This window comes from Chelmon rostratus, chromosome 12 (genome assembly GCF_017976325.1).
Source record: "Chelmon rostratus isolate fCheRos1 chromosome 12, fCheRos1.pri, whole genome shotgun sequence".
In the NCBI taxonomy this organism is placed as follows: Eukaryota; Metazoa; Chordata; class Actinopteri; order Chaetodontiformes; family Chaetodontidae; genus Chelmon; species Chelmon rostratus.
In genome coordinates, this window is record NC_055669.1 from 19,790,969 (window position 1) to 19,904,916 (window position 113,948).

General features: G+C 41.0%; 9 protein-coding genes across 14 annotated transcripts; 6 read left to right on the forward strand and 3 right to left on the reverse strand.

Moving 5' to 3' along the window:
* Window positions 1-8,775: 8,775 nt before the first annotated feature.
* cdcp2 (CUB domain containing protein 2) lies at window positions 8,776-12,992 on the forward strand. The gene is made up of 6 exons (XM_041949013.1): window positions 8,776-8,842; window positions 9,087-9,434; window positions 9,843-10,184; window positions 11,777-12,130; window positions 12,375-12,553; window positions 12,687-12,992. The coding sequence occupies exons 1-6, from the start codon at window positions 8,776-8,778 to the stop codon at window positions 12,990-12,992; spliced, it is 1,596 nt and encodes a 531-aa protein (XP_041804947.1).
* A 35-nt stretch (window positions 12,993-13,027) lies between these two features.
* On the reverse strand, window positions 13,028-15,324 carry tceanc2 (transcription elongation factor A (SII) N-terminal and central domain containing 2). Its single transcript, XM_041949740.1, has 4 exons — window positions 14,894-15,324; window positions 14,658-14,799; window positions 14,119-14,312; window positions 13,028-13,602 (listed from the first exon to the last, which is right to left on the reverse strand). Exons 1-4 carry the CDS (start codon window positions 14,990-14,992, stop codon window positions 13,414-13,416), a joined length of 624 nt encoding a protein of 207 aa, XP_041805674.1. The 5' UTR covers window positions 14,993-15,324; the 3' UTR covers window positions 13,028-13,413.
* A 625-nt stretch (window positions 15,325-15,949) lies between these two features.
* On the forward strand, window positions 15,950-19,480 carry tmem59 (transmembrane protein 59). 2 transcript variants are annotated; one of them, XM_041949268.1, is made up of 8 exons: window positions 15,950-16,164; window positions 16,392-16,497; window positions 17,052-17,152; window positions 17,245-17,397; window positions 17,506-17,581; window positions 18,049-18,172; window positions 18,299-18,416; window positions 18,741-19,480. In XM_041949268.1, exons 1-8 carry the CDS (start codon window positions 16,009-16,011, stop codon window positions 18,891-18,893), a joined length of 987 nt encoding a protein of 328 aa, XP_041805202.1. In that variant the 5' UTR covers window positions 15,950-16,008; the 3' UTR covers window positions 18,894-19,480. The 2 variants fall into 2 exon arrangements, with proteins under 2 accessions (XP_041805202.1, XP_041805203.1); XM_041949269.1 differs by having other exon boundaries at window positions 17,052-17,146.
* A 2,004-nt stretch (window positions 19,481-21,484) lies between these two features.
* Window positions 21,485-23,747, reverse strand: lrrc42 (leucine rich repeat containing 42). Its single transcript, XM_041949669.1, has 7 exons — window positions 23,071-23,747; window positions 22,861-22,992; window positions 22,665-22,786; window positions 22,448-22,533; window positions 22,254-22,367; window positions 22,060-22,144; window positions 21,485-21,953 (listed from the first exon to the last, which is right to left on the reverse strand). Exons 1-7 carry the CDS (start codon window positions 23,457-23,459, stop codon window positions 21,658-21,660), a joined length of 1,224 nt encoding a protein of 407 aa, XP_041805603.1. The 5' UTR covers window positions 23,460-23,747; the 3' UTR covers window positions 21,485-21,657.
* Window positions 23,748-23,963: 216 nt separating this feature from the next.
* yipf1 (Yip1 domain family, member 1) lies at window positions 23,964-28,385 on the forward strand. 2 transcript variants are annotated; one of them, XM_041949433.1, is made up of 10 exons: window positions 23,964-24,056; window positions 24,323-24,450; window positions 24,687-24,844; window positions 24,971-25,051; window positions 25,172-25,259; window positions 25,413-25,529; window positions 25,644-25,810; window positions 26,359-26,541; window positions 27,240-27,346; window positions 27,646-28,385. In XM_041949433.1, the coding sequence occupies exons 2-9, from the start codon at window positions 24,417-24,419 to the stop codon at window positions 27,324-27,326; spliced, it is 915 nt and encodes a 304-aa protein (XP_041805367.1). In that variant the 5' UTR covers window positions 23,964-24,056; window positions 24,323-24,416; the 3' UTR covers window positions 27,327-27,346; window positions 27,646-28,385. The 2 variants fall into 2 exon arrangements, with proteins under 2 accessions (XP_041805367.1, XP_041805369.1); XM_041949435.1 differs by having other exon boundaries at window positions 27,667-28,385.
* Window positions 28,386-29,846: 1,461 nt separating this feature from the next.
* On the forward strand, window positions 29,847-30,605 carry zgc:113691 (uncharacterized protein LOC503529 homolog). Its single transcript, XM_041949014.1, has one exon. It carries the CDS (start codon window positions 29,847-29,849, stop codon window positions 30,603-30,605), a length of 759 nt encoding a protein of 252 aa, XP_041804948.1.
* A 439-nt stretch (window positions 30,606-31,044) lies between these two features.
* ndc1 (NDC1 transmembrane nucleoporin) lies at window positions 31,045-39,308 on the forward strand. Of its 2 annotated transcripts, XM_041949322.1 has the most exons (18): window positions 31,045-31,176; window positions 32,092-32,212; window positions 32,296-32,397; window positions 33,071-33,245; window positions 33,322-33,454; window positions 33,737-33,845; window positions 34,060-34,111; window positions 34,233-34,365; window positions 34,838-34,930; window positions 35,041-35,122; window positions 35,266-35,427; window positions 35,512-35,772; window positions 35,954-36,072; window positions 36,596-36,646; window positions 37,225-37,288; window positions 37,384-37,484; window positions 38,276-38,436; window positions 38,521-39,308. In XM_041949322.1, the coding sequence occupies exons 1-18, from the start codon at window positions 31,138-31,140 to the stop codon at window positions 38,582-38,584; spliced, it is 2,022 nt and encodes a 673-aa protein (XP_041805256.1). In that variant the 5' UTR covers window positions 31,045-31,137; the 3' UTR covers window positions 38,585-39,308. The 2 variants fall into 2 exon arrangements, with proteins under 2 accessions (XP_041805256.1, XP_041805258.1); XM_041949324.1 differs by lacking the exon at window positions 36,596-36,646.
* Window positions 39,309-39,746: 438 nt separating this feature from the next.
* Window positions 39,747-47,853, reverse strand: dcaf8 (DDB1 and CUL4 associated factor 8). Its single transcript, XM_041948678.1, has 13 exons — window positions 47,618-47,853; window positions 47,044-47,117; window positions 46,840-46,935; window positions 45,913-46,550; window positions 45,623-45,763; window positions 45,439-45,533; window positions 44,976-45,086; window positions 44,732-44,862; window positions 44,088-44,195; window positions 43,710-43,840; window positions 43,264-43,383; window positions 42,909-43,025; window positions 39,747-41,921 (listed from the first exon to the last, which is right to left on the reverse strand). Exons 2-13 carry the CDS (start codon window positions 47,078-47,080, stop codon window positions 41,814-41,816), a joined length of 1,833 nt encoding a protein of 610 aa, XP_041804612.1. The 5' UTR covers window positions 47,081-47,117; window positions 47,618-47,853; the 3' UTR covers window positions 39,747-41,813.
* A 2,264-nt stretch (window positions 47,854-50,117) lies between these two features.
* LOC121614687 (guanine nucleotide exchange factor VAV3-like) lies at window positions 50,118-102,541 on the forward strand. 3 transcript variants are annotated; one of them, XM_041948684.1, is made up of 27 exons: window positions 50,119-50,500; window positions 54,194-54,310; window positions 59,339-59,397; window positions 60,099-60,164; window positions 60,888-61,005; window positions 62,517-62,609; window positions 62,946-63,014; window positions 63,104-63,207; window positions 64,292-64,391; window positions 65,351-65,446; window positions 67,975-68,043; window positions 69,147-69,233; window positions 70,828-70,913; window positions 71,304-71,436; window positions 74,839-74,948; window positions 76,908-77,009; window positions 77,557-77,648; window positions 78,404-78,426; window positions 79,679-79,703; window positions 81,888-82,018; window positions 85,253-85,318; window positions 85,566-85,600; window positions 85,751-85,867; window positions 90,663-90,750; window positions 91,273-91,402; window positions 99,405-99,553; window positions 100,232-102,541. In XM_041948684.1, exons 1-27 carry the CDS (start codon window positions 50,297-50,299, stop codon window positions 100,271-100,273), a joined length of 2,511 nt encoding a protein of 836 aa, XP_041804618.1. In that variant the 5' UTR covers window positions 50,119-50,296; the 3' UTR covers window positions 100,274-102,541. The 3 variants fall into 3 exon arrangements, with proteins under 3 accessions (XP_041804620.1, XP_041804618.1, XP_041804619.1); XM_041948685.1 differs by having other exon boundaries at window positions 62,520-62,609; XM_041948686.1 differs by lacking the exons at window positions 90,663-90,750; window positions 91,273-91,402; window positions 99,405-99,553; window positions 100,232-102,541 and adding an exon at window positions 86,877-87,108 and having other exon boundaries at window positions 50,118-50,500.
* Window positions 102,542-113,948: the final 11,407 nt, after the last annotated feature.

Here is a 113,948-nt window from a genome sequence, read left to right on the forward strand (position 1 = left end):
CCATCAGTCTGCGTGCAAGTAATGATAATGTCTTATGAGAGGCACTGACGATCCACCCACAACACTGAGATTCACGGATATGGACAACATAGGAGTAATAAAATTTGAGAAAGAATAAGCAATATCTTCTTACTGTTTTATTACACTGAAAACATTACTGGCAATCTTTGGAAGGGAGACTATTTAATTAGACCTCTATTAATCACAGTAATTGGTCATTCTGCATCCCAGGAGTGTAACTGGCCAATAGCTGTTAACCTTCTGTCTCTATCGTTGTTGTTTTCCCCCTAACTATTAATATACTGGTGGGCATCATTTCCAAGTGACTCCTGGGAAGAATTTTCATTGGTTCTCAATAAGGGGTTGATTATCTCTAACTGTTTATTCATGCAAGGTGGATTATTCCTCAGGAGTACTTTGAACTGGTATCTCATACAAACACACACGTTTTGTTTAGCTGTGAATGCAGGGAAGTTTCTCATGGATTACACTTTGCTTGCTGAACAGAACCAAATCTGATATTAAAGAGAAATGTCACAGAATAATTAGGTTGCACTGTGTTTTTACCACCTTGTTTTGTCAGATTACTGAAACATTATGTAAACTGTTCAAATGGAACACCACCACTGTGGCCTTTGTCAAGTACTATGCCTGGTGAAATTGGTTTTCATACTGCGCTGTAATGCAAGACTTCACATTATTTGCAACTAAATATAGTGGGACTGTGAATGCTTCGTGGGTATTCTGCATGTGCCCAGTCTGTACATACAGTTGGTCCCACCCACAGATTGGGAAATGACCAGTGCACTAGGCCATCTGTCAGGAAGCAAAGAGCAGAATCAGACCCAAAAGGCCACCAAGGCCAAAAGGGTCAGCAGCAGGGAGGAAAAACTGTGGTCAGAGATGGGTCCTAATGGTATTCATAAGAACACAATTCAATGAAAGACTGTGTTGTTGGCCATGTTTTTTTTTTTTTTTTGTGCTTTTAGGTTGAGCTCCGTTGAGGCAAGAGTCTCATCACTTCTGTTCACATGGCAATGAGGTATTAAATCTTAGAACTTGAGTTACAGGCTTTCCGTACACTGCATACTGTGGATACAGACATTTAGAACATATTGTTAAACAGAAAACACACCTTAGTCATGGGACTACTGAGTGGTGCCCTAAAGGTATGAGTGTATTTTGGATATGTTCAACATGTCCTCCAAACTAAAGGACAGAATATGTTGTCTATAATTGCTCACCAGATATAAGGGTTTTCTGATCTGATGACCCTACTGGCACCGACAACTGTTAAGCTGGACAAATGTTGCTGTGTAAATCCAACTCCTACTGTACAAATAAATGGTCTGCGATGTACAGTCAAAGGTCATGATTTATATGCTCACACTGAACGGTCAGATTGTTAAGTTCACACTGTACATGTAAAATAGAGAATAAAACAGCCCATCTGGCTCTCTGGACTGTTCTGGCTATTGGCAAAGTCCTGAGGCAGGTAAAAGTTTGTTTGCCAGCAGATGCCTGTGACACGCACACAAACTGAAATGTGGAATGTCCACACGAAATGTCCAAAATGTATTAGAGGAAAGAAATAAAAACTTGAATTATAAAAAACCTAAATGTATTAGAGAAACAGTTTTTGGGTTATGGTTGGGGAACAATCGTGGCCATGGTTGAAAGAAATCAAGGTTGGCAGGAAACGACAACAAACTGCAATGTTTTGTTGACCCATCCAACCACCACAAGCTTCTCCCACTAGGGATTTTGGGGCTTCATAAAAACGTCACATCATTTCCTCCTTTGCTTCTGAAAGGTGATATTCATAATTCGTACTGTTGTGAGAGGACTTGTACATAAACATGTTGTTTTGAGCATTTACCGAAACAACCAACACTGTCATTTTTCTTGGGAGGACACTCTCAATTTAGTTAAACTAAGACTTGAACCTCAAAAGAGTAAAAAATGCTACACAATGACATAATATTCTCAATATTTTCAAGTCACTGCCCTCATATTTTTCATCAAGTAGCTGAGCTGCTTGTGTCACTGATTCTTGTCCCCATCCACCTCATAACTCCATTCTTTTAATTACTTGTGAATATTCATGCAAGATCATAGCAAGAGCAGTTTTCTGATATAGCTGATGCATTATGAGTCAGATGTTTAGTACCCAGTGAGTAAAGGGTACTAAAACAGCTTAATCAAGTGCTCTTGCTAAGGGCCATAATTGTACTCTGTTTATGTGCCAGGGTGTTCTTCTCTTCCCCCCTTTGAGTTCCTGTTATCTGGAGTATTTACACTGCAGCATCGCTACGTGAGTGATTAATTAAAATGCTGTCGCTTTTTGCCCAAAACAACACAGCCATCATGACGGCTCAGTTAGAACTGATTTACAGAGCTCTGCTTTAGATGTTATACTTTTACACGATTTCTTAATGAAAAAAGCTGTGATATACTGTATCATTATTATATGAAAACACTTCACTTTTCACTGATGAAAGTACATCTCAAACTGTGCCTTTCGACTCAAAGGCCTATAAAAGAACCATCCAATTGGAGGCTGGACTTGCCATCCACAGCTGCTCACAATCCACTCTGTGCTGTCCTACAGCCATATAACAGTCTTTGATGTTGGGGATGATTGTCACCAAAAGACTCATTTTGAGGAAATGGAAATCACACTCTACCCCTTCGTTCCAGCGATGGATGGCTGACATGATTTCTGTCATACAGCTGAAAAGACTCTTGAAAACACTTCCTATTAAAAAATTCTCAGTAATCTGAGACCCATTTCTTGCCTACCTAGACGAGACCAAGCGAGGATGAGATACTCACCCAGCCAATTTCTTGTGCCTCCTGTTTAAGATCAAATGCATAACACTCCTGAGCACTCTGTACATATGACAGCCTTTTACTATGATTTTATTTCACTTTTGGATCTATTTTTATCTCATTTAATTTATTTTTCTTGCAAGTGAGGACTGCAATTGTTACTTTGTCTCATTGTCTTAAGAAAAGCCTTGACATAAAATATTGAAAGAACTATGCCTTTATTTGCACAACTAGCAAACCTGAACTAATACTGAATGCACTGAACAGTTACATCAGCAAATACTAGAAACTTGTCTCGTGTCTGTATGTTAAAAAGGCTTGTCAATCAATTTGAGACGTATATCAGGTTCTAACGTTGGCCGCTGTTGTGTTAACAGCAGTTTGTGCCGATAAGATAGCTAATGTTTCGATAGATTACAGACAGCCTAGTTGCAGAGTTGAACGTGTCACTCCCCATGAACCTACACCACACTCAAAAAAGCAGAGACTGTGGGAGTCACAATAATGAACTTCACCAAAAAATGCATTAGATATTGTGCCCAAAGTACATCTATTGGAAAGTGTGTGGAATGTCTTGTACCCACTGCACAAACCTGTTACTCTGAGTTTAATTACACTACTTCTCCAATCACTATAAAGCATGTGAAGAAAATATTTCTGACTACCTACCCTCCCCAAAGACATGTGTAGATTCCCATGAAGCCAATATTACTGCTGTGTGCAAGAGTCATGTTTAAAGCAATCATACAATTTTATCCTCTACTAGAGACTTGGTTTGAAGTAAGCAAATAGGAAACGAGGCAAAAGAACGGCCTCAACCTTTAGAAGACTATCGTTCCATTTCATGCGCAACATCATGTCAGTGCTGTGTGAAAAACACAGGCTCATTATTTCCGTCAACAAGACCACTGTTTGTCTGTACGCCCAACACAGCAGAACTATTACCCTGAGCATATTATAATCACGCAAATTCATAGCTGAACCTCCCTGGAAGGTTATGTGCCAATAATGTACAGTGTGACCAACAGCACATGAAGTTTATGATTGGAAATGAGGGTAGCAGAACCATAAACCAAAGAACAGGCACACAGCAGTTTACATGCAATTATGATGGGAGGAATAGTCAAGCAATAACCCATCGTCTGTGTTACAAAGGCTATGTTGAACTTCCCATGAAGCCACCATTACTGGGAAATAATTACGTGAAGAGGCTGCATGCAAGGCAGCAATCATGTTTACATCCCTACAGCAACACAAGCTTAGCCTCTATTAGAGACCCAGGTGCACAATGAGGCAACAGGAGTTCCCCCCTAAGGATGGCAACAACTTCTGCAACCTGTCCAAGTTATTCTTCACCACCTGAGTAGGAGGCTACTCATACAACAACATGAAACCTCATACACCTAACTAACAGAAACCAAAAACAAGATGAAACACAAAGGACATATGAATAACACATTTCATGACACTGCAAACAAGCAGGATAGCAAGGATAGCAAAAAAAAAAACCAAACAAACAAATAAGACAGCTAACATTAGTAGCGGGAAATAAAGGAGGTTTGGGTCAAGGTGTACATATTAGCAAAAGCATCTAGCGCTTACCTTAGCTTTGCATTTGTTTGGAAAGCTCGACGTCGAGGTCCCACAGCCAAGACAGGAAACCCCACTTGAAGCACCCCACTTGTAGGCGACACAATTATTTCTTCACATAGGCGCCCTGAAGTGAAATTAACGGACCTTTAGCAACTAACTAGCATAATTAGCTTACTTACGAAATGCTAGCTACAGGATGAGCAGTAAGCTCAACGTAAACAACGTAGCAAACGAGTAGCTAGTGTTCTGACCGTTTGAACCTGCAATTACTGATTTTTTTAAACTAATATTTGTTTATTCATTAATCTATTAACTTATTTTTTTCAGGTTGTAAACACAACATTAACGTATGACCACCTTTTAAGTTGATACGATGAACTTTTTAGGTAACGGTTGTCTCTTTACACATCCGCATTCGTCTGGATTCGTGTTCGGGTCTACCTGTAGTCCAGTATTCACTCACCTTTACGCCCTATTTTGGCGTCTACCCTCTACTCCTCGGTGAAAAACCTGACTTCTCTGTTTCTAAATATTCAATGTTGACCAACTTGTTGCTAACTGTGTGTGCCGTTTGGTGCTGATAGTTAGCGCACTGTGGGCTTTTAGAGCGTTTCTTCTGAGAAGAGCTGGAAGCAGCTGCAACAGAAAACGGCGCTATTGAGGGTGAACCAAAACGGTGAAGTTTCGGCCGGGACAGCTCAACAATTAACTATCTCTAAAACTAAAACAGAAGAGGAAAGTTATAGTATTATTGTCAACATACTCACCATCATCACTCATCTTGACTTATGATCTTCTTCCTCACTGTCCAGACCACCCTCAGTTGTAAATCAAATCACGCGTTTTAGATGTACTGTGCATTAATTTTAATCTTATTTTGTCCATTTGTTGTATGCATTATGTTCATTCAAATTCATTCTTCAAAAGTATGTTTTTTTTCCAGATTTGCAGTATTGTAATGATTTAAATCAAACACAAATCTTTGAGAGAATTTAGCTTTGCTGCAGATTTGACAGCCAATTAGTGTTACCAGTGTATGTTTTATAAGCAAGATTATTTCAGACAGTGCAGAGTTTTTAGAAACAAACAGCTAAATCTTGTATTTTAGCCTCAGAGCAGTGTCTTATAGGTGTCCCATTACATGCATTTTATACTGTGTCTGTGATGCTTTTTGTTTGTCGTCACTCTATATGCAATTAAATTTGTATGAATAACAAAAGCAACCAGGAACATAACAAATGTCCTCTCATCTAATGCTGCAGAGTGAAGGTATTAGAAGCAGCAGTTGCCAAGGGAAGTCAATTATTTCTCCTTTATGTTCCTTAACCTGAATACCGGTTTTCATTGCCCTCATAGAGGGAGGCTTAGCTCATTATGGTCCATAATCCAATCTGTGAGCTCGCGGAATCGGAGGTGCAATGACATATCAATATTGTCCTTGGTACAGAGAGAAGGTGGAAATGAAACCAAGTGCTAACAAAACCGCTGCGAGGGAGAAAAAAACAGCATTTCTGCCTGTAAGTGAGCACCAGCTGGGAATACAAGGTACAAGGTTGTAGCAATGTTTCCTCTGTACCCATTCAGTTTGGCTGGTCCTCGCCTGCATAAAGTTGCTACCACCGCTATTTAAATGTGTCTATTGAATATTCTAAATGTCATTAAGTAAAGCACTGTTATTTGAAAAATTAGCTTTTAGTGCAGCCTGCACTCAAAAGACCAGAAACAGGAGTCAAAATCCAACCAGCTGCAATACAAAAAAACAGGAAGAAACACTGTCTTGCAGTGCACAGCTAAACAACATGCAGCATAAGTTGATTGAGGGTTATCCTTAGGCTCTTTCTGCAGAAATACACCATGCATTAAGAACATTAAAAGACAAATCATGCTAACTAAGACACCGTATAACACTAGCTACACTTGGAAATGGCATGGAGATATCCCACCTAGCTGCAAGCTGTGACGGAAACATTAACTTTTTATTGTGCTATGACATATATGCTTATATTCACTTCATTTCTCCCTGACTGTCAGGAGCTTTACAGAGCATTCATCAGGGTGAGCAGCTACCAACAGTCCCTGTATACCCGTAACAGAACATAACAATATCTGTCTTGATGTGAAAAAAGATGTTTTGTAAACAGATTACATTTTATTAAATATTTTATCAAGGTTTGCATCATTGGCCTTCTTGCTGTCTGGATCAAAAGATGCCATATGCAATAGCTGTCAAGTGGCCCCACCCATTACAGCACAGCTAAATGCCATCCGCTTATGATTTAAGGTGTTTATAACAGATGCTTGTTCCTTGCTGAATGTAACCAATGAGATGCTCAATTTATGTATTTTTGGACCAAAATTATTTAATTAAGCTCCAAGAGCTATGGTCAAAAGGCTGCCATTTGTTATACTGAAATTCCCCTTTTTTCTGCCGGAATTTTCCAATGCATTCAACCTTATTTGTTTTTTGAGTATTTACTCACTAATAGGTGATTTAATTGCTCTAAACAAACGATATCTTTCTGAAACACATTTCAGCACTGCCCAGTACCCACATCCTTGAACAATGACAAGCTTTCAGAGAGGACGGAATTAACATTCAAAGGCAAGGCGGTTCATTTTAGTTCCAGGAACCGCTGTGTGAAAAACACTTGACTGATTTTAATCACATTCTTATTTATTTCAGCTTGGTGCTGGGCATGACTTTTTAAAAGCTCATGGTGATTTTCACTCTGTTTTCATAGTGCAACAGCACCATCTAGCAGGTCTCTTTAAGGTACTAGCTTTGCTCACTGAAGCCATTATATATGCACTAAAAGCCTTGCCTTCACAGCACTGCTGGAATAGCAAACATTTATTTGCAGAATAGGTTTTTACTAAGAGCACTTTATCACCCTGTCTGTTATACACTCCACTAAGTCAGGATTATTGTTGTCTACATGTGTCTGCAATGTTCAGCTGTAAGGCTGCCAAACCAGGAGGAATGAGTCATGGGATATGATTGGCATTCAGCAAATACAGCAAAATCTCTGTCTAAGAGTCATTGCAGCATTCTTCTCATAAACACAACCAACAGTGTAAACAAAATTTGCATTAAAATAGTGTGCATCTTTGAGAGAGATGACCTTGCTTACGAGTCATAATGCAGTGATTTCTATTGTGACTTCTGCTGTGTATATATATATATGTATGTGTGTATATATATACACATATATGAGCACAATTCTGTAAGACCTTATACTGAAACTCTTTTGCTGAAGCACATTTATTGGACAGCTGCAATGAAGTGCTTTACAGAAAAGGGTTTTGTGTGCAACACGAGTGAAAATGATGATGACGATGATGATGAAAGCTAAAAATTTGATATGTACAGCATTACAGTTCCTCTGGGTTTTAAGCCTTTGATCGTGTAGGATTTTTCATTTTCACCCAGTCAAATAAAAGGTGGAGGGTTGAGCCTCAGTGGAAACAGAAAAATCACAAACACTTTTTCGTGAGTCAAATTTAAATACAGGATGACAACTTCTAATGGAATATTAGAGTGGTGTTTTTACTTTTACTCAAAGGGACAGTGGGATATACATTATTTGAGAGTGACATATTGAGGCAACTAAGATTTGTTTCGGTCAAGCTACAAAATCAAGAATGAACTTTTATGCTCAATAACATACTGTACTGTACTGAGTAAGTGTCAGTGACTGTGCTACAATTTCAATAGTAGCTATTACAATAGCAACAAAGCATTTGTTGCTACAATCCAAATAAGTGAGATACTCCACACACATCTGACACACCCATGCATTTCTTCATTGACATAAATTCCCATTCATAGTTGAGATATTGTTGTCTTTGTGTCGTACTTAGATTGCTTTTAATGCAAGAAAAGCAACGTCTATGCAGTGCCTCTTACTCCATGACATCAATAGTTCTGGGATGTTCTCTCCCATATTGCACTAAAGGAGCCATTTATATCGGTGACAAACGTGATCATCCTCCTCTCTTTCTTCCTGTCTCTTCTATCAACTCCCCCTGCAGCTGGTGTTTAGTGTGCGTGCCTGCGTGTGTGTGTGAGAGAGAGAGCATTAAAAATGTATAGCATCTCTCCAAACAGTGTCCTGACAAGCCACTCATGCTCATTGGATATCAGTCATTAAAATTTAGCGAAGAGGGCAAAGCGTGGCCCAGGTAGGTGTCAGGTTCCTCATTCAGGCTGTGGATGAATTTTTCAAAGTCCTATTACCTCCACAGGCACCGCCGTTGATGTCTCAAGGCTGTACGCTCTGACACTGCCGTTGTCTGTCTCTGCTGGTATTGTAGCTGAGGCGTGACAAAAGCCGAATCAACAATAACAACATGAGTCTCAGGGTGGCTATGCTGTTTCATTTACTACTGCTTGTTGACAAGGCTGATTCTAAAAAAGGTGAGTCGCTATTTGTTATCTTGATGGAGCAAAGCTTAAATTTGATGGCGGCGCTTTATCTTTGCCGGTACTGTATATACAGAGAAAGTTGGACCTCAATTGTTCAATGTCAGCTTGTAATACACTTTTCAGAGGTTGTTCCAGGTTGCTTGGAAATCGTCAAATAAGTAAGCAAGGAAAGAGCAACAACCTTTACTCTGTATCTCTTCTCTTTGAGCTGATATTAAACTTCTGCAATCATAAGGTGTCAAATGTGGAGGAATCCTCTCCGCTCCATCTGGCAATATCTCCAGTCCAAACTTCCCAGGCCTGTATCCCTACAACATTGACTGTGCCTGGCTAATTGTGGTGGCGGAGGGTTCCTCCGTCCTCCTCACCTTTCACCACTTTGAGCTGGAGTACCATGCCAGCTGTGCTTACGACTACATTAAGATCTACAACGGCATATCTGAGGATGAGGGGAACCTCCTTGGGGTATTTTGTGGTGACATCTCCCCGCCACAGTTCACCTCTTCTTGGAATGTCATGTCCATCATCTTCCATTCAGACCGCCATGTTGCCCACAGGGGCTTCAGTGTTGGCTACAGAAAAGGTAACTTGTTATATTTGATGCGATGTGACAGGGATCAGTTGGCCAACTGCTCAAAACAAAGTTGTTTTTTTTCTGACAATGCCATAACTCATGGCTTTTAGCTAAAACAAGTTCTTAATATCTCATCAAAACAATATATAGAAACAGAGTCCACAGTCATGCTAGTGGCTCTGTGAGGAAAATGCTCACATCAGCTTGCTATCATGCTCACAATGATAATGCTAGCATGTTTATGTTTAGTTGCTATAACATTTGGTTGTTGTTTTCCAGATTGCCCAATAAAACAAGCTAAATTTACTACTTCACAACCCTCTCCAGAGGTTGTTGCATCCATTAAATGTCATCTGTGATGCTACTCCTTTTCAAAAAGAAAAATGTCAGGCGCATTTGCCCTCTATTCTTCTCCAGACATGTGTGGTGGAGTCCTAACTGGCCTATCAGGTGTAATCTCCAGTCCAGGCTACCCTCAGGAGTACAGCAACAATGCTGACTGCTCCTGGGCCATCCATGTGTCCAACACCAGCGTGGTCACCTTGGTCTTCTTGGACTTCCAGCTGGAAAACAATGAGGGATGTAACTTTGACTTTGTCGCCCTGTTTGACGGCCCGACAGTCACCCACCGCCACCTGGGGAAATACTGCGGGGCAGATAAACCCCCACACAAAGTCACCACCTCCAACCAGCTTCTGGTAGTCTTCAAGTCTGACTTCAACATTGGTGGACGTGGGTTCAAGGCCTACTATTACTCAGGTAGGAAAGTTTGGTGGGATTACCTGCTTTTCAGGTGTAACTGCAAGTTTTAGAAATGAATAAAGGACTTTGTTCATTCCTCATCAATGTCAAATGCAATTGCTTTTGGGGTTATAAAGTGACCTTTATTTGCAGAAAGCCTATTCATTTCTCTATTCAGATCTGAAAAGCTATAATGAAATCCAAGTCGCAGTCCAGAGTGAAGACCTGCAGATCTACTGAGGGCTATAAAATCGCTCTGGGTTGGATTTAAACAATAGGAAACAATGGTATCCAGGGTTAGGCTGACGTTAGTGGTGAGAAGAAAAGAAGCATGTTACATCATGCTGAAAATTTGAGTCGAGGCACATGAAAGGCCTCGATAAGAACATGGCACAAAAGATCCTGTCAACTGATGGAATGAAAACTGAACACCTCTGCTCCAACATAAAACACCACCTCTGTGTCAAACAGAGCTCGTCACCCCTCTTACGCCTACCACAAACGAGGAAAAAAAGCCCACAAAGAGAAAGTCCTTGAGTGGTCTAGCCCAGACTTGAATCCAATCGAAGCACTGCAGAATAACTTCACAGTCTGACTCCTTTTGACCTCAACATGCACAAACTGAATGGCAAGAAGATGAAATCCTAAAATACAGTTGCAGAAGGTGATGCCACTCTTATGCTTGTATTTGACGCTACAGTAAGCACTAAGCAGATGGTTATCTTAGCTTAGCATAAAGACTTGAAACAAGGGGAAACAGCTAGCCTGGCTCTGTCCACAGGTAATGAAACCCACCAACAGCACCTCTGGAGATCACTAACTACCTAGGTTGTATCTTTTCTGTTTAATTTGACATTTCTTGGCCTTGCGCAGTGACCAGGCTAGCTGCCCCCCACCCCACATTTACAATCTCTATGCTAAGCTACGCTAACTGGCTGCTGATAAGAGGGATAAGAAAAGACATTTTATTGTCATACAGTGCAGTACAGCACAGTCCCTGATGCAAAACGAAAAGAATAAATGATGCAAGATTCAGTGGGGGTGAAGCTAACATTCAGACTACACATAAGGTGCAAACTACATAAACAAGATATAAAACCAGGTACAGAAATGTAGTGTAATATGCAGGACAACAATTAAATAATTTTCGAATTTTCTATTTTAAAAATGGAAAAATCTAAACACTATATTGTAGGTATAAACACTGTAAGTATTGTCGGTAAGTGTAACGTGCAGGGGGGCAGTAGCAGCAGTGAGAACACTCTCAGGGTCCCTGAGGATATGAGTCTTGGGATTGGGATTTGGTCTGAGTAGCCAAGCTGGGGGTGGAGTGCAGCCTTGCATGAATTTATAAGCCAGGTCCAGTGTGCTCATCCAACACTGCAGGCTGTAGCTTCATGCTTATCATACACAAACGGCAGCAGTATCGATCTCCTCATCTAACTCTTAGCAAGAAAGTGAATATGTATTTTTCTCCAATTGTGGAACTGGGAACTGTGGAATCAAATCGTGGATGCAGCATTGTACAACGCCAACACCGAACTGAATACAATGTCCTAACTAATATAAATAAAGCTGACTAACTTTTGTGATCAACTGTACTCAAACAGGTGAATGCCAGCAGGTCCTGTCAGCTGTAAATGGCAACTTTAGCAGCCCCCATTTTCCAAACATCTACCCAAATAACATCAACTGCCACTGGAGCATCACTCTAGCAGCTGGATACCGCATCAAACTCTTCTTCCCCATCATGGACTTGGAAGACCGCAACAGTTTGTCAGGCGAGTGTGACTACGACTCTGTCGCAGTTTACGACGGGGACAGTCAGACGGACACGCTGCTGGGACGCTGGTGTGGCAGGGAGCAAACTTCCTCCCTCATCTCAAAGGGCAACAAGATGCTGGTGGTACTCAGCACAGACAGAAACGAAGCTCACAGAGGGTTCACTGCTTCTTATCTTGGAGGTGAAAGTTCATTTAATTCATTCTGAGTGAAAATTTTCAGTTATAATTTCTACAAGTGTTAATTATACTTATTCTGTGGGAGCTGTAGATTTAAGTCATGAACTCGCTACCGCCTACAATGCTCACAGTTTAAATCCCAGCTAAATATTTCAGACTCTACATGCCTGAAAACAACTCTTTCCTATGTCATCATTATATATTCTGCTTTTCAACAAGTGTTAACTGTGTCTTTTCTCTCCCCAAGTGGTACCTGTAAATGTGAGCTGCACAAGATCAGAATTCACCATTTTGATACCCCAGCAGTCTTTACCTCAACTGGACCGTGAGAGCATCTACCTGGGAAACCCAACCTGTGCAGCCCAGTTGACGGCCACCTCATACAAGATACTTGCTCAGTTTGTTAACTGTGGCACTGCTGGCCAGGTGACCAGCCGCACGCAGACTCACATCACTTACTGGCGCACCATGTTAGGCAATGATGTGCCACACTTCTGCTGTTAAAGACATGTATTTGTGACTTGCTTTTATAAATACTGTAACTCCTGCTCCCTTACAGAAACATCGGAACATCACCGTGCTGGTAAACAAACTCTACATTGATTTCTCTGATGGGAAGCAGCAGAATGTGCAGGAATACAAGGTGCAGTGTGATGCCCTGCGGAAGATTGCATCAGTCTCCATCATTTCAGCAGAGGAGCGTCGTCTCGAGGAGCAGGCCCAGCAAACTGACAATGACAGTGGCGGCATCGCAGGGGATCCAGAACATGAGCCTCATGACCTTAGCGACATTGTCTTCATTAGCATCTGTGTTCTGGCTGTTATTCTCATGGTCATAGCTATTGTTTGGCTGGTGCTGCTTTAGTATATACAATATATATGGTCTTATCCAACAAAGAAAAGACTCTGATGCTGAAGTTGTCATATTTTCAATCATATTTTGTATAAAAATGTTCATCCACAGTATAAAAACAGAGCCACTATCAACAAAAAAAAACTTCATGATTCCAGTACGAAGAAACAGCATAATCATCACCACCAACTTTAAATTCCACATTCTGACTGTGATGTACATGCATTTATAAAACAGTGTTTTAGGCTGCTGATGTGCCACAATGTGTAAAAGTATTTTATATCTCCTTTACAGAAAATCAATAAAGTAATTTAAAAAAAAAAAAAGTTAAAATATAAAATGTGCGTGCATTCAAAAAATCTTGACAAATTTCAAGTAATACACCCAGAAGTCTTCAATATCAAGGTGAAGGTTCAACCTAGTTGATTACCGGTTATTTCTTGTACTTAGAAACCAGCTGGTTGACTGACATTGTGCTGTCCTTCACTTGAGTTTTGATCTCAGGGTTGTGTTTGAAGGCGAACACCAGTGCTCTAACAGTCCGCCTGTATGAGCTGCTGACTAACCGGGAGCTCTGGTGAAACACCTCCCTCTCAATGTTGTCAATGAGACCAGAATCCTCCTGTAGGTCACATGAGAAAGTAAAAAGAACAAACATATGCAAACTGATGTCAATGAACTTGCAGCCAACATATTGTATTTTTCTGAAATAAGTAACACATTAAGAAAAGCCAGTTTTTTCTAAATATTGTTAGATGTGGATTGTATATCAGTTCAAATAAACATTAAAAAAGTGCTGCATGTGTCATATATGCTGAACTTTAAGTGGAATGAATTGATTTGGTAAATACCTTCAAACATTTACAACAGACTGCATGCTTTCTAATAAGAAAGGAAAAACTAAACTGCAAGAGGTTACAATTCATGTGAGTTTGATTTGCCGTATAAAACCAAAAATGAAAACGTGACAGTTGACCACATTCTGCAGCTTCTCCACCAATTAACCTTCCCACAATATCGCAACCAAGGTTAATGTTACTGTGAAGTAAAATGGAAATTAGTGGTGGAATAAACAGAACGAGTCAAACACAAAGGCTTTTGCTGTTACACTGGACTTCACAGAGACGCTCTTTCTCACCTTGACCTCCAAGGCTTCAGACATTAGTCTTTTCGCGTTGCTCCTGAGTCCTTCAGACTGTTTGTCCGCGCGCACTTCAATAGATGGCTTATTGGAATTCTCCTCGATGAATGTCCTCCAGTCGGTGTAAACCTTTGCTGCCATTGAACTCACCTCAGGGTCCAGATGCTTTCTCATTTTGTTGACAGTGTGACCTTAGAGGAGAGAGGATTTCATAGTGTGTTGAGCTAATTAGCGGAATGCAAAGCTCATAAAGGGCCTTGTGTGTATGAGGTAAGCACAGTTTGCTCATTTGAGATATAATAGACAACTCTTGGACCCATGCAGCATTAAACCTATGAACTGTACATTTTTAGTAATTTATGCTGACTTGGTTGTTCTACAGTCTGTGCTACATCCTGAGCAGAAAGATAGTGACAATACATGTTTATGCTTTAAACATCAAGAGAATATTGTGTCAGTGGTCCATACAGGGAGGCATCAGCATGGCAATGAGAAAATTGTAAACAACATCTTAACTTGACGTTTTTCTCGGCTACCTATTTTTGTGGACTTCAGCACCTCCCTGGATGGGATCTTCTTGCTCAGGTCTGTCAGGGCACTCAGCAGGTTGTCCTTGCTCTGCTGTGGAAGCTCCAAGATGGACTTGTAGCGCTTTATATCCTCAATCACAACCACTCTCTGTAAGAAACACAAGGGCATTGAGTGACTAAGGAAACCTGTCATAACACTGACTTGTTGACCTAATCGTCCACATTTAGACCTGAGAGCTCACCCGTAAAGATTCAATTGTAACTTGTTTGTAAACCTTCTGGTTGCTCTTCGATGTTTTAGGTGTTTCCCCTTTGGGAAGCCGCACTACAAACTTGTCCATCTTCAAATACACAGTTGCAAGCTACCTCGTAGACTGGTTATTTTATTTTTATTTTTTTTTTGACAAACTAGTGATGAAACCACTAGGTTCAGGTCAGAAAGAGGGTCCAGAGAGAACAATGCTAATTGTTATTAGCAGTTAGCTATGCTACCTGGTTACCTAGCTATATAACTCCGATGTCCGTTTGAAATCCATTACACTAAGCACATTGTTGGCTTTGTTCAAGTCATTTCTCTGTACTACACTAACGAACAGTTACCCTGATTACTTTAAATGACACAAATCTGTTTCGGAAAGCTGACTATAGCTGAGTGGCTATGATAAATTGTAGCCACTCATGTTGTGTTTATGTACTGTCGGAAATAACATGCGCCATAGACCCAACCTAACATGGTGGAAAAGTAGAAAATTGAAAGCCTTGAAAGAACATACAGTTAAAGAACTAGTCAGTCTTCTGAATGATACAGCAAAATGAATAAATAATAAGAATTTACAAAATGCTGAACAAGACGAATATTGTCCACTCAGATGGATAAGATAATATTCTGCTTCATTTGATTATGTAGTCAAACAGTATACACATAAGATACTTGTCCAGTTATACACAGAACCAGAATTACAAGCACAGCAAATACCAAACCATAAATACCGTGTAACAGAAATGCAAATGTATGCAAAACATTTAAGTGTTGCACAGGATACCAAATGGGCCCTAAAAGTCAACTTAACTTATTTCCTTTGGGCTCTGGCCCATTTAAAGTCATGATAACAAGAAAGGTTTAGTTCCAACAAAAAAAGTCATTGTCACATTATTGTTTAATTATCTAGACAATTTGAACACACAGTTCGTGTATGATGACACAGCCTTTCAGAAGCACCCAGAATTTACGAGGAACACTTAAACATAGCAAAACATTCAAGAACAGTCTCGCGTGGGGCGGACTCCCCGCGAGATCATAACCCGATTTAGGAGGAAGAAGAAGAGCGTGTTGTTTGTTTAGGTTTTCGCAGGTGAAATGGGGATGCAATCCTCCTTTGTCTGTATTTTTGGACTGTTCGTCCTGCTTTCGAGCACATCAGCATCTTCAGATGTGTTCGATAGCGTTTTGGGAAACACAGCATCCTGTCACAAGTCATGTGAAATGACATACAGTTTGCACACGTATCCACGGGTGAGTTCTCCTCTCGATGGGGAAAGTATTAACGATTGCTAGCGTTAGCTGTCGTCTGTTAAGTTAGCGAAGCAAAACAAGGCCTGTAACGTTATCGTGTTGCTTCACGTCGCTTTCTGTTCAGTTACGTGTTGTTTGCGAATGACTTGAAAGTTGAAAGTGCGTCATTTTTCACGGATGTCGTTGTTTGTCGAGGCATTCAACTGGTCCTCCGGTTTGTTTTCTAGGAGGAGGAACTGTATGCCTGTCAGAGAGGTTGCCGTCTGTTCTCCATTTGTCAGTTTGTTCGTGACAGCGACGATCTGAATCAGACCAAAAGCGAATGTGAATCAAGTAAGTCACGCACTGAGCCTTTCTCCCGTTTACACCTCTTCTGTGCGGTATCCAGGCCTGTATGATACCGTTTGTTATCCCTGTGATCCAGAGCTGCAATGATTAATGGATTAGCTGTCAACTATTAAATCCATCACCAGCTATTTAGATAATCAATTAGTCTGATTGGCTAATTTAGTGAGGAAGAAAAAGTGAAAATGCTCTGATTTCATCTTCCTTAATGTGAGTATTTTCTGGTTTATGCAGTCGACTGTGACAGTAAACTGAATATCTTAAACTGAATATCTTTGATAAACACATCTTCTGACATTTTATAGACCAAACAACTAGCCTAATTAATAAAAGAATAATTGCAAGATTTATCAACAATGAAGATAATAATTAGTTGCAGCCTTAGAGTAATCACCTTCAATGAAGCTGAAGTAATGCTTGTTCATGGATCTGTTTCCACTCCCAATTCTGTGAGAACTGGACTTCCTCTTAACACCCCTTTGTCCAGTGTCTGTAATCCTATTTTACCATATGCTACCTCTCACCACTTCAAACTTCTGCAGCCTGTCGCGAAGCCTACACCCAGTCTGATGAGCAGTATGCCTGCAACCTGGGCTGTCAGAATCAGCTTCCATTTGCAGAGCAGCGGCATGAGCAGGTACAAGTATGTAACAATCCCTCTCTGGTCTGTATGAATATAGATATATCTCAGGAAAGAACAGTGTTTTCAGTATTGCTTGTTTTTCTTTTTTCCAGTTGGAGGCCATGATGCCTAGGATACACCTGCTGTACCCCCTGACTCTGGTCAGAGGGCTTTGGGAGGATGTCATGAGTCAGGCCCACAGCTTCATCACTTCCACATGGACATTCTACCTCCAGGCTGATGATGGCAAAATTGTCATCTTTCAGGTGTGATGATTTGACATTCTGCATGCAAATAACGCAGTTCATCCGGTTACTGTGCCAATGTAAAGGAGAACACTGTTAAAAACCCCACTTCTGCCTTCTGTTTCGCAGACTGAACCACAAGTCCAGTTTTTCTCCCAGTTTGAAGTGGAAAAAGATGTTAAAGAAGAGGAGCCACAGAAGAGCTGTAAGCCTCCACTCAGTTTTCTTAAAATCCACTTAAGTTGGTGATATTATTTTTTTCATTCTTCACCTGATTTGGTGTATTCATTTGTTCCATAGACCTGTATTGTTGTCCCAAATAATACATTAATGAGCCATAAATACTCACTTGCACACTAATGAATTAAACCTCAGCTGAAAATAGGCCACAAGAAATTTTTAAAATGAAAGTGTGTATTTGTGACCAGTTTTACTGGTTTACATCCTCATAGGGAGCAAACAGCCTTGGGGCTAAGGGCAGGGTTATACAAGAAAAGAAGTAGTTCAGACATCAGAAGTGTATCTAGTCGTAGAGCAAGTGGCCTCGCTCTAAGAAGTCAAAAGCTGGTCGTCATAGAGACATATCATTTAAATATGGGGACAGTGGTGCACATTTTCAGTCAGTCTCTCCTGGACGACATTCATCGTGTAACTTTTATTTCTAATTTCCAGTCCCTGGGTTGAGCAGCCCACTTTACAAAGAATACCATCGCGCTTTAATCCAGGAGAGGGACAGGGATATGACCGGGGACCGCAGCTACGATGATGAGTACAACCTCTTCAGCTGCCTTTCAAGGTTGGTTAGCATGCACTTATCCATGTTGTCAAGGAAATCTGTTTAGCTTGCTTCGTGGAGCATGTCATTAACAGCACCATGGATCAAATTCCCACACAAGCTTTATATTTGTACTTTTTTCCTCAGGAACCCCTGGTTACCAGGGTGGATCCTAACCACAACTCTGATCCTGTCTGTGCTGGTCCTGATCTGGATCTGTTGTGCCACTGTGGCAACTGCTGTGGACCAGTATGTACCTGCTGAGGTCAGTTCTATGATGTCCTTTTTTAGACATTTCTGACACTTTAGTTGACATACAAACTCATTCGAGGTGTGTAAGTGTTTGCTACGTGTAATTTTAGAGTGATATAGTTTAGTTTTTGTACTTTTTATGGTTTTTTTGCTTGTTTTTATGGGTAATTGCTTAGAATGTACATGACCCAAGGAATCCCCTTTTCACTGAGAGTAAGATGAGAAGATGATGGTAGTAATATTTAAAGTTGTGATTATCATCACCTTTGAGTTCTATTTATGACAAAAATGTGAAAAGCCAAAACAATATTTCAGTAGTTCACCCTTTTTCCCCCAGAAATTGAGCATCTATGGTGACAAGGAGTACATGAAGGAACACAAACTGACCCCTTACCCAGCATCCTCCCTGCTGATCATCACCTCCAAAGGGTCAGAGGAAGAGGCCGGGCCACTCCCTTCAAAAGTCAACCTGGGCCAGTCTGACATTTAGAAGCCAAAGCAGTAGCAGAGAAGGGATTATCCTCCTTTATACATCTTTAGTTGATTTTTATCCCCTGGCACAAGACCTGTGCCTCTTGTGGTCTAAACAGGAGTAACTGCTACTTGCAGAACACTTTGTATTCCTGATATAATGTCTCGTCTCCCTTTTGACGCTTTTAAATTGAGGTGAGGAAAAGGTTTATTTTCTGTATATTTGTATGAATGAGGCATTATAGTGTAGTGATCAAAGTAAAGTAGGCTTTGGGTTTTTTCTTAAGCTTTTGATGTGTGCATTAGCTGTCTGTTGGTTTGCTTATTTTATTGAGTGATGTTTAAATGAAATACTTGCGACTTGAAGTCATGCAGGTTTCACCCAAAACCCTGAACTTTTTGAAAACTAGATTGTGCTAACATTGCAGACTCTCACTGTCTGTTCTTACGTTTCTACTGCAGTGATTTCCAGATGTTGAGTTTTCCAATAAAAATCTATGATTATAATTAATAGTGCTGGTACGTACAATAGGTCTTTCCTGCTTCACTGTTGTCTGTTCTCGTAATGATGGGTCAAAATTAAATACAATGGAGTGAAGTTCTTTACATGGGTGTGACTTTTTTTTTTAATTATTGCATAATTCTAAACCCAAGAAAAGATAAGGAGTAGAGAAACAAGTGGCATAATCTTCAAGGGGACACGTTCCGAAAGAAATCCTTACCTTCAGTCTTACAAATGCAATCACTTGCATGTTTTAAAAACAACTGTACACTGTTATGTTTAAGTCAAACTCGTATGGTACTGTATTCCGTGTTCAGGTGTCAGTACTGTGAAGGTTTTTGCAGCTCCAGCATCATGTTGCAGTGGGTGTAGTGCTTCTGTTTGCTGGAAATGTAAAGCTCTGCTGACCATTTAAAAATATACACTGTGTTTTCCCCTCCACTCAGCAGTCAGTTGTTCAGGCAAGACTGCAGAGAAAAAGCACCGGTTTCCTGTGTGATGACAGAGTGGCTGTTTTATCACTCTAATCTCTGTAATGGGGTGGTGAGCTCAGGACTCAGTAATGCATTATTGCACCATCAACACAGCTTGTTTACCACTTGTGTTGGAACTGAAGGGCCGAATCTTGAATCTAAAATTCCTCAGCCACCTTATGGTATATTATATTAGCATATTGTGCTCCTTTTTTCACTTTTCAGCCATGTTAACCCAGCTGGCTTCTTATTGTTTGGGTGTAAATATCCTCACAACAGGCTTTTCCTCAGCCTGCTGAAGGGCACCAAATGAGCTGCAAGGCCCCCTATTAACCCCTTTTTGTCTCAGTTTTTGTGCTCTGTGTACCACTTTCCTGTGTTGGAATACAACCTAGGCTCCAGGTTTGCTCTGGCAATTTGCTTTAAAGGGGAACTGTGGTCATTTTACACATCAAAGTCTGTTTACAGCTCTTAGGGAGTACCATTGTGTTTGAGAAAAAGTTGCATAAAGCCTTTTTGTGGCTTCAGACAGAGCTGTGCAAAGACTGATAAACTGCATCAAGTGATGTCTCTTGCATTTTTGGGGCTTTAGACTACAAATCTGAAAATGAAAACTTTTTTTGGAAGGTTTTGCATGAGAAACAAGTGATCTTACCAGACGTCTGTAGCCTGCTTGTCATCTCTGCTCGAGGCTACTGGGCTGAGGCTACATAAGCTACTACAAGCACAACACACCCAAAATCTCAGACCTCAGAGGCAGTCAGCTTGCATTGTGGGTAATGTAGGCAACAGGTTTTGATAAGGAAGAATGTGCGGAAGAGAAGGTAGCTCTAGTTCTGCTGCATCAATTTTCAGACTTTTCTGTGACCTGTCCATCGTGTGTGACGATGTTATAGGAGCGCAGTGCTAAATCGGTGCAGTGAGTCCATCAATGGAGCTGCTACAGTTCATCTTCCTCCTGCATAGATCCCTCTGTCACCTGCATAAAGGCTTGGAGCACATTGAGAATCGTATTTTTTTATTTCCCCAGTGCCTCCAATACCAGCAATACCAGCTGTCAGCACACCACACACAGCAAAACTGAAAAAATTACTTCTGCAGTATGAGTGCATACAAAACCAAGCAATTTAATATTCCCTATTTGCAGTAATGTGTAACTCAACCATCGCCTTGTTTTATTTATTTTGTTGTTTAGTCATGTATCATATCTTTTTTTCCTTACTGATGCTTCTTAATATTACACTCTCCCCTTTGCTGCTCTAACACTGCATCTTTCTCTGCTGTGGGATTAATAAAAGATTACATTATTTCACCCGCTAAATGTCAGCAATATAGAAACATGCCACAGAGGAACAGAAAAGCGTGCACAGGGACCCTCAAAACAGGGCCTTGAGATTAGGTAATGTCCTTATCATGTCCGCTGACATTGTGCATCAGTGCTGCCTATTCCCAAACAGATTGTCAATTAAACTGGCAAAAGACCAGTTCACACACTGTATGCATGGAGCTTTGGGGCCTCAGGGCAGTTGTTCACATTGCCCAGTTAGTATTGACATAATTGGTCTCGCAACAGTGCCACATTTGTTCTGATGAGCACAATTCAAAAAGCAAAATGACAATCAAGGAAGCGGACACAAGCAAAACTTATTCATTTATTTATAAAAATACAAACAATGCTATCTATATCCAACAAAGAGTTTACAGTTCGCAAGTGTGAGTCATCTTGGTAAATATTGTTCTTTATTTGAGCGTGAATGTTTACTGATAACCAACACGCTCATGCTCTGTGGCATGCACGGACGCATACCTCAGTAGCTGTTCAACAACTCGACGTCCTCAGCAGTAAAGGCAGAGGAGGACAAACGCTTTGCTGGAGGGCTCTGATGTGAGCTGTCGCACCTTTCTGACTGACGTTGCCTTTTTTTGAAATTGTGCCATGAAGGCTTCGCTTGATGATTTGTTGTGGAAGCAGTCTGTTTCTCCGGTACGTGACCAGTTGCTGCAGGTCTGCAGAAATGCAGTCTCTCTCTCTTGGCCTCTTCCTCATTCTCACATACCAGTGGTGATGCATTCAGTACGTCTCTGACAAACTTCTGCCTGCCAACTAGAGAATAAAAACACTTTCAAGACTGTTTGAGATCATGTGTGACTGTGTCTGACTTCCAAAAAGTAGCCTATTACAATGTGAATGAAATGTAAAATAAACTCACAAAAGCGAAGCGCTGATGTCCTGGATTCATCAATTTTCTTCTGTTTTGACATTTGTGAGCCATTTGTTTCCCACTGGTTTACAACCTGACAATGAAGATCTTTATGAGATGTCAAATAGCACTACATCTGCAACATTTAGCCTGCAATTAAAGAAACAGATGTATACTTTTTATCTGAGTCTGAAAATGTTTACCTGCTCTGCCCAACCTTCTGTTTTACATCTCGTGTGATCAAAGGTCTCCAGTGGTTTCTCAGAATAAGTGAGCCCCAGCAGGTCCTGCATGATTGTCTTCAGTCTTGTACCAAGCTGGAGGTGTAATTTACATTCAGATGTCAGCATCAGAACAAGCTACAGCCAAGTGTCACACACAAAAATTACTGTCGTACCTTCAAACCGGTCCCAGATGCATCAAGTTTTTCAAGTTTGGGGAGGCATGTGAGGTATCTGAGAGCCCTCTCTGAGATAGGGTTATCTGTATGAGAAACACAAGAAGTTATCGACATCTTAATGATCGATGTCAATTTTAAAATTCTTTAAATTTGGAGGTGATGGTATTTGCACTGTTAATAGAATCTGGAAGCAGATAATATTTTGGCTACTAACAGGAAACATCAAGGAACTGAAGACAGTCCAGTCCCTTCCTCATGATGCGGACAGGTGCAGTCAGTCTTTGTAGGCCGGCATCTGACAGACAGTTACCACCAATGAAAAGCTGAATCAGGCTGCTGAAGAAGCAAGACCAAAGTGTTAGTGACATCTTTTCTTAAATTCTCCACATGACGAGAAATCAAGGTATTACCTTGCCAATGAGCTGGATGTTAGATGCAGGAATATCTCGTGATCATCACCCAGTCTGCAGCCAAACAGATCCAGAGACTTCAAACTATGAAATGTTTTTATTTCATCCATCCTCTCATGCAAGAGTGGAAATCTGCAGACATGAAAGGGACAAGAGATGTTAGAGTAAAGAAAAGTGGGAGGCTGGAGTTGTGCTGCCACTATAACTTACCTATTTCTCAGACAGAGGGATCCAAGCACCATCTCCCCATAGGCATCACTGAATAACCGCAGGGCTTTTGGAGAAATGTCTGCGTTCAAAAATGCACGATTCTCCTCTGCTGCTGCAAAAAGCCTGTCACCTATTTGCTCGGGGAAGCCCACCAGAGAGTCTACATGGTGAATGTTGTCAGCTACGAATAGCAGCGTGATGTCAAAGAGAGATTTTGTGGTGTATCTCAGACTTCCCTCTGCATTGTAGGTGAATATGAAGTGCTCTTTTCTCAGCACTAAAGGGTTTGTCCTTCTGCATGATGACACTGGCTTTGGCTGGGCTAAGACTATGCCGCTAACACGCCGAAGGTTGCCTCTTTCACGGACATAAATGGTGCTATTCTCCATACTCGGGTCACTCTTTTGTTTTACCTGTGAGGACAGAACTCCTAACCCGGGGGTTTAGTCAGCTAGCCGGCTAATGACGTGAAGCATTGCAATAACTCAGTTAGCTAATCTATGGTCGTTGATTTGAGCTAAAACCAAGACTAAAAGATTCCAAAGTCTTTCATATGACTCTTTTATCATCTGTTATCGTTTCTCATCTTATTCCGGCAAGTTATCTACTATTTGCGCATAATTAACAAGTATTTATCTTACAGTTCCTGGTTGTAGCTGACAGCACAAGTTATCGCAGCTATACTCTTTGCTTGCTAACTACAAAATAAAAGTCAATTAACTAATAAAAACTCCTTTCAAGAGCCCAACAGTAAAATAATTAGCAAGGGTTTCATCCTAAAAAAACGTCTGAAAACATGATATGTATTCCACCATGACACGGTCAATAATAATGTTGAATTAAGAAAATAAATTCGAACCCTTACTTTGAAACTGTTTAGTAACCGGAAGAAGTATTGTTTACATGGGCGGTATTTCCGGTTCCACGCGACGTAAACATAGCTGAGAGAAGAGAAATGATTTTTATCAGTTTTGGAAGATAATTTGGTAAGCAGTTTAAAAGAAAAGACTGAGTTTTTAAATACACAGGAGACTCTTGCTACTTTTTTGCGAGTCTAATGTTACGTTAGGCATTTTTATATAAGTTGTCGATGAGCTGTCAAGTGAGGACTTGATAGCTATCTTAAGCTAACTTACAACGTTTCTTTTTGCAGTAAATTATAGCTCATAGTTTACAACGTTTTAAACTAACATATGGAGAATGAATAATTAGGTTTGGAAGCTAAAAGAAGCTACGTTTCTTTCCTTCACAGCTTTCTAAGATCAAGGTGTTGCCTTAGTGCAACATTAAACTTGCCGACAACTTCCTGAGAGACTAACGTCGTCACTGAGAGTGAATCCGTGTAAATGGCGTCGACAAATGATCCATTTCAGTTTCAAGGTGAATGTCCTCTTCTATGATGTGTTTAATTAGGAGATGAAGTTGCTTAATTGATGCTTCTGTGTACTGTTCTCTATCTCAGTCTCTATGGCATCACTAATCTGTAAACAAACGTCTCTCAGACCTCTTCCTCTGCTGCATTATGATGCACTGCTAGCAACATGCATAACTCCACTCTTAAATTTTACTTAATTTTTTATTTTAACACTTTCCCTTACTCTTTTCCACGAAAATAGAATTTGAAGAAGCTGGCAATCTGTTAGAAGCAAACAGAGATGCAGTCACCATTAGCATTGAAGATGAAGATACCAAACGTGAGAATCAGAGGAAAGCTGCTGGTTTCATTCCTGATGATGATGACAAGGACCCACTTGCCGATGATGACAAGACAGAGGTCTGAACAAGACTAATACTGACTAAGAATGTGTCCTTTTTTTATGAACTATTAAATGTTGTTACATTAAATAATAATGTAATTAATTTTGTTTTTCTCCCTTGTTTTGTATTCTTGACGTTGTAGCTTCTCTCCGGGCAAAAGAAAAGTGTCCCTTTCTGGACGTTTGAGTACTACCAAAGATTTTTTGACATCGAGACCCATCATGTAATAAATTTACAACTTATTTGAATGACTTAACCACTGCAGCAGTTTATCTTGTAATGTGGAAGGCTTCAGAACAAAATCTATCAATAGCTTTATATATGTTATTAACATTTCTTTCAGGTGAAGGAAAGGATCCTTGGATCAATGGTGCCGTGGCCTGGAAAGAACTTCATTAATGTCTATCTTCGAAGAAATCCTGATCTTTACGGTTTGCACAGTTTAACATTCATGATTATAGGTAATCTGACAGTTTTTGGTTTGGTAAGCAAGAGAAAACTGTGTTCCTGCTCTGTACTATAGCTGAAAGTTGGTAATATTTTAAATTGTAAAAACTTCTAATGTTTGATATTTGTCCTTTCAGGACCATTCTGGATTTGTACCACTCTCGTGTTTGCCATTGCCATCAGTGGAAACCTGTCCAACTTTCTGGTGCACTTAGGCAAACCACACTATAAGTATACCCCAGAGTTTCGAAAAGGTCAGTGCTGTTATTCTTCGGTACTCATGGCTCACTTGTTCTGGATGAATGTGAGAGAAAACTGGACATTTTTCTTAAAAACTCTGTTATTTCTGAATTTGCTGTATTTTCCAGTGACCATAGCTGCAACAGCGATCTTCAGCTATGCCTGGCTGGTGCCTCTTGCCCTCTGGGGTTTCCTGCTGTGGAGAAACAACAAGATCATGAACTTAGTGTCATACTCCTTCATGGAGATCGTCTGTGTGTATGGCTATTCCCTTTCAATTTACATTCCAGCAGTGGTAAGACTTGAAATTTTTCTATATTTTATAATATTCATTGTTGTTACACTGGTGTTAAATATATACAACGTGTATGCAGCCTATATATATATATAGTAGTTTGGTGCTAGTAGGTTTTAGCAAACTACTAGCTGTGGATCAATACACATTTGGTGTGCTAATTAATATTTATGGAGGCAGAATAATGTATGTGGAATCGTCTCCAAGTAAACTTTAGTGCCCATGTTCATGATAATGGAGGAAGATGTTCCCGAGTGCAACAGTGTGTAAGTGATGTATAAGAAATATTGGTCTACTGCTTCGAATTCTTAGTAAGATGAATTCATTGTTGGATTTTCTGTCTTTTCATAAGATTTGTTGACAGAAAAGAAAAATCTAGAATATCACCAGCCTTTTTCACACCATTTTGATAACAGTCATCTGTACGAGATATAATATTATTTCCCCCTCTATCATGAATACATTTAGGGCATTGATTGTGTCTTGTAATAGTTCTCCTAAAACGAGGCATCTGTTATATACTAACACACTGTTGTTTTCTACATAAGGTCCTGTGGATTCTCCCGTATGAATGGCTGAGGTGGTGCTCCATCGTGGTGGCCCTGTGCCTCTCTGGCTCAGTTCTGGCGTTGACCTTCTGGCCTGCAGTCCGCGATGATCACCCCAAAGTTATCATAACAGTCATGTCAGCCGTTGTTTTGCTCAACGTTCTGCTCGCCGTTGGTTGTAAGGTAATTGTGCTGGCTGTAGTAAAGACGCTGCTTTTACACTAACTTTACAGTTTGGATTAATTACAAATTTAAGAGATATGGAAAATAAATCTGCTTGGCGACATAAGATACAGCATTCATTGTCCTGCTTTGGCAAACTACATCTTCACTAATCCAGTTGATTCAAGCCGCCTGTCCATCTCAGTGTAGATAACAACAATGATTGACTGACTCCCATTTGTCCCCAATGATCTCAGAAGCAAGGCCAAGCCGTAACTTGTCTATGTCAGCCACAGACAGGACATGGACATTTCTGCGTGTCTCTCCCAGTGTCTTCTGGGAAATGACTGTACCAGATAGTGTCAAGTTTCCTCCCCCTGGGTAGACTCCTCATTGGAAACTTTGACCGCATTTGCTAACTGGTGTGAGAACGGGCTGTTAGTTTACTTCTTAATGTGAATACGGTCAGGTCCACAGAGGTGTCGTATGTCTGGTCACATTCATGTAATTAGTCTACAAACTAAGCCCGCGTCTGAAGGCTGACCAAGATGAATGGGTTGCAGGAATACTGTATTCTCTCCTGTAATGCTGAACATTTGTTCCACACTTACTCCCAGACACACTGGCTTTGGTTCATGATTGATTAGTAGTTTCTCTTCATACTGTACTTGCCTCTTTGGTTGTTTTACACTATTTTCTTTATTTGTTTGGTTTTTCAGGCCTATTTCTTTAGCAAACCAGAACCAGCACTACCAGTTGAAAATTTAGCTACAACAAAGGGGATCAAGGTGCCGTCTTCGACATGAAAGCCTGTCATTGTCTGAAGGTAAACACACACAGAGGCATTTGATGCCATGATCCCATTGTACAAATCCACTAAAAGCCTGATACATGTTAGACGTATACCCCACTTTGTACTTTCTCGTGGCTGTTGTTAGATTTCCATTCATTCAATAGTGATGACCTCCCACTTCAGTAGCAGCTCTACTGTGACGTCCTATTTTAGTGGCTTTGACTCAAGCGTGTGTGTTTTTTGACCTACTAGAGCTGAACATCTGACACCGGACTTCCTTTACATGATTTCTCCTTCCCAAAGCAAGTGTTATTCTTTTTTTTAAATTGCAGGTTCTCCTGTTTCCTTATTAGAGAGAATCGGGTTGCTGTGGTGATGAAGTCACGGGTCGTCTGGATTTCACCTGCACTCGGACGTTCTGGCTCAAGACCTTAGAACTCAGTGTGTATGTTTGTTTCAACTGAGTGACCTCTGAAAACGAACACTGGTACCAAGTACTTTATTTCTAATGGCATGGGTTCTAAACTTAAAGATAAATGGGGTCTGATGTTACTCAGCACATAAGATGTCTTTTAGTATGGTAGTTTTCTGCTTTATAGTTCCTCTGTTAAAATGTTTAGATAACCAGTTTATGCAGTAATGTTGGTGGCATCAAAGTGTTTTGTATATGCATTTTTTCTATTCCGTTAATGGCAACTGGCTGTGATACTTCATGTGAAGGATTTCCTGTAAACCAGGTGTGGGTAAGATATTAAAGGGTTGGACGTATTATGTACAAATAGAGTTATTGTATTTTCCACCAACTGATATAACCATTAAGTGCCCTCAACTAATGCCAAAGACCCAGTCTAAATGTCCAAGGGATTTGTAGCCTGTATAACTATTTTTTTAATCAATTTGTTTTTATTGTGACAAACTACATTTGATATAATGTATAAAATGTAATATGTCCATTCCCAATGAATTTTTCATAGGAAAAAAATAATAATAAAAATGATCAATGTATAGTCAACCTGGAACCTATTTTCAAGCGCAAATTAAACTCTATGAGCAGATTTTTCTCATACTGTCTTTTTGCACATTAAAGAAATATTTCGACATTCTAGGAGATGCACTTATTTGCTTTCTTGCTATGATTTATATCAGTAAATTGATGCCACTCTTAGGGGCCGCTAGCCTGGCTCTGCTCAAAGGCAACAGAATCAACCTACCAGTGCCTTTTAAACTCACTAATTAAAACGCTGCATCTTGTTAGTTCAATGTTTTTGCCATATAAGCAGCCAAGATCATACAGATTGAACAAATGCATGCAGATGCATTGTGTTAATTAGTGAACTTTAGAGGTGCTGGTAGGAAGATTTTATTACCTTTTCACAGAGCCAGGCTAGCTGTTTCCAGTGCAATTCCTGATAAAGTACCTACCCTACTGTCAGATGTAGCATTGTACCTGCAGTAGTACTGATCTTCTATTCTAAGTCTCAGGAGGAAAGCAAGTAAGGCTCCTTCTCAAAATGTCAAACAATTCCTTTCAATAACATCAAAGTTTGTGAAATCTAAGACATGGAAAAGCTCGTCTAAACAACTAAAATTCAAATCAATTTTAAAACTAAAATATTCACTCACTAAATCTGGTCACTGCAGAATAATAAGCTTCTGGATTCAGTGTTTGTCATCTGTAAAAACTGTGTCCTTGTAAACACGTGCAGTGACTACATTATAGAAATGCTTATAATGTCAGTGAACCATTTTGGTACACCTTTGTCTTTCAGTGACTGTAAAGTTTTTAGGTAGGACAACCTCAAATCACCTCAGACTCCACACGTGCCCGCAACGTGACTCTTTTCAACCGGCTCCCGATAGCATTAAAGGCTGCCAGTACATTTCAACAGTTGGACATTTTAAATATTTAAGGGATTGTAACTAATAGGTTTAACTTCAACATTTGAAAGAGAGCGTCTAACTTTGAAAGTGAGCATTTGGCTGCTGCTGCTGTTTTTCCAACTCATCCATCTAAACTGTCGTGTGGTCGAGCAAACTGATAGAATCTACCGTGTCACGGTTTGGATGCACAGATCACCTGCAGTGGAAAATGTTGCTCGTGTATGTAAAGCCTTTTTCTCCAGGCACACAGCGTGTGGTCAGCACCTCACTCACAGATGGCCTCTGTTAAGTCACTGTTTAATATTTCCATTGATTAACACGGGCAAAGTTTTTAGATTAATTAACAAAATAGGAAAAAAAAATTGTGTCACTTGAAACGGTGTCAAAGGGATGGTGGCGCCCTAATTAATGGTCATTCTAGCCCCAGCTTTGAGTTACACAGGAGCTGCCTGTCAAACAGATAACCCTGTTAGAAGAATGTCACCTGCCTCAGTCCAAGGCATGCTCGTGACTGCTCGTGCTTGTGAAGAGGATTTACCAACACAACGCTCATGGACTATTTAAATAGCTTGTAAGTAATAACTTTTTAAAAAGAAAATGCCTTTTTTAATGTTAATTTTATTGTAAAGTGATTTGGAAACCATACCATAGGATGGCCACCTCAAATGGGAAAGGTGAAAAAGTGTCCAAATTTGAGACATTGAAACTCCTGGAGAAATGCAGAAAGGAAAGAGACGATGCCATGCACAGGGAAAGTGTTCTCAGAGAGAAACTCAGACAGTACGAGTCAAGGATGCGTTCAACCGAGGCTCTGAAACAGAAGCTGAAGAGCTTGACTATGGACAACAAGGAGCTGAGAAAACAAGTGAAGGCTCTTCGTTCTGAGATTGGACTTGAGTGCAGCCCGAAGTTCAGCGGAAAGACCACGAAGGACATAATCAATGACTTGCATGAAAAGGAGCGCGAGTGCAGTTCCCTGGTGGAGAAGGCTGGGAAACTGAGTCTGACCATTGATGATCTGACATCAGAGCTGGCAAATACAGTCACGTCCAAAACACTTCTGGAGGATCAAGTGCAGTCATTGCAGCAAAATCTGAAGGATATGACAAACAATCAGCGACGTCTGCTGAAGTTGTGGGAAGACAAGAAGACCCAGAGGGAACAGCTCGCCCTCCCTGCAATTGCCCAGAAACCTGGACAGAAACCAGTTGTCCATAAAGCAGTTCAAACTGAGATGTCCATCAGTTTATCCCAAAAGCTCCCAGTCAATGCCTTTGAGACGAAGCCATTCTCTCGGGATCATGAGAAAAAGACTGTTTTGGATAAACACAGTTTTCCAGCTTATGGAAATGGCTATCATCATGAAAAGAAAGGTTTCTTGCATGATGAAACCAAAGGAATTCAGAACTGACTTGACTCACTGACTGACAGCCACTAACACTGCACTGAGACAGCAAAATAGATATATTGTAAATGGACTGATGTTTAATATATCTGTGAAAAAACAAATGAGTAAAAGAACATGCAATTTAACAATGAAAAGCCAATGTATGGCTTGTCTTGGTGCCTTATGTCAATACGATGACAGTGCAGTTCTTTTAGTGTTTGTATCATTCAAATGTAGCCTAACTTTATACATCTGTTGAAGTCAATTTTTATCCGAACCAACTTTCAAAAGCTATTGTTTGTCATCTTATTGCGATTAACCTCTGGCTAGACTGTCCGAATTTATACATATTTTTATGTTGATCGAGCTCATTAAACAAAATTTGTGTGGCTGTGATCCTGGCAGCAGGCAGGAATATGGGCAGCTTTTCGGGGTCCTTCAGAGGTCCTTTGAATGCATGTGGCGCGATATGGGAAACTAAGTGGAAAAATAATTTGACAACAGGCGAGCCGAAGAGATTATTCTTGCCGTGTGGATCTCCATCTACCCAAACAACATGTTTTCTGCAGAGCAAAGTTGTTGGTTTGTCCGCAAGGTGAGTCTTTAAACTTAATTTTTCTTTCATTAAAGAGAAAATGTATCGCTTGTGCTCGGATGCTAACTTCAAGTAAGTTAGCCCGTCTGTTTATGCTAGCTTGAGTGAGCTTAACGTTAGCTAAGATTTGTTTCAACTTTTATTAAGAGGCACTTACAGAACAAGAAAGCACAATTAATAAAAATATAGGGATATATAAAAATGAAAAATATGCGGAGCAAGTGAAAAATAAATGAGAGCAAGACGGAGAGTAAAGTAGCTAGCTATGTTTTTAAATTACCAGCGATAACGTTATATACAAAAGATCATTAAAATAAATCATATCGACAGTTCAGTAGTTCACTTGCATACGTAAATGTCATCTAACGTGCACACAGCACAATGATCAAATTCATAAGATGCAGCAAGGAAATAAGCACTAATTTCTGAAAAATACTGTGTCAAAATGTTTAAGTGCAGTGAAGGACAACTAGCTCTGTATGTCACAAATTTAAAGAATAGATGCGCCGTAACGTTTGTTTCTGCTGTAGAGGAACAGAAAATACAAAGATCAGAGGCAGCAAACAACCGTTATTTACACTCTGAATTAATCTGCCGATTATTTAATTCATAAGAAAGATAACCTGTAGCCTGTGTTTAGCCTATAATATGTTAGAAAACATTAAAAAATACTGACTATTTAAATTTCAAACGTAATTCTGAATGTAAAAAGCAGTCACATATTACATGAAGTATTTTAGCTCAAAATATTTTTTCTTTTCATTGATACATTTAAATCATAGCAAGTAGTGGGGAAATTACTAACTTTGACAGCTAAGATGAAACCTTTTTTTCATAGTCTTATAGCTGCTTCTGTCAGGGCAGTTACTCTGTGTATTAGTTATGTATGTGATAATGACTGACTGCTCTGTTCAGGTGATTTGGTGGAGAGCTGTGGCCAGTATTGCTTGGGCTGTGCTGTTGTTGCCACCCATCACAGCAGTTTTTGTAATCCTCAGCAGGTTCAGCCTTCTCCACCCCATCCAGACGATATCAGGTCAGTCACCACGTTAGTTAGGAGATTCGACGCATTGTCTGAGGTTGTGCGATGCTTACTGTTAACTGCTTTTTTACATGCAGAATGCCTGTCCCACTTAACAAGTGCAAGTGCTATCTTCTCTTTAATCCTGCTGTGTGGAGTGATCCTCATGGTTGGGTTCCTGAACCTGGAGTATTATACAGGTGAGTGGCAGGATGCTGGCTGGTCCTCCATGTACTGGTTTAGTGGGATTTCTGTTTAGCAGAACAAAGACATTGCATCAGCTCATCAATTCAGGGTTAATGTACACAAGACACGTCAAAGTCAGATCTCAAGTGAATTAATCAGAAGTGACACCTAAAGGAAATTAAGTGCCTGCATATGGTACAATTTACATAGAACTAAATCATTTGATCTATTGTTCCATTTTAATCTGCTTATTCATTTACAGACCAATCAACACATTGTTTAAAATAATTACAGATTTTTTTTTAGAAATTTAGAAATAACCCAATTAATGTTTAAAAATACCTCACTTTTTCATCCATCAATAAAAGTAAAAAGTGTGCAGTTATAATGATATGAAACAGAAAACAAGGATTCTTTATATTTCTAAGTACAATGACCTAAATTGATGTAACTGTAGTTCTTTTGGCACTACCTTACACAAAGTATAATCTTACCCACATCAATCAGTATGACATGTACATTGCTGAAGTTGCACTCCCTGTCACTGCTGAGCCTAATCAATATACCTGTGCAGTACTATGCAGTGTTGGGAGCAGGGTGTAGTTAGGAAAATGTGAGAAATTTACTGCAGCAGCTGGCACATGTTAGTCTTTGGTTGTAACTCTTGATTGTTTTGTTTCTCTTCAGTAATTCCAACTATTGCATGCTCAAAAATTGCCCTGTTGGGACAGCTGCTGCACCCTCGTCAGTTTGTCAACTCCCTGGTCCACTGTATCATGGGAGTAATCGTGGCTTGGTGTTGTGCCATCACCATTGGGGGCAGATATGAGACACTCGGCTACCCCTGCCCACAGAGTGATGGGTAAGCCGCTATCACTATTGTGTTGGGCTTTACATGCTTCATCCATTGTCTAATTAGCTTAGTTTGTTTTCAACAGTGATAGTTCCCCTCAGATGTGTCTGAATGAGTATCACCTTATCCATCTGCTGGCTGGAGGCTTTGTTGGATTCTCTCACAGTCTGCTGGGTGTGATCCACAACATGAACTATGTCTCTTTCCACACTGTTCAGGTATGTGATGATGCAAAGACTGAATATTTTTAAGATATATTTTCTCATGGATGGCTTAGTCTTGAATGTAAAGAATGCATTTTGTAGTCATCCATTTAAATTTACAGCTTTGTTTAAATCTGGTTTACACTTCTGCCAACCAGCATGCAAGTTTCTCAAGCCCCAATATCTCCAACTATACAGGTTGACCCTAATGGTAGAAACACAAAATAACTGCCACTGTCCTTTTAAATAGCATTTTATGAGTAGCGCTGATGTCCACTCATTGTTATTCTTCCACAGCAATACAAATACCTTCGATTTAAGGGATCTCTACCTTTAGTGGTGAAGTGCAGCGCCACTCAAGCACTTTACTCTGTCCGGAACTACATCGTTGTGTTTTTCTTTTTGGGTAAGTGATCTCCTTTTATAAATGAAACTTCAGTAACACAGAGTTCCTGTACCTGCTTGAGGCGTTTTCTTTTTCAAATAGTCACTTTTTATAGACATGCTTTTAGTTATTGTTCAGTTATTTTATTGGAGTTCTCTTTTTATTTTGCTCTTGTAATTTTCCACACAAAGTTATCAGAAGCGATGGACAAAATATTTCACTTTTATGTTAACAGGATACATTCCAAAAGCTTGGATTTGTAAAACACTTAATCTTGACTTGAACAGGTCAGTATGGATTCTGTATTTATATATGATTAAACAAACATTCTCATTTTGCCACACCGTGCTGCTTCCTGGCCTGATTTAAAGCGCTGCATTAATATTTGTGTTTGATCTCCACCTCCAGCTCTGTCCACCCTCTTGACAGCATAGCTGGACTGCTGGACCTCTCCCTACTCTACCACCTGTGGATCAGTGCCAGCTTCCTCCTCTTCACATGGCACATCACACTGCTGCTCTTTAGGATCTTTGTCACTGAGGTATGAGTGTAAGGAAAAGACAAAAAATGTATACAGTCTCCAATGCTGTTTTGCTTAGCTTCTTCTATATTCTGCTGTTCTTCATGATCAGCATTTTTTAAACCTAACTTCAGTACATCCACAGGCTTAGTATTACCTCTTAACCAAAGATCAGAGTGCCAGCTGACCATGGTGACCACCATAAAATTGCATGGACTAGGCCCAGTTCTGATTATAAAATGTGTGTGATGTTTTGTGGCTGTAATTTACTTACAAGTCGAGTGTGGTGTTGTAAAGACTACCTCTGTTTTAATTATTTAGAGACACTAGGGGGCAATGTTGTCATTGCTTTGAATGTTCAAGAACATCGGCCATATCCGGATTATATTATTCATGGTGAACATCCCAGAATTAATCTCAGGTGATCAGTTAAATTTACTCTTGAGGGTCTTGACTTGAGGGTAATATGTAATGTATGTGCTGTTACCTGCAGGTGTACAGTTTTCCTGTGCAGTCATCTTTTACTGAGGATTCCCACCAGTGTCTTCCCAGAGTTCTGACTGATAAGCAGCCAATGATATTGAAGGTGGATAAAACACATAATTAGATCCTTTCAAGTTCAAGTTTCCTGACATTTTTGTGTGCTTACTGATGATCAAATTTAGGTGTTGTAACTTGTTATTTCCCTAATTTTAGTTCCTAGCTCTGCAGGACTTGGCTCTGTTGTCTCAACACTCCCCATCACGGCGCTGTGAGGTCTTCAGTCTGAGTCAGCCAGGTCTGTTATGTTGAAAAGACGTCTTTGCTTTTAACTGTTTTTGATTTTTCTTGTGTCAAATACATTTTTAAATATTCCAATCATGTTTCAAAGCAGATGGCAAAACAAAATGTGTTTATTTTTTCATTCTTGTCTTTTCCCAGGCGGCCATCCTCATAACTGGAATGCCATCTCTAAGGAGTGTCTGTCTCTGCTGGCTGATCTGACTCAGAGACTCGTAGCCTATCATGACACTGTAGCAACCAACGGCAGGGCCAAATCACTGTCTACTGGGAGTGACAAGAAGACTTCATCTGAGACATCAGGTATGTTACTATCAAACATAAATAACCTCAATTGTTTCTGACCAGTCCCCTTTATCCTATTTGTCCCACTTTTTTGTCTTAAAGTACCCTCGAGTACAGAAGATTTGATGAGCCCGAGGCCCACTTTACTGATGAAAACTCCAGTCTCGGTCTTTGCACGCTCAGTTGTTGGCAGCCCACAGAGCCCTCTGACAGCAGCGTTCACTCCTGACCTGGACAGCCCGTTTGCTTCTCCCGCCCTGCGGCGTCTCACTGCTCCTGTGGAACAATGCTCGCCGTGGTTCGGCACAGTGCAGAGCCCACACGTCATGAGAAGAGTCCCAAAACTCTGGTCCACCTCCACAGGTGAGAGGAGGACGCTATAGGTCCAATTTTAGACAAATAGAGTTGCCAAGCATTAATAGCAGCTACTGCTTGTATAGTCTTAGTGCCTCAAGAGCATTTATAATAAAAATTGTTAAATACTGTATGTAATAGTGAACATGGCACCCCTGTTAAATGATTTGTTTGATCTGTTCCCGTGCAGATACACAGATCAATGGCAGTCCTCAATCATCCAGTTCCCTCACCTCAGTTCCCACTCCCAAGCAGGAATCATCCAAACCAAGTCTCCTGGCTCAGTTCCTGCAGAACAGAAAAGAACAGGTACTTCAGTCTTGTTGTTACAGAGTTGACAAAAGGCTTTTCATACTTAACATTTATTAACCTCAAGCTAACAGTAGTAATAATGCAGCGGCTCGGTCTGTCCTGTCTGGTTTTTGTGATTTTCCAAAATCAACAACCTGATAATCAACTCTGCTTCATGCAGTGATTGGCCAGGATGTGCACAGGTGTGAAAGAGGACATTGCTCCGTTTGCTCTGCACATTCTTTTTTTTTCACCTTCCTCACAGCTCAGTCGCACCAATCACTTCTGTGCCGGCGAGATGAGACAGGAGGAGAGCCAACAAAATTAGCGTCAAATATGTAATAATAGCTTAGAACACTGTCTTTTCTGTTGCCTGGATACTGATCTCATAACCTCTGCTTTATAAAATACATCATTGTTCTGATTTGAAGTTGTTGTATTGGTCTAAGCCAGTTGTTAAGTGTGAAAAGCCAATATTTCTTCATTTGTGTTGCATATTTCTCGAACGCAAAGCAACTTTACACTTAATTGTCCCATTCAGGTTAAAAATTTCTTGGCAAAGCGGGTGCTGATAATGTATTTGTTCAACAAGGTAAGGATGTGTGGCATGTGCATGCTGTCTTCTGTAGGATTCTGAACACTGAAGTTCTCTCGTCTAACACAGTAGATTTTCACTTGGTTTCACCAAATCTTGCAACCTCACCCTGCAGGCATCACTAATTTAACACTGCTGGTTTTGGCCTTGGTCGTGCAGACATTACTAATGTAGCTGTTTTCCGTCTATCCAGCTGTAACAATGAGACTCACTAATTACTTTAAAAGCTTGTGTGAAGGAGCTGTGTGAGCAAACGTGTCTTGCAAGTCACATAACTATTAAAACCATTGTTTTGTTCAAATCAAATGTTGAGAAATCATGTCCTTGTGATCCTATTAGAAGTGTGAGGTTCTGCTAAGTTTATCACAGCCAAATACTGTGCATGTATTGCGGTATTTCCTCTTTCTAGAAACTAGTTTGCTTAGTCCAATTTGCTTCCTGAGGTTTACGTATCTTCCTTTGAGTCATGCATGCATGTTGTAGTGTAGCCTCACTAAGTGTGTCTAACTTCCTGATTCATCAGTAAATGTGCCTCTGTCTGTTCAGTGCAGTATTAGTTACATCATCTCTTACAGCTTCCAGAAGCCTCCAGTCAAGCTCTGTTCGCAGACAGCCAGGCTCACATCTGGGCTTTAGAAGGTAGGAAGAGATGGTGGACTTGATGTTCATTTGATAAGGAAGCGACATGTTGATACAACGTTGACATCACTGTATCCTCTAATGTCCCCCTGCAGGGCTGTCTTACCTTGTTCAAGCCTCCTTCTCAGAAGACCAGTTTGGGGTTGTACAGACTACATTACCCAGCATTCTCAGTTGCATACTGGTCTTACAAGAGGTAAGCCATCATGATTTACTGCAGCTACCCTGAGGGCTCATGTTGGTGCAGCAAAATTTAATAAAAAAAAAAACCTATAAGCCCAGCCCGCTGTAGTGCAGCGTGTGAATTGGCTTTGCATACCACTCTGTGGTCAAGTACAAACCTTGCACTGGATGTTGTGGCTTAAAGGCAAACGGCAAACGTTGAGTAGTTAAAAGGGCCAGTTCATCTAAATCTTCTTTATCTAAATGGTAATAATCTGTATATGGTGAGTAGCTGTGGAGAAAGTCAGTTGTAGTAGAGTTTATCAAATGAAATCTCTTCTATTGATCAGCACAAATTAAATATTACTGTTTGCTGACATTCAAATTCAGCAGCATTCAGTTGTTGTTGAAATTTAACTCAGATATTCACTGTAGATGCAAATTAGCAAATGGAATATGAATTGAAGTGTTTTGCATTAAGACTAGCTTTAGTTTTTACCAGAAGAAGACAGAGACATCAGGGAAATGGTACAGATATTGTACATAGTGATGCAGACACAACTGACAGGACATCATTACATACATTGCAGTGTGGATGTATGTCTTCAGATTCTTTTTTTTTTTTTACCAGTGTGATTTTCTTTTCATACATTTTGTGCATTGGGCATTGTCAGAGGGAGCCGAAGATCAAGACTTTCACTGCCAGCAACTGCTTCACTGTAATTCTTGTGCATATGACGAGGAACTTAAACAACAAAGTGGCTGTGGTTGCTTTGCATTGAGCGCCCCCTGACAGCAGTCGTGTCCTGTCCTCCTTGTCTTCAGGCAGTAGATCGACACTTCAAGCTGCCTCATGCCTCCAGTAAGCCTGTCAGGTCGACCGGCAGCATGGGAGACTCCACTCACAAAACACTGCGCTTCGCTCTCAGGGCCACCCTCAAGACTGCCATCTACAGGATAACGACTACATTTGGAGATCACTTGAAGTAAGGCCTGTCATTTAAATTGACATTCTTCAAATGCTAAAAATATGATATTAATTCTTGATATATACTTTTTTTTATCCTCAGTGCTATTCAGATGTCTGCAGAGCACAGGAAAAGATTGCAACAGTTTCTGGAATACAAGGAATAACACACTTGACAGTTTTGCCTTCAGATTCTTATCAGTATGGTTTGTGTGTGTGTGTGTCTCTACATACATTAGCATAACTGAGGCAACAAGTGAAAGTCCATGATAGTGCCTCTTTTAATATTTATGTCTGCACTGTGTCATGGCGGATTGTATTTGATAGGCTAGATCACATCTCCTACATGCACGAGGTGGGGGCAGGAAGCCCGGCCGATGAACTGAGACAGGTTGGAAGATTTTTACCGCCTGTGTCTGGGAGATTCAAAGTAGCTTACTGTTTAAATAAGCGCCTAATTTCAAAAGATTTGTTTCACTTGCATTACAAGAAAACCATATCAAGTAATTGTATTTGACTCGTTAATTGTGATGAGTTGTAAAGGGCTGTTCATGCTGCATTTGTACTAAATCTTCTGGTTTCATATTTCATCTGCTGGCCTCTTGAATTGCATCCATGTGACTTTAAAACATTTAGCATCAGGTCTGATGATTGAGAGGTGTCATGATGTGTGTCTGGTTTTGTTCTTGACACCAGCCTTGGAGAACTAGTTTACAGCCGTGCACATCTTTCAGGTTCTGTAACTATAATATACACAATCAGATTTACAGATCAGACACTTGTTTGTATGTTAACTATTTGGTCAGACAGATGATGGATATATGGTGTGGCTGGTAAAAAGTGGGTAAATATGTTTTCACTGCTGACATGTATGGAGTTTAAACTCCCGGTCCAAGACCTGTTGAATAAAAACATTATGAAAAGATGATTTGTCAGGTTTGTCATTTTTCTTAAACATCTTAAACAAGCAGAGTACATAAATGTGCTGGAGTTGGGATTGATGTGATTCAACAGTTTTTCCATGATCATGCTGGTTGATAATCAACAAACCCCCCCAAATGAACTGAACTACAGGTGTGAAAGCGCCCTAAGTCTTTGTCTTGTAAGTCACCCAACTTCATAAAAGTGCAATAAGAAATCCCTTTGAAAATGAACATCTATCACTTGCATTAGTCTTAGGTCATCACTATGTAGGAGTTATCAGAAACCTGTACTGCTCAAACAAAACGGGTGACAAAAGTCCACACAGATACTTCTTAGGTCAATCAATAAATTAACTAACAGAGTAGATAACAACACAACACAGAATGAGACCATAAAATGACAACATCAAGAGCACTGTTTCTGTTTATTGCACGAATCGTACATATTTCCAACTGACCTGGTAGAACGCAACATTAGGCAGTGGTGGAAAAGAAATTGTTCATCAAAAGCCTCATTATGTATACAAGATGGCAAAAATAGCCAGTGGGAAAATCTGGATATAACTGTTTCAAATGATGGATTTAGATCTAGAAAGGAAATACTGTTTTTTTTTTCCTGAACAAGAAAGACAAACAAAACTTTGATACTTGAAATGACGGCAGTTCTGTTCACAACAGACCGATGTCATTCATCAAAGGAAAAACAGCAAAAATGGTGCCTCAAGTCATTTTTTTTCTCTGGATTTTAAAAGTACTTTGTCCTCATATAGAATATAAACCTCTGCATCAATACCAATCAAATGTTTTAACATCTTTTTTTTTGAAGTCAAATAGCATTTGCTAAAGTTGATTTTTTTTTTTTTTACAGTTTTAATATATATTTATATATGTACATATAAATTCAACTAACTAGAGTTCTCATAGAAAATGAGAAAAGCTGGACTTTATCGCTCTCACACAACAAATGACTGGCAAGCATATTGACCCTACCGCTCCCTCTGTCCTCCTCTTTGAGCCAATGTTAATACAGCACAGACAGAAAATTCCTCGCAAGTGGTGATCTGGCTGCAAACATGCGACCTGGTTCAAATGAACTGAAACATGTTGCTCAGCAAATGATTTGAGACTGTTCGCATCACGGAAGGATTTGAAGGAACCACGTGGACAAGTGGAGTCCTTTATTAGTCCAATCTCGATTGGCACACAGGCAGTCTTTCAATTATAGTTTGATCCAGGTCGGGTCTGGCTCTTTAAAACTACAGTTCCCCAACAGAGCCCAACATCAGTCCTTATATCCTATGCACATGCTGAACACCACCTACTTCTGTGTTTTCATGTTCAACAAGAGAGGTGAAGTGAAGAGTTCCTGTCAAAGATGGGCGTCAGGGTGAAGAGTGAGGGAGGAAGAGGAGGGAAGGCCAGTGGAAGCAAAAGAAGCCTCTTCCTTTGTCAAAAAAACGCTTAAGTGCAAAATACCCCCGCACTCAAAAAATTGGAGAAACTAAACTTCACTGTGGGTTTTCCGAGGAGATAACAAGACGAGACAAAAGCTCTTCCCCCACAATCACACACACTCAGTGCACGTTTTGTCTTCGTCTCAAACTAAAGCATCCCTGATTCAAAGTGCACTCAGTAGTGAGGGGGAGGGCGATGGAAAGATGAGGGGAGGGAGTAGCTGAGGGCAGCAAGTAGGGTGATGCAGCATGTAGGGATTTTAGTAGTCCTCAGAGAGAAACCGTGTGTGTGTGTGTGGGGGGGGGGGGGTAACTAGCTTCACAAGCTCAGGCCAGAAATCAGTATGAGACTGGGGCGATACACTGGGGGGCACTATGGTTTCCCCTCCACATGTTCAAATTTTGAGGGAAATCACATTTAGGGGACAGTTTGAGGGTACCGTTCTAAGCCACACCTCTTTCATCAGCACAGAGAGCCCGAGAGCAAGAAGTGTGTTCCTACGAGAGAGGGGGGAGTTGTGTGCTGGTGATGAATAGCTTCCTACAGGGCGCCTAAAGAGGAGATGCTTGTTGCCATACATGCACACCACATTGTTCTGGGGCCGGGCAGAGCATATAGATAATGTATGGACAAGCAGGGGCCTCCAAGTGGTTTATAGGGATGTAAGCACTCACTAAACCTCTTTGTACAATTCTCAAAAATCAGGATTCTGGAAGTGTGTATGCAGTCTGTAGTCGCCATTCACATACTCACAACTGCTGGGAAACCAGGCGTTAAGCATCTGTGTCACTCTGCTTCAAAACTATGTTAAAGTAAATGTGTGTGTTTATCTGTTTGAGTTTGTATGTGTGTAAAAAAAACAAAACAAAACAAAAACCAAAGTCTGTGGCTCGTCAGTGTTTGAGTGTGCCAGTGTGTCAATAGTGCTTGCCTATGTGCATCAATTCAAGGGCAATAAAGTGTGTATGTATGTATGTGTATGTGTGTTTGTGTGTGTGTGTCTAAGTGTGTGTGTGGCTCAGGAGGACATGCACTGAACGTGGTCTGGACCTCCTTCCTCTTCATCAGAGGAATCTGGAGAGCTCCAGGACTCATCTGTGTCTGGCTCTGCACCCTCACGGCGGGCCTGCATCGAGACACAGAAGAAGAGGGCGGACACACGTAAGAATGAGGCGATTTTGGGCTGAAATGGTTGTAAACATTTTGCCAGCCTGGCTCTTAATGCTAGAAACTGTACTGTATGTTTTCAGTGCAAAATTACCAGAAATCTAGACTGCTGACTGCTGACTCTTAAAAATTTCCTTCTAAGACACCCTGCCTCCAGATGACCAGAGCGATGACAGATGTTCATGTTGCCAAACAAAGTCTACATTTAGCTTTTTCCACCAAAGTGTAATGTGTGTATCCTTGAGGCAGCAAATCCTACACTTAATAAGCAGGAATGTGCTAATATTTTACATTTTTGCTTGAAAAATAGCTGAAATGTTTAATCAACTATCAAATAATCGCCAATAATTTTTCTTTTGATCGACTAATCTCTCTCTACCTCAAACCCGACAGCTATCATCTGCTTACAATTTAGCCTCCGGGGGCAACAGCTAGTGTTTCAGGGCTTTCCGGTGTAGCTAGCAGATATTCCGTGTGCTGGTCATTGCAGACAGTCCAATCAGCAGCTTGACTTGGAAATACTGCTTGGACTACAAACGGAAACCCCTGTCTGCAGATTCTACATAAAAATCTGTTTATAGAGATGATCTATAACCACTAAAAGCTTCCTTCAATCCAAGTGCAATATCGACTGTATCCTACATACTATTTAAGGGGCACTCTTAATACAGCAGTGTATCATTACTTGCTGCAAAACTGAGGGACCAAGAACAAACAATTTAAAAAACGGTTAAATTCCAATCAGCAGAGGCTGAAAGATTCCTAACCTTTACTCACTAGCGTGGGCCAAGCTCGAAAAACACTGGAGCCTACATTTCCCATAATGCAACCAGTGGGATGTTTTTGCTCAGCCCTGCCTGCCTGGTAAATTCCCACATTTTTTCAACACCACACCCCACAACAGAGTCAGTGTTTCGTGTGTTTGTTGCAGCGTCTGCGGGCTCACCCTCGGTGGTCGTCTGTTCCTCATGTGTCTCATCAGGAACCACAGGAGCTGGGTGTCGTACTGGTCACCGTGGCGCACGCTGTCCTCATCGCGCTCCCGCTTGTTTTTCTTCATCACCTTGAAAAAACGCAACAAATGGTTTCTTTTACAGGTGTGAAAGAGGGCGGCGAGAGCATGCAAACATATTCCCGACACAAATGTACAATTAAAATGCACAGTTCACCTTCACTCATAATAATGTCAAATAAGCGTTTTGGACAAATCAGCTGAACTGGGTTTGCTTAATACCTGTCTGAACCACCTGTTGTGATAAAACACTACCTCGACCAACAGAAAAGAGAGTAGACTGGAATACCTCTTTTAGGCCCTTTAGTCCTGTGGGGCTTTCAGCTGTGGGGGCCCACAGTTTGATATCGTGGTCTAGCCCACTGGTGGCCATACCTGGCAGATGTGGATGCGGCTCCAAACAGTTCACCTGTGGTAGTCGAGGGTAGAGAAAAAGACCGAGATGATAATATGAAGAGATTTCACAGAGAATATTCTTGGGGTGGATGTCAGCAAAACGCAAACTGTACTTTTAAAGAAAATACACAACAGACGGTTTAGTAAAAGTATGTAGACCAGGTGTATTTTTATCACAGTAAAACATTAGATATAGTCTTTTTTGCCACACATGAAAGCAATTACTGGGTAATCACCAGTAAGACAGTGAGATGAGTGAGTCAGAAGAAAGCACCACCAACCATCACTGTGTTTGTGCAGGATTTCCTCAGTCAACTCTGAACTCGGCATATGACTCACCACTCCTCCTCTGTCTCCCTCCATAAACTGGACGATGCGAGCGGAGTACTTGTCCCACAGGTAGATGTGTCCGCAGTCACTGCCGCTGACCACAAACTCACTGCAGGGCCCATAGAAGTTCACCCCCTTCACTGTGAGAAAAAGGTGAAGACAACAGAGGATGAAACAGTGTGCGCTAACAGGAAACTCCTGCAGTACATGTTCAGGAAATATTCGTCGGCCGAATCACAACAGTAAGAATAATCAGTCATCTGCCAAATGCTTTTGAAGTTGAGCTACAGCTGATAAGTCTGATTTCTAAAACTGTGTGTAGATCCAAAGGGCGCCATTTTATTACTGCAACAAATGACTGCTGTAATTGGGAAGTGAGCTGAACACCTGTAGCATTATTGCGATGACCCTTGTATCTCCTGCGATAGTCAGCCCCATCGCTGTGGTTGGAGTCAAACAGGTAGATGTCCTCGTCATTGTAACTGGCCAGGAGCTCTGCACACACAAAAAAAGGGTCAAACAGGCTTTCGTTTCATTCCCTTTAACGGCGGAGAGGCTGAGATGAAGACGATCTGGACGTTTTTTAATTCACGCGATGATTCCGACAAACAGATGCTCACTGAACCTGACCTCACCGCTGCAAAGATGAGAGCACGCCAATGCTTTATATTCAGTGAGACTCACTCCGTTTGAGCGTCACTGAGATTGCACTGCGGTTGCATCAGAGCGGCGAAGAAGGGCAGAAGTTTTAAGACAATGAATCAAGCACCACCAAGTGTAGGGCTCATTACTTTCAATATATCTACAACGTGTCCAGAGCAGCATGAGAAATTAGGTGAGGTTAACTTGAAACAGGATTATGGAGATTGTAAGAAAATTAAATCATGTCATAGGGATATTAAATTATTTCCTTATGTCCTGCATGCAAGTAATTCAGTCTGCTGTGCTTATGATGTGAACGAGAATGGCGTTTTAGTACTTTAAACGCTGCATTTAAGAACAAAATAAATGTTGGTGGAAGTTTTCTTTACCTGTGCCGTCGTGACTATACACAAGGCAGGTTATGTTGGTTTTGGACTCGCTGGATACCAGATGCGAAGGGCAAAACTTTTTCAGCACACCATTGTTATCATTCTCATTGATCTTCCTCTGGTCATAGATCCTACAGCGGGTGAAGCGGAGGGAAAAGAAAAGTGAACAACAATAGCGAATACTGTTTTGCTATTGCATTATCAGAGAAATAAATCAGCACTCGAACTACAACCTGGTTCCTACCTCACGTACTGATCTCTCCCGCCCACAGCAAAGTGTTGTGTCTTTGCTGGGTTGACGAAGATGGTGTACAGCCCTACTTTTTTATCGCCCTCCTTTACAACCACCAGTTTACTGCCGCACAAGTGTAAGGAGACAAGAAGGAAAACAGATGTTAGCTCCGGCAAGGAGAAAAGTCACGACAACATACGGCAAACACCTGAAAATCGGCAGAGAGGAGTGTTTAAAAGTGGACGTTAACCAGCGCTGGCTGAAAGAGAGCACGCTTGCGCAACAAACTCTGGCCTAAAAAGGACAGAGTTGTATCAAAACCTCTAAATGTCTCAACAGGAATCAAACATTATGAGTTCTGTGTTGTAGTTTATGGTATCTTGCCCTCCTGTTGCACAAGCCACTCAGTTAAGAAACCCAATTCCTGAGGCGACTATGTTTACACTTGGTAAACTTTAATGACAATACCACTCACTTGGCGGGACGGTCTAGACGCAGGTCAATACCAAACACCACGGCGTCCTCTCCAGCGGACAGGAAGGAGCAGGGGGAATCAGGCTCGAGGGCCAGCTGGAACAAAAAACAGGGTCTTAAGTGCATCTGCCACAGCTGTAATGTCTGGCGCATTTCTGGCTCACACGTTCAGCACAAACGCTCACCTTGTGCGCTGCCCCTTTGTGCTGTGCTACCCGCTTGGTGTTCTTGCAGCACTGCGTGGCAGAGAGCTCCGCCACTCGGATCTGACCATCTCGGGCACACATGGCCAAGGTGGAGTCTCCACTGTGAGGCAGGAACTTTGCCTGCGCACATTAAGGGCAGGGAGAAGATCTTACAAATAACCAACATTCCTCAATGTCACAGTTTTCTTAGATTGGTTAAATTCGTCCAACCATCTATCAGCTCTAGTCCTTAATCCATCTACTATTTGATTTTTTGTTTTTCGCCTTACCTGAAAGACATTGCTCTTGTGGCCGCTGTCAAACTCCAGCTCGGCGCGGCGGATAGCCCAGTCCCAGATCACCACCCTCAGGTCATCGCTGCCCGAAGCCAGGCGTGTGCCCGAGGGGTTGAAGTGCAACGTGTTGACGCAGCCCGTGTGCCTCTCCAGTCGGCCCTGGAGCTCCAGCCTCTGCACGAGGCCGCGGGCCCCACACACGCGCCTCACAAACTGGTGCGAGTCCCTGCCGATCTCCCTGGAGCGCAGCGAGGGCACGGCCCGCCATACAGGGCCGCGCAGGTCGCGGAGCTCTGCTCCCAGCCACGCCTCCATGGCCTCATCGTCGTCCTCATCATCTTTCTGTTCTTCTTCTTCGTCCTCATCGTCATCGTCATCTGAGCTGGTGGAGTGATTGGTGCCGCCGGGTCTATTCCTCTTCCTAGCCGCCCTTTTCCCTCCATCTTTATCTTTCCCTCTCTCCCGTCTGCCTCCCTCACTCTCTCTTTCGCCATCCTCCGTCAGGGAGTAAAGGCCGCTGCCATCCATGCTGTCTGTGTCTTCTTCCTCCTCTTCCTCTTTGTTTGCCCCGGTCTCTCCTTCCACATCTGGCATAGGCTTGTCTCCAGACGCCTCTCCGGTTTCTTTGGGAGCTACAGAAATAGTGAAAGCCAGAGCCATGGGGAATAAGGTTAAGACACTGCAATCTCACTGGGAGACTCACTGAAAGGTGTATGTAAATTCTGCTGTGAACTGCATCAATGTTAAGTGCCATCCGGCTGCAAAAAAATCCAGAGAATTAGACTCCAGAAATGTTGGGAATAGCAGAGCGTCCCAGTAGTAAAGAAATATACATTCAACATCATTAAAACCAGATTTAAGATGAGTTTCTACCAATAATGTCTGCAGCATTAGCGTTTAGGACTACAAGAATGAGGTTACCATCTTCAGAGGAAGACTGTGTTTGTCCCTCTCTGCTTCCAGACGCATCTTCCTCCTTGTGTTGATCTTCTCCTGGCTCTTTTTCGTCCAAGCCACCTGACAGAAACAAACAGGTGATTAACTGTCAGCGCCGAGGAGCACGGCAGCTCCAACGGTTCAGTTCCAGTATAAACTGTCGGTTACTTCCCAGCACTGATCCTTTACCGTTAAGCACGGTGGATTTGCCGTTAGCCTCAGCCATTCTGTCTCCTTTGTCCTGCGTCGACCCGAGGGAGAACCTGAACGTCACACACAAACACAAAAAAACAACAATTACATTGTTTATTAACCAAACTGACAAGCGCTCAAATGAACAACAGGCAACCTGCTCGCAGGAGTCAGACGGCATCGCTGCTCGCACCCGCTGAACTGTTGTCAACTACCGACGCCGCACCGTGAGCCGCGGGACACAAGTTACCTGTTAGCTTCCAAACCCACAGCCAGGCTAGTTTTACTATCGATGTACCGCTGCACATAACGACATAAACAAACTACCTGGACTGCTAGCTGTCTCCAGGCCTGACTAATGCTCGATTTTGCTTTGTAGTGTTTTAGTGTATTGTCCCTTTGCAGCGCTCGACTGACTGACGCCGTTTTTAACGCGAGCTAATGCTAACCAGGCTGCCGGACATTTCGAAACTGAAATACTGCTGTCAGTGCTGCTTAAAAAGCAAACAGCTTGTCAAAACACGAGCAAGCAGCTAGCGTTGTAGTAGCTAACTAGCATAGCTAGCGTTACCTCTATTTGAAGGCCCGACGAGGCGTACTTCTTAGTTTAGTCCTAATCTTTATTGCAGATTTATTTTCTCCACCTCACCGCTCAGCAGTTGAGCTAAGTGCCTCGACTAGGGATTCTCTGGCGGTGAACACACGACATCAGGTATGCGTGCATAAAGCTTTTTGCAGAAGACAGACTTAATGCAAACTAGCTGCGTTCACACAAGGTTGACTGCTCTGTTTATGTTTTGACGGTTCAGCTTCTTTTTTTTATTTGGTTCCATTTCCGGTGTCGTGCTCGCTTCGGCTTTTTTTCCTCCGGAAGTTTACACAGGATAAACGACAGGCCAAATAACAATAAAAACAATTTATTAATAAATAAAGCAACAACAATAATAAATATTCTGAAATTTATCACCTAATTGTTGATTTACACGCATCTAGTGCGCGGGTTATGGTGTGGCTTATTTTAAACTATTCAACAAATTACATCACATTAATCCAATTTTTAGTGCCATTTTATTTTATTTATTTGTTTTTCTTTAACTCTTAGTGGCTTATTTTTTTACGTATTGATCCGATCCCGGGGCTAAACCTGAGCATGTAGGAAACCATAAATGAAAGTTGACTTCTTTTGTAAGCGAAGTATAACGTAACGTACTTATCTTAATGTGCGCAAGTAACGTACTTACTTAAACCATGATCTCTTCCAAAATCTAACAAGTAGTTCTGGTGCCGAAACCTAACCAAAGCGCGACCGTTTCACAACGTTAACTGCGTTTATTATTTTTCTCAGTGGGCTTTATTTTGGAAGTGTAACCGGACGTTGCAAACCGGATGTTGTATATTTAGCATTGCTAACTTGACCGCGGAGCACTGTGCGTCGGCGTTCCCAGCGCCACTTAATCACTCCGCACAACTGAGAAACTTCTGTGGCAGGAAGCACGTGTTAAGGCGAAAATTCTTTGTGGATTTCGCACTACAAGCAGCCACTGTCACATCACGCGTAGTCATCTGATCCATTGATTAGTGCATCTCTCAAAAGCCTACATTTCAGATTAATTATAAACCCAAACCTATACCTTTTGTGTCACTTAGCAGGCCAGATTAACCTGCCCCAGGACAAAAATGAGCTCATTTCCTTCAAATGTTACTTTTATACCTTTACTGCTATTTTGTCATGTATTATAATGTCCGATTAAACAGTTCTTATCTAACCTCAGTCACAGGACAATTCACATGTCTAATTTTGGCAAATGCTATAGTGAAATTAGATTAGGTGTTGGCTCATGTTTGTGCAAGGAGCACTTTTCTGTGTTTTATGTCTTTAAGAGGGCCTTGAGCAATAATAGATGCTATGGCAGAGACTGGCCATTGATGAGTATGGGTTGTTGTCCTCAAAATAGACAGTGTCAGATAGTTAGTGTTGGGTGGATGTATGCATTGTATTGGACTGATTTTTTGTATGTAAGTAATCAACAGCAAGTTTTCCTGCTCAACCTATTAATCTTGAACAAGCTGAAATGTATAGGCCTGCTAAATGTCTAAGGAAACATCTGTCTCTCTTTCTCAGGGTAGCACAAGATGGGATCCCTCAGCTTCCTTCCTGTGTTTATGTCATGGGTTTGATGACAGTGATCTACAGTAAATCCCATGGCAGGAGGTTGTCCTTGCCTCTGTTAGTTCCCTTGATTCTTTTAGTTTAACTAATGACTATACTGAAACATGGAGGTCACAGTTTCCCAGCATACATGCCACAAAGAGCTCAGATTCCAGTCACCTGTCTATAATCCACATGGAATGTCAGCTGAGAGCGGGAGACTGTGAGGGGAAAGGATTACTCTGCATATACACATATAGAATTAATACAGATAAACTATGCAAATGATGAATATGTGTCAGTTTACTCAACTGACAAAACACTTTCAGCTTTCCAAATGTGAGGATTTGCTATAGTTTCTTATAAATTGGCTGTTATTATAAATTGAACATCTTTGGGTTTTAGATTGTTGGTCAGACAGTATAAATATTTGAAGATGCCACTTTGGGCTCTGAAACATGTGAAGGACTTTTCCTTTGCTAGAGGTTATAGATGAAGCAATCATTCAGAATTAATAGAACTAATAATATCAACTGATAATGTCAGTAACCACGAGCTGCGGCTCTAAGAGGAAGCCAACATTCATATATGTGAACATGAAATGAGTTTACTGGCGGCCAACAGCTGGAGTTCCGTATCTTAAGTTAACAACTATGTCAAAAGAATGTAAACCTTGAAATCAGGTTAACACATCAATGATCATCAGCGATCATTCAGCCTTTGTGACGAGACGAAAACACCAGAAACTTCATAAATGTGGACCGCTGCTGGACCTGGTTCATTGGATTCTGCAGGTGTAGAAACCGGCAACTCATTTCAGAAGTGCGGCCTACACAGATCTCTTTTAGGACCACCTCTGTGGAAATGTGACAGAAGAAGGAAGGGGAAGTTCACACAGAATGAGGGGGTTTCACGACAGCCTTCTCCAGCTGTGCAGCGCTCGTAAGCTGCAGCGGCTCAGTCCGTCCTCCAGAGGCGGTGCTGGAGTCTGGAGCGACCGACGCGCGGCGGCCACGGCTATCATGCCGCGCATGGGCTTCGAATAACGATTAACTTTACATACTTGGCTTTAACCTGCCGTTTTCACCGCTCTCCGACAACATGGAGTACTGGAGGCAATGCGCGATGTGGCTGATCAGCTGCAACGTGCTGCCCGCGAACCACCGGGTGACCGCGGACACGGCGCAGGTGTTCGACCTGGCGCAGACCCTGCGGGACGGGGTGCTGCTGTGCCAGCTACTGAACAACTTGAGAACTGGCACCATCAACCTGAAGGAGATCAATCTGAGGCCACAGATGTCGCAGGTAGACCAATCATGTGTGCGCTGCCTGCAGAGCAACTTGTGGTTGTGAGAGAGGGACTGCTGTGAAAGAGTATAGCGGGACATGAATAGGGTTTAAAGTCATGCCATGATAGTAAACCTATAGTTAGATCTCAACAGTGGTGGAATGTAACTAAGTACATTTACTCAAGTGCTGTTCTTAAGCAAAGTCAAGGTACTTTACTTGAGTGTTTCCATTTTATGCCACTTCACACTTCCACTCCAGATGCTTTTTACTCCACTACAGCTTTAGTTACTACTTACAGTTAAATGCTTCATACCCTTCCTTTCAGTGAAAACCACGTATGTCACACTTTGGTGACTTTGAATTGGAACATTTCTAATAAACTGAAGGATGAAGTGTTCCTCTCTGGGTTGAGAAAATTCTCCTGCTTCTTAAGATGAATAAACTCTTTGAAAAGCCTCTCCAATGAACTAGACAACACATTGTCACTAAGATGAAAACAGGCTGTTTTTCTGAGCTCATGAAACTACTCGATTACGTGGTTCGTACAGGACAACAACGCTAAAAACACACAATGACCTAATGGGATATGATGCATTACTGCAGTTTAAACAACCCAAAAGTATATAAAATAGTTAAAATTAGCTTAATCTTAAACATCTATGGGTGTAAAATACTACGTACAGCAGTAATATTAATCCCAAAACATCATATATAATGACACTGACAGAATGGGTACATTTACTTTTGATACTTTATGTAAAATTTTGCATGCACAACTTTTAAATGTAGTGTATTTTCACAGTGTGATATTAGTACTTTTACTTAAGTAAAGGATCTGAACCCACCACTGGATGTCAGCAACAAGCGAGTCCAGCCAGTGTCAGTTAATGTGCTTAATAATCAGGTGCTGCGGTTTAATTAGCTCTATTAGTGGAAGAAACCAGATCATTATCGCTTACATGCTAATGAACACTGTAAAATGTGTTGTGGTATGTTGGCAGCTGCTTTTCTAGAAACGTTATTGTTATTATACACCTTTCTACATGTGTGTATTTATTTACTTTTTAAAATTTAACTTTAAACAGCCTGTTTTTGGAGTCCTTAATGCCCCTCAGCCTGTGAGACCCGAAGGAATGGCCCATGGCTTGACCTCTCTTTACCCATAATTCTTCCGTCTGCCACTGGAGAGGCCTGATAAAATCCTGGCTTTGATCCACCCATTGGTTAAGGAACTTTTACTATGTGTGCAGAAGCTTGTAGTTTGCTTGTGACAGAGTACGAAGCTGCTGCTGTTATTTTGCCGATATATATGTGTATATATATATATATATATATATATATATATATATATATATATATATATATATATATATTCAAACTCAACTCAAAATACTCACCAATATTTTTTATGCCTTTTTGTGACATGTGACTATAAGACTTCCTGTAGACTGACTTGTACCCACTTTATTTAGAGAACACAGGTGATTAGATCTTTATCAGGCCTTCTCAAAAATGTGATACGCATGACAAATGTGTCATCTTCAGACTCTGAACACGCTTGATTCCGAGGAAATCTCCATGAAATGAACTGAAACACACGCACAAATAAGCTTTAACATAAGTAGGCCTAATCATTTATTACAGGACTTTACATGGATAGTTTTCGAGAGACAAGATTAAACAGGTTTTAGGTGTCGTGATAAACGTATGATTGAAATTCTGCATCACCACAGATTCCAAAATGACCAGCTTTGCCCTCAGAGATCTTTGCTTCTGTAACAAAAAAAAGCCAGCCAGGCAGTGTTGTGTATGTTCTCTGTCAGTGCTCTTCCACTCGGCTTTTATATTCTTGATAGACAGTGAAGGCAAACCCAGGGCGTAATGTGCTGAACAATGGATAGTCATAGCCTGCAGCTGTAGGCCATCTGAGCACGGTCGAGAAAGACATTTGTGTCAGTGGGCTCTGGATTTTAAATGGCCCTTTCATTGCGCCCTGCTGACCCACGATCTTAGAAAGGGAATCAAGGGCATGAAGGTAATGGACTGGGGGACGAGAGTGCAGAGTACTTTGATGAAAATGCACCCAGAAGTGCTATTTTTACCATGCTGTATGTTAGGCTTAGGTGCAAATGCAAAACATGGAGTGTGACAGTAAAATTCTGACGTATGGATCGTAAATACAGACACACTCAGCATCGTCCCTGATTTGTTGCTTTCATAGACAGCTGATATTCACAGAAAATCTTTCAAAAGGCTTCAGCATCAGATCAAACTATGCTGGTAAACGTTAATTTATATGAGCACAAATAAGATAATAAATGATGTCAAGGAACAGGGTCCAGACTAAAAACCTCCCTGATAACCCTTCACAATAATTTTAGACACACTTCACCAAGAAATACATGCACTTTTACGTTATAGTTTTTAAACTGAGAAGCTCTGGTTGCAGGGATTATTCTCAAAGTGAAGAAAGTAAATATGCACCAGAGCTGTAATCAGCAGCACGAAGCTGGTGGTGGTGCAAAGCCATCATGTTCGTGTACTTCCTCCGCAGACAAACAGGGCCCCGGGGGGCGGTGGGCTGATTACAGGCGTCTCCACGATGAGCTGACGTGATAAAAAGGAGTCTATCTGTTCTCAAGAATCTTCTTACAGCTCTGTTTTTACTGCAAGTGACCACATATGCATTCCGCAGTTCAGTCATCACTTAATAAAGTGCAAAACAGCTAATTATGCTGCAGTTGTTTATGGTTAGAATACTTAACTGGGTGTACTTAGTGGCTCAAGCTCGACTCAGAGACCAGAAACCTTGAGCCTGAACCCAAAACCGTAAGAGCATTGTCTTTGTGAAAGCTTGTCTGCACTCTTCCCACTGCGGCAGATCCTATTAGGAAGTGACACCAGAGCAGCACATGCTTAGCGGTTTCATTTCACACGGTGAAACCTTCAGATTTCATTTTCAGTTTGGTGTGTGTGAGTGTGTGGTTCACCTTCACTTTTATAAAGGCAACTTCCAATTTCACTGTGCTCTCATTATACTGTTAGTATAATTAAAATGGCTAAAACAGAATTACAGAGCTGGAGAAGGCTTTTCAACTTACCTCAGTGCTTTCTAGCCATAAGATCTGTCTGAGATTTCTGCAATGGAGCCACATAATGCCGGTGCTTTTCTGTGGTGCTTGAATCATGAAAAATTTGATTTGAAACGTTCAGCAGCAAAATCTCTGTCTAGACACAATGTCGCTGTTACTCTGGATAATCCACAGTCCATGCAGTCAACAGTTCAGCTGATCATAGGGACTATTTCTTCTATAAAAAGTACCTTGGTGCCTTATTCTGTGTCTCTGTTTCTCTAATGTAAAGATGATATTTCGAGGTTTTATTTGTTTTTCTGTTAGCACTGAAAAATCTGAGACACAGACTTCTGTAAACATGTGCAGCTGTAATATCAGTGAACACACCCTTGAATTGTGCATCTGGTTCAGGTGGTGGAAGTCAAAAAATACTACGTTTGGGTAAATAATGTGTAGAAATGCATCACGTTGTCTTTGACAGCAAGAAAAAGGATGTTATTGTTATTCCTACAATAATAATATTTCAATGAACATTTTGCCCATAACACGATTCTATAAAATGAAAATATACACAAACTTCTGTCAGTGCTTTATGAGGACAAATGATGCTAAATTGAATTTTTGCCCTTTGCAGTTCCTGTGCTTGAAGAACATCCGCACATTCCTGACGTCTTGCAATGTGGAGTTTGCGATGAAGAAAAGTGACTTATTTGAAGCCTTCGATCTGTTTGATGTTCGAGACTTTGGAAAGGTAACACCTACAGCTATCGTCTTTTTTCCCTCTCGGGACTCAATGAAACAATCCTGTGCTTTCAGGTACGATGACATTCTGCAACAACAGTCACACTCCCTCTGCTCTTTTCTGTTCTGTTCTGTTCTGTTCTGCTGCCTTCTTTTAGCTGACAATAGTGCAATAATTTAGGAAAATTGTCAAGCTTTTCAGGATCTTGCACCTTTACAAGCTGTTTTACAAGAAAATCAGTCTGAGTGTGAATTAATTGTGCATTGTACTGCATTTCTTCATTGTTCAGATGTTATAGTTATGGGAAAACTGGTGACACAAACAGAAAACTGTGTTGTATTTGAAATGAAAAAAACAATTAGATTAACAAAAATATATAATTATTAAGGAGGTATTTTTCACTGAGAAAAAACTGCACTCAGTACCTGCACTTCTGTTACAGGTTTTTGCAACTGAAGTGCATCACTGCATCGCCGTGTTTGCAATCTGCGTCTGAACATTGCAGAAAAATGTTCATGCCTTATGTATGTCTGCCTGTACATCCAGTCACACATTCAGGTTACTATAAAGAATGCATTCAGTGTAACATAACGAGACCCATGTGATATGGAGCCAATTGGAGGTGTGACGTCTTTCCCTCTGATGGAGGCACGGCATGTGTATCTGTGTGTGTGTGTGTGTTGAAGAGGAGTCAATATTGCCTGGTCTTGCATTGTGCTGGTGCACTTTTACACATATTGGTCGCCTCCTGTTTGTTGCTGTGTTACTTTGAGAGCTGATTTGGGTGTGTGTTCACAGTGTTACCAGGTCAGTGGGTTTGTAGCGCGCTCCTCTACTCAGCGGAATCTTGCTCGCAGCGCAGGAGCTTGATTTGAGTCCGCTGAAGGGAGCACACTCACCCTGACCAGCCTTATTCCCACATTTCCTTACTTCAGTGCGTTCTGTGCATAACTTTGCCTCAGAGCATCTTTTATTATCCACAGGGAAATGCATTATTTGTTTGTTTGTTTCACTATTGGAATATTTGTTCTTTGTACTAATCTGCACTGAACATATGTATTCTGTGATTCAGTGCATTTAAAATATGGAAGATTAATTATGTAAAAGTGTTTTGATGAATTCAATTATTTTGCCAGAGAAGATATTGAATCTATTTTATTACAGTAATGCATTCAGTCTGAGAACTTTAGGTATATTTTGTTTATGTGCGAGCAGATTTTAATTAAAAGAAATGTTCTCCAGGCAAAAGGGTATATCAGAAGTCCTTTAGTCAAGCATATTATACATGGTTTAAACTTTTAATCACTTCCCTGCAGACAATAAACAGCTCCTTGGTTCTCTCTGTAAGCGTGATTGCGTATTGAGCTTTGCGTGCAGTGTCCCACACAGACTCTTTTCTTTCAGTGTAGTGTGTGGTGTTCTAAAGAAGCTTCCAGTTAATCTGCCTGGTGATAATCCCACAGGGGAGGTGCTGCCTCCAAATATGTACAGTACATCCAAGCCAGGCTGCATAATCTCAGCCATGTTCAAGGGTTGTCCATCAAACAAACAAGCTTCCGGAGGGCAAAGATTGCGTTGCAGCATTACTTTTTTTTTCAGCGTTAGTTAAAAATACGGGTGCCTGCAGGTTGGATTGGCTCCAGGAATGGTTGTACGGCCGAACAAGAAATGCTCAATCTCTCCCTTATTTTCCAGAAAACATCCAAAAGAGAACATCTCAAATCTCAGTCAGTCTAATCTGCTTGGGTTGTGCCAACTCTGCCCGTAAACTGAGCATTAGTCCACTGAATATCTAATGAGAGCTCTCTAACCTACATTCCTCTGCTGGGTTACTACAGGCTTCACCCCGGGCAGCCACGCTGAGTGCATGCAGCACTGAAGGCCACAGAGATGAAGGGAAGAGGCAAGAAATGTGTTTGTTTCTTCCCTCAGCATAAAATGATGTCAACCTTGACTGTAGAAGCAAAAGGTTTGCTTCAATATAAGATAGAATTAGCCTATCTTAGCATAAAGACTCCGAAGGTCACAAAATACACCTTTTCTCTGAAGCTCATTAATTGAAATGTGACATCTGGAGGCTTCATTGTTTTCTTGTGGGAACATTATTGCGCCTGGTCAAGATAAAGTCCGACACCTAGCGTCCGAAAATGAGTTTTTATGATTTGGCTTATGTAGGGATAAAACAAACGAGACACCTTTAATTTGCTTAATGCTCTTAAAATTGAGATCCTACAGGATTTATGGTTAATATGTGTATGTGTATAATTTAGATAACAAAAAGAAACATGTAAGATTATGTTTCAAGTTGTCTTCCATTTGCTCTCTTTTTTTTCATGGCACTCTGGGGATTTAAGACAACCTTTGCAAATAGGCCACACTCACCATGGTGGTCGGTCTTCAGCTCAGCGTGTGGCTTTGCTTCTCAAGTCACATATGGCTTAAACTAAGTGTGAGAGCATCAGGCAAGTTAGGTGTGAGAGTGACATGTTTTTAAGACAACCAAGAATTTACACTTCATCGCACCGAGTAAACAAATGCTTGATTTTTTTAGGCGTTTTTTTTTTCTTCCTTCTCCCTTGACGAACTGATATACTGCTTCTTACTCTTAAATTATTCTTCCTGCTAAGCTGATTAGTCCTGCACGCCATCGGCTATCAGTACTCTAAGTCAGTTGCGACAGTTGTGATGAAGAGTGATGATGATACTGAATTTTGCACTGATAGTGACAAAGTTCTTCCTTTTGCAAAAACACCACAGAAATCAAATCATTCATGTAAAATTTTCGCTCTCAGTACTTAATGTTGTCAAAGCAAAAACCAATGGAGAATCTAATGCCGATTCTGTTGTGGAATCACAGTACACAATTAAATATTAGGGCTCCAAGTACAGAACATCGCATTAAATAAGTGAAATCGCCTCACTTCAAAGTCAGAATTTGTTGCAAATAACCTGAGAAGATGCAGAGGCGTGTTAAAGCTGGTCCCTCACACTACAAACAGGACTCTTTCAGGTCACATGCACACCTGGGTTCAGCCAAAGCCACAGCACTCAGTTACACAGGAAGAGGCAATGAACTGCAGATAGAGGGGCTGCAGGGCTGTTACCCATCACCATCACCTCAGCTTTTTTTTTTTTTAAACCATGCCTGCAGATCCAAATCCTGAGAACAGAGTCATTTGCAGCGCTGATGCTTGAAGCGCACTTGATGAAATTATTAAGTGAGAGAGTTAACTGGCAGATGAATCACTGCTGTCCTCTGCTGAGGTGGGCATTTATTTCAGATAAAAGCACAAAATTATTCAATTTGCTTTTTTCACAATGACATAAAATGCACGTTGCACAGTCTTCTTAATGCCAACATCATGATTTTTCTCGTGTCATCCTCATTGAACACACATTGTATTTCCCTTCACCATTTCCCCTATAGCATCTACTGACTGCATGGTGACTACTGTAAGTTCCGGCATCGACCAGGACAAGTTGATTGCAACATCCTGTGCGGTTGTCATTTATAATCTCATATCTGAGTGGATAAAATTGATACACAGCGTTCATATACTCAGATTTTTACGAGCCCTGAAAAAGGAACACAAGGGATTATTATAGCACAGAATTTAGATCAGTTTCATTTGTGTTTGCAGATTTTCCGGCACATAAATGCACAGCTAATGCGTGATTATAACTCATGGGGAAAATTCATATTTATCGCTATAAGATGTACTTTTTTCACATGCATGATAATAACGTGTTTATTTTCTTCAATTGTGAAAAAGTGACTTTCAATTACCGGAGTGAGCACATTTTAATTTGGATGATATGTTGTATTGGTAAAAGAAGCTGAATGAAGAAGTTTTTAACATATTGATTTGTTAGTGTAGTAGCTGCAGTCTATCATCTATTAACCAGACTTCTTTCACTTTCTTTTTCTCTTTTCCTCTGTCTCTCTCACAACCCCCCACCCCCACACCACACCAACACACACAAAGAGCCTGATGCACAGGTGTGAGAGTCTGAGGTAGCATGACCATTTCCTGCAGACCATGCTTGCCTTTCTCTGTCTGTCTGTCTCTTGCTGTCCATTTGTGTGCGTGTGTTTATGGGAGGTTACTACTTGTGGTCTTTTGGGTCATTATATACTTCAGCTGATGGTTGCTAAATGATTGCTAAGCAGTAGCTAGTTGACTGCTACGTAAGTGCTAGTGTGTTGTTACCATGTTTATTGGAGGTTTCTACATGGTTTCTACGGCCTTTGTGGTGATTACTGGGATGGTTGCAGTAGTTACTACTGCATTCAGAAGGTGGTTTATCTATAGCTGCAATGATTAAGTGATAGTTGTCAACAATTAATTATTAATTATTTACTGTTTTGACAATTAATTAACCAGTTTGACAATTATTTTTCAGGATAAAAGTCAAACATCTCTGATTTCAGCTGCTTAATTGTGGGTAGTTCCTGTTTCTTCACTCCTCTACATTGAGAAATCGTTCACCATTTTCTGACAACTTATTGATTAATTAAGAAAATAATGGACAGATTAATTGTTAGTTGCCCTAGATTTCAGAAACGGGAAAGATTTCCATGTTTAGGACTTGCGAATGTCAACCTCATCGGACAGCTAAAACAGAAAATACGGCGCATTGAAAGTCTAACACTATATCCATTAAATGTGTGTTCAATCAGATTGAATGATGGGCCTCACCTGATGTGAGGCATCTTTATGTATTTGCTTTCAGGCACTCTATTATTGTCAACGTCATCGGACAGCTAAAACAGAAATTAAGCAGCAAGTCAGATACTGTGTGTCAGAGCTTTAAGAAATTGCAAGTTCTCCAGTTATAATTAAGGCTTGGATGTTGATATGCTATTTACAACCAGAAACTGGTAATTACAATAACTCCAATATGCACAGTATGCAGCATTAGCATAGCATAGCATTAGCCTCTTCTCTCTCTCTCTGTGAGGCTCTGTCTGTCTCTGAGCCAATCAAAAACATGAATTACTGTACCTTTCTTTTTTTTTTTTTTTTTTTTGACCAGGTTATGGACACTCTCTCCAAGCTCTCTCACACAGCAATAGCACAGCAAGGAGGCTTCAAGTAAGTCACACAGTATTAAAAACAAAGAAACAGACTTGGATGCCAGTGGACATTTTGTAAAGTTACTTATGTTTGCTTTTTTTTTTTTTTTTTAACTGTGCTTATAAGTTTTAGATTACATGTGTCCTCCAACCCCTAAGTACCTGCACTCAGCTACCTCCACCTCCTCACCCCTTTATGGATACTGCAGCCACACTTCACTCAAATAATTTCCAGTCTTACCAACAACAGCAATATATCACGTAGACATATAACAGTACACACTGAGAGACAGGAAAGGATTAAATGACAATATTGTCCATCAGCCTGTGACTTTTCTTTGGATTAAACTATTTTATGTTTGCATAATGTGGAACTTTCTTCAGCTCCATGTATTCATTTTTAAATTTTGGCATCTTGAATTAACTTCAATGAACTACACCACCATCCACTGAACGAGATAATGGGGCGGTTGCACATCTCCATTAAAAAAACAAAAGTGGCCCAAATCTGGTTTTTAAGCTGAATTGATAAATCTGTAAATTTATCCAAACTCTTTGTATCCAATTTGTGTAATTTTCTGCTGCACAAAAACATTTTAGGCTGAACACATTTTAATACATCAAAAGTTTCCTGACTTAATTCACTCATTAATTAGAGTTGCTTTATAGTGATTTTTCTGTTCAACACTGAGCCTCACGCTGCTTTGCTGTCATTTCCAGGCCATTCCCAACCGAGGAGAGCCTAAAAGACGAGGACATTTATAACAATCTGGAAGACTTGATTGAGTATGTATGAGGCTCCTCTCTGCGGGCCCATTACTGGTGTTGATAGAACATGATTATTTCGCTCAGTAGCAGAACCAGCTCCGCTTATCATCCATCCTCTCCAGGGGTCTGGACACCCACATGTTTTGGTAAAAGGCTTGGCTCCGTTTCTCTGTTACTGTCAGAGGCAACGAATGAGTAATTCTGCGTGTTTTTGCTGAGTGCTTGCATCACCACCCACATCAAGGTTCTAGTTGGGTGCTGCTGACAGTTTGATTGATAGATAAAGACACGTACGGGTAACGCTTAGAACATATGTACGGAACAGATGCAATATTTGTATTATTTTCATGTCACATTAGAGTTTCAGAGCCTGTTTTCCTTGAGTTGTGCAGTATGTCTTCCTAAAGTATTCAATTATCATGCAGTGATTAGTAGTTAATGGTGAGTTAATGAATATGAGAAGTAGAGCAGCCCAAGTCATTATTCTTTGTGTATTATTTTATTGCTCTTTTATGTTTTAGAATGGAAGAAAACAATTATACACTGTACATAAAATGTGTTTCCTTTTGTTTATATTGGTGCATAATTCTTGCTGTTTAATATTGCATTGAACATATAATCGTCTACATTATCTACAAATTGCTGCTCTCACAATGCAAGAAGTAATTTGTGACTGATAATACATTTTAGAGGTGTTAATATGTGTGTGCACATGGTTTTGTGTATGTGTGTGTGTGATAGTGAGAATGCCCTCGAGGACGAGGATGACTTGTACGCAGCTGTCTACGGCCTGGAAGAAGACAACGCAGGTGGAGAGATCTATGAAGACCTCATGAGGACTGAGCAGCATCCCCCATTGGTACAGCAATGAGTCACACACACACACACACACACACACACACACACACCACACACACACAGTGAATGTTGGGTAGAATTCTTAGAAAAATAATTCAGATCTAAACTGAACACCTTCAGATGGCCTGTTAAAACCTCAGCTTTGGTGTTGTCTGACTATAATCCACAAACTGCTAATTGGCAAAGTTTCACTCTTCAACTTCTCACGTGGTACAATTACAATAAATCGAGGAAATTCTCTTCTGTAACTCAACATCAAAATATCTTTAACAACTGAGACTCCTGACTCCAATAGAGGTACAATTATGTAAAAAAACATAGTATCTCAGCTGAGTCCTGCATGTAATTATATATAACTGATGCATTAGTATGTAAGCAGCATTTTTGTATTGTAGCTGGTAAACATGAAGATAACCTGAACTATTTTTCATTCTGTTGGGTAGAATTTAAATCCAGCAAAGTAACTAATAACTAAAGATGTCAGATAAATGGAGTGGACATAAAACAATATTTATTAAGTATTAAGTAAGATAAAATGGAAATGAAGTACAAGTACCTCAAAATTGCACTTAAGCATGGTAGCTGAGAAAAGCCACTGTTATTAATTTGGAGTACCAGAGGGGTCTATTTTGGACCCATTGTAACTTACCGTTTGACCCTTGCTGCTACCTCTCAAGTGTGCTATAAGTGTGTACAGATGATGCACTCATGTAAGCACATGAAAAATATTTTAACCTATGAGATCTTCCTCAGGCAAGCGGCAACACCACAAGATGACCATCACAGTCCTCCAGAAAACAGAAACACCAGAAAATCAAGAGAAAACACTGAACTGTTTATTTGGAGCCTAGCAGTGTGCAGACCTTTCTCCTTTGTGCCCTGCAGTTTTAACTCTTAACATCAACCTTCCCACAGGCTGCAGATGGAAGTAACCATTACCCTTAAGGCATACGAAAAAAAAGTAAAATAATGAGTTGCTAATAATTAATATAGTAGAGTAATTTAAATGTTAATCATCATGAGCAAGAATTTACAATTATGGACTCAACAATGAAAGACCAAATCACTGAAAATATATAAACCACCTTATTTTGCATCATAGTTTTCTATGATTACATTAAATGGGATAATAACAGATACAAAACTAGGATAATACTGCTAAAATATACTACGAATACTAGCAAAAAGTATAATAACTATGGATAGTTCACGCGTAATACTGGTGTGAATATCACATGCAGGTGTTGTGTGTGTGATTTACGCAGGAGGAAGTGTGCACATGCTGCTTTAGAAATACCGCAGCTCGTTAATAGTTTGTTTTTAAAAAGAACAGAGAGGAAAACTTAGCTGACTTTTTTCTGATGTTATCTGTATTCTGAGCACATATTCTGAATACACACACTAGCTTGCCTGCAGATAAACATGAAAAAGAAAGTCACATTTTCCATGGGATAGTTGTCACTGAGCAACATACATTTTCACATACACATTCTAAGATGTGTTTCCTTCTAGAAGCAGGTGGAGGTGGATGTCCGGAGCTGCTGCCTTACAGAGATCAAACAGACGGAGGAGAAGTACACAGAGACTCTGGAGTCCATTGAGAAAGTACTGAGCCTCCTTTAATTGTCTCCTCTGCACTGAGATCACATATTTTTACATTACAAATGTTTAATGATGCGTTTTCGTTGTCGAAGTCTGACCAACTGTAAGTGTTAATTGATTGTTTCACTTTGAACACATCATCTTCTTTCAAAAAGAAATATCAATCAGTAAATAAAGAAAATTTAAATGTGACACACATGACACCATTTCGGGGAAATTCTCGCTGCTTGTTATTAATTAGCATCAGGATAGTTTCTCGTTGAATTATTAGTCTTTGAGGGAATCTGAGAAGGAGAGCTCAAATGCTTCATTCAGGTTTTTGATTGTTTCTTCCTCCAGTATTTCCTGAATCCCCTGAAGAAATTTTTCTCTGCGGCTGAAATTGACAAAGTTTTTGTCAACATCCCAGTAAGTTCCACACGTTTCCCTTCTTGTCACATGACATGAAGATAAAGGGTTTTTTGTCCAGATGCTGATTTCCTCTTTCTCTCATGCAGGACCTGGTTAAAGTTCACAAGAGCCTGATGGTCGATGTGCAGGACTCCATCCTGAACAAAAATGCCTTAAATCTCTACCAGATCTTTATCAGCTACAAGGAGAGGTATTCATGAGCACCTTTACAGTTATGGTTTGGCTGCAGGGATGCTAATTGACTTTCTGTTGTTTGAGTTTCATTAGGTGTGTTTAGGATTTGAAAAGCCATGGATAAAAACTGCTTCTTCTTCAGTTATGTCTCAGTAATCAGCTTAACATGTACACAAGGTTTCGTTTAACTCAACCACAATAATTTCACTTACAATTTCCTATCAATACGCTGGCAGAAAAATTGAGACACACTGTCTTGTCATACTGGGGCAAACATGTATAACCCCAGCTCCAAAGAAATTGGGACGCTGTCTAAAACATAAATAAAACATAATGTGATAACTTGCTAATCCTTTTTGGCATAGACAAAAACGAAACCAGTATAAAGACAATATGTTTAATGTATTTTTGTAAATATCTGCTTATTCTGAATTTGATGCAAAAACACCTGTTTGGAACATTCCACAGGTAAACAGGTTGATTGGTAACAGTTGATAGTATCATGATTGGGTATGAAAGGAGCATCCTGGAAAGGCTCAGTCGCTCACATGCGAGGATGGAGCGAGGTTCACCACTTTGTGAACACATGATGGTATAATGGATGTTACTACATGCTTTTTATTGCATTATGTGTTAGTCCAGTGTCCCAACTCTTTTGGAATCAGGGTTGGATGCGTCACTTGCATTAGACATTTTGAACTGTGGATCTGCTCTGCACACAGGCTGTTAGCCATTTGCCAGCACTACATTATGTGTGTTAAAAGGCTCAGATTTTATGCAGTTTGCACTATTTCAGTTCTCTGTAAGACTCAGGGTCAAAACTCAGAGTGCTACAAAACCGCAGTGAATAGATGCAAGAGAGTAACTGAGACCTGCTTTTTGAGAAATAGTCTTCCATATCAGAGGACGTATTTCCTTGTCACTCACATCATGATGTAGTGTAGAGGACTGTCTTGCAGCAGTGTCTCTATCAGAGAATCACTTGGCAGCATCTTTGACACGAGCAAGTGATTGCAACATCTTATGAGTAGTACTGTGCTACTTTTGAATTTTGGGTAAGACCCTCTGCACATATTCACTGCCTTCTCTTTGAATTGTAGACTGCTCATTTATGGGGTTTACTGCAGTCGGGTGGAGATCGCCATCGCTGTCTTAGACTTCATTTGCAAAGAGAAAGAAGATGTTCGTCTGAAGCTGGAGGTGAGCCACATGAAGAGGCTGGCCCTACAGTAACACATGTACACACATCCCCATGTACACAGATTTAGTTTTCCAGCGACCCCTAGTGTTTAGTTTGTGCACTACACATACGATAGGACGCATTTTTGTATGCATTATGTGAGATGAGCCTTCATTGATTACCAGAGTTGCAGTAGCAGCACAAAGACAGAAATAAGTACAGAGATAGAGAGAGTAAAAAGAAGAAGAAGAAGAAGAAGAAGGGGTATATAACACTGACATAAGAATAGAATTAAAAATTGAAACTATACAAGAGCATTTAAAGACAAAAATACAAGGTGAAAGTGACATTGGTGGTTGGGATTAACAGCAGCAACATGTCTTGTTTTCTCCAGCTTTAACAAACTTGAAAACCAGCTAAGTTGCCAAACATTTCTGCAACCACAGATACCTTATCTTGTTATTTCACACCTGTCATATCAACATTTCTACAATAGGTATCAAGGTGATGTAATTCAGATTACTGGTTATGTATATTCGAGCCGTATACTGTATACAATACTGGCTGATTTTAATGAGGTGTCGGACATTTTTGTTTGTGGTAACACACCTGGACATTTTAAGCCAAAACATAACCAAAAAATTTGAATGTAAAGAAATGTAAAGCCTGCAGAGGTGTGCAATGCTACCATTTATTCTGGTGATTGGATTGTGAAAACCTATACTGTACTTACATGAATTGATAAAAATATCTGAATTTGGATGGATTTTGAATATAAGCGAATGTAAGATAATAAATGCTAAAAGTTTAAAAATGTTTATAAGATGTAATTTCGTTAGAAGCTGTTTTAAAGAGCATACACTGAGTTCACAGACCACATAACCTTTCGGCTTGTGTCAAAGTATGACGCCTACGTGATCTGTTTAAGGATGCAGTGTCGCTGATTCTGCCATAAATGTGTGTATTGTATTTGCTCCAGGAGTGCTCAAAGAGAGCCAACAATGGGAAGTTTACACTGAGGGACCTGCTGGTCGTCCCGATGCAGAGAGTCCTCAAGTACCACCTACTTCTTCAGGTAGGGCAGTTTGACTCCACTAATTTAAAGCAAGAGTGTCAATCTACATGTTATAGAAAACTGAGACTGGGCTCTGTTTTTTAAAAGAAAACAGCTGTGTGTAAAGAAAAAAGGTGTGTTAATGACTGAAATCACCTGAATCCTGGTCCTGACATGTTACAACACCCCTGATTTTAGGTCATTTTTGAATATATTTACTAAATCTGAGTGCTTGTTTTCAGCAATCATCCTGTATTTTTTACTTTATTACTTTGTACATCAAATGGTTTTAATTAGCAGCCTTCTCTAAGGATATCACACAAATATGTCTTATATTTTACGAACTTGTATGATGTTGTCCAGTCTGAGTAGAAGTGGCCACTTGAGGGCGACATCCTCCACATTTTTGCTTCATGTCTCCCTTCACAGAGATATCTATTTGGGCTCCCTTATTGAAGGTCTTGCATTTATCATTTGCACCCCACACCTCTCAAAGAAAAGAATGACACAACTTCAGTCTCTCTCAAGACATTTCACTTTGGAGAATTTCAAGAATTTTACTCAAACAGGGATTTTTAAGAAGATTATTTATTCCTGTAGCGTCTGTCACCTGATTAAAAAAATACATTTCTAAGTGAAATAATAGTTGCATTGCATATGGATTTTAAAAATGATTGCAGTCCTTAAACATAGACATGCCTTGCAGTGTAATTGCACTATTGCTTCCTGTAGAAACCAGACATGCAGCCTTTCAAAATCCCCCAGATTTCGCTGCCTACTGATAACTGAGTGACCCCGTCTCCCCTGGTTAGTATGAATCAGAGGTCAGACTGTAGCTGGCAAGGCAGATGAGGACAATGACGAGACAGCTGTTTAAAATTGTTGGGGAGGGTAAAGGCCTCCATGGTAACGGGTGGTGTTCTCAGCTGCCCTCTGAGGAGAGACTTGGAAAGGGGCAAAAAGAGAGTTGTTAATCTCTCGACAGTAAAGCGAAAAAGAAGTGTAAACAGGCCTAAAGTGATTCTATCCACCTTTTAATCAATATTAGATATAATGACTGTATCGCTGTCATTATGATTAAGTGCTGATGACATAATTTTCTACTACACACAGCACATATTGCACAGCAGATACAGTGCAGCACGTCATTAACAAGCAGTTTCTGTCTAGCAAGCAAGAATCAGATGTACGCCACAATAAAATTTAAGCATGACGCTGCAAAATACCATCCTGATGAAATGTTGAAACTGGGGCCACACTGCCACAGAGTTATGTAATAATATTTAATTATATCTACTGTGGAAGTAACTCAGCATGGACTAATATAAGGTTAGTGGTCTCGCGCCTTCTTTGCTGTTTGATTGGTGTTTTGACGCCGATGTAACCAAAGTCTTCCACATGAGACTCTGGACAGCTTTCATGGCGCCTCTGTGCAGACTGCACTCCCAGCAATAACTTCCATGTGTTGAGTAATCAAATAAACGTGTGTGTGTGTGGGTGGGTGTTGGCAGGAAAATGACTGAACATGTTGTTTCCTTTTATTTCTGCCATTAAAAATGACATTTGACAGTATTCATATAAATGTAAAGAAAAAGAAAGACTGTGCATCTGTCTATTTAACTTTATTTTTCTGTTTCTTAAAAGTGAATTATAATCCTGAAGTACATGTGCCAGTCTTTGTCGAAAGTCCATTTTCTGCCCTCAGATGAGATTAATTCAAGAAAATGAGCTGTCTTCTCATTACAAGAGTGTTAAAGGTGCTTTTTTTGTTAGAAAAACTACAAGGAGACACTCAGTGGTGGGAAACATTTTCAGATCCGGTACTTAAAAGTAAAAGTAGCACACTGTGAGAAACTTCACAAGTAAAAAAAGTACCTACATTGAAAACATTACTCAGATTAAAGTCATCTTGAATATCAAATATATTCATAATGCAGAAAAAGATTATTATATATGATATTACTGGATTATTATTGCTGATCCATTTCATGTTATTGCTGGTTGAGGTGGTGCCAATTTTAACCACCTTCTGTATCACCAGCATCATGTTTTTGAACTTATCATATGTTTTGCAAAGTAAATCTTGACCTGCAAAGTGTACAGCTGTCAGATAATGTTGTGAGGTAAAAAGTACCTCTCAAATGTAGTGGAATAGAAGCATAAAGTAAGTGTGTAAAATGGAAATACTCAAGTCTTTATTTCAAATTTGTACTTAAGCACAGTACTTTAGAGATTTACGTCACAGATTTTTGCTTTACAGCTTTATGCATGATATTGTTATTTTTTTTTACACAGTGAAACAAACCAGAGGGAAAAACCTTTCAATCTATTTAGCTTCACATTCAGTGAATCAACTGAAAATCCCCTTTTTGCCCTCAATTTCTTCCAAAAATAGGAGTTTTTGTTAAGAAATCTACAAGGCGGCACGTAAAAGCAATCTTCATTATCAAAGTCAATCAATAATCCTGCTACTTATGCTAAATGTGTTGTGCATGTGAGTTTTGTGTGTGAACGTAGTACATCATTTCTGCTCTGCCCTCCTCAAACAGGAGCTAGTCAAACACACTCACGACGCTGCTGACAAGAACAACTTGAAGATTGCCCTTGATGCCATGAAAGTAAGTGCGGTGCTCACGGTAAATGGCCTGTAATCACTGTGATTTCATCTTGCTGCTAATAGCAGGCTGATTTAGAGGATAATTCCAAACAGTCTCTGCCACTCAACTGTCTGCTTTTATCAGATCCTGGAAATCCAGAAGTCATAAACCATCATGTTTCTCCTCTACAAATGGGCGTGAATTGACACAACTTTACGTTTGCATCCCATTAGTGAGCGCTGAGCAGCCTTTTGACTTTTCCAGGCCTGAAGATGTTGATAGGCAGCTGATTTGAGGATTTAGTAACACAAATTCAGGAAATGTCAAGTCAGTTTTATTTCTATAGCCCAGAAACACAAATCTCCTCCAGGGGCTTTTATAGTCTGTACATCATACGACACACTCTGTCCCACATGCACAACTTTAGACAGCTTGAAGGCTTGATTCATTTTTATAATTATTAATATTGATTAATATTAATATTTACATGGGATGCATGTCCAGCTCATAGAAACAGTGTGGAAAATGAGAGATATAGTTTGACATTTTATGTAGTGCAAGTATTTGCTTTCTTGCCAAGCTCAAAATGAGTCTTATATCTGTATGTTAAATATGAAGCGATGGCTAGCAGTCAATTAGCTTATGTTAGCATAGAGGCGGGCAAGAAAATCTGCCTAGCAGCACCTCTGAAACTCAACTGACACTTTATAGCTTGTCGTTTTAATCTGTTTCCTCAGTAATCCCCTGAAAAACCACAACACGTTGGTTTCAACTGGCTAGCTGTTTCCCCCTGATCCCAGTCTTTATGCTAAGCTAAGCTGAGCTCGCCTAAAAGTCTCCTGGCTCCAGTTTCATATTGTACAAACTGGATGATAGAGTGGTATCGATCGCCTCATCTAACTCTCTGCAAGAGAGTAAGAATAAGTGCATTTTGAATAAGTGTATTTCCCAAAATGCACAAACTATTCCTGTAAATGTACAGTACAGCATGTCAGTGTTTTTTTACCTTGAGGCTTTACAAATAAATGCAGCCTGAATTTTCTGACATATTTGTCTACCTCCAGACTGAAGTAACCCAACAAAATGTGTGTATTTGTGTGTCTGTGTGTGTCTGCGTTGCCCAGGACCTGGCTCAGTATGTCAACGAGGTGAAGAGAGATAATGAGACTCTAAGGGAGATCGACCAGTACCAGAGGTCTATTGAAAACCTGGTAAACCGAGAATCTTTTTCTACAGCTATCAGCTGCTGTTAGTGTTCACTGCATCAGAGGGCAAAATATCAGGAAGACGTGTTGTTTCCTTTTTGTCAAGCGTCAACTTTGCAAGTCAAGTTTCACCCAACAAGGTCAGTCCTCCTCCAAATCTGGAAGAGTCAGGGGAAATCAGCCAGTTACGCAGGATACAACTGAAGAAACAGCATGTACGAGACACCTTTACTGACTTAGAGGGTTAGTGTAGGTAAATGTTAACACATTGATTACATACACAGACTCACTTGGATAACCATGATCATTGTTAGCAGCTATTTTTCTGTAACATATTTTCATTTAATTTTGGGCTTTTTTTGGGGTTTCTCTTGTTAGGGATAATAAAGATAAAGTCCAAAAAGCTCATAACATGTTATACGAGTTTATCTTAAATTAGTTGGTCAATCAATCAGTGAAATATTTATTGATTAGTAACTACTTTAATAACTTTTAAAGTTTTTTTAAAATCAAAAATGTTAAACATTCCTTGGTTTCAACTTCTAAAATATGAAGAATTCTTAATTTTCTTTAATATATATATTAGTAAAGTAAAGATTTTAGACTATTACTACTCCTAAAAAACAAGACATTTGAATGTATCGCTTTAGATCAGCAGATTAATTGATAATGAAAATAATCATTATATTAGTCAAAAATATTGTACATTGCAACTGCATCTCAATTAGGATTTTTTTTTTAAATATGAAACCAAACCCCTTTTATATTTCGGTGATAAACACATTTTAAGCTTCAGCATGGGCCACAGTAAACCTCATCCCGGGGCTGTACAGAGCACACCACAAGCATATCTTATGTAAGGTGGAATATGTGGAATACACCTCATACATACGGCAAGAGATGCCATCACCAAGTGCGGTAATAAGAAAGCTGAACAGGATGAGATAAGGTGGTGAAGGAAGAAATCAGGTGACAGAAGCAGCAGCGAGCGTAACCAGCAGCAGAGGTGTTATGAGTCAGGTTATAAAGACCCTCTCCTGGTCTGGATTGAACAATATTCATGATTTGAGTGAATGTCATTGGTGATAACAAGAGTCAGCTGTTACTAATCAGCAGAAATTACATGGTGATATAGTGGGAATACCTCAGTATTAGAAAACCAGTAATGTGTTATGTGTCTGTTGAATGGCTCTACTGAACTAAGAGTTTTTGATCAGGGCTATTTTTAAAGCAGCTGAGAGATCTCCTCTGACGAGCCTGACAGAATGGCGTGTAACACAAACAAGCATTAAAAATGTTGATTTTCTCAAAAACTTCATGAAATACTCAGATCTTCTTTTAAGCAACATAATGGAAGCAGGGCGTCTGGTGGATCCCAGCTCTGCATCAAAGTGTCGACGTGGCAAAAATTTTCAATGCTTGAGACAAATGAGACACTGACTGTGCAGAAATAACGCTGAAAACGCGTCCCTAGTGACATATTTTAACTGAGATTTAAATGATGCTTTTGATTGGAATGGGTTACTGATGATGCATTAATTTCATATATAATTCATACATGCTTCATATTCATTTTAACCCTCTCTTGTTTTATTTGCAGAATCAGCCCCTAATCAGCTATGGCCGACCAAAAGGTGACGGTGAGGTGCGCATGGTCTCCAGTGTTGACAAGAGGAAACAAGACAGGTTGTTCTACTTCATTGTCCACAAGAAAGAGATTAGGTGTAGGTTGAAGTGTAGCTATTCAGTACATTTACCAGAAGTGTCGACAGCGTGTGCAAGAGCTCCTTTTGTTACTCAGTCTCATCGCTTATTTTCCCTCTCACCTGTTGAATACAGGTGTACAAAGATTTCTGTCTTACACACTGTAAAAACAGTATGTGAATAGAGCTTCAAAGTAAAGTACATAAAAAAATAATTGCTATTAAACCAGTTCTATATATTCTCATATAGTCCAAATAAATTCTTGCTCAAACATACAGGAGTAAACATAATTTTAAAAACTCATCATTATTTAGATATTAGACAACTGCATAATAATATAACAATATAACAGCCTGCTTTCTTATTCAACAGACACATCTTTTTATTTGACGTGGCTGTCATTGTTTGCAAGAGAAGAGGAGACAACTATGAGATGAAGGACATACTCGACCTCAACTACTTCAAGATCACTAACAACCCCACCTCTGACAGAGAGGGTAAAAAGGTCAGGTCAATGAACCTCTGTGGATATAAATAAACAGATGTGCACTTGTGTATTGGTATTTTTGCACTTTGCATGCATTGAATATTGTCTCTGTCTCTATCCACCTCACATTTTGATTTGTTTATGGCTCATAGCAACACACTAAACCACTCTATGGAAGTGTTGCTGGTCAACATCTGTGTGTCTGCAGATTTTATTGCTAAAATAAATGTCACACGTTTTAAAAAAGTAAGCTAGAGTGATATTCTCTCCAGTCCTGGTTTAGGTTCAGTGTTGTTTTCTCCTTTCTGAAACATCCTCATTTAGAAGCCTGCAAGGCTCCCTTTCGTCACCTCGCACAGTTTATACAGTGTGCTATTTTTTGCCTTGTGGGAACGTTTGCAGGCCGTATTGTAGTGGAGGGGACTTGTTGATGTCTTGTTGATGTATGTCCACAGATGGTGTCTTCTCACCCCGGTGCTGATTGCTAATGTGAAACTGACTGCTTGCCAGAATGGGATGGTTCTGTGGTTTTTTATCAAAGGGGCTCCATTATCATCCCCATTTACTCTATTGTGGAATCATGATGTGTTTGGGTGTTTAGGTGTTGTGTGGGACATGTGTACGGCAGTGATTGGTATTTAACATGAATGGTCTTGGGTTTACTGTATGTGTGTGTTTGCCATTACTCAGGGTTTTATTTAACATTCAGTGCATTTACATGTGAATTAGTTTCATTGTTCATACCCCTGTACACATGATCATAACAGTATCCAGGTTTCTGATCATTTGCCTGCAGGTGTGTCTTGATTTGCCACCATTTCCAGTTTTCATAAAACCAGGGTGAGGTCTGTTTATATGTGCAAAACCTAACCAGGATACTTGTGCATGCAAACACACTCATTATTTCTGGATTAACGATCTTGTAATATACATGCAGTGATAAATGAATAAGACATCAGTCATTACCCTTTATTTGTATCCTGTGAACTTTACAATGTTTTGCTGCACAAAGAGACACCGACACGTGGTCAAGAATTCATTTGTTGCGAGACTCGCACACAAAAACACAGAAAGAGACAAATACTCACAGTCAAACAGATACTGTGTTCCTACATCCACATCAACACACACCCACAAACACACACACACACGGCAGGACAGAGATGCTAATATCAGGTGATGAATGTGTGCAGTCCTCCAAGGCTGCTTATAGCTATATATCATTTTCAGCTAAATGAAACTTCAGAGTGTGAATGCAGCGCCACTGAGCGCCCACCCAGCCATCAATGATTTAACACTCAGCAGAGCTCTAAAACACTCAGGAGTTTGCAGGGTCGGCCAATCACTGACGGGTAAACCCCGCCACTTCTCCTGTTATTAGATATGACACAACAAGCTGGGATAGATTAGGGTGGCAAAAGCCGAGAGGCTTGGGAATTGATTGAAACTCGTTCCCAAAAATGCACATGGGCGGGGCACTTAACCTGTAAGTGCTGCAGTGGTGGCAGATATGTGGCAGCCGGCTGTGAATGTGTCGCTGAAGAGAAAGCAAGAAAGAAACGGTTATATTTTACACCCAGAATTTTGTATTAGTAGCTGAGGTATAGTTGAGGTCTTTGGCAACTGTGGCTTAGAAGTTTTGGTGGCGTTTCTAAATTTAGGACATGTTTGGAAAAGAGAGATCGAACGCTGTCTTTCGGTTCCCCCGAGGCAGATTAGCAGACGCTGCCTCGCTGTCATCACAGCTTAAGTCCTCTTTGGGCAGAACTCTGGTTAACTCTGATTGCTGCTGCTCTCCTGACGAAAACCAGCAGCCAACCCACTCTGGTTGGTCTGCGAGCCTGGTGACATCGAGACACATGAACTAAAGCCGGTGAGGATTGATGGCAGCATTAGCGGCTGCACCTCAGGGAGAGTGGTGTCCGATGAAGTCATCTTTGTTGTCATTGTAGGAACTGAAAAAGTGGATGATTAACATCTTTAAGGTTGGCTCAATGTAATTCTAGTGGCCAAGCAACTGGAATCAGGCCTCACAATATTTTTGATTGTTTTTAGATCGCCATAAATCAGACTAGACAATTTAATTAATGTGTCTTGGTCTGATAGGACACAATATGTGTTAGACAATATGGTGGATAGCGATCAAGGAAGGGGGTAGGAGAGGGAAATTTAGAGGAGATAAAAATGACAGGACAATGTCAGACAACCCAAAAATACTTCAGCATAACACTCCCAAAAATTCTGACAGTCTCAACTTTGGGTCAGCTTGTTTTCTCATATGTCAGACCCAAGAAAATAAAACAACTGCCAGATACCTCACGCTGAAAGAGTGGAACTGATTAATGTACGATGATGTGATTTATTATGTGCTGTGGTAAAGAGCTAGCTAGCGGACATTGGTAAATATCACTCAGTTAACGGAAAGCTGTGTGACATTTTGGGAACTGCTGCGAGTTAGATGAGATAATTGATAGCACTCTCATGTCTGTGCAGTAAGAATGAGGCTACCACCAACAGCTAGTTAGCTTAACAAGACTGAAAACGGGTGGAAATAGCTAGCCTGTCGCTGTCTAAAGGCAACAAAATACACCTTTGAGCACCTCTAAAGCTCACAAATTATCACATTATATTTTTCTTTGCTTAATCTGTACAAAAAAGTGTAAAAATGACTTGGCCTTGCAGTCACTTCTTGGAGTCTTGTTTCCCCACTGTGAGGTTGCCAGGCAACCAATGGTGTTTTCCCCTGCTCTGTTATTATGCTAAGCTAAGCTTCTGGCCGTAGCTTCATATTTACTGTACAGGTCTGAGAGGGGTGTCGATTTTCTCATCCAACTTCGGGTAAAAAAGCAAATAAGTATACTTCCCAAAATGTGGAACTATTCCTCGGACAATAGGTGGTGCACGGAGAGCAAAGCAACATTTTCCATCACACAAATTACACCTTGTGGGGGGCCATATTTCTTACACTAACTTACAGACTGTAAATTTTTCATGAGTGCCTGTCAGACCAGTCACCTTTACAATTGAATCAACCTGCGAGTACACATCATTTTCTTGTGTATATTTTATTTCCTCTCCAGTTTTTAGCTATTTTTAACAGCCAAACCACAAAAAGCATTTAGCTCGGTCGGGAACATCGCACCTATTTACTGTATGTATGTATGGCTATCATGCACTGTTGCTCTTAAACAACCTGCCATGGTTATTGGATATTTATAACACGAGTTGCTGTGATAAACAGTGCTAACCACTGATACTGTGCCACCCACCAGTTTGCGTGTACATTCTGTGAGATAATCATTACACTGTGCATTTTTCTGCACTGGTTTCCTCTCTATACATATAAATATGCAAAAGTACATTTGCATGCATGAGAAAATACATTCAGCTTGATTGCTGTCTTCTTCCTGACGTCCACAGTGGTGCTACGGGTTCTACGTGACTCACCAGCAGGGGCACACGGGCTTTGAACTCTTCTTTAAGACCAGAGAGCTGAAGAAGAAGTGGCTGGATCAGTTTGAAATGGCTATGTAAGTACATTGAGACACGAACACTACAGTCATGGCAGTTTGTAATCAACGCAGAGGGCCACTGTGTGTATCATAGGAAAAACAAACTGTGTACTTGTATGTGCATGTGTGTGTGTGTGTGTGTGTTTGTGTGTGGGGTTTGTTTGTCTTCGTTTGCATGCATGTTTTTCTAAGGCCGAGAGAGGTGTTGACTCTTTCATGTGCACTGTTTGATCAGGCCTTCGCTGTAATCAAGCACACACTGCTGACAACAGTATGATAACACACACCTACACACACACACACACACACACACACACACACACACAAAGGCAGGTATGTTTCTGTCACTTTTGGGGACATGTCGTAGACTTACATTCATTTCCTGGAGACTTAACCCAACCATGACCCTAACCACTACTTGCCTAACCCTAATTCTAAAATTTAATGATTTGCATCATGGGGACTTGTCACCATAAGGAAGGCAAGTCCCCACGCAGTGATTGTGTAAACAGATCTATGTCCCCACAACTTGTGCAATACACACACACACACACACACACACACACACACAAACTGTTCCAAAGAGCTGCAAAACTACAAAGAAGTCTCTCTGCCTCTATGTTTCTTCAAATCAATGCTTTATGGAGGTATATCTTTTGTATTATTTTGTAACAGTGGGAGGTTTTTCTCAGGCAGATATCCTGTCTGCATCCTTTGTTATGTTGATTTGGGAGAATACAGTGTTGTTTTGACATTACACTGTGATTGACTGAACAAATGCTTTTGTGTTTGGGGTGGATATGTATGAAAACATCCCTGATATGCATGCTGACTACCTGCTATGGCCTTCCTGAATATATTTTCACTTCTCAAAGTGTGCTGGATTATACTTGTATGCACTGTAGCAAAACAATGCAGTGTGTGGAGATGTACATTAAACAACTTGCAATTTAAGCGCCCGTCTTTCTCTAACTTGGACTGGAAGTAATCACGTACGTATGAGTTTTTAACCTGCATGACCACCAGGCCGTGGCACACGCTCAAAACCTCATGTGTAATTTCTGGAATTTAGAGAAGAAATAGCAATGTGTGCCTCTGTGCATTGGGTAATGACACCAGAAGGGGCCCATTCAGAAAGTGAAAATTGTACCTGTAAAGAGGATGTGGGCTCCTGATGAAGGACTCACTTCTGGGAGCACTCAGTTTAAGTGGCTTCTGGTTGGTGTTTTTTGTGTCAGTGGTGTTTGTTCACGTTCCAGAAAGGCTGCTTATTTCCGCTATGCATGTTTCCCCTCTCATGCTTGGACACATGCAGCTCAAAATTGGATTTGTCTGGGCTGATTCAAGTCCTCTTCATTTACGCATACACATGCACTAGGGCTAAAATTGCTTTTATTTCAGTCAGTGGAAGAAATAAACTGTTTTTGCCACAACAAAGAAGTTTTATTCAGGTGATAAACGGATGATTATTTTTTTGTGTGTTGAGTAAATTGAAAGAAAATTGTTCCCACTATTGAGACACACATTTCCTCATGCTTGCAGCATGGCTCTATGATGATGTTGTTCTGGCCCCTGACTTTTCATCTAGCATAAACTAATGATGTTGCCTTGGCTGTACTTTGTACAACCTTAGCAGGCTAATACGGTAAACTAAGATTGTAAACATGGTAAACATTATATCTGCTTAATATCAGCATTGCCATAGGCATGTTAGCATTTACCTTAAATCACAGCTGTACAGCATCTCATCACCACCTCAACCGCTCCAGTGAGGCTGCTCAGTGGCCATCAGGCGAGACTGTGCTTGTACTGGGCAGCATCCAGGTGTGAATGTGTACGAATGCGATCAGGGTGTTCCTGCAAAAGAGAGGCTTCCTCTCAGTGAAACTTCCCTGAATAAATAAGAGTTTAAAAGAAGCATCACAGTGCTGTTAGAATGACTGTTGACTCACTTTTTGTATTTATTTCCTGTCTCAGATCAAACATCCGACCAGAGAAAGCCAACCACAACTCCCACCAGTTCAAGATGCACACCTTTGAAAGGATCACTTCCTGTAATTTCTGCCACCTTTTGCTCAGGTAATGTTCAGAATAAAAAGACTATTCTGGAGAATGATGTAGACCTGATGAAGTCCCAGTAGAGTAAAAATGTTTCTACATGACACTCAATCCCATGTCTGAGACAGGGTGAACTGTAACTACACACATTGTGCTAGGACGGCAAATCATCAAATGTTATTGCACTGATAGCGTTTTCTGTTCTTTTGAAAATATACTGTCATATAAATTTCTTATTGAAAGTATGAAAGGAACATCATGACATTTCACATTTCAGTCAGTTTTCTTCAGGCACTTGAGGGAAAAGGAAGTTTAGCCTCTCACTGAACTGGAAAAAGCTTATTAGCACTGTGTTTAATTGAAATAAATAAGGAGTACAGACTGTAAGTGGACTTATTTTTCAGTAGACAGTATCAGTTTTATGGTTTTGGAAAGCTGAAGGACAATTCATGTGCCATTTTCTCTTATCTTGAGACTGTGACAGAAGCCTGAAGATTCAAAATGTCACAGTGAATCTCTTACGGAGGCTGTTATACATGAAATATATTCTTTGGTTTATTGTGTCCAGGGGCATCTTTAACCAGGGTTATCTCTGTCTCAAGTGTGGGCTGGGGGCTCATAAGGAGTGTCTGGGTCGACTGGGAGTCTGTGGGAGAACAGGTGAGACGGAGGCCTCCCAAACTCATTGCGTTTCACTTTTCGTTCATTTTGTAACAAGCTTCAGTATGCTGCAAAGTAATGGCATAATGGAATGATATTTGCTGTGCATATTTATGTCCCTCAGAGAATATTTCCTAATTTTTGGGTGACCTTTCCCCTAGTGCCATCACCAGGCCACAATTTCCACTTAGACACACAAAATATCAAAATCTAAAAGGCAGATCGCCATGAAATTTACTGAACACATTCACGCTCCCTGGAGGAGGACCTCTTTACATTTTGGGTGCTCCATGTGCTTTCCTCTAACACCACACACTCATGCCAGATTGGCAACCTTATACATAAGGTATCTAACAGCTGGTATACTATGAAATATGTTGTAAATATATATGGTATGTGGTAACCCTTTGATCATCCCTTACAGACTCAAATTCAGATTAGAAAAACAGCAAATTACTTTATTAATTATTTTTAAAAACTTTTTTGGTTGTTGCATCATACCTTTTTGTCAAGCTTTAACTGTTAGTGACCAATCCAGAGCTGTAGTCCAGGTACATTGCCCTCTGTGAATATGCAAAGAATTGAAGGCAGCTTGGGCCTTTGACAAGCCTTCTTAGCAGAAGCGCTGTGGTCTTTATGCATTCTGAGGTGTGATGGGGGCCAGCAGAGGTTGACAGTTGAGGTTGTATGTCAGGAAGCCACCATGCACTGATATTGTATTCCTCTCACTGTGTCCGTCTCTCACCCGACTGCAGATTCTGCCAAGCCGAAGCCCAAGGTAAGACCTGGACAGTGTCTCTTCTTTGACTTAGACACCACAGTGAACATAATTAATGAAGCGTAACACAGCAGGTATCGCCGAGCACACACACACTCACTCGGCTATGGACAAAAGGATTTTGTTACTCACAGCGACAATTCGGTCAACAATTGGTAATGAACGGTTCTAGCTAGTTTTACTTTACTATACTACTACTACTACTACTACTTTACTATATACATGTTAAAAGTTTGTTTTTTAAGTAATATTGTCAATGTTCGTCATCATAACACTGCAGCACTTTAATCCATAGAGCCTGGAGTGTGCCACCAGAATAATATAGGTGCTTGGTATAGCTGTCTGGATTTAAATTACAAAACAAGACAAAAAACAAAAAAGACATGCCAAAAGAAATAGAAATAAAATCCATCACGATTAATCCTTCTGCAGCGTTTACAGTTTACATTTCATGATTAATTTGAAGACAGCTTTCTTTGATTAAAAGATGCAGAAGCTGAAAAAGAAAATACTGAAATCCAATCCACAGAGCAGCAGGAGGAGTTCTGATTGGCCAGACTCCTGAGTGAACACATAACAGTTGGCCAATCAGAGCTTGTGCTGCTGCTCTGTGGGTTTGACATCATTTGACGTTTTGGTGGCACACTGCTTAAACATCTTGAATCAATTATGGAACATAAATCAGAATAAAACTACACTTAACTAAACTACACTTAAAAAGTCTATCAGGGCTTTTATTTTGGCTGCAACAAATTAGTCCTCCCAACAAATGCAAGAAATTCAAGTTTGTTTCTCAGACATTCCTGTTTCTAAATACTGTGAACACTCTATGATACCCAGATGGGCTGTGGACAAAATTAGGATAAAAAGTTTCAGTATTTATGTATTTTTACTACATATTTTACCGAAAAGACAAAATACTCAGAAACTTTGGCGGTTTTGCCTTTGTTGGACAAGTTCACTGACTGAAACTAAGCCAACGACGGATGTGACCATGTGACCATGCGCTGTAACCATTCAGCTACCAAGATGCTCAGAGCTTTCAAATTGTAGTCTTGAAGTCTTTCCCTAGACCACATATCTAAAGAGTAGAACACTCACAGATGGTGTAACTAAGAGTGTGACTCATTCTTCAGGTCAGGCTGATCCTACACAAGAAGCAGGAATGACCATCTCTTCTCCTCTCCTCTCTCAATTCTTTCTTCCTTCCTTGTTTTTCTCCACCATGCTTACTTTCTCTCTCCATCCGCAGGAAAGCACAACACCGCCAGACCCAGGTCAGTATGGCTTGACCACTTTTCCACTTTTGTGAACCTGCCAAAGGCTTTACGTGGTACCTCTTAAGCTGCTTTCATCTGGGTTCTAAACAGATATTACTCAACTCCCCCCTCAAAGATGTTTTCTCAGAAATGCACTGACATGATTCTCCCCTGCTCACACAAAGGGTTCAAAGGCGAAAATGAACAACACTTTCCTCTTGACAAATATATTTGGGATAGAATAACTGCTGAATAATAGCATGCAGAGGAATCCTTAAGCACAAAAAAAGCCCTTTTCTTACCACATGCCATGATGCCTAAACCCAAGCCGGCATTGAGATGAATTGGAGTGGGTGGAATCATTATGAGGACGACGGCAGGAGAAATACTGGCAGAAAAGCACTTCCCGCAGTCTATATGCCTCAGCTTCAATCGCTGAGCTGTGCCTTTGTGATAAATCAATTTCCATAAGGGGCTTTATGAGCAAGACATCCATGCTTATTGTTCTTATTAAAAACATGAATGTGAGATATTCCATTCATCGGAGGTCACTGTCAGCTAATAGTTTCCTTGGGCTGGTTTGCAGGGGGAGCCGTGGCTGGAAGGGAGATGTGTCTGAGGGGTCTAGATGTGTGAGTCTGGGGAGAGTAAGTGGCTGTGTCTTTTAAGTTGGCAGGGGTGTTTAGTCTTAGCCTTAGCCGGATGCTCCTGGCTGTATTTGTCTGCCACGCTGAGGAAATTTTGCTGCTGCACCATACAGGAATCGAAAAGATGAATTTCCTTTGAGAGTAAATTGCTGCTTTTCAGGATGGAGCCATTCTGGTGGTTTAGACCTCAATCAAAAAGACTGACGGGACGGCCACATTTATGTACATGTTGGAGATTAATTGTACTGAAACTTTTAGGATAATGACAGAAAGGGAATTTGCTTTGTTTACATGATTAGTGCAAAAAAAAAGAAATAATAATAATAATAAAAAAGGTTTAACCCATCCCTGGTGATATGTAGTCATGCAGACAGCTTTGGCTTTATTTGCCTATGTTTTGACATATCTGCCTCTGAGATTTCTGCTGTCAAGCCCATACAGTGGAGTTGTGGTGGAGAATTTTGCTTGTTTGGCTCAAAACTTTGAAAAAAAAAAACATTTACAGAGCAACTTAGAGGTCCCATGTTGTGTTGTTTTTTATTTTAAAGCAGATCTATGTGCTATATCAATGCTGTGAACGTATCAAATTGCTTAATCTACTGAGAAATGTATACAGCCTGAATTCAGATACTGTGCCATTAAACAAGTCGTAAGGTTGTAATATCCCAACTATTTCAGCCACGCCCCCAGCATGGCCAATAACATAGCAGAGTTTATACAGACACATGGTGGGCAGTGAGAGCTGACCAATCAGAGCAGACTGTGCTTTAAAGAGACAGGTACGAAAACAGAGTTTCAGACAGAGGGTGAATAGAGGTGCTGCAGCAATGGAAGGAATAGAAAAATAAATAAATAAAATGTTGAATGTTTTCTGGTGTTTCAAGTCATATGCTTAATGTACATCATTATTTATAAGCAAAATCTGTTTCCCTCACACTTTCTGCTATTATTAATACTGTAATAAAGTTCACTAAATTTTTAAAGAATTTTGGTTTCCACGTTTCTTTTATGCGCAAATTGAAAATGTGCATAAAGCAGGTGGATGGAAACCAACCTAATACACTGGTCATAGAGAGAGGTGCAACACACTTGGGACCTTAAGTCAGTTAAGTCATTGAAAAGTGGCTTTCAGGAAGAAAAGCAAATGAAAATTACAGAATATGCACCAGAATATATTGTTGCTGTGCCAGCACCTCCACCTCCACTTCACCTGGATAAATATTGATTTTCTGATTGATCAAATGTTTCAGCATGCAGTGTCTCTCTGCAGGTCTAGCATAAAGCATTTGAGCTTTCCATTTTAGTCAGAGTCTTTGCAACAGATGCCTTCTATTATTTCCTAGATCTCATCAGTGGCGCCCTCTTCAGTAGTTCATTTTCAGAAAGTTATTCATGGTCACAGTGTTCTTAATCTATTACCCAGACTTAAAGATGAATCAATCAGGCTGCACAAGATATTACTGCTCTTGCACTGCTGTATATTTCCCTGTATAAGACTCTCTGATAAATGTTTAACAATTGGAGTATAAATGTATTTGTATTCCCTGTCTGCTAGGTTTACCCAGGATGGTTGTGATCAGAGACTACAGTGGCATCCCTTATCCCGCCTGTGGGCCCCCACTAAGCATTTATGCGGGGGATGTCATTGAACTGATGTTTGCCGACCTGCACAGCTCCTGGTGGCAGGTGCGTGTCACTCAGCTCATCCTCGTTTTATCTCAACATCTGGGACTCTATGAAAAAATAACATGTTATGGCTCACCGGGTTGGCTCGGCGCACGCAATGTCTTTGCAGTGTCATCGGTTTGAATCCGCGCCGCATGTCATCTCCTCTCTCTTCCCTGCTGGTTGTCCCACTATCTGACAGAGAAAAAAAGCTTTCAAAAACATGTGAAAGGGGTGACATCAACAATTTGTCTCCCTGTGGCCATTATTGTTTATATATCACAAATGGTAGTGCGGTTGTTTATCACATCCTGTGTCAGGTCAGCCATAAATGACAATATGATGAGGTCAACGTCAATTAGAAATATCAAAGATCTGTATAAACCCCACAGAACCCCAGTTACATTACACTGGATTGTCTGTCCTTTCACGCCTCAGATTGAATCATAGCCTACATCAGATGATCTAACCAATTAGTGGCTTCAGTTGATTAATTGAGTGCCACAGTGAGACAATAAAACAGCAGACGCTTCAGCCTCTGGAGGATGTTTTAATGGTAGTGCACAACCTCATGTACAGGCACATTTAGCAACCATCTCACGAGGTCAGCCAACGGTTGACAGCGTTTGACCTTATCTATTTTTGAAAGGATGGCGATTTATCTGGGGTCTTCCAGCAGCCTCCCTAGCTGTTCCTCACTCTGCTTTACGGCGGCATTAAAGCCTCATCCTCCTTCTGGTGCTGCTCCAATCAGACTGCCGTCTTTGCCAACGGCACGGCTGGGAGTTGGCTGTTAGCCTGATTTCCGATGCTCCATGTTTCTCTCTGTTGTGACAGAGCACAAGGTGGAGGGTGAGGGCACGAATGCCAGGAGACTTCTTGTAAGCCGATTGAACGGCTAGCAGAATGCCATGCCGCAGACCTGATGGCACTGCATTGTTTGCTACCATGGTGACCATGAATAGTGGGAGTAGATAATTAAATGAGTTACATGACAATACCCATTTGTGTGTATTCCTGCCCTGTGCATAGTGGTAGTGTACTAAGGCTCCTATTCTGTTTCCATATTGTTTGCAATATGATATGTTTTATCAGTGCACATAAGAGGATTGACAAACTGCTGATTTCTGAGGCGCTCTATCGAGGTCAAGAGCTAAAGAGGCAGTGAAGTTAAGAAAAAGGGAAAGTGAGGGGAAATACACTATCTGCAAACAAAATGTGTTTCTTGCCCATTTTGAAAACATCGTTCAAGAAAACTAACTTCTCTCTAATTAGCATTTCTGCTTTGTTAGCTATCTTTCTCTCTGTTTACTCTTTTTATATTAAATAAATTTGCAATTGAATAGACTTAAATATGTGATTAAAGATAGCCTAGCTTAAACACACCAAATCATATGAACTCCACTAGAGTCAGAAGCAAAGATGGAAGTAACTGATGATCTGTTAAGCTGGTTATCTTTAAGCTTAGCTGTTCTTTTTTCTCCCCCATGACTGGATTTAGCTACAGCCTCATTTAGCTTTGTGAAACAACAAACTGAACATAAGATGCTGGTTCATTAAAAGTTGACATTTTCAATAACAGATAACAGCTAGGGAAAAAATCAGTAAGAAAGTGTAGTCTTAGCTTTAGCGGCTAGCCATGGCTAACTCGCTGGCTAGCTTTCGCTTTATGGAGCTTGCTTGTCTAGTTGACTGTCAATCTGTGACAAAGTCCAGTTTGGCTTGATATTTGTTTTATATTTACTGCAAATTTAACATGGAGTCTTTACAGAAATTGCTCTTTTCTAAAGCAAAACAGCAAAACAAACATAAAAATGTGAGATTCCCATTAGCTTATTGAGCTTTGGGTTTATGAGGCGGTGAAGGAGTGCAATTACTCACTTTGAGTCCAAACCGCAATTTTATTTGAACAGACGCTGTATCAGGTGTTAAGTTTTCCAAGATTCACATTTCTGCGGAAATTTTGCAGAGCGTTTAAATGCTCAACAGTTGGTGGCAGTCAGGAGCTTTAACCTGTGGGATGCAGTAATAAAAGAGAAGAAGACTACAAAAGACTACAATCCAGTATAAACATAAAGTGTACAAAACGAGGCTTTGCAAGTGTTTTCAACAAGTTTGTTAAGTCTTACGGTCACACACAATGCGTTTTGGTTAGAAACACTGAATCTAAACAAAACCGTGTTTGTTTACAATGAAAGCTCCACAGGGTACCTTTAATCTCCAGCATCCCCAGTGGCGCCAGAGGATGGAATTACAGAACATTGAGAATTCATATCCCCTGTTACCCAGGAGGCAATTATCCTCCATCCCACTGGCAGAACAATACAATCAATCACCGTAATTTCATTTGATCCTTTGGCTGCTGCCTGTTTATGCCAACAGAGTAATAAGTTTAATCTTTATCATACGCTTATCAAAGGCATAACAAATAGAGAGGGGCTCTCAAAAAACCTTTGATGAAATGTTATTACACAGAATGAATCATAGAGATGGGTAAAGATTCGCTTTCAAATCTAGTTACTGCCGGGGCTTGCACGGTCCCAAAAAGCATTTCATACCCTAATAAAGAGGAGTGAGGAGGAAAGCATAAACAGGGCAGGAAGCTGAATGACGAGCTCCACATACCCTCAACACTCACTGTCTTCTCAGATTGACTCAATGGACTTCAAATTGACCTCAAACTCAGAACTGGAAACTCAAATTGTCTTGAGCTTAATGCTGATATATGTGCTTATTACTGTCTATTAGATAATGTACATAGGTAGAGACTGAAGTTTAAGAAATATACTGAATATGTGTGTAGGAGCAAGACTGTATTAAAATTAATTTGTTTAACCAATTTAGTTTATTTTGCCCAAGAAAAAAACAATGTCTACAATATGTTTGTTGAAGGAATTAATGACTTTCATCTAAAGCTTGTGTTTGCTTGAGGCGGGTTAGCTAAAATGCAATTGTTAGTCTTTAGTGCAAGCCAGAGAGCTCACGCTGTATGGGTATTCAAAGACCAGAATAAGATCCATTATTTAGTGTTAAACGAGGCTCTTGTTTTGATGCAGTACAAATCTAACTGCCGGCAGTTTGAACCATAATTAACTTGGGCTGCAAATTAGATGCACTGCTTGTTGTGTGCTAATTGCTGAGGATTTATTGAAGCGAGTGTGGGAGGGGGAGAGAAAAGGAAGAGAGAGGGGAGAGAGAGACGTGTAGTTGCTCCCAGACATATATAATGCGATTAACAGCCAGTCGCCATTGCAGGGCAAAATCCTGGCGACAAGCAAGATTGGCTTCTTTCCAAGTGATGCTGTGAGACCTTGCCCATGTGTAAGTGTGCATATTTTTCGTGATCAATAAGACACATTTAGTGCGATTATAATGCATTCAGTGGATAATGGCTACTATTGATGTCTTTGCAAAGGAATGTAGTGCTTTTCAATTGCACTTTTTCACTGTAGAAGACTGATTTTAGCCATTAGATGTGGCTTGAATATCCCATTACCACAAATGACCTCCACCCCTCTGTATTGACTCCATTAAGACACAAAATAACCGCAGTTCTTTTCTATGCCAGGTTCCAAAACCTGTCGATTACTCTGCCCAGCTCTGGTAAGTGATGAAAACAAATGACTGCAGATTGCTAACAACAACCACAAATCATTCTTACTCAATTTTATTGATTGTATTGACTGTTCTTATCATCATGTTCAGAATGATTGATTGCAGTGTAAGTGCAGTAGTTGTTCATGGCTCATTCAGGTTTGCAGGGCCTATGGAGAGATACCAGGCTGAGCTGGAGCTCCTGGACCGAGAAAACAGCACCTACCTGGTTCGACACAGGAGTAAGGAGTGCACTGAATACGCCATCAGTATAAAGTAAGTGACAGGATGGTTTGTTTTTCATTTATTTCCATTCCATTCTCCCAGAATGGTGGAGTAAACAAGACGCCTGCAGTCAGCAGCAGTCTTGTGGGCAGGAACACCTTATTGTGAGATGTGAGTGGCAAGAATCATTCAACCTAACAAAATGCCCACATGCAAATAACAGCTCCGTACGACAACGGTGCAGTATTCGAAAACAGCTCATCAAATGTCGAAGTGGATAGGCCGCAGCGGAGGGAGATCATTCTGTGTCCCTCTCATGTGAACGACAAACAAGAAGTTCTGGTGACTACGTAATTATCAGCAGCCACAGCTGAAGAATGGAAAAAGTTTGCCGACTCTGATGGATCACAGTTGATGCTGAAATGCAGATGGCGGGGGACAGAATTTAATTTAAAGGGTTGTTTCAGCCAAATTGCAAAAAAGTGCATTTTCTCACTCACCTCATGGTGTCAAGCAAATTGTTTTGGCGAGGTTTTCAGTTATTTGTCTCAGAGCTTTCAGCCTCTGAAAACAGCTGCACAAATAGAAGATGTACCAAACCCAGAATTAAATTTCACCATAATCTACATTACAGTGGTGGCCTTCAAAAAGTAATTACTGTATTACTTGTTCATTTGGATGTAATTAGTTGCTTCACAATAATACTGCCTATGTAGAGTAATGTGTTGCTGATTACACTCCTTTTACATTACTTTCACCAAAATAACCACATAACCACAACTAGGATTATATTTAGCAATATATTACAGTTTGTAATATTAATGCTATCGCTACCATAGCGTGGTTTCTTTGGCAACGGTAGCTTAGCGTATGACTAATTTTTGACAGGAATTTTATGAGACCCATGCAACACCCTCAATTTAATCTATGCAGCTGTGTCTCATGGGTGTAGCTGCGACCTGAAGCATTTAATGATGCTTAATTTTTTCAACAATGCGCATAAATACGAGGTTGAGGCGTGATAAAAAGGCACTGAATAAATCTACATTTTGCAACTTAGGTGGAGCAGATTGTCCTACCCTCCGGGCAAAGCCAGACACAAGCTGGAGCTATAGCAAAGGCCCACATTTCCCATCAAGCTCTGCTGGACTGAGGAGTTAATTAAGTTTGTTGTTCTATATTCTGGAATTCAAATACTACTTTGCAGCATGAGTGTTTGTAATGTGTGTGTTCAGAACAGGGTGGTTTATGCTGGTAAGTGTTTGTCCGCGTGATGAATATGATTAAAGGTTTGACTTAGGTCTGCTGAATGGCAGATGGAAGTAAAACATTATGTGATAAAGTAATTATAATAATATTACCAAAATCATATGTGCTATATTACTTTGTTACTTGGAAAAGCAATATATTTCTGTAATTGTTAATTTTGTAATGGGTTACCCCAACTTTGATAATGGACCATTAAACTTGTAACCCATAATATTCTCAAGGCTTTGCATGAACTGTGTTATGACTTTCATAATTTTAAAAGTTAGCAATAGACATTGAGAAATGGCATTTGGATTTGTTAACAAAGATTCAGTACAATGAGTAAGCAAACGTAGGCTACTCGTGAAGTTACTATGGTAACTGATTGTGCTAAACAGTGCATTTGTTACCAAGACCATTCTGTCACATGACGTTAGCCATCGCATTAGCTAATTAATTAGTCTTTATTTCTTTTTGTGCTCATCACCTTTGCAGTGGGAATTGTGCACGAGCATCACAGAGCCTACTGTGTGTATTTCAAGTATTTCACCACTGTTTGTGAGACAAGCGGCCAGAAGGTGAAAACCATCCCCATTTAATACAAAAGAACTAAAGAAAGTAGTGAATCAGCCATTGTTGTGTAAGGACACAGATTCCTTCAGCCCTCCAATACGGCCATGAAAAACGATTTCCAGTTACTGTTTGCTAACTGTTTTTATTGAAGTAGTTATTGCAGAAGAAATAGTCTGCCTCAATTATACAGGAAGAAAAAAAGTGTGTTCCTTAACTTTGGCAATGAAAACCTAAACTTTCTTTAATGTTTTCTTTAATGTTTGCACTTCCTGTGTCAATAGTCCAGGCTTCATTTTAACCCAAAGTTACATCATTGTTGCTGTTAATTTTAGTGTACTCTGTTGGTCGGAGCCCACATATCTCCGCTGAATGCAGCATGGGGAAGAGGTGGAATTGGATCATCTATTTTACCATCTTTCTATTGTCTGTCTCCTCTGCACAGACATATGTTCAAGGCGAGCCTGATAGCTTTGCATCATGCTATTTGCTGCTCTTTGGCTATCAGTCTTAGAAATGTATTTCAAAAGAAAGCGAGCAACGCACTTGAAATGTAGATAATACATCCATTCCTTTAGGCCTTAATAAACGGCTGCTTTATCTGCAAGTTGAGTGCCTCGGTATCCCTCTTTTGAAATACAACACTGTCCATTTCACCACCGAATATCTTTCAGGCTACATCAAAGCTTGTTCAGGCCTTTAAAAAAAGAAAGGACTGTCGAGTCCTCCTGACCTGGCATGTCGGCTCTAAGAGATTATAACGATTGAGGGTGCACTCTGAAATAGTGTTTGGATGTTAGGACTATTTAGCCAGTGACACACCATTCCAGCCCATTTGGTTTGGTGGACTCATACCGTCCCTCATTCAAAGCTTTGATGTACAGGGCCAGTTTCTGAATACTCCAATCCTAATTGCCTGTCTTACTGCTTAAGATCATTATCGGGATGGCCGTTTGAGATAATGGAGCTTTATACAGAGAGCTGCTACTAATCAGCTGGAACTGTCTAATGTCAAACAATGTGAGTCGCCAGTTTGTGCGTGTGTTGAATGATGTTTGTGTGTATATATGCGCCCATAGGAGGAAAGAAATGCTCAGCCTTCACCAAACAGGGCCTGTCTCTCCCCATGTGTTATGCAGCATATAACTCAACACACATCAATAATGTATCACTCACCATATATTCAGAATGTATCAGTGATTTTGCAACATGACCATATTCTTCTCATCTCTTACACACTGCATGGGGAAATTTACAATGTGGATCTATCTCCAGTGTGACTTGCACATCACCATACGGGACACATGCAATATACAGAACTGTGCTTGCAATTGGCTTGACAGGACATCCTCATTTCAAGGCCAGCCCGCATTACTTTTCAACAAGGTACTGAGCTACGATTCTCACATGACATGATTATTTAATCACCTAATTATTAAATCAGACCTATAGCAAAGTACACTCTCAAGTACTGTACAGTGTGTTCTACAGTCAGTTTTGATCAATCTTTCTGTCTAGGATTAAGTGACGTCTTGAAAGAAAAGGCACACTTTGTAAACAGACCTAAAAAAAATCCCCAGAATCAACTGCGATAATTAAATGAAATAAAAATGCACATTTAACATACAGCCTGAGTAATACAAACACAAAAGATAACTGTTGTGCCAGCTGATGCATATCGTGAATTATATTAATGAAGATCACATTTCTTTCTTTCTTTTTTTTTTTTAATGCCTGCATTGCATTGTCAGCGTGCAAACTCAATCAGTTGGTGATGGATACTATTATTGCACAGAGGATTATTGAGGAGCTGCTCACACCTGGAAAACTTAAAAAACAGAGCCTTTTTCACAGCACATATTTTCACACAGCAGGAAACCACAAATGTAATTAATAATAGCAAGGACTCCATTTAGCTTTGCTAGTTTCAGAGCCCTGCCACTGTGTGTGCGCTGGCCTACTCATGCACTTAAAGGCAACAAAGCTCTTGTTAATGTTATTAATTACAGCTGTGCTTTTCCTGCCATGAGTCAAACTGCTTGCTGTGAAAAAGCCCCAAAAACATCACAGGAAACAAACAATTACACTGAAAAACATCCTGCTTTGTTGTTGTCTGTTGGCATACTTCTTGTATCATTTCCTGTTAGTGAAGAGAGCTAATTCTTTAGTAGATTAGTAGCTTGAACACAGCACAATCCATAGGACTAGTAAATAGTGTTGAAGTGGGTCTGTCTCACTGGCTGTGAGTAGTTCTCCACACCTGACGCTAATCAGTCAATCACTTCTAGTTGGAACAACAGCTGTCTGTCCACACCACTCTAAAGAAACCTGGAAACTTGGATTCAGATGATAAATGACTTATTTTACATGCAAAGTTGATTTTGGGGACTTCCTTTGTTTTCTTTTGTTTGTTTGTTTGTTTTTTTTATACTTTAAAGTTTGGCTTAAAACTGCTTGATTTACAAGATGAATGGACTGTAACCATACAAAACAAAGCACTGTCAATACAGTTCACAAAGGTTTTATTGGGTCAGACAGGATTTCAAAGTCAGTTGGCCTGACAGAAATTGGACATGTCATAAAATTATTAAAGGGAAAAATAAAGACACACTTTTCTGTTTTTCTCTTTGGAAATTATGTTTCTTGTGACTTCTGGGTGACCTTTCTCTAATTTCTTGTTTTTTTTTGTGAAACATAAATACTTTTAGCTGTTAATACATCTAAAAACATTTCAAATGAAACAATCTAAGAAGAAAACCACTGTTTTGTGTAACTGCTGACAACGCATGCCCATTTTAAGGCACTACCTGCGATGACGGGTTAGACATTTCTTAATTTTAATGATTGATAAGCCAATGAATAAATTGATCTTGCAGGGTAAGATCAGAGTGAATTGGATCTGATTTTCTCAGTGTGGTTACTGACAGTCATCTCAGACATCCCTTCGTGATGGTTCACCATAGAGACTGGCCTGATCTGAAAGCATGTATAGTTGATTAGCAGCCTGTGTCTCATTCATGTTCCCCAGGTTCAACGATAAAGTCAAGCACATTAAGATTCTGACCAAGGATGGCTGCTTTTACATCGCTGAGAGCCGGCTGTTCAAGACTGTGCTGGTAAGGTTTTTTTTTACTTTGTATGGATTTTTGTGTCCTATGAAGCACTGTAGCTTTAATGAGTATAATCATTTTGACAATACACTACTTTTGCTGCGCTCCCTCGAAATAAACCCCTGCATCCAAGAGGAAATTTTACTGCTGTTTTGCACAATGATAAAAATATGTCTCCTCGTGGTTTATTTCTATATTTGTGTGTGCTGTTACAAAGCCACAGGGACACGTTGTTAGCAACTTCCTGTGGTATTCTATGGCAGCCGCTACTATTAGCTTGTTTCCAGAACTTAAAATGGGCAGATAGAAAGATATTGTGGTTAGTTACTTTGCTCAGGAACACTTGTACACACTTGTACACACACAGTACTGCTTGCTGTATTGTCAAGATCAAACTACCAGCTCTTTTATAACCAACCACATGTCTTTGCATTCATTCCTATACATTTGTATACAATACCATCAAGATTCACTATGTCTTATCGTTGTTTAGACTGCGTTTTGTTTTATTGGGCTTGTTTTACACAGGACTTGGTGGAATACTACAAGCAGTACTCGCTGAAGGAGGGGTTCAGCAGTCTTGACACCACTCTGCAGGTCCCCTATAGGGAACTTTCCAATGGAAACATGCCTCTGGCCATTACCAAGGCTGGCAATGGTGAGTCTGCTTCACAAATATCCAGGTTCCCTAACTGACATCTGTCTGACAGGTGGAAATGCTACCAGTTCAGATCAGATCCTGAAGTCTAAAATAATGGTTGAAAGTAATTCTGAGCATTTGTGTTGGCCTGTTTGGGGCACAGGAGGAGGGTTTTTTTTTTTTTGCTATAACAGTCCAGTTTAGATGGCTTGCAAAGCCTCTCCACAAGAACGGAAACGTCTATTTCCCAGGTCATCAAATAGAAATAACAGAACAAGCTGAGAGCACAAACAGTTTGCTGAAATCCATATCTCACTTGCTATATTTTGTTATCACAAGCGGCTAATGCTTGCCCTCACCTCGAAGAACTGTGGAAAAACGTCCCATCTTACATTACAAAATCATGCTGACAGAGCATTTGCTTGGTTATTAGACACTCAAGTTAAAACTGTGTCTTGATACCCGAGGCAGGCCTGTCTTTGACGTGTGAAACATGCTAGAAATATTTAGTGCAGCATAATGAGCCAACACGATTCCCTGCGGAACAGCGCAGGGTGGAAGAAGACAGCAGCAGTATTCCTTGCGAGATCTGCCTCTTCAGTTTTGCTCGGTTCATCTTGTTTGTCATGATCTTAATGAAGTCAAATGCAACATTGTTTGCACGTGTGTAATAAGTTTATCTCGTTATGACATGGGATCCAGATCCCTAGTATGGAAATGAAATGTTTGCTACTACCAGTACATTTTGCCGGTGCTTAGTTCAATGATGCAAGATGCCATACAATTAAAAAAAAACCTAAACATTTTGTCTCAAATTGGCTCCACAATAACTCAGTTGCAATAATTATTTTGTGTCCTTTAATTTTTTTTAAGATGTCACGGATTGTGATTTGTCATGTTTCGAGTTATTCACCCTAAGTGATGAATCAAAAGGTGTTGAAATTCACACAGTCAAATGATGCGTTACTGTCAGTGCACATTCAACCTCAATTATACTTACTCTGTATTGTTTTTGTGGAGCTGTTTCACACGATCTTCATCAGCAGATGGAGTTTGCGCAGTTTGTAGGCGTCAGACAATTTCCATTTTTTTCTTTACACGTGATTTAACCAGCACTGACCCTCCGTGTGGTTATTGTAGGTTATCTGATAAATGTTATGCATATTATGTGGCAACCCCTATCCATTCGGGTCAAACTAACATGACGTTATATGACTAAAATGCACTAAGCTTTCACAGGGTCAGAATAAAACATGCACTCAGTATTATTGTATTGTTAAGGGCCCATCCCGTGAGAGGTTAAGTGGCATCTCTGATTCCAACCTGCCGACACTAACAGGCATGAATAAATGCATTCTTGTGCTTACCTTAAACAAGCCCAGTCGCTGCGTCATGAGTGGCCCTCAGAGACAGAAGCAGATGCTCGTTCGCTCTCTGCAAGCATGCGAGGTAGAAAGGGGTCTTGAGGAAGAAGAGGGAGGGGGAGGGAGGGGGAGGGAGGGAGAGAGATTTAAAGCAGGGAGGGCAGGAAGAAGAAGAGAGGCATGAAGAGGTGGGAATGATAAGAGGGCTGAGGAAGAGGAGAGCAGGAAAGCAAGACATTGACATGAGGAAGAGTGAGAGAGATGGGAGAGAATAAAGAAAAGGAAAGAGATTGAATGAAAAGAAAAAGAAAGACCCCCTTCAGGAAAAGCTTGATACATATCATAGCATAAAGACTAGAGACAGGGGAAACAGTTAGCCTTGATTTGCACCTGAAAACTCACTAGTTTTAGCTCAAAATATCTCATTTGTAGTGTTAAAAAAAACAATTTGTGTTTTTGCAGGGTCGGCGTTCTGGCCAACATCTTCTATCATGATGTATGTAATTTTCTATCAAGTTAATATATCTTGGGGAATATATGTATGATATATATATGATATATAAATCATTGTATAGTCATTATTATGTAAAGTAAATTGCAAAATGGTTTAAAACAACTATACTGCAACAGATATGCAATGGAGGCGCATTATCGCTACCAACTGTTGACGTCAGGTCAGGTGGGAGCAAGGTACGAACTCCTGCTGAACAAATCATGTGACCTTGTGAGCTAGACACTGAAGCCGTTTTCTTATTTGAACTCAAACAAATGACAAAATCCTCAGAATCAGGTCATTGTCCAGAGTTGTCCGTTCACACATGTTGCACATTTGTCCGTGAGGTGTTTTCACGTCCTGGCCACACGTACGTGTTTAATTTAGGTGAGGTGTGGTGCTTGGGTAGAGCGTGCAGGAAGAGGACTGACTTGTAATGATTATTGGATTTGCGTTGATATCATTACTACATGTATTTGGACGTATCTACAATGTCAACAAAAGAGCGGAAAGCAATTTCAGAGCTGCACTCTGTGATGTCAACAATGCGCCCACTCGCTGGCTGTGTAGCAGGGCGGCGGTGCATACACTGAATGACAGCGTGTAAATACAGCTTAAGGGATAGCTCATGCAGTGGAAATGGTATTGCCAAATCTCTACTGGTGTACATATTCCTAATGTTGCACCATATATATCGTCACACTGCCCAACCCAAGAAGGGTGCTGCTCCCAGACAAAAAATGCTCAAGAGTGATATCAGTCACTCTTGGCAAGAAAACAAATATGTGTCTCACAAAATGTTGAACTATACCTTTAAAAATGCAGCAAGCTGTACAGATTACATTTACAACCTCCAGGTGTGATCTGTCTGATGCAATCATACTCTGCATTTGCACTCTGAACTGATATGTGTTTTTCCTCACACAGATAAGATATGCAGATGGCATGCTAATACCAAGCGTAAATGGGTTAAAAGAGAGACACAAGGTACAAAGGGACGATATGGGGTAAGAGTGATGAGGTAGAACAAAAGACAAAAGGGGGAGTGAGAGAGACAGTGAGTGAAGGAAATAGAAAGGAGCCTCGGCAGCTCACCAGGCTTGGCAGAGAGGTCCCAGTTAGGGCCCAATGCCCCAGGCAAGCACCAGGAGCCTGCTACTCCAAACGTCACACTCTGCACGCTGCTCAGCTCTGAGATGGCTTCACAATTTTCCTGACAGGACATGACATTTCACTTGGGCTGGCAGCAGAGAAAACTGTGTGACAGCCGCCTGCTGACATGCTCCTGGGGGATACCCCTGGTCCAACTGAGGGACTGCGCCTGTTTCCACATAAATTGGGAAAAGTTTGCAAATATGATCTGATGTAAAGGAGCAGAAAGCAGCTGGAGGTAAACTGTCGTAACTTAAAGAGAGATGTACATGAAAACAACCACAGCCGCTGCAACGGCAGCCGAGGCAAGCAGATGAACGCTGGAACAAAGTCAAAGTTAGCCCTTTGTGTCTGTTCGGATGTAAAATTCTGCTACATCCTTGTCCCTCTGCCTCCTTTGGAAGCGTCGGTCTCCCAGCGCATCAGGCTTCAAAGCAGCTCTGCAAGAGGCATGTTTGTGCATCGCTGCCATTCAACGCGCTTCCTTCTGTGAGAAAGCCTTGACAGACCTGCCGTTGCCTCAGTGCATTCTGGGATAGATTATTATTGCCTTAAGTCGTCCACCCCCATAGACAGACTTAGTGTGGGCACCGCGTTCTCTGTCTGGTAAACAGCCTCCGTGGAAAGACAGATGTCATGCCAAAACAAAAAAAAAAACAACAACAACAAAAAAAAAACACACACACAAAATGGTTTGGATCTCAAAACAGACACCTCATAGCAAAGAAAACAGAACGCAAGTCTGAGTAAACAATCACAAGATGAAGAACTGCTGAAAAACCATCAGAACTCTGCAGTAATTTGTTTGGAAAAACCCCAGCCAGCGTCTTTAATTAAGTCTGACTGAGTGCTTTTCGCCTGTGAATGTTAGGACTGGGAAATAATTAAAAATATCTTGTATTGTCTGTCAGGCGGATCATTTTCGTATCACTGTTCTCAGTCTATGCAGTTATATTATCTTAAATAAATAATGATAAGTGAATATTATTCAGAATCTCAGTCGAAATATTTCTAGTATCAAATGCTAATGCTAGGTTATGCTTGTATGACTAGCAGATGTACAGTATATTTATGCATGTGCACATTCAATATGGGCCTTTTAGTTCTGTGTATACTTCCTGCAGGTGTGTGTGTGTAGTTGTTTGTGTGCACACTGGTCAGACAAACAGTTGACACATATTGGCCTGCATTTACTTATCTCTGTGGGGGAGAGGAGGAAGGCGCGGCACCATATTGTTGTAATGACAGGAGGTGGTTTTCTCAGTGTGAGGGTCTGCTGGCTCAGATGGGATTTCATGTGGGAGCAGAGGTTGTTGGCTCTGCGACGTGGATTCCCAGCCGTTGCCTTGTCAGGGCGCCGTGCTGTGCCCAGACGTATACTTACATCCATGCTGCTGCTTTGGCTCACCTGGTCTGGAGCGCATGAGGTTGTTTTTGCTGATTATTATGCAGTATGACCTGGGGAAGGTTGTAGAAGCTATACTACATGGCAAACGTATGTAGACAGTTGAACACCTGATCTTTACACGTGTGTGAGTCTTGAACGTCTCATTCAAAAAACATGGGCAACAATACAGTATGCTGCTCCAATGAGTGAGGTCAGCTACCGTTGTAGGACAATAAGCAAGTTCGGATCGAAAGCAGTGGCGTGTTAACACAACACACGGGGGTTGCGTTAATCGTGGTATGTTGCTTCAGGTGCCGGTGGGATCATTTAAAAGCACAATTCAGGAATTCCAGTTTGAGTAACAGTTTGTATTACAAAGTAGAGGTCCAAAAACGACCTTGAAATGTACTACCCTGAACCGACCTGGACCCGTCTGTTATTTTAACGCTGGAACCTGGACCCATATAGAACAAGAGAGATTGGACCCAAACTTGGATGGGAGACATGGACCCAATCAGCACTGATTTCACAGCAGATTGCTATGATCAAGTTGATGTAAATACACGTTGTCAAGACAAAACTCCACGTGTTAGGTCATGCAACGTTAAAAGCCTTCTGCCCTGTGCCTGGCTGTGATGCGTAATCCATCCTCCCCGCCAAGAAAGTTGGTAAAATACATCCAGGTTTTCTGTTGTCTTCTCTTACTGATTGAAACAGCATCGCTAATCCTCCACGTTATTTTAGCTTAAAAGCCCACTTGCTGTCATGATGATGGATGACAAACGCGACTTGTTTAGAATCAGCTTTGCGGTTTTGTTGCATTGAGCATAATGAAGATAACTGTGGCTGTTTGCCCTTTTCAACTACAATAACAAGCGCTCGTTTGTTGCAGCAGCTGCTTTTGTTAGCATTGCTTATTTGGTATCATCTGCGCTCTCCAAGATGAGCCCGTTCTGGTTTTTTTTCACCTTTTTTTCCGGCTGCACCTTCTCATCCCAAAGTTACAAAGTTGCAAGTTGCAAAACACACAAAAACACACCCACGCTTGTGCACACAAACACACACACACACACACACACACACACACACACACACACACACACAGCACTGCCTGATCACAGCCAGGTCTTCTCAGATCCACTTTGGTATTAGACATTATGTTAAGCAGACCCAGGACCTCTGGTGATAGAACGCGATCAGTCTTGACCTGAATCAATGAATGAACCCATCCGAACCAGTCCGGGTCCCGAGTCGGGCTTCGGGTCTACAGGTTCAGGTGGATCCACAAATACCTTTTGTTATAAAGCAATCTACCAGTAATGTGTTCTTGCACATACAGTATTTGATTGCTGCAGCCCCTCGTTGGATGACATTGCATCCCGAGGTGTTGGACACGCCTGAGGTCAGGGCTCTGTGCAGGCCAGTCAAGTTTTTCTGCACCAAAATAAGGAAAACAGTTTCTTCTTCTGTGTCCCTCACTTTGTGCAGTGGGATGTATGTTGAAAGAGGACATGTGACAGGTTTTTGATTACTCAGTGCCCACCTCCTTTTGGTTAATATTACATAAAAATCATGTGCTAGGTGAAGTGACAAACTGTCTGATGCTGTCACTGTTTTGCCCTCCACTCTCACTCTTATTTCCCACCCGTCCTTGCTTTTTGCTTGTTCTTTGACTTTGCCAACTTTTCCACTCTCTCTCTCTCTCTCTCTGCTTTACCATCTCTCACACTCTCTTTCTGTCAAACTTGTGTTTACTTTGCTTATGTTCTCTCTTTGCTCCCACTACGGCCTGAACCTCCCCACCACTCGCCCCGTTTCTCTGTAGTTCCTCCTGGCGGCTGCAGCTTTGTTCCTCCCTCTTCCTCGCCTTTCTGGTCAGGTACAGGTACAACTTTTCTACCCTCTTTGTCTCTCGCTTGCAGTATGTGCACATTTCCAGGTTTCCAACGACGAACTCTCGTTTTTCCTGTCTCTGTTAAATAATGTAGTCTAATGATGCCTCTTTTTACGTCGTATTGCACGAACCATACGAGTTTGAATGTGGGGAAAAAACAACCATGTCAGGCTTCTATGATTTCAAAACGGACATATTGCGAGTTTCTGACAGCTGTGATATCTCCCACTTGGCAAAAATAACTGCAGAATTATCAGCAAATGCGTGGCAAAGAGCTGCCAAGCCACCATTACTGGCATTTGCATTTCACTAAAATTCAACAATGACATTCTCAATTCAGCTAATTAAAAGGGGACATACAGTTTTGTTTGTATGGTTTCACTTTTTTAAAGAACCACATCAAATATGTGAATATTTTTTTCACAATGAAAAATGTTAATTAAGGTTTTATATACATATTTTAGGTCTGACTACAAGGCTAGGAATAGCGGTAACCAGCTCGAAATAATAAGTAAATGCTCCCAAGTCGGAATAGTGGGAAGTTTTTCCGTTCTTCTCATTCTGCCGTTGTGGCATTAATTCAGCATAATAGTCTGTGTCTGCCTTTGTGTGCGCTTCCATGTGCATGAGCATACATATGCATGCATGTATGTGTGAGCTTGAGCGTCTGTGTTGGCATGATGTGCCTGTGTGTGCACTGGGGAGTAGATGTATTCCTTTCATCCAGCATATCTTCCCAGTCGTGTCACCTGCATTTCCACAGATAAGGTAAACAAACCTATGCACACCTGTGTTCATGTGTGATATGAGTCCTGACCTACATGTGTAGGAATAACCTTGTGTAACCTGAAGTGCTGATGCAATGTGTGAGCTGTGTTGAAGATTAACTTTTAATAAGATCAACAAATGGCCATGATAGCCCATGACCTGTCATCTCTGCTGTGTGCTGGGCAGCTGTATAAACACTATTTCTCCGCTCTCACCTGTGAACAGGATTTATTCTCTCATCCGTGTTTCTGTGGTTTTGCTTTTACACTTGTGACTCAGGCTCAAGAGACGAGGCTCTTTGCTACGGTATCATCATCACAGTACAGCCATAGTCATTTTACTGTGGATAATACCTGCGAGAAATGTGTTTCATACTCTTGTAAACCTTGTAAAAACTACTCAAAGAAATATAATAGTAATGTACCACTGTAAATTAAAGGTAGATAAACTGGATTTAGTTGAACTGAGTTTGCCCTCTCATTGCCCTTGTAGTCCCAAAAGGCTTATTAGCATTAGAGTCGGTACTGTAGTTTGACAAAATCCTGGCTGAAGGTCCTGCATAGTTTGGAGTGGACCTTGAGTTCATGTTTTTCTTGTCAGTTTGAGGTAAAGTTAAAAGTTAGTCACCAGGCAAGTGCGCCCAAGGTGGCCAACCTAAGAGTTAAGAGGACAACTTTTTGAAAGTATTTCCAAATGCAGAGGAGAAAGTGACTGATGGAGGTGAAAAATTCGCAGAATGACTGTGTGCGACAGATTAGATTGTGAAAAGGAGAATGGGCTTTTTTCATTTCACAGTTAGTGAGTATTTATGTTTTAAGACTAGTTAGGTTACACTATCCAGAGGGATCATCTGTAAACCATTAGAAATAGTTTATATTCTGATGAAATTGTTTTCTGTAGCTTTTGTGAGTGTGACAGTTCGTGGTTGAGCTTTTGAGTACAATGAGATCTCTTTGTCTCAGTGTTTTCTCCCAGGGTGGTGGGTATTGCAGTGGCTCGCTATGACTTCTGCTCCAGAGACACACGAGAGCTCTCCTTGCTGCAGGGAGACATCATCAAGATCTACACCAAGATGTCCAATGGGTGGTGGAAAGGAGAGGTCGACGGCAGGGTAGGTCTGCTGCAGAATCCTGTTATCATTACAAATGTCTCTACTCATTTTATTTCATCTTTACACCTCTATCATACATATTCATATTATTACACATCTGATTGATTGGACTGGTCCCTTTGAGTATCATACTTTTTAATTGCTCTATTGTGGCGTAAAATTCTGCTGTTAATTAAGTTGAGTTGTTAATTTCTCACTCTTCTTGGGGGTATAATTGCCCAAGCAGAGTTTCAGTTGACGTGTTGAACTAAACAATCTTCACATATTTTGGCGTTTACTAATTAAAACTCAGAGAAGTTTTTACAGTGTTATTACTTGACATTTGAGTGCCTGAGTGGTGCAGTTGTGAAAGAATCGTGCAACGTAATTTAGAACAGTTGTTGATGGGAAGCCAGTGAGGGATCATACTTAGTTGGCAGTGGTACATGCATGGAGGGTTGATCTTTGCAGGGAGATCTTTGTGTGCGTCATTACACAACCTCGGTGAAGCTCCTCAAGGCTAGCACCATGTGTAGACCAGGCCATGATGGGATAACAGTGACTGCAGTGTGAGGATGAGTCACCATTCAAAATTGGGAGAAAGAGGGGAAAAATGCCAAAGGTACACAAAAAAATATGTCTAGTATTTGTGCAGGTGAGGGCTGCTGCCTGAATTCTACTCTATTTTCTGCTTCTCAGGTGGGCTGGTTTCCTTCTACCTACGTGGAAGAGGAGGACTGACTGTTCTGTACGAATGATGTCTTTTCGGCGTCCATTCAAAGCTGACCACCTCCAGTGAGTGCCACGCTGCTCAGCCACTCTCCGCGCCCTGCAAGTCAGATCTCTTTGATAAAACCTAGAGACTCGGACTGAAGAGGAAGCGGCAGTGCCCTCAAAAAACCTTCTCCTGCCCTCTGACAGGCTCACAAACAGAGCAGATGCCAAATCACAGATTCCAGGAGCGTCACGCCATATCTCGCCTCTCTGCGGTCCTGTCTGCCCCCACAGCCCACTGGGGAGTGCATGTACTGTGCCCAGATAACCCTAAGCCCTCCCTCCCTGCTCACCTTGTCTTATTATTGATGACTCCATTGGCTGGTGTGAGACTTGCCGTCACTGTCTTCATGTTTCAATACCAGGAAGGCTCAGTCATCCAACTGGAACACAGGTCCTGCTGACGGTGCACTGCCCAGGTACTCCACCAAACTGACATGCAGGAGCTGCAACTGTTGTTGGAACACTATAGCCCTCTTGGTTGCTTGGACTTTTGTTTTTAACTTTCTATCTGAGACCCATTTTATTTTTCAAATTTTCAATCACCGGACGGATACAAACAATGTGATATTTAAATGCAATAGCTGAATCGTGGTTTGGCGCCTTCGAAAAAAGGGTGGAAAGATTGCACCGCAGCGTGAAGGACTGATCTGTCATCCACATGTCATGCGTTTGCAGTCTATTATGACTATAAGTCTTGTGGAGCGAGAAGTGATTCGGCCACATCATGACAGGAAACCACATGTGGAGAAAAAGCAGTTGATGATGTGGTTGTGAAAGGGGTTGAACTGCACAACTGAAATAGCCATGTCTCTAAGCTTTCCTCTTCTCTTCTTTTACATCGCTGTTTGTTTGAATCACCACCTCAACTTTAAGTACCATCTTCATGAAGCATTAGATTGGTGCTAAAATTGTAAAATTCATTGTTCCCGCCCAAATATACAGCAATAGTTCGGCATTTTGGGCATTTTGGCACTCTCATACTAGTCTGCTCAATATAAAGCTACAGCTGGTTAGCTTAGCTTATCGTAATGCCTGAAAACAGTGGAGAACAGCTAGCCTGGCCTTCCCTAAAGTGCACTAATGCACATGTTACATCTTGTTTGTTTAATTCGTGACAAAACCTAATTCTTCAAATTCCTCTCCATTTGTGGTTTAATGAGGAACTTTTGATCATTAGAGGAATCCACCCACCAGGGAGGAGGATTTTGTTACTGTCAAACAGAGCCAGGCTAGCTGTTTGCTCCATATTCCAGTCTGTGTGCTAAGCTAAACTAACCACCTACTGGCTGTAGTTTCATAATTAGGGGACCAAGTTGAAAGTGCTGTCAATCTTCTCAAGGAAGCAAATCATTTTATTTCCCAAAATGTTGATTTGAGCCAGAACTGACTGGACTCACGTCTGGATCCATGAGAGTGAGTACGGTGAATCATTTAAAGGAAGAAGCAACACACACTGGGATAATGTTTCACAATGTTAAATGGCACTAAGGGGAAAAAAAGATATCCAGATCTCATGTTTGGCTTTGGACATGTCAAGTCATCAAAGAGAAAAAATATGCACAAAAGGAATTACAAAGTCAAATAAGTCTGAAAAGTGCATGTGTTGTAGGTCCGTACTTCACTGTGAGCTCCTTCATCTTTTGATCATTCACTGTGGAAACCGGAGAGCCATTTTACATTCCACAGATTTTGTGTTTACCTCAACTCTTTTTGGTTTCAGAATGAATGATTCAAGGGTGATGTAACAGCTGTTCACTGTAGAGCAAGGTAGCACAAGGGCGTTAAGTGATGCTGTTTTCCTTCAAACGTTAACATCCCGCTAACCATGTGTGTGACATCAATATTTAATAAAAGAATACTCTTTGAATTGTATTTCTGAAATTTGATAGGCTATTTTTCCCCTCTTCAGACAAATGTAACATTGCAGGAACAAAGCCTTTCCAGTTGCATCACAAATCACAGCCGTGTCTGACGCGGCGGAGGAGGTGCAGTGGAGGGGCTGCCTGTGCTCAAACAGTGGCTAAACAAACAATGGAAAAAAGAGACGCCTGGAAACAGTTGTGGTATAGGAACACGTAAGTTCAGTCAAAGTCCATGTTTCCTTTGTGCATCTCTGACAGTCTCACCAAATTTGCAACAAGCAAGCTGCTATTTGCAACACGGGATCCTTCCTATTGTTAGTTTTGTCACATTTCTCTAAATAAAACAAACACCATACCTGCGACCCAGGGATGAGCATGCAAGAGACCTTTAGGACTCCCAAATTAATCTCCCATTTACAGGCGAAGGTCAGTTGTGAAATGCGATGCTGCTACCATTTGCACGGCTCGCTTTTGTGAAACAAGTCGTTTGTCTTCAGGCCTGTCTCGCCGATCCTCTGCTTGAGATCACCATAATTAGCTTGAGCTTGAGAAGAACAGCTCGTCTAAGATTAAAGAATGTGGTTATAGTCTCACCACGGTGAGAAAGGTAAGACAGTGTTTTGATGAATTTGTTGCATGCACTGGTCACTCCAAAAACTCTCATATCTTATGCAGAAGTAAAGAATTTTAACTTGTCCTGTAACTGTATGGAAGGAGTCTTCAGAGGTAAATCAGGTCTTTTCAAAATCAGGTTCTAATAACCTGGAACTAACACAAAATGCAGCCCAGGCAGTCTGCAGACAAATGACATGACTTTACACATTCAAATTAGGAGCAGTGCATAAGCCAGAGTCAAATTTTCCATGCAGGTGATGTGTCAAACAATGCCATTGACTTATTTGAAGTGCAGATGCATTCAAATACCATACAAAATGTCAAGTGACATTGAAGTATGAGGTGAAGTGACAAGGAGGGGTCAACCAAGTTGTAGAATTGACCTTGGTCTGCATCTTGGTCAGCCAGCAGATTTCTGATTTCACTGTGCATGGTACAGGATCCAATGTTAGCTTTCTCACGTTAGAAAGCTAACATTTGTTGTTTTCCACACGAAATCCATCGTGACAACAGATTCTGCAGACGCTACAATTAATCCAGTGTGGTTAAACTCTTTTCACCGTTAATATGCATCTTATTATTGTCAAATTATGTCTATAACAATAATGTTCAAACTGTTTTTTGTCATATTTTCCTTCAGCGTTCTGATGCTCTGAACATATTTTCTTTATTACTTTGCTGTTTGACATCTGTTTGTCAGTTGATGTGCTCTCTCTGCTGTTGTATTTTTATGGATTTTAAAACATAAGATTCAACAGCAACACGCTGTCAAATATGAGAATGCATTTAAACACCAGATTCTCACAATATCAGTATTCTTGTAATGTAAACACTCCCTCAGGCTTTCTTTCCCCCCGCTGCTCTGCAGCCTCTCTAATGACCAAACTCAGCAGAGGGAGGGCTCCGCTGTGCTAACAGTAACCCTCCCGTCACAAAGAGGTAGAAAGAATGGCTCCCCTAATACTCTTCCTCTCCTTAATCTGCCTGTTCCTGTCTTAGCCAACGAGATGAAAGGTGACGACGGAGAAGTTGGACAGCAGCCAGAGAGAGAAAGAGAGAGAGTGAGAAATGGGTGTACAAGGTTGCACGGAGTAGATAAAGTACAGGGAGGAAGAGGATGGTGTGTGTGGATATGTGTGCGCATCTGAGAGAGACAGTGAGAGAGTGAAGGAAGCCATGCATCATCTTCATCTGTCTGAATGATCTCCTTAACCCCCGGTCTTTGCCAGTCAGCCCCTCTGGATCTCTATATGGGGTTAAACAGGGATTTAGCAAAAGCTGAAGCTGCCCTCAAATACGGTGAGCTCTCAGTTCCTCTCAAAAGGGTTCGACTCTCCGAAAGACTTTATCTGTACGATTTATATTCAACTGCTGACTTGTGACCCTCATCCTCCCTAACAGAAATCATAAAACTACGACGACACGTTTTTTTCTGTATTCAGACAAGACATGAAAAGCTTTCTTGCGGAAGAAAAGAGAAATATAGAAAAAAAGGCATCCAGTCCTGTTACAAAACCCGTAGAAGCTGTTGAAGCTGAAGCTATTTAACGGCCGCAATGACATGATGGCGCAAAATCAGGATTTGACTTGATGAACGAGGACTCGAGGGAATACTTAACCAGTAAGTAAGAATTCCTATTGCTTAAAATCTGCAGCAGCATTTGTGTAAACACAGGCAGAAGTGGCAGGATGTTGCTACACTGCTGCAAAAGGTCTGGGAAGAGGTGAACGGACTTATGTAGAAAAACTCTCACTCGGGCTACATCCCAGTTCTCTTAAATTGCATCCACATTTCCTTCACTTCCGTCTTTTCCTTGTGTCTTAGTCCCTCCGGTCCGAGGATGGATGGAGAGACCAAAACCAAGAAGAAGAGAAGAAACAAGGAAATATAAGAGAGAGTATATTCACGCGACACTAACATGACACACCCTTAAAACTCTGTTTAGACACACTGATTGATATTGACATTATTACAAATAAGTCTCCAGCACTAGTATATAAGTATGTAGCACTTTTATTAACGCACATGAGAATTGATGACTGGACGCCTCTTCCCGGTGAACAGGTGGTCATTTTCGGACCTGACCATAAAACACATTATTTCACTCAGATGCCAGCAGAACAAGTGACAAGAGGCTGATGTGGTTGGTCTGTATATCAGTGACAGTTCCGGAAACATAACTGAAGTCTTGTATTCATAACGTCACAATTCCAGACATGTGAAGTTTGATAAATAACAGAGTGCTGTCGTCTACATGATCAAATGTGTTCCACACATGCTCGGCTGCTGCTGTTAGTGAGATTTATAACATAACAAAACAGGTTGCGGATGAAATAAACTGAATTGAAACATGATGGATCCTCATGTTCTTGTATTATTGCTCTTTGGAGAACGTAGCGTTAAGTTAGGCACGTCTGAATTACAGCGATTCATTGCGGGCCAGATGAGGGGGCGGAGTCTTTATACGGTTCGGTTGAAAGACTTCCGGGAAGGATGTACTAATGCAACCTCGCTCATGGCTCCTCCTGGATCCCTCATCGCTCCTCGATCCTAGCTCCTCGGAGCAGAAATAAGAGCTTTGGGAAGGCCAGCAAGATGGCAGACAAGAAGTACTTGTAGAATCCCCAGTGAGGATCGAGGATTGACGAAATGACAATGAAGAGAATTGAGGTGCATCCCTGATTTTATTGACTTGCTCAGATTTTCTTGATTTGGTCATTTTTCCTTGATGTTGATGATGATGGTTTCTTCTTTGTCTGTTTTAATTGAGCTTATTGTCGATATGCGATCTGCGTCTGCACAGAGTGTTTTATTTTGAAAATTGACTGGATTCTCTACGCCGTTCCTGTGTCTGACTCCCTGCCCGGCCCGATCTGCTCCACCCAGCTCGACGCAGCTTCCGTCAAAAATACCCCAGCAGAGCTGAGTGGAGCGTCGCTTCTGATGAAATCACGAGCATCGCCTGGAACGGCTGCGATCAGCTCCCTCCACGTTCCGGTTGTGGCGTAGCCATACCTGGTGGAACTGGCAGGTTTGATGGCGATTTTAGCGTTTCGCTCAGTGCGCCGCCGTGCCAAAGCGCAACCTCCCAGAACTCCCAGCATGGTGGAAGACGCTTATTCGATTCAATCATTAATAGAAATACAATTAAACAAGAATGTCCAGGAATTGAGTATATCCGGAGAAAAAAAGCAATGAGGAAAAACAGGTAAGGACATGACCACCCTCTTCGCCAGCATGGTGTTGCTAAGTCTCTGTGAGGACTCTATCTGCGCTACCCAGCAATTAAGATCTCACAGATCAAAGCAGTCTAAATGAGCTAATCCTCAGAGAACTGCTCCTCTCCCCTCCTCTGTCTATCCCTCTCTTTCCTTCTCTCTATCTCTCCCTCATCCTAGTTACTTCCTCTTGACTCATGCCTCCATGTGCTGACTGCGCTTTGATGCTTGACAGCGGTGGGTCTCTTAAATGTAAAATGGTGAATAAATGTGCATTAATGGGTAACACTTTAATATCCTTAACGCCAATTTGCACAGGCTGGGGAGCATGTTTTCAAAGGTCTTAAGACATAATTGGTGATTATGAATCTGCAGCTACTCCATCTGATGCCCACACGCAGCGCAGCCCAGTGCGCAAGCCCGACACAAACTTAGACCGTATCAGCGGAAAGACATTTTCGACGCTTGATAACAAGCAATATTAATACATCTAGGCCCGCGTTAAAACTTACGGCGCAACAAGCCCCTCCTGAGGGTGGCGAGCTGGAACCAGCGCTGGCGTGAAACCGAGTGACAGCTTTGAGGTCAATAGTTGTTCAAAGGAGCGTGACGCCGCTGGCTGCTTAGCAGGTCGGTCATTATCATAGAAAAAGCAGAGCATCTGCCTGTGACTCCCGCGGACAGGTTTAACGAGGTGGTGCTGCTCGTCATGGGGGCCGCTTTGGCAGGGCCTGTCTGCGTCTCATCCCTCCTGCTCCTTCCCTCTCCCCCCTCTGTCTCCCTCTTTTCCTCCAATCCCTTCCTCCGGCTCTGCCAAACAGGGGTGTTCGTGTGTGCTGCTGCCTCCTTCCATCAGGGAACTATTGTTTCATGGCGGGCTTTTGTGATGAAGGCTTCTGTCTTCCCGCCTTTATTTCTCCCCTCTGTAACTTGGATCTCTTTGTTTTCGTGTGCCCGTTGTTTGCCTCTAAACTACCTCTCCTTGTGTCCCTGTCAGTCTGTCTCTCTGACTGTCTTCCTGCGTGTCTGTTTCTTCTCTAACTGCTTCTTTGTAGCAGCTCTTTGTCTTGGGATTTTCTGCCACCGCCGCCACCTGTGCCTTTTTTTTTCTCCAACGCATGAGACAACAGTCCTTGACGTCCCCAGTGCCGTCGTCAACACTGGTTTGTAACACGTGGAACAAATACTTTTTGTTAATGTAGCAAACTTGTTAAAATAATGTCAGAGGCTGCTGATTGACAGCAATTGTATAATGTACAGATTAAACATAAATTGTCATGAAAAACATGTTTGACCAGATTACAAATACAAAATTGTATTATATCACAAAACCTGAGCGGTGTCCAAGCCTAATACAGCAGAGGTGACTTGTTTTTACAAAGGAAATAGTCCCTTTGAAAACTGACAGTGAGCTCTGTGAATTAAACCAGATGGACCGGGCATTGCTTCTGGAAAGACTGAAAGTAAATGGCAACACCCACTGTTAAAACGCCTGTATCCATTGTTACCCACATATTTTATCTGCCTCACTTCGGAGGCAACACATCAGGATACATTACTGTTATATCTTGCAGCTTCACTGCGTGTCGCCCCTTCAGAAAAACAATGGCATCACATTTCCTCCACCAATCAGCAACTTCTTCCGTCTTTATGATGCGTTCACTGTGTGCTACGGGCATCAACTGACAAAATGATGGCCAAATGATGCTAGACTCTGCAGCATTGGTAATGTATTTTGCACTTGTTTTGAACTCCACAACTCAAACCCATTTCATCTCTGTCTATATTTTTGGTATTTGGGTAAACCCACTGGTTTTGGGGAGGGGTAAAAAGTTCCCAACAGAGCAAAATTCTCCACCTCTCATACAAAATATAATAAATCATTGAGACTCCCCATTTGCGCAGTATGTGCTTGCTTTCCACAGCCATGCTTGCAGCCTATTTTACTTAATCAGGATGCAAAGTAATAATTACAAACTTCAAATTCTTCTACAGCATCCTTTCTGATAAACAGGGTGTTGTCCTATCAGACAAACCCAACTCGTCTGGCTCCTTCTGTAAGAATGGTAGAGCAAAATACTGAGTTTGCCTAGAGATGATTTTTAGCACTGCACCTGCAGAAGAACTGATCAGTAAGCGTGTGCAACGTGCTTTGGAACAGGTGATAATCTTTTCCACATTCTCCAGGTGTGCTATTTTTGTTTTCTCAGTCAGAAGTGTTTATATGAAACCTGGGGACCAGCACAAAGCCCCACATCCCTCCCAGCACGTGAAAAATGAGGATAAACCGTTTTCTTCGAAGCTCTCTGGAACAGACTGTGAATGGTATCTTTTATTTATGGACGGATTCGGTGTGATACATAAATAATTTCTTCAACAGGGTGTCGGGGGCTTGCGGTGCCAATCCCAGCCGGGGCTGATTTGCAATTTAGGTGTGGCACTGAAGGCCAGAAGTGCTGGATTTGGCATTGAGGAAAAAATAGACAAAAGCTGTGATCGCGCGTGACACTGAATGGGATTACCATCTGTAGCCGGAGAGCCGATTGCTACCCTAGATTGTATTGAAATGAGGGGACATCAGATTGGTTTGTGGTCGTGACAAGAAAGCAGATTTTTTTTATAGGTTTAGCTTCGTCCCAGAATCTAAACAGTCCTACTTAAGGCTGCCTCTGCATTTCAAATGAATAATTTAATTCCATATTTCTTGCAACAGTTGTAATGACACCATCGTCGACTCCGTCATATCCCAGGCAAAGCATACAGTCCTCAGTGATACACGGATACTTTTGAATGAAATAGGTGACCTGTATAATACATGTGCAGTATCTTTCACATCTTTCTTGAACTAATGGATGGGGGAGGAGTAAAAAGAAATAGCTTCCTGTTTAGTCAGTTCCAAGAGCTGAAAGAGCAGTAGGAAGAAAGGTATTTCCATTATGTTCCAGCTGAGGCAGCTTAACTTCCTCTCTGTTCTGTCTATTGATTCTAGTGTACTCTGGCTCTGAGCGCCAAGCCAGCGAACCACCCACCAGCTGTCCTTGCGATGTCAGCGATGTGAATAGGAGTTTGATAAAGCCACAGATGGCATGCTGCTCCCTCCCCACCATAAGTGCCATTCCTGATGTGTTGCCTAATACACGGAGTCGATACAGTTTCCACCTCTGGAGCTGAAAAATTGATTAGGATGGAGAGGGTGTGGGGTCCTATGGATGTTGGTGAGTCAGTGTGCTAGGTTGCATGTACAATCTCTGTTGTATGTATAAAAACACATGAGGTGCACCTTTGCACGGGTGTTTGCTTCAATTTTCATCAATCAATTCTCTCTGCACAAAAGCATCATCGTTGCCTGTTGAGTTTCTGTCTTTGTGTTGTTCAAGCTTTATTAAATAAACCTTGAGTTGTAGATTTTTATGTATTTCTTCAAAATTAAAATATTGTCGAACATATGGTAGAACGTGATAGGCGTGCTGATATGTAAAATACCTGGTAATAGTGGGGAAAATTCTACGCTGCATCGCCGATATCTCCCCGCTGAGCTTCTTTGAGCTTTCACACCTTTTTAATATAAGCTGGCTGGATCTCAGAAGGGAAGAAATCAGATGAAATGATTCGCTCATATGCAGGTTACTGAGCGAAGCTGGAATCCACTGTGAGGCCCTGTCACATCAGCATTTAAAAGAATACGATTTTGCAGTGAAATCAGCTGATTTCAGTGGAACTGCGACGATCGCTCGATTCGCTCGTGGGGACACTGTGCATCTGCACGAACGCTTCATGTGGAGTGTGCAGAACTTTGACGCACAAATGATTGATGAATTAATGAACATGGAGGCATCTCGACAGTGCTGCGGAGAGGTGGAGAGGGAGCTATCATAGCACCCACTGCGCCATTCTGGAGAAAGATTGTTGGTATTTGCTGCAGCAAATATCCCCTCATGGTTCGCTGGCTGTCTGATTTTGTACACAGCCCTGGCTCTTAAATGTCAATCACACAAAGTGGCTCTGGCTTAACCACATGACTCTAGTCCAGCCAATCGGCACCAGGTGGAGAGGAGGAGGAGGAGGAGAGAAAATTTCACCGACCTTTCTCCAGAATGACTCACCCCACCTCTGCTGGACTGTAAACTGCATGTTGAATCAACCGAGCTCCATCAGCAGCCGTGCTAACAAGCGAGCTAACTGACAGTTAACGCTGAGAGTTAGCAAGCTTGCTAGCACAGGGAGCTTTCGCCCCCTTTCAATAACTCTTGATTGGAATGAGGTATAATCATGAAATGCCAAGGGGAATAAACAGAACAGCACAGAGAAAACAGAAAGAAGCTCAGAGCCCTAGTGTGGCTGACTAGCTCTAGGTTGCTAAGCTAACCACACATTACACAAAGACAAACTGCATTCCACTGTGCCACTTTACGGTATGACCAGGCCTTTAAAGTGGAAGGAATTCATATTGCACAGACATTTAGATTAAAAATTCAATCATCTCAACATCTCAAAAGCCATCGTTTCTGCACAGTTATTTGTTCTGATTCGATGCTCAATCATTCGGCAACACTCGGTGCAAGCCTTCTGCAAATGGCGGATGTCTCTTACAACAAATCTGAGTGAACAAACAAAGAAGAAGAGAAGCAAATGAATAAATGAAGGGACTTCCATTGTCAGGCAGCAGGCAGCTTTTGCTCTATAAGAACAGACGGCACACCGCTGCTCAAAGATGGGAGAAGGTCCGTGTGGAAACTGCAACCCTCCATATGGGGCCACACTTGCAGTTGCGTTGCTTTTGTCGCAGCGACGGTCGAGCCGGCAGCTGACGCTCGCTCAGTGACGGGTCAAGGACGACTTATTGATGCGACACAGAAGTAGACTGGTGAGAGGCACAAGGACCTGCAGCCTCTAACTTTGATTCTGAGCTGTGAGTCACTGTATATATTCTAAACATTGATGAAATTCATGAAATAAAATACGAGCTGCACTTTCTTCAAAACGCTTGGTATGAAAACAGCTGCGGGAAAGAAATGAAACCGGGCTTTGCGTCCCCATTTTTAGCACAAGCAATATTCAAATAGCTTGGAAAAACAAGTTGAAGCTGGAGAGTCCTGCACCACAGCACCAATTTGTGTTTCCAGTTTGACTGCTGTGCATTTTCAAAGAGTATCATTGATGAACCGAATATGGATATTGGATTGCTAATAAGCAGAATGTTCCAGTCGTGCTGCTGAGCCTCTTCTTTCCTAGATACTGAATACCCCTTGTCTTATGTTATGTAACTTTCTGTTGGTGCCACCAGTGCTGACAGTAGCAGAACACAAGGACTGCTCATGTCTAAAAATGTCCTTCTAATACCCCCTCCTGAGCCTTAGAAGTGAAGGGAGGAAGGACAAGGCGTTGCGGTGACACGGAACCGTGGGGAACATAACCAGCAAATAAAATCCTCAGGTCTTTTCTTTGTGCACTGAATTCTGACCCCCCTGATGTAAAGCCTCATGCACCACACTCCGAAACTGCACCAAAAAACATTACCATAAAATGCTCCACTGCTGCCACATGTGCCTTTAAATGTCAGCACTTCTGTTAAGCTATTTATGACAGTATCAGTAAATATATTCATGCAATTGTTCAATAACAATGTGCATGCTAGTTGCCACCACCTTTTCTGTAATCTGCTGCAGAAGAAGACAGTTGTTTTGGATATTCCCATGCCTGTACTCACTACAGCAAGCGGGCCATGTGGAGGAATTATGGCGCTCATTTTCCCTCTGAAGCTGAGAATGTCAACGTTGGCAGTGTGTTGCACTTGCTCTCGAGGCAGAGCAACGGTCTCCATCCAGTACTTCATCAACCTTTTGTGCCATAATCTGCATTTAAGTGCAAGAGACTTGGATTTAACCTTAAAAACTTTTTTGTGCTAATAGCTTAATACAGCACAAAGCCAAGAGCAAGTGTCATAAAACACCAATTTTATTGCACTAACATGTCATAAAGGTAATTGTCTCTCTCTCTCTCACACACACACACGCACACTGCCTCTTAAACACTGCTCTAAAGCTTCTTTCCCTCAAACTGTCACCACAAACGGTCTCAAGTGTGCCACTTCACGTTCTGCAGAGCCAGTTCTGCAGAGAGGAACCTTAAACAAAACTGCTAAATCACACAAGGCGATGCAACTTTAATACTGGATAGATATGATGCTGAACTGTGTTTGGAGTATTTGTCACTTTTAGTCACAAATCCTGCAACTGACCTTTTGCTAAGTTGCTGTGCGCCTATTGAACTCTCTGTTCTTGCATGGCATGAACGCTGTTCACAAAGAAAACCAAGACACATTTAACATTAAAATTATTGGTAATTTTTCAAACAGTGGGTCCTTGATTTCAAGATTTCAAGTGGACAAAAGTAGGCTTTTCCATTTCTAGCTGGCATCTTTTGGTTGCTTTAAAAGGCGAACCCTGTAAAAGTCAGCATCTTCACCAATTCATGATCTTCGTGAAAGAAAATAAAGATCATCACGGCTCTTGAGCTAGTTAGCACGATAAGCTGTGTGATGCTCAGCATACATACTTAGAAGGCAGATGTTACATGCTTAATTTTTTTGTTTTTTCACTTTAAATGTTACGAAAGAAAAGGCTTTTAGGATAAGGATTAACAAACGTGTTTGGCGAAGGTAGCATGATCTTGGATAACATGTTTGGTTAGGTTGAGTGTAAACTTCCCCAAATCCAGCAGAGATCGGGACAGAAGACAGTAGCCTCTGATTTACTCACTTTAAGACTGACAGACATCTTTTTTTCCCCTTCTCTTTAACCCCACAAAGTATGAAATGCTTCACAGGCGTGGAGTAATGCTAGGTCAGCTGGAGGTGCTGACAATTGCACCATTCCTCAGACTTTGGCTCTTGTTTTTTTGGTTTGGAAAGGTTAAAAAACTGTTTAAAAAACTGTTTATATAATTGGATTTCTACATGTGGAGAAATCCAAAGCTTGACAGGTCCGCTGCATGTGTTTGTTAACCTATGCCCGTTTGTTAGCATATGCTTTGGGGAGAAGGATTTATTGATTTATTTTCTAATTGAAATTAACACATACTTGCTTCTTGTGTTTTCCTCTGCAGCCCATTCCTCGTCACTTTTTTTATACACTGCATTGACCCATTTTTAATAGGCCTACCTTCCAAAAGTTGCTTTCCCACGCTCTCCGTCAAAAAAGGCATTTGCTACTCTTTTCATCGACAGCGTCATTTAATGAGAGGCACTTACAGTAGACTGTAACACAATTAGGTGTTTCATAATCTCGGGAGGAAAATGAATCTCTCAAATGAAATTGGTCTCAGCGCTCAATATGTCACCCAGTGGGATGCGACTTCATTTCTATTCATTGACCCTCTGTGAATTAAAGCTCATTTCCTGAACGTGTCGCCTCTCGGAGGCTCCCGCAGCAGGATGCGGGCTTTCAACCGCTCCAGCTCGGAAAACCTTTCCCTCTTCCCATTTGATTCAAGGATTAGATCTGATTAAAGATCTAAGCTGGACAACCTCTGCGACGGCCGTGCAATCTCATCTTTTCACCGAGTCTTCTCGTGGTATTTACATACAGCTGATGAGATTTTGCCTTGAGATTCTTCTGATTCTGCCACGTTTCATGAGCACAACAGGGATGGGTTACAGCACATTAGAAAACACAACCTTAGTCACAGAAATTGGTTGACTTCAGTGAACAGGTGAACGCCTGGCATTGATAGCTTTCAAAAATCCTTTAAAATGACATTCAGCTACTGTCATTGGCTAGTGCCTATCTACAAACAGTACCATATTACCACTGAATAAAAGCACTACTGTTCAACAACAAGACAAAGACATGATTTTCTTTTTCCCTTTGGTGGAAGTGTATTGTGTAAGTGTGTATGTAAACATAGTTTTGACAGCAGCTCTCAAATGAGGAGAACCATGTGCC

What these genes read in the sequence shown, in the direction of transcription:
- tmem59 (XM_041949268.1), top strand. Translation starts at nt 16,009, where the DNA reads ATGGGGATGCAATCCTCCTTTGTCTGTATTTTTGGACTGTTCGTCCTG. An exon ending in CAAAAGCGAATGTGAATCAA is followed by an intron (nt 16,498 to 17,051) that starts GTAAGTCACGCA and finishes AAACTTCTGCAG; the next exon opens with CCTGTCGCGAAGCCTACACC. An exon ending in GCAAAATTGTCATCTTTCAG is followed by an intron (nt 17,398 to 17,505) that starts GTGTGATGATTT and finishes TCTGTTTCGCAG; the next exon opens with ACTGAACCACAAGTCCAGTT.
- cdcp2 (XM_041949013.1), top strand. Translation starts at nt 8,776, where the DNA reads ATGAGTCTCAGGGTGGCTATGCTGTTTCATTTACTACTGCTTGTTGAC. An exon ending in CAGTGTTGGCTACAGAAAAG is followed by an intron (nt 9,435 to 9,842) that starts GTAACTTGTTAT and finishes ATTCTTCTCCAG; the next exon opens with ACATGTGTGGTGGAGTCCTA. An exon ending in CACTGCTTCTTATCTTGGAG is followed by an intron (nt 12,131 to 12,374) that starts GTGAAAGTTCAT and finishes TCTCTCCCCAAG; the next exon opens with TGGTACCTGTAAATGTGAGC.
- lrrc42 (XM_041949669.1), bottom strand. Translation starts at nt 23,459, where the DNA reads ATGGAGAATAGCACCATTTATGTCCGTGAAAGAGGCAACCTTCGGCGT. An exon ending in CATCTGGGACCGGTTTGAAG is followed by an intron (nt 22,368 to 22,447) that starts GTACGACAGTAA and finishes TTACACCTCCAG; the next exon opens with CTTGGTACAAGACTGAAGAC. An exon ending in GACATCAGCGCTTCGCTTTT is followed by an intron (nt 21,954 to 22,059) that starts GTGAGTTTATTT and finishes TTTATTCTCTAG; the next exon opens with TTGGCAGGCAGAAGTTTGTC.
- ndc1 (XM_041949322.1), top strand. Translation starts at nt 31,138, where the DNA reads ATGTTTTCTGCAGAGCAAAGTTGTTGGTTTGTCCGCAAG. An exon ending in GACTTCATCTGAGACATCAG is followed by an intron (nt 35,428 to 35,511) that starts GTATGTTACTAT and finishes TTTGTCTTAAAG; the next exon opens with TACCCTCGAGTACAGAAGAT. An exon ending in ACTCTGGTCCACCTCCACAG is followed by an intron (nt 35,773 to 35,953) that starts GTGAGAGGAGGA and finishes GTTCCCGTGCAG; the next exon opens with ATACACAGATCAATGGCAGT.
- LOC121614687 (XM_041948684.1), top strand. Translation starts at nt 50,297, where the DNA reads ATGGAGTACTGGAGGCAATGCGCGATGTGGCTGATCAGCTGCAACGTG. An exon ending in AAGTTTTTGTCAACATCCCA is followed by an intron (nt 63,015 to 63,103) that starts GTAAGTTCCACA and finishes TCTCTCATGCAG; the next exon opens with GACCTGGTTAAAGTTCACAA. An exon ending in GACAAGAGGAAACAAGACAG is followed by an intron (nt 70,914 to 71,303) that starts GTTGTTCTACTT and finishes CTTATTCAACAG; the next exon opens with ACACATCTTTTTATTTGACG.
- dcaf8 (XM_041948678.1), bottom strand. Translation starts at nt 47,080, where the DNA reads ATGGCTGAGGCTAACGGCAAATCCACCGTGCTTAACG. An exon ending in CAAATCCACCGTGCTTAACG is followed by an intron (nt 46,936 to 47,043) that starts GTAAAGGATCAG and finishes TGTTTCTGTCAG; the next exon opens with GTGGCTTGGACGAAAAAGAG. An exon ending in ACAGTCTTCCTCTGAAGATG is followed by an intron (nt 46,551 to 46,839) that starts GTAACCTCATTC and finishes CTATTTCTGTAG; the next exon opens with CTCCCAAAGAAACCGGAGAG.
- tceanc2 (XM_041949740.1), bottom strand. Translation starts at nt 14,992, where the DNA reads ATGGACAAGTTTGTAGTGCGGCTTCCCAAAGGGGAAACACCTAAAACA. An exon ending in TTACAATTGAATCTTTACGG is followed by an intron (nt 14,800 to 14,893) that starts GTGAGCTCTCAG and finishes TGTTTCTTACAG; the next exon opens with AGAGTGGTTGTGATTGAGGA. An exon ending in CTGAAGCCTTGGAGGTCAAG is followed by an intron (nt 13,603 to 14,118) that starts GTGAGAAAGAGC and finishes TGTGACCTACAG; the next exon opens with GAGGATTCTGGTCTCATTGA.
- yipf1 (XM_041949433.1), top strand. Translation starts at nt 24,417, where the DNA reads ATGGCGTCGACAAATGATCCATTTCAGTTTCAAG. An exon ending in CCGATGATGACAAGACAGAG is followed by an intron (nt 24,845 to 24,970) that starts GTCTGAACAAGA and finishes TTGACGTTGTAG; the next exon opens with CTTCTCTCCGGGCAAAAGAA. An exon ending in AAGAAATCCTGATCTTTACG is followed by an intron (nt 25,260 to 25,412) that starts GTTTGCACAGTT and finishes TTGTCCTTTCAG; the next exon opens with GACCATTCTGGATTTGTACC.
- zgc:113691 (XM_041949014.1), top strand. Translation starts at nt 29,847, where the DNA reads ATGGCCACCTCAAATGGGAAAGGTGAAAAAGTGTCCAAATTTGAGACA.